The sequence below is a fragment of the Pinus tabuliformis genome, chromosome 2_1, assembly GCF_031772625.1.
Source record: "Pinus tabuliformis cultivar Carrire ecotype Pingquan chromosome 2_1, CPIR1, whole genome shotgun sequence".
Taxonomy (NCBI): domain Eukaryota; kingdom Viridiplantae; phylum Streptophyta; class Pinopsida; order Pinales; family Pinaceae; genus Pinus; species Pinus tabuliformis.
The window spans coordinates 647,633,480-647,777,658 of NC_142299.1; the positions used below are offsets into that span (position 1 = coordinate 647,633,480).

Genomic DNA, 144,179 nt, shown 5'->3' on the forward strand with positions numbered 1-144,179 from the left:
TCCTCTCGAAGAGAGGAATATAGTCCCATGGTTTGAATTTTTCAATGAGCTACCAAACTTATAGTCCCTCTCAACTAGGGAGAAATTCCAACTACATCATGTAATCATCATAAGTGTCCCGTCATCAAATTATGTCCCATCTCTACTCAACTCTATCTGCTGAATCATTCTCGAATCTAAAGAAGAAGAATCATAGCTTCAACTACCACCCTCTCTGGATAATGAGGAAGGTCCTATGAGATACTCTCACCTCATGTCTATGATAGTGGGGAAGGTCCTATGAGACACTCTCATCCCAAGTCATCTCATCAAGCAATAAGCGAGATACAACTTACCAAGCAAGGATCACAACCATCCCATGATGCAATCAATGGGCGAGATACCACTTTCTATATAAGAGGTAACAATCACATCCATCTTATTGCATGTCGATCTTCCTAACAATGAACCTCAAGAGTCATGTTGTAGAACACCCGCATCATAATCTGAGCTTGGTGAGATACTCAAATTACCAAAGGTAAGGATCACACATCCCCAAGCCTCCTCAACCTGTTGGCTAGATGGGGAGGGAAAATCCCAAAAATCCTGACTTGTGGGTATGATTCCAATTGGGGTAGACTCTGCATAGAACAAGATAAGGGGAGATACCCAACTTGTCAAAATGGACAAGGATCACATACACCCTATGGGTTATAAATAAGGGAGATATCCTATTGTCTAGAGGTCCCTCAACCCTAGGATCCCTCAATGCTCCATTACCACCTTGGGAGCTCAACCAAGGGAGGAAGAGCTATGCTCATTGTTCTTGATCAACGAATCCCCTCATTTGGAGGGGTCACATTTATCAATCCAAGCTGTTATTTGAAGACAAAGAACTTCCCTTTTGGTAAAACCTTAGTGATAATATCTGCAATCTTCTCTTTCTTCGATATGTGATGAAGTCTAATGACTCCTCTTTGTTCCATGTCTCAAATACAATGATATCTGATCTCTATGTGCTTGGAATTGTCATGAAATACAAGATTCTATGCCGATCAAATCCCGCTCTTATTATCACAATATATCACTGTAGTGTCCCGAACCTACTCAAGCATCTCTCCAAAGAGGTTCCTCAACCAAACTGCTTCGTAGCTATCCATGCTAGTGGAAATATACTCTACCTCGACAGTACTCAAAGCTACAAACTTCTGTTTCCTTCTCATCCAAGATATCATGGTAGATCCAAGGCTAAAACAACATCTAGAATTTCTCTTCTTGTCAACAACATTTCCTACCCAATCAACTTGGGTATATCCAGGTAGTCAAACATATCTAGCAGACTATATCAAACCAAGGGTGATCGTCCCATGTAAATATCTCAAAATGTGTTTGGCCACAATCCAATGTGCATGGAGAGGCTCGGTCATGAATTGACTCAACATGTTGACTACATATCGTATGTCCTGATGAGTGTTCACTAAGAACATCAGAGCCCCAATTAACTGTCTATACTTGGATGGATTCGCCAAATCAGGTCTTGCATCTTCTCCACATAGATTCTTGAAATTCATTTCCATCGATGTAGGAAGGGACTTGCATTCTATCATTCTAAATCTCTCCAACAAATTCACAACATATTTTTCTTGTGAAAGGAAAATATCATCAAACCTTTACCACACCTCAAGGCCTAGGAAGTAGTGCATGAGTCCAAGTTCCTTCATCTCGAATTCAAAGGCTATTTCCCTCTTACACTTGATCATCAAGGGCTCACTACCTGTCAAAAATAGAACATAAAAATTTAAAGCTAAAATCAATGGCATAAATTTGACCACCTTGAAGTAGAGGTTGGGATTGGCACTGCTTCTTGTGAACCTAAGCTTCATCAGGTAGTCATCTATGCAGGTATACGATGCTCTTGGGGCTTGCTTCAATCCATACAATTCCTTCTTCAACCTGCAAACGTGTGTCTTTCAGTCCTCTACTTCAAATCCCTATGGCTTCTCAATGTAAACTTCTTCCTGTAACATGCCATGGAGGAATGGTGTCTTTATTTCCATCTCATGAAGGGTCCATCCTTGACTTATAACAAGGGAAACTATTGGATGAATGGTGGTGTATTGGGCCATAGGAGAAAATATATCATCATAATCTTCTCCCTCTTTCTGGGAGAATCCTCTTTCCATGAGCCTTTCCTTATATTTCTCAGTACTTCCTTCGACTTCATGTTTGATCTTGAATAGCCATTTTGAATTCATGATAGATTTCCCCTTTAGTCTCGACACAACATCCCATACATAATCCTTCATAATTTATTTATACTATTCGACCATAGCATCCTTCCAAGCTTGTTATTTCACAACTTCTTCAAAGGTGGGAGGCTAAATTTGAATCATATTTCTCATTTCTACAACATATCCTTGGTACTTGCACGATCGCTTACTTTCTCTAAAAGTCCTTTTGGAAAGAAGGAGTGTCTTAGAATATTTTAATGTGTCATGAAGCCAAAGTGGCCTCTTCTTTGTAGGGGGATCACATGGAGGAGGCTCCAAGGGGTCCATGGGCTCCATGGGATCATCAACAATGTCTCTCTCAGATTCAGGTATGAAAGGACCTTTTAGAATATCCATATCATCACTTTAATTCAGAGGAGGAGGTAGATGATGGTCCCTTTCTTTCCCAAGGGCAACATCTTCATCAAATTCCACATCCCTGCTAATTTCAACCTTCCTTTGACCAAGAATATATATTATAAATGATTTGTAATCTTCATAATATCCAACAAACGTACCTTTTATACCAGTGGCTTCCAACTTGTTTCTTTTGTATTTCGGCACATGGAAATATATGAGGCAACCAAATATATGGGGGTGACCAATGTCGGGCTTGAAACCTGTGAATACTTTTTTTGAGAGTCTTGTTGTCCAATTCTTGATGAGGCACCCTATTTTGAATGTATACCATTGTATTTTTTTACTTCTCCCCAAAGGAACCTCAACAACTTTTAATCATGGAGCATGGCTTGGGAATATTCTACAATAGACTTGTTCTTTCTCTCAACCACTCCATTTTGTTCAAGATTATAAGGCACAATCATCTCTTTCTCGATGCCTTCCTTCTTGTAAAATTATATGAATTCATTTGAAATGTACTCTCCACTATTGTTAGACCTGAAGATCTTAAGTTTCCTTCCTATTTGATTTTCAACCAAATCCTCGAAGTCTTTGAACAAATCGAAGGCCTCATCCTTATGATTCAAGTAATATATCCAAGTCTTCCTTGAGAAACCATCGATGAAGGTAATGTAGTAAAGATGGCCACCAAGTGAATGTATGTGCACCAGATTGCAGATGAGAGAATGAATGAGTTTTAGGATGTCACTTATCTTATTCTCACTAAAGGGGAATGGTCCCCTTGTATTCTTTCCACTGGCACATCTAGGACATACTCCATTTTGTTTGGCTTGGGCATTAGGAATTCTAGAGACAAATTTCTTCAATTTTAGAAGAGCATCATAATGGAGATGAGCCAATCTACGACACCACAACTTTATTTGATGATTAGTATCATGGATCATTGCTAGAAGGAGCCTTCTAGTGACTGTATAGAGTCCTTAAAATCTAGATCCAAATGTTAAAGAATCTCTCATAAGGGATCCCACTGGCTATGTAAGTTCTTTTCCCTTGGTGAAGGAAAGCCTTATTCTTTTGTCTTCCAAAGCAGATATAGAAACCAAATTCTTCTTCAACCCCGAAACATACATCTCATCATGGAGAAAAATAGATTCCCCAGGATCTAGATGAAATTTAACAAACCCAAAGCCTTTAATGTGATGAGTGGAGTTGTCTCCAAAGATAATCTTCACACTTGACTCCCTCTCCACCAAATTGTAGAGAACTTCCTTATACCCAAAGAAATGATGAGAGGTCACACTAACCAAATTTCCCAAGTATCCAGAGGAGAGGAAATAGAAAGTGCAGAAATAAGAATATATTCAAATTTATTTGTAACATTACTTTCATGCATGATATTTCTTGACTTCTTTTGAGAATGATGGTCTTCTTCATGATTACTCAGAGCATCTCTTCTTCTTCTTTCATCTCTTCCATTACAATCATATCCTCTTCTTTGATTATTAAACTTGTTATTGTTGCTTATAGTATTATAGCATAGACAATCATTATTCTCAAGGGGACCTCAAGCATATTGACCTTTCTTATGACATTGTAACATTCAATGTATGATGATTCCTTATCTCTTCCATTCCTTCTATTTGAATTTCAAGGAGGAGGATTTATTGAACTTGGTGGATCTTTTCCTTTGTTTTTCTTGTTATGAGTGACGAAAGCACCAAACTCTCCTTCTTCGTGCTTTTGTATCACGTCTCTTGATATCATCCTTGATTCTTCTTAAGTGATTTTTCCAACAAGCTCATCAAATGATGGGAAAAAAATTTTATTTCCTATAGTGGTAATGAAGTTTTCCCAAATACGAGGGACACTTATAAGGGTCACTACCACCAATTCCCTGTCAGGTGGATTTTCCCCAACTCTGTGCAATTGATCTCGAAGACGAGATATCCTCATAATGAAGGATTGCACAGACTCTCCTTTATTCATCTTCATATCTTTAAGTTTATCTTTGAAGGAGACGATTTCATTCAAATTGTTGACTTGATACATGCCACCTAACTTATCGTACATATCCTTATACTTTTTTAAATTTCCAACACATGCAAGAAAATTATCTTGTAAACCATAAACTATAATTTTCTTTACTTTTAGGTACCTTTCTTGTACTTTTTCTTGGTAGCAACGAAAGCATTCTCCAGAGGCTCATGTACTTTTCCTTGTATGTATTCCCAAACATCATTGTCATCAACTATGATTTCCAACTTGATCTTCCAAGCAACAAAGTTATATGAGTCACCCAACTTCTCATTTTCCTTGAAGTAAGAGGTTGACATCTTGACTTGATTAGATAGGCTCCTTCAACTTTTCCAAAGATGATTGCTTCAAATCTTGTCTCCTTTGGGCTTGTCCTTCACCTTAGCTCTAATACCATGTTAATTTTACCATTGTTCTATGTTGTTTCAATTACTTTAGCCCAATTCAATTCTTCAATTAGAAATATTTCAACAATAATTAATATTTCCAATCATCAACAGTAATTGAAGATAGAACAATAAATGTAATGACAATAGGAGAAAATTAACACATCAAGAAGAGACACCGATTTGATTGAAGACCAAGGAAAAGCCCCACAAGGGGGAAAACCCTTTGAAATTCTTCTTCTATTAGATTGTTATAAAATTTTCAACATATAGTACAATGAGCCAAAACTATCCAACAAAAAACAACAAAAAATTATCCAAGATATGAGCCAACAATAATACTGATAAGAGTAACATTCAAGCCTGCATTCAACTGTTTAGATCTGTGGTCAACTGTCACTAGAAACCCTAAGTCTCAGTTGCATAGAGCATGTGTTCATGCATGTAGCTGAAGCATTCTAACTATATGGATAGGTTTGGATGCGTTGTTATAGACAATTTTGTGCCTTACAGCAACAGACATGAATTGTCAATAATCCAAGGGATCCAAAGTTCCCTAAACATGATGTTCCTACCCCTAGAGGAACAAGGTCAGCAAACCAACAGCTCTCAGATCAGTTCTCCACCTGAAAATGCTCAAAAACAAGCAATCCTGAAATCAAAGCAGGTGCTCCACTAGGTTTCTGCGCTGAAACTCAGTTGCTCCATGGTGTACCTGCGTTGCAAAGCAAGTGGGACAAAGGCCACCTGCGCTGAGCGAGATGGGACAAGTGGCACAATGAGTCATTGCTCTGGAATCTTCCAAAAATGACACTTGGATCAGGGATTTCGCCTTGTGATGAGTCAGAGGCTCTGTTTCTCCAAGTGGAAGCAAGGTTCTCCAAGTGGACTCAAGAACTGAAGATCAACTAAAGATTAACTGAAGAGAGAGAGGACACAAGGCAGCTACACATCAGTTGCAAGCTGACTCATCCTTTCTCAATTCATCTATATATTGAGCTCTCTCCTATGAGCTCAGGAGGCTGGAATTTGGTGCAAAGTAATGATATGCTGTTGGTTTCACTATAGAGTTATTGGGTGATTGTTTGAGAGAGGTGAAGAGGAGAAATTCTTTCTGCTGGGAGGTGTTGCTGGATTGGAGCCTTCAATGGTTGTAATACTCTCAGAACCTTTACTTCTTCATTAATAAAAGCTATTGAGGTTCTTCTATGTGCTCTTGTTTCAATAATATATTGTGATAATTGCATGTTTGGTTTACACTAATCCTTGAACCAGTTATGATTGCATGCTTCTTGTAGTTTCCTTCTTTGTTATTTTGCAGGATCTCATTGTAGCTGGGCCAGCAAAAGAGCAAGGAGCTGGGAGCAAGCAGCCAAAGAGAAGAGTTTGGATTCGACATTAAGCGCAAGGCAACGGTTAGTGCATTTCTCCATTCTCTTTTGCTTTCATAAAGAAGTAAACCTTAAGTAGTTTGTTTTACAGTTGTTGCTAAGGTACTATCACCCTTAGAGTGGGATAGGGTCATCCGAGTCGGATACTTTTCCCTACAACATGCGTGTAGCTACAGTAAAAAAATTCCTTTGACAACCCTGCGGTTGCAAACCAAAAACCCTATTCCACACGTGCGAGCTTCAGACCCTGTGGTTTCATACCTATAAAAACCAAATTATGTGAACCCACTTCATACTTGTTTGAATCAATCTAAAGAAGAGAGAAGAAGATGCTTGATGATGATATCCAAATGAGGGTCACTTGACTTGTATTTATAGGCTTCCAGGGGTGTCCAATTTCCTTTTAGGTCCGACCTATCCTTTTGTGCACATGAGGGATTCACTAAAAAAAATACAATTTCCCTTGTCCAAATCAAGTGCTTCAAAAGTCAAAATTTGTCCTCTCAGAGAGAGGAATATAGTCACATGATTGGAATTTTTCACTAAGCTTCCAAATTAATAATTCACCCAATAATTCATCAATGAATGGGAAATTTATCTTTACTAGTGAGCTTGTTGAGCTCTCTATAATATGGACACATACACCATGACCCATACTTCTTGTCCACCAATACTAATGGAGAAGAGAAAGAACTTTGGCTACGTTGAATTATACCTGCCTCTAGAATTTCCGCAACCATACATTAAATTTCACTCTTCTGGACATAAGGATATATGTAAGGTCTGATGTTTAAAGGAACACTTCCTGTTATCAAGTGAATAGCATGATCATGATCCTGAATAGGTGGGATGCCTTTGGGAGTCTCAAATATCTTGGAATGATTGTAAATGACTCTTTGGAGAACTGGAGAAATGGATGAATTAGATGTTTGAACATCTAGTGAGCATAATTGTGCAATTACACCTCTTTGTTCCTTCTTCAAAAGCTTTGTCATTTTGTTATAGTTGATTATCTTTCTAGGTCTCTCTGCAATACCCATTAATTCAAGTTCCTTTCCTTCCCATAAAAATTCAATAAAAAAATTTTAGAATTAAAATCTATCCCCAAAGGTTGTAACTATTGGACTCCTAATACAACATCAACACCACCCATTGGAATGGAATTCATTGAACTATTCAATACATATTCCCCCATGGTTAGATTGATATTATGACACTTCCCTGAGAAATTTATAGTTCCTCCATCTCCAACCATCACTTGAATCTTTGGTGCTGGATATAGAAATCAATTCAAATCCTTGGCTATCTTACAATGAATAAAATTATGGTAATCAATCAACATGATTACTTTTTTCTTCTTGATAGATCCTTCTACTTTGAGAGTTTGGGGAGTGGTAATTCCAACCAATTCTTTACAATATATGGTTGGATTGATTTATTATATTTCAACCCCTAGAGTTGGTTCATGGTGTAGATCTTCTTCTTTAGATGTTTCTTGTTCCTTTTCTTCATTCTCTTCACAATCTATGTAAAATAATTTCTTTGCAACACACTTATGACCTTTATTGTATTTTTTATCACAATTGTAACAAATCATTTTTTATATTTTTTCCTACAGTTGTTGTGGTTTCATCCTTGTAGGTTGTGGGAGGCTAGGAGTGACAACAATTCCATATTTATAGTTGTGAGTGGTAGACCTCGTTGTTGCCATAATTTTTCTTTCAAAATTTCTTTCTACTATGAATGCATTCTCTAATGACTTGGGTTCCCAAAGGTGAACCTAATATTGGATGTTATCCCTTAAAGTCCCTATGAAGACATTGGTCAGATGCTCCTATGGAATATTAATTACTTTGATATTCAATCTTTGGAATTTATCAATGTGCTCTACAATGGAACCCCTTTGCTTGATATTTAGCAATTGGCTAAAGAAGGTATTTCTCTTTGTATCCTCATAATGTGTTATCAATTCCTCCATAAAAATTGTCCAAGTGACAAGTGATTTACGAGAAAAAATCCATCGATACCACACAAACTAATTGGGTTCTAAATATAAATATGCAATACATACCTTTTGTGTGTGTTGCACATCATGTAGATCAAATAACTGATCCATTTGTAGTATCCATGTTACTCGATACTTGCCATAAAACTTCCTCATATCGATCTGTGAAATGTGTTTGGTATTCAACCCTAATTTGGAGTCTCTAAAATCATGATTCACATTCCTTTTGTTCTCATCATGAGTTCAATAGAATACCTTATCACAACTAGGAAGCATTTCAAGAAGAAACTTTGTCAGATGTTACTTGAAACCTTCCATGTCCCCTTTTATTTATGCTTTTAAACCATCAATATTAACATTCATCATTGCTTCCAATTCATTTTTGGTTTCTCTTTGTGAGAGAGAATTTTGTTGCACTTGGCCCCATAATATTGATATATCATGTTGCATTTCTTCCTCTTCTTTATACATCATAGTAGAGCTTTTGGGGGGCTTAATAGGTGTATAATTTTTTACTTTGGAAGAAATTTTGGAACCAAATAATGATATCTATGCTTCAGTATGCCCTTTGAATTATTTCAAACTAATTTTTCAAACAAAATCTATGCGATTTTAAAAATACCAACCTTTTTATTTGCTTGATTTTGAGCTTGTTGATCAGGCCAACTTTGAAATTGTTACATCTCTATGATTTTAGCCTCCCAAGGTATGAAAATTTGCCTCAATATATATTGCTATGTCTTATTTCCAACCGCAAAAATTAGACTAAGATTATATTCTTCAAGATACAACTATTCCAAATATCCAACGATGACCTGATTATGGGTTGGTTTAGTATAATGAACTTGTATGGGATGCCACATGTCACTATTTCAACCTTTTGTCTTGAAAATTTTACCTGGAAAACTAAATTCCATGCATTTTCAATCACTTTTTTTATAGAATTCAAATTGGATGCTCGAAGAAAAAGTTATGATGATTTTCCTCGGGACACTTGTTTGAGAAAAAAAATTAGGATTATTGAGAAACCCTAAGCTCCTTGGACCATATCTCTGAAGATATAGCAAACCAATATATCAAAATTTTGATACAATGTTCATCGAGATTTCTACTCCACGTGGCTGAAGTTTCACCTTTTAAAGCCTCACATAAAAAGAGTTATAGTGAAAATTCCAAGATGACCTGTTTGAAGTAGCAAAACCCTAGGATCAAGAGCTCTGATATTGAATGTTATGATCCTTGCGACTTAAAATTGATAAGAAACTAATAATTACATTCCACTTCAAGTGGGATACCTCCTTTTACAAATAACATAATGAACAATTCTTAGATGATACAAATAACAATATCTCCTTGGTATATATAGGAGTCTAAAGGGTATAACTATAATTAGGGCCTACATAAAAATAATAATGTAAGGGAACAAAAATAACAATAGTGAAAATCTATGGGGAATAATTGTTTGGTAAATTAATTGTCTTTAATTTACTTCATTAATTGTTAACCATGATTCATGTTCTTGTGAAGTGTATGTGCACTATATATGCTAGGATTTATTTTTCAAATTAAGTGATCTAAAAATGAAACTATTTTTAAAGATGAATGAAATGCATTTTATACAAATTGGAGAGAGTCAACACACAAATTAGTTTCATAGGATTCTAGATGTTCTTTCATTCTGCACTAATTGCTAAAAAGAAATCTTTATGCTACTGACAAATATGAAAGATCTAATAACGAAATTTAAATTGCAAAAAGATAAAGTTTGCTTCAAAGAGGGAATGATAATGGAATAAAAAATGCAAAACTTTAACTCACCGATTACTAGTGCGTGCATCCACCTTTGAAATGTACTATGTTCAACTATCATAATTTAAGTGTAAGTGAAGAAATAACTCTGAGAAACTGAAATTGAATGTTGAAATAACTAAGTAACGATGTAAAAAATGCATAGCATAAGTAAACTCTTTTTGGTATTTTTGGTTTTAGGAGTACTCTGCAAAAATTTCTGAAATGAAATAACTATAACGAAAAGCATTAATGAAAAACTAAAACAAAACATCACAGCTCGTAGGGGGCCCTCCTGGAGTGTAGGGTTAATTTAATAATCAACGATTCTTCACACACACATTTGGAGAATAACAAGAACTTGTATTAAGAAAACATAGTATCAATTTGTCCACAAAAGGATTATAAACTTAATAACAATAATTGCCACTACTATTGTGTTCTTTGTCTCACTTATTGCTATTTATACAAATGATAAAAACAACTCGAAAGAGTTTTAAGTTGATAATCTGTAAGCAAATCTGACACCTATGAGATCAATATCTAAGAGTCCAATCTCTTTATGACTTGCTATTGAAAAAGCAAGTCATAGGAGATTTCATGTTTTAACAGCTAAGTGCCTCGCTCACTTAATTATCTGCTTGAATGACTTGCTTTCTTGATTATCTGCTTCCCGTGTTTATCTACAGTATGCAATTTCCAAGTTTGACTCATCCATTGACTTCAAGATCTCCGATTTTGCTTGGCTTGCCAAGCAATGTCAGTAGGTGGTTATCCATCTGGGAACCAAATGTCATATTTTGACAGCCTTCTTTCTTCTTTTGGAATGTTGCAACCTATATAACAATGGATTATGTTGCGGAAACATATATCAGTTGCAGAATATACAAAATTTATTAATTGCGAGATACTTTTGTCATAATTTCACTAAACACATAAAATTTAAATATGGATGATAATTACCTTGTAGGTATTGATATTGACCTTAATATGTTGAGGCTTTTGTAGAAAAATAACAGAAAGGTGAAATGTGATGGCAAAAAGGGTGGTCAAAAAGAGACATTTCTAGACTTCAACAATAACAATAACAATATAGGGGCTAGACTAGTATTATAGGGACCTACAAAAATGAATGTCACAAGGAAGGATATTAAGATGATTTCACAGGTCACCAAAATAAATCCACGCGATTCTTGCAGGAAAGTACGGAACACACTCTATAAGAAATTAAACACACTTGATAGAAAGTAAACACACTTGTAGAAAAGCAAACACATTGGTGGTATAAGGTCACTTGTTCAAGTGTTCTGTATAATCTTAAATTCTATAATAGAAATGCAGTAGCTAATAAATCTATAGCAAACCATAGGCTATAAGAGATTGAAACCGAGTTGCGCTATAAAGAATCATGCCATAAGGGCAATTGTAATCCTAGAAAACAAGGTGCATCAAAAAGTAATTATGAAAATGAAGTAATTAGTTAAAACTGAAAAATGGAGGATTGTAATTATAATTGCAAAATCACAACAATGTGAGTTGTAGCATTAAAATAATATTTAATATACAAGTATAATTGTACAAGAATCACAACACTAAGCAAATCACATGTTAGATCTATAAGAGTTGTAGTTATGTGTATGTTCAAGAGTTACACCACTATGTAATTGATCAAATTAAATGTTAGAGTTATAGCATTGTGTAAATGAAAGAATTAGAGTTGTAGCAATATGTAAATAGTAGAATTAGAGTTGCAACAATATGATAAATAAGAGAATTATTGTAAATAAATGAATACAAATAAAACTAAAGTTACACTACAATATATAGAAAATACCTAATTAAGGAGGGGGCCCTACCTTAGATGAGGAGCTGGTTAAAGAAATATCAACGTGATAGTCAATCAACACACCATTAATGGAAAGAAATAGGAACTTGCATTGCTGAAATCAAATTACAAGTATAGACTTGTTTAATCTCTCCAAATTCTAAATTTTAGATTCTAAATAATTGATTATTTTGTTTATTGTCCCACCTATACAAATGTATAGACTATATTAAGAGTTCAATGGACAATCATGAAAATATGACTATTACATATAGCCGTAATGAATTTCCTTTAGAAGATTAAAAGTTAGGAAAGTGTTGACTCGATCAACTATGTGACAAGTGGAAAATGGGTCACACTTTCCTTATGGAGTGACCAATTATCCTTGTCACTTTCCCACGTTAGGATATTGGTTAGTTGACCAATTTGGGTGCTTTTTTGGCAAAAAATTGCAATTGATATGACACGTTGTAAAATTGTCCAGAGTTGTAGTAGCGATCACTTTACTGAGGGTTTTAGCAACTGCTTTTGGAATGACTTGCAGTGACAACATTGAGGAGTTGTAGTGTGAGTGACAACATATTTGAATCATAGAATGAGTATCATCAGCTCAGAGTTGCATCACGAGTGTCATCATCTTAGAATTAAACATGAGTGTCATCATCTTGGAGTTGCAACACGGGTGATAGCAACTTAGAGTTGCAACATTTCCCTGGAAAAATGAGTCACAACAACTGGCAATAGGGAATTGAAATACCTACCAAGTGGACGTTATGACACTTACAAATTAGGATTTACAACACCTGAAAATAACGATTTGTAGCACTTAGCAATAGGGAGTTCCAAGAACTATCCATGTTGAGTTGCAACGCTTGTATACTGCTCTTGTCTAAATGTACCTATGAAAATCTTCTTTCTAAATACCACTAGTTAACATAGAAAGGTAATTATCTCCTTAAAGGCACAAGAATAAGCATCACAATGAAATATTAAGAAAATAGTTATACCTTGACCGAAATTCATTCATATGGGAAAAAAGGCCATTGGAATGAGGTGAAAATGGGAAAAAGATATGCAAAGAAATCATATACGAGTGCTGGAATGATGCGAAATTGAGCGCTTGTCATCTCCCACATCCAAAACTATTGAATGTCCTTATGCAACAAATATCTAGTCTATGTCTAATTGATAGTAGCATCTATATAGGTTATATACAATATAGTCCATTTCAATATCATTTCCTTTCCTCAACTTCCCCATAGTAGGCAAGTTATTCTATTCTAGTCATATTATAGTTTCTCTGGTACTTTGTAGAAGGCAACCAAATTATTGGATAGTGAAAATTGAGGCTTACCTAATGGTTTCCACAAATCTTTATAAACATAATATATTGATGTACCCTCTTAATATCCACTACAAAATTGTTAGGGTTGAGGGGATCTCTTCTATGCATGTCCTTTGTGGTTTGTTCCCAGTGTTTAGTACACCCTTTTACAATTGTTTTTGTCAGTATCTCAATATGTGTTTCACAATGTTCAATGGCCTCTTTTCTATTTTGAGCCATAAATTATACATGTTTAGGAGAGTTTACCCATTTTTAATGTACACAAACAACATCTTAAGGTATATAATACTCCCCTCTAATCCACACATTATACTTAAAATTATTTTCAACCACCTAATAAGAAATTGTATAATTAATGTGTTTGTTTAAGGAAGATGCAAAAGATTGAAACTAAACATCCCCTATGAAATAGTTAGGGTTATGTTGTAGCATTTTTTGGTTTTGATAAGATAGAATATTTGAAAAAATGTTAAGTTAGGATATGGACATAACATAGTGAATAAAATGCTAGTAAATATATATATATATATATTTGATGATAATGTCCATATCAAATAAAATGTTAGGTTAGTTGCTCTAAAAAAATCAAGGCAAAATAAAATTTTAGGTAGAAAGAAAACAAATAACCTCTGAAAGTGAGCAAGTCTAAATGCCACTACTTTTTACAAAAAAATAATGGTTGTGTGCAACTTGTTTTTAAATGCCACAACCCACGACAGTCAAACTGTTTAATCTTGACTGCTTCATGCTTTAAATTTAATGTTATAGTTAGAGAATAAAGATCTGGCCAAACTGTTTAATCTTGGCAGATCAATAGTTAGGTAGAGAATAATACGGTGCTCATCAGTTTAATCTTAGCCCTTGGAAGTTATAAGGGTAGATTTAGATAGTTTGCTTTTGTAAAATAAGAATAAAGGAAAAGGGTTTGCTAGCTTAAATGCGCCCATTAAGTGAAGAAAAAATGATAGGATAAGCAAAGGGTAAGTAGAAGACAGGTTGCAGAAGTTTAATGTTTGATTGGACAAATCTACATTTATCATGTTTTATCATATGTTTCTATGTCCAGGAGGCAATTACATAAAGCAAATGAAGGTCTATAACATCAATTAATTAACCTCCCTCATCCTTATTCATTCATATATTCACTAAATTTCCCCTTCATACATTCATATTCATACATTTTCCACTAAAAATCCCTTTTCCTATGGTAAAAATCCTTTTTACCTAGGAAAAGTAAAAACCCCATGTCAAATCCCCTTTTACCCTAAAAACCCACAAAGAGATGCTTTCCCTAAGTATTAATGCATACATGAAAAGAAAAAACCCATGAAGAGCATTATACTTGGTTGAATTTCTCTTTCCGGTCATATTTTATATTAATACTAACATATATTATTAAATCCTTGAAAAAATCCCTTTCCCGTATTATTAACTCCTTTTATTAAATATTCGAAAAACCTTAGTTTTATAAAAAAAAACTATGTAATTCACAAATATCACATTGCAATCCCATCAACCATACATACATTACTCCCCGCATTGCCAGACTCCAATTTCGATATGCGATGGGAAGCCCAGACTCGACACAACTATATATTACACTTCACCACCATATCATATCCGCCTCATTGCAAACCCCATCCGACATATATACCTCCCGCCGTTGCAATGCCCGATTGTGATTGCGACCTAGATCCGGCCCCTATCGCATTCATTTGCGATGGGCCTACCCCTGCCTAACTCTGATTGCAATACCTGATTTGAACCCGGACCTGACGACATTTATATGCCCGATTCCATAAAATTTCAAATCCGCTATACATTGTTTTATGAAGAATTTCTTCATTAAATTGTTTATATGATTTTAACAAAGAACCAACTCCGATAGCGATATGCGATTAGCCCAGACCTGATGTCATTATCACCATAGTTAATACAAATTCAAGTCCGCCCATATGCGTTTTGTGAAGGTTTTCTGTGTTAAATCGTTTTTCGATTTAAATGCAAAAATGACCCAAAACTCCATTTAAACCGCTAATCACTGTTTCAACCCATTCCCACCATGATTAATCCTTCCATATTCCTTTTTTTTCGCTCCACTATTGTTCACCTTCACCTGATAGTTAAAAAGTTAACTGTTTTTCCATTAAACACATAAAAAGGCCATTTTTGCTCTGTTTTGCCTGTTTTACACAACGCAACCTCCATAATGCCTCTGCGGCCATTAAACCATGGTTTCACCCTCCGATATGCCCCGGACTCCTTCTGATATCCTTTGAAAGCTCAAAAAATCCATTACGACCTCCTCAGTCACCATGTTTTTCTTAATAGTTTCTGTATTTTGCAGGTAAAGACTGTTCTTCCAGGTTTTGTAAACAAAAAGCCCGCGTAATAGTTTGAAGATAAATATGAGGATTTTACTGTTTAAAAACACAGTAAAGGTCACTTAGCCAGGTCAAAGTATATTAAATAGAGTTTAAAGCATTATCAAGTAAAAAGGTTGAATGAAGCAATCTTCCAGCATGAAGGATACCAATAATCGATCAGCTAAAGGGGCAAAATATCAAACAACAAAGCCAGCGCAACCTAAATAAAGGGGACAACAAGAAGCAGTTCAAATAGCTGCCCCTATCTTCTTGCCATGAAGATATTTCTTTTCCCAAAAATCTTAATCAGTTTTAGGGATATTTTCCTAGTTTCATTATTGTATAAATAACTCTCTTCTCGAGTTGTAAATGGTTCGGAGTTCAGGATTCATAGTTCATTGCTTATAAAGTCCTGAATGCTAATTCTACTTTGGACCTAGAAGTCACCTTTGAAGGAAGATTTTGCTAACATTTGATGTACTCAATATTTCTGGAACCTTAATACAAAGCAGAGGATTTTGAATCTGGTTTTACACAGTTTTGTGTTATCCTGTAAGTTTTTCCAGTTTTAAATCGTTATGTTATTTCTTCATATGCTTATGACTTACAGAGATATCTAGGTAGGAACAATTAGAGTTTCAATTGATTCCTATAAGCTCCTGAAGTGATCATCTATTAAGAGAATGGATTAATGCAACTGTCTGTGTAGCTAATCCCCTCTACTCAATAAATCATCAACATCTTGTGTAAGCTTAAGTATACTACCTTGAATCTTTTGAACGTTGTTCAGAAGGTTTTCCCACATATGATTGTTCTGTTTTATAGTCTGGAAACTATGATAAACATATTTTTTTCTGTCTTCTACTCACCACTATTTTGATCTATATCACTGTGTAATGCTTTATAGCAACCCTTTGTTGAAGTATTAATATACCCCAAAGGATTAATTTCTTCAATTCTACATCTGTCTTCATTCATTTGTCTTCCAAAACTAAAACCAAAAACCCCCAAAACAAATTATTTTAGATGCTCTGGCATTGATAGCTTGACCTACTACTATCTCAGAGGTACAACATCAGACTGGCACCGCTGCCGGGGATTCGAATTTCATTTAAGTTTCCCTTGGGACAATGATATTCATTCACTCTTTTCCTTTAAAGGTGATTAAAGGATTTAGAAAGGTTAAAATCATTCACCTAGGCGACTCCACACTCCCAAGCTGGCACCTTTTAAACATACCAGATCTCGTTCAGAAGGTGACATAGTTAGTCCTTTGTCAGATCCTAAAAAGATTCTGAGAAAAGCCAGATCTAAAAGGGGACACCATCCATCTTCTTCTTCCTCTTCAGTCCTACAGTCTAAAGAATTAGAATCATTTGACCCCTATAGTAATATCCCATCTGATCTTGATTACTCCCATTTATCACCTAGGGTTGCTGAACTTCTAAATAAAGGAGTTGATTTTAAGTCAACCTACCTTATTCATTCATTAGAATCTCATCCAAGACCCACACTACCACCAGGATCACCTAAAACTGAATCTGATTTGGGTGTTAATCTTCCAGAATATAAACCCACAGATTTCATATCCCCTACCACCTATCCATTTCCTTCCATTTTTTATCAACCTGAAGCTTCTTCTTCTGAACAACCTGAAGAGACCTTTTCTGTATATACCAATCCTCTCTTTGCATCAAAAGAAGGTATTCCTTTACAGGTCCCAAAGCTAGTTCTTAAGACTCCTTTGAAGTCTTTCAGGAGATCTCCTCCTCCTTCACCTCCAACTAGTTCACCAAACCCTAAAACACCATCTTCTTCCTCTATTTCTTCTTCATCCTCTACATCCACACAAACACCTCATACTCCACCTGGACAACCTCATACACCTCAAGCACCTCATACACCACCTGTTGTCATGGCTTTCCGACCAATTGTACAGGCTAGATATGTTGCCTTAGTCTTACCTAATAACCTTGATGCATTCCCAGCTGGGTATTTAAAATACCTTCCCAAGTACAATGGAGAAATTGGTCAGTCAACTGAGGACCGTCTTCAAGCTTTCCTAGATTTTGCAAATAATATGAATATTGAGCAAGAGAATGTTTATATGAGATTGTTTGTATAGTCACTTGAAGGAAATGTGAGGATTTGGTTTAGGCAGTTACCAATAGCTACCATTAGAAATTGGGAAGAGCTTACAACCATATTTAAAAATCAATGGGGTGTCAAAAAGGATCCTCTTTACTTCCTCACAGAATTTGAAGAGCTTAAAAGGAACTTTGGTGAACCAGTTTCAGATTTTATCAAGAGATTCAATAAACTCTATCACAAAATGGCTGTTGATTGTAAGCCTCTTGTAGCAGCAACTAAGTCTAGATTTTCTAAAGCTTTCGATGATGACCTTTTTGTTATGCTACATGAGAGAACTTCAAGAACTCTTGAAGAAATGCAAACAAATGCTATAGAAGTAGAAGCAAATAGGGTGGCCTCAACTTCTTTGAAACTTAAGGAAGAAAAGGCCCAAAGGAAACTCAACGCTGTTCAAGAAGCCTCTAGTTCCTCTATGACTAAGTCAGAATATTCAAAAATAGATGAAATAACATCTCTTCTTAGAAACCTATTCAATAGGATTTCAAAGATTGAGACCCAACCTAGGACAATACAACAAACAGTTACTAGGCCTCAAAACCAAAATCAAGGTCAGTATAAAAGAAACCAACCACTACAAATTCTTCAGAGACCTACCAATGATCAACAGGTTCCTATTCCTCTATTAATATATGACCAACAACCTAATGATAATACTATGACAATTACTAAAGATATTAATAGTATGGATTCTTCTTCCAATCAAATAGCCATCATTCCTCTCTCACAACAGAATCAGGTTCAAGAAAATCAGGAAGCTTCACAAGTCTCTAAATATCATGCTTTTTCTGAACTTTTAATTGCAGAATTAAATAAGAGGTATGATCTTAAGCCTAGGCCTAGTCCTGGGAGACCTCCAAAGGAAACTCCAATAATTGAACCACGTACCAAAACTGTTGAAGCTCAAACAACTCTTATTTAGCCATTAGATCAGTTAATTGATACTTCCCAAGATGGTAAAACATTTTGACTGCATTTAATGTTGAAAAAGAATTGGAGAGGGTTAAGATCCCAATTCCATTGTCAAAACTTTCTAAAAACCCTAGTTACAAAAGCCAAGTCACTAAATGGATTCAAAATACCTCGGTTGATGTTGAAGGCGATGTCATAAGTCTGCAAGATGAAAAACCAGCAGTAGTTTTTGGCCCTAGTTCAGACATAATAGATGAGATAGTGCCTCCTTTCTGTGTAACTCTTAAAAAAATTGACTCCATATTATACAATTGTATGCTTGATTCAAGAGCATCACACAACCTTATGCCAAAATCCATCATGGACCATTTGAAACTCGATATCACTAAATCCTACCATGACCTGTACACTTTTGATTCCAAAAGGGTGCCCTGTTTAGGACTAATTAAGGATCTAGTGGTTACCCTTGCCCAAATTCCAATAAAGAGTGTAGTACTTGATATTTTTGTCACAGATATCCCTCCCAAGTTTGGAATGCTCCTTTCTAGGTCATGTTGTGCCAAACTAGGGGGAACTCTACAGATGGACATGTCATATGCTACTATTCCTGTTTATGGAGGAGAGAAATTGAGATTATATAGAGAGGTAATATTTGCACATACTGTTTGTAAGACTGACCAGCCAAGGAACCATCCAATTTATGCAATAGATCAAGACTTTGGTTGTTTTCAGCTCACTTCAAGCCAACATAAAACTCAGGTCAAGATTGAAGAAGTAGTTGAAAGTCCTGAACCAAACCAAACTGATATTTGGAAACTGTTCTTTGATGGCTCTTGCACAAAAGATGGGGTAGGAGCTGGAGTTGTTTTAATTTCACCTGAAAAGGAAAATATAACCCAATCATGTAAATTAGATTTTGAAGTTACTAATAATGTTGTCGAATACAAAGCTTTCCTTTTAGGATTGTAGTTAGCCAAAAGCCTAAAAGTTCAGAACTTGATTGTTTTTACTGATTCTGAGCTTATTGTTAAGCAAGTAAAGAATGTTTGCCAGACTAAGCACCCAAGACTTAGGTCCTACAAAAATGAGGTATGGGATTCAGTGGAAAACTTATTTGATGCTTTTAATTTGACTCACATTCCCAAAGATCAGAATGTTCACGCAGATGCCTTAGCTGTCTCTGCTAGCGCTTTTAAAATTCCTGATCATACTAATGTACTCTATCAGATACAAGTCAAATATAGGCCATCTATCCCACATAATTTGAAACATTGGAAAATATTTGAAGATGATGAACAATTGAAATCATTTCTGCAGGTAATAGATGATTTTTCATTTCTGCAAATTGATGATGAGAGAACTGAAATAAGTGGAAACGCAGAAGGAAATGATACTTTAGATTTTAAAACCCAAATTGCCAATCACGACATTATTCAATTATCCAATAATTTTATTCCAGAAGGATTGATTCCTTTTATTTGATCAAAATGATGTTTTTCAAAACCCACAGTCCATTTCTTTAGAAGATGATGTGGAAGAGATTAACGTTGGAACTATTGAAGATATTAAAAACATAAAATTATGCGCATCTTTAGACCCAGAAGTCAAAGCTTAGTATTTTAAATTACTGCAAAATTATAAGGACGTTTTTGCGTGGACTTACACTAATTTAAAAACCTATGATACATCGTTAATACAGCACAAGATTCCTCTAAATCCAGAAGCAAAACCGTATCAACAGAAGCTTAGAAGAATAAATCCAGCTCTTCTACCAACTATAGAAAGAGAAATTAAGAAAATGTTAGATGCCCAAATCATCCTCCCTCTTAGATATTCTAATTGGGTTGAAAATCTAGTTCCTGTTAGAAAGAAAAATGGAGAAATAAGACTCTGCATGGATTTTAGAAATCTGAACAAGGCATCATTAAAAGATAATTATCCTTTTCCCAAAATGGATCAGTTATTGCAAATGGTTTCAGGAGCACAAAGACTTTCTATGCTTGATGGTTTTTCAGGTTATAATCAGGTGAACGTTGATACAACAGACAGAGAAAAAACAACTTTTACTACACCTTGGGTCACATTCAAGTACGCAAGGATGCCATTTGGCTTAAGAAATGTTGGAGCAACATTTCAGAGAGCTATGGACAACGCTTTTATGGGTTAGGTAAATAAATTTGTGGTTATTTATCTTGATGACATAACTGTTTTTCTTAAATCTGATCAGAAACATTTAAAGCACTTGATGCAGGTTTTTGACATGGGTAGAAAATTTGGAATATCATTGAACCCAAAAAAGTCCTTGTTTGCTATTAAAAAAGGAAAATTGTTGGGCCATATAATTTCAAAGGAGGGCATAGTAATTGACCCTAAATGAGTATCTGCCATAGAAACATTAACCTTGCCTAGAAACAGAAAGGAGATTCAAGCTTTTCTGGGCAAGATTAATTTTCTAAGGAGATTCATTCCAAATTATGCAGAGATAGTGAAGGATATAACAGACATGCTCCGAAAGGATCATGAAGTCAAATGGACTCCTTCTTCTAGGCATGCATTTGAACAAATAAAAAGGGATATCTTCGAAGCTCCCACCTTAGCCAGCCCTAATTATACTAAGCCATTTAGTATTTTCTCTTTTGCCTCTGAAACAACCCTTGCTATTGTTTTATTACAGAAAAATGAAGATTCCCATGACCAACCCATAGCCTTTTTCAACAAGGTTATGAGAGATGCTGAGCTGAAGTATGACATCATTGAGAAACAAGCCTATGCCCTTATTCAAGCCCTGAAATCATTCAAGATGTATGTCTTACACTCACCTATTACTGCTTATGTCCCAAATAGTGTTGTCAAAATTGTCTTAACCCAACCAGACACCGATGGGAAAAGAGGTAGATGGATCACTCAAATTCTAGAATTTGATCTAACTATCAAGACTACCAAGCTAGTAAAAGGTCAAGGATTAGCTAAGCTTCTAGCTGAATCCAACTGCAAAGTACTTGGAATCAATTCTGTTTTGGAAATACAAGGGAAGAATACACAAGAACCTTCTGTCCTTGCAGAAGGGGAGAATCCACAAGAACCTTCCCTTCATCCTAGAAGAGAGAATCCACAAGAACCTCTACCTTCAGAGCAGATCAATCCTATACACATTGATGAAAAATATTTGTTGTCAAACTGGTATCAAGATATTGTAAATTTCTTGATCAATTTTGAGTGTCCAGCATCATTCTCCAAACCCAGTGTAAAACTCTTAAGTTAAAATCAGTCAAGTACTGCATTATTAATGCAAATTTATACTGGAAAGATCCACTCAACATTTTGTTATTATGTTTAACAGAATCTGAAACTGAAGGAATCATTGATCAGTTTCATACAGGATTTTGTGGGGGACATTATGCTTGGAGAGCTACAGCATACAAGATTCTGAGGGGAGGATTTTATTGGCCCACATTGTTTTTACAAGTAGGGGCAAAGGTAAGAGGTTGTGTTCCTTGCCAAATGTTTGCTGGAAAACAGAAATTTGTTGCTCTTCCACTTGTTCCATCAATAGTTTCGGCACCTTTTTCTCAATAAGGATTAGATTTTGTTGGAGAAATTCATCCCACTTCAAGTAATCAGCATAGATGGATTCTCACTGCAACAAATTATTTTACTAAATGGGTGGAAGCAATTCCAGTCAGAAATGCTACTGATGCAATAGTAATTAAGTTTATTGAGGAGAATATCTTAGCTAGATTTGGTTGCCTAACTCAAATTGTCACTGATAATGCAACAACTTTTTCTAGTGTTAAAATGATTGACTTTTGCCAAAAATATCAGATTCTGTTACATCATTCAACTCCATACTACCCTCAGGGTAATGGCCTTGCAGAATCATCAAACAAGAGTTTGGTAAAGGTAATCAAAAAGACACTAGTTGATCATAAGAAGAGCTGGGATTCACATTTGATTTATGTAGTATGGGAAAATAGAATTACTCCAAAGAGATCAACTGGCAAATCCCCATTTCAATTAGTCTACAGGAAAGATGCAATCTTCCCTACCAATTTGGCTTTCCCTGTTTTAAAATTCCTGCAGGATGCCACAGATGAACCTAATGATTTTTCTAGAAGAATAAATTAGATTATTGAACTTAATGAGAACAAAGATGAAGTTCAATACAAATTGCAGAAATATCAGAATAAAATGAAGACCATGTTTGACAGAAGACCAAGGGAAAGGGACTTTAAGGAAGGTGATCTAGTTCTAAGATGGAATGCCAGGAGAGAAGAGAAAGGAGCATGGAAAATTCAACAATCTGTGGTTTGGACTTTTAGCAATTTCTGAAGTAAAGGGTAACAACACTTTTGTGCTGCAGAATCTTGAGGGGCTATATTCCACTTATCCCGTAAATGGAAGGTTTCTAAAACATTACATTCGGCACTAAAGAGTTGAAATAGTTTTCCATTTGTAAATACTCTGGTTTTCTTTCCCTTTCCAAGATGTCAGTGTGATATTTTTTACAGCAAGGACTCCATAGCTTGAGGAGAAGGCACATGGATCTGCAGGTTCTCTGCATTCTACAGGAGAAAGTAGTCCCCAGATGGAGCCAATTTTGTAGCATTTTTTTGGTTTTGATAAGATAGAATATTTGAAAAAATGTTAAGTTAGGATATGGACATAACATAGTGAATAAAATGCTAGTAAAAAAATATATTTTTGATGATAATGTCCATATCAAAGAAAATGTTAGGTTAGCTGCTCTAAAAAATCAAGGCAAAAGAAAATGTTAGGTAGAAAGAAAACAAATAAACTCTGAAAGTGAGCAAGTCTAAATGCCACTACTTTTTATGAAAAATAATGGTTGTGTGCAGCTTGTTTTTAAATGCCACAACCCATGACAGTCAAACTATTTAATCTTGACTACTTCATGCTTTAAATCTAATGTTATAGTTAGAGAATAAAGATCTGGCCAAACTGTTTAATCTTGGCAGATCAATAGTTAGGTAGAGAATAATAAGGTTCTCATCAATTTAATTTGAGCCCTTGGAAGTTATAAGGGTAGATTTAGATAGTTTGCTTTTGTAAAATAAGAATAAAGGAAAAGGGTTTGCTAGCTTAAACGCACCCATTAAGTGAAGAAAAAATGATAGGATAAGCAAAGGGTAAGTAGAAGAAAGGTTGCAGAAACTTAATGTTTGATTGGACAAATCTACATTTATCATGTTTTCTCATATGTTTCTATGTCCAGGAGGCAATTACATAAAGCAAATGAAGGTCTACAACATCAATTAATTAACCCCCCTCATCCTTATTCATTCATATATTCACTAAATTTCCCCTCCATACATTCATATTCATACATTTTCCACTAAAACTCCCTTTTCCTATGGTAAAAATCCTTTTTACCTAGGAAAAGTAAAAACCCCATGTTAAATCCCCTTTTACCCTAAAAACCCACAAAGAGATGCTTTCCCTAAGTATTAATGCATATATGAAAAGCAAAAACCCATGAAAAGCATTATACTTAGTTGAATTTCTCTTTCCGATCATATTTTATATTAATACTAACATATATTATTAAATCCTTGAAAAAATCCCTTTCCCGTATTATTAACTCCTTTTATTAAATATTTGAAAACCCTTAGTTTTATAAAAAAACTATGTAATTCACAAATATCGCATCACAATCCCTTCAAACATACATACATTACTCCCCGCATTGCCAAACTCCAATTGCGATATGCGATGGGTAGCCCGGACCTAACACAACTATATATTACACTTCATCGCCATATCGCATCCGCCTCATTGCAAACCCCATCCGACGTATATACCTCCCGCCGTTGCGATCCCCAATTGTGATTGCGACCCGGTCCTGACCAAATATATATTCCATTTTACCGCTATATCGCATCCGGCCCCTATCGCGTTCCTTTGAGATGGGCCTACCCCCGCCTAACTTCAATTGCAATATCCGATTTGAACCTGGACTCGACGACATTTATCCGCCTGATTCCATAAAATTTCAAATCCGCTATACATTGTTTTATGAAGAATTTCTTCGTTAAATCGTTTATATGATTTTAAGGAAGAACCAACTCCGATAGCAATATGCAATTAGCCTAGACCCGATATCATTATCCACCATAGTTAATACAAATTCAAGTCTGCCCATTTGCATTTTGTGAAGGTTTTCTGTGTTAAATAGTTTTTCGATTTAAACGCAGAAATGACCCGAAACTCCATTTAAACCGCTAATCACTGTTTTAACCCATAATTAAGCTATTCCCGCCATGATTAATCCTTCTGTATTTCTTTTTTTTTCACTCCACTATTGTTCACCTTCGCCTGATAGTTAAAAAGTTAACTGTTTTTCCATTAAACGCATAAAAAGGCCATTTTTGCTATGTTTTGCATGTTTTACACAGTGCAACCTCCATAATGCCTCTGCAACCATTAAACCATGGTTTCACCCTCCAATATGCCTCGGACTTCTTTCGATATCCTTTGAAAGCTCAAAAAATCCATTGCAACCTCCTCAGTCACCATGTTTTTCTTAATAGTTTCTGTATTTTGCAGGTAAAGACTGATGTTCCAGGTTTTGTAAACAAAAAGCCTACGTAACAGTTTGAAGATAAATATGAGGATTTTACTATTTAAAAACACAGTAAAAACATAGTAAAGGTCACTTAGCCAGGTCAAAGTATATTAAACAGAGTTTAAAGCATTATCAGGTAAAAAGGTTAAATGAAGCAATCTGCCAGCATGAAGGATACCAACAATCGATCAGCTAAAGGGGAAAAATATCAAACAACAAAGCCAGCACAACCTGAATATAGGGGACAACAAGAATCGGTTCAAACAGTTTCCCCTATCTTCTTGCCATGAAGATCTTTCTTTTCCTAAAAATCTTAATCAGTTTTACGGATATTTTCCTAGTTTCATTATTGTATAAATAACTCTCTTCTCGAGTTGTAAATGGTTCGGAGTTCAAGATTCATAGATCATTGCTTATAAAGTCCTGACTGTTAATTCTACTTTCAACCTGGAAGTCACCTTTGAAGGAAGCTTTTGCTGACATTTGATGTACTTAGTGTTTCTGGAACCTTAATACAAAGCAGAGGATTCTGAATCTGGTTTTACACAATTTTGTGTTATCTTGTACGTTTTTCCAGTATTCAATCATTATGTTATTTCTTCATATGCTTATGACTTACAGAGATATCTAGGTAGGAACAATTAGAGTTTCAATTGATTCCTATAAGCTCTTGAAGTGATCATCTATTAAGAGAATGGATTAATGCAATTGTTTGTGTAGCTAATCCCCTCTAATCAATAAATCATCAACATCTTGTGTAAGCTTAAGTATACTGCCTTGAATCTTTTGAACGTAGTTCAGAAGGTTTTCCCACTTATGATTGTTCTGTTTTACAGTCTGGAAACTGTGATAATCATATTTTTTGTTGTCTTCTACTCACCACTATTTTGATCTATATCACTGTGTAATGCTTTATAGCAGCCCTTTGTTGAAGTATTAATATACCCCAAAGGATTAATTTCTTCAATTCTACATTCATATTCATTCATTGGTCTTCCAAAAATAAAACCAAAAACCCCCAAAACAAATTATTTTAGATGCTCTGGCATTGGTAGCCTGACCTACTACTATCTAAGAGGTACAATAGGTTCCATATGGGGTCATGATACAATATAATGTTGTACTAATAGAGCTCACAGATAGATTCTTCTCCTCATTGGTGCATGTGTAATAATCCTCCAAGAATGTACTTGGAGAGGTGATTTCATAGGGCTTAGAGGTCATGATAGCTTTTTCTTGGAATATGAAATAATTCTGCTATAAGTACATATTGTAGATAAGAGAAGGGGCTCTACAACTAAGTGCAACTTTAAATGATAGTCCAAGTAGGATCTTCTCAACTTCCAGTTTATCCACATTTTTCTACAGCATTGTAGTCCTTTTAGCCTTTTTATCCATTCCCTTTTCCTATTGTTCCATTTTGGTGTTGTGAAATTCCAACTACATAGCCTATCTGTCTCTAAGGCTTTTGACAACTTACTGATGTTACTTGATGGGAATTACCTTGTCCTCATAAAAAATCAATATCATATTCCACTTTTCTTCTTTATATTTCTCCAATTGGTGTAGGAGGTTTAATTGAAATTCTTGGTCCTCCATCTCAACATAATTTATATGAAAAAAAAATCTATCATTTCAAGTCCTTTTTTCACTATTTGGATAGCCTTATCTAGGGGTTTTTTTTCCATGTGGTTCTGCTTGGGCTATTTAATTTTTCTCTGGAAGAGATTCCCTTGTTTCCTTAACAACAACGAAACCTACTACTCGAGAAAGACATTCTAATTTTTCAAAGGTCTTGTTTTATCTAAATCCACTCTTCAGTATTGTGGTTGTGGTCTGAAGTTTTTTATTTTAATTTTCGAGTATTCTATTCCTTATAAGAAGAGAATTATACAAGGGAATCAATGAAAGAATACCTATTGTTTTCTTTTTCTTCCTAACCTTGAAGGTCTTATTTAGTTCTGGTGTGGAAACAACTTATTTTGCTTCTGTTATTGTGTTGGGTTTACAACTTCCTCTTCTTCTTTTGCCTATTGTTCCATGTCAAGTTCTAGAGTTGCAACATATCCTTCTTCTATGTCTCCCTTTGCTTATTCTTTTATTGCAACAAGGTTCTCTTATGTTTCTTCCCTTGCTGGTTCTTGTGTAGCGTCAAGGTCCTGTTTTTTGTTTCCCCTTGTTGCCTCTTGTGTAGTAGTAAAGTATTCAATCTCCATCTCCAACTCTTATTTCTCGGAGCTTTGTTCTTCCTCTCTCAACTATGTTGTTTATTTTGTGACAACATAGACTTTCTCTTCTTTTGTTATAATATGTTCTTATTCCATTCCTGCTAGATCTTGTGTGACTGTAAGGATTTCTTCCTATTCTACATGAGACAAAAAAATTGGTGTGGCCACTTTGGTGTATATTGTTCTCTTCCTCCTCGGGGTTGCTACGTATGTAGGCATATTTTTCATCCAGACCAGCCTCTTTGTTGGATCCTTTCTTCCAATAATATCCACATCACTATCATGGTTGAATTATTCTTGCGACGGAGTTGTAACAATTTTGAATTCTTCTTTGATGAGAATGACAACATCATATTATTCAGTTTCAAGAGTATCAACAATTTTGACCTTCAAAGTTGCAAGAGTTGCAACCTCTAGAGTTGCAACAAGGCTATCTATAGGTGGAGTTGCAACAACTGTATCTTTAGGTGGAGTTGTATCAATTGCTTCTTCAGCCGGTACCCTTTCTACATCTCTCTAGACTTGACCTACCTCATGAAATGCATGATTAACCAATAAATTTAAGAAGTTGTGATGTGAGAGGGTGGCTCTGGGGTGGCTGGACCTATAAATGAGTGTGTTCATGGTTTGTATTGTCTTCGAAAGGAAGGATAGCATGCTAACTAGCATGTCATGCTTAAGGTATTCCAACAACCTTAATGTTATAAGTAGACTATCCCATGGTGGCCTTTGCATGTGAAATACCTCTGTACCAAAGTGGCTATGTCACCCCAAGGGTCTAGCAACTATCTCCAGTCAAATATAGTACCTTTCCTATAACATACACTCATCCACCCATAGCCCATCCTAGAGGTATAAAGAGGTGTTATTATCATTGACCTGGCCTCCAAGGTCATGTTATGGAAGTGGGGTCTTAAAATTTCATTGTTTTTCAACCTCCTCGAAACCTAAATGAACATTGCCATTGCTTTTGTCTCATCAAGAGATTTCTAGTGATATAATTTTTTCTTCAGTCCAACTTCTATATTAAAAGATATGACCATCCAAAGGTCTTGCCAATGACCTTTTGCCACATCACCATGTCTTGCCACGTGGCATCACATTTCACTACCATGTCATCTCCTGACCGATCCAATCATAATGTTGATTGTATAGTGCCATCATAGCACACCATTATGGCATGCCACTTAACCCATTTCCATCCATGGGTTTCCAAACACGCCATATATCCCCCCTTATAAATATGCCAAGACTGGGATAAACTTCTCAATTACCATTAATTTCCATAGCATTTTTCCCATATTGGGACTTAAGTAATTTGTTGGCATCTCATTCTAAATATCTCAGGATAAACTCCTCTTCCATTATATACCAGGAAATATCTCCATTCCCAAGACATAAATACCTCAAGAGTTTTTCGCTATCCTCTTCCTAAAACCACCAAGGTGACACTAGCCATGGGTGATGTCATTTCCCTTTCATGTTGATGTCATCCTATCCACATGGTAACCTATGGGTGTGTCATGTGTCACCCATTTTTGGCCCACTTGGCCCCTCCAAGAGGTTGAAACTAACTGCCACGCGGCATGCCAACATGGCACCATGTCAAACTGATTCCACATTAGTGGCTACATGGCGTGGATCTCACCAGGCTATTTCCCTTGTGCACAAATCCAATTCTTGTTCATTGCAGTATCCATTCATGTCTCGTACCTTGTAAATTTCCTCAGTATTTTGGTTCAAGAAACAAGTGGTCATAATTGTAAAATGTCAGGGATCGATATTTAAAGTGGTGGACATAATCCTTGGTCATATGGAATCTTTCCAACAACATCAATGCTAACATACAATTCGGTATTCTTCCCATGTTTCCATACCTTCATATATGAAGGTGCTACATAGGTTGGGACTTTAGCATAGAGATATTAGGAGTTTAAGGCCAGAGTTGGAGCCTATTATGAATAAGGATTTTTATCCGTCCCACAACTTTTCTTGTGGAGGTTCATCCTCCAACACTTGGCGTTATGTCTCTGTGCAACTCCCTCATGACATGGTTTTATATATATATATCTATATATATATATATATATATATATATATATATATATATATATATATATATATATATATATATATATATATATATATATATATATATATATATATATATATATATATATATATATATATATATATATAATGGGTCTGCTCTCTTGAGATTTCAATCAAATCAAATGAAAGGGATATCTCTTATGTGTGTGTGTGTGTAATACAAGAAGTACATGCTCAAACATGGCCTGGTATTCCCATTCATTTTAATGCAAGAGCTCAGTCAGACCATAGAGCTTCAATCATCCCATATACTCAAGAAATTAGATAAATTTTTATCTCGGAAATAAACACAGAATTGACAATACTGCATTAAGCACACAAGAGCCCAAAACACTCCTCAAAACCGTGAAGTAAGGAACATTTCTTGACATTAATACATGAATTTAATACATAGTGAGTATTTACACAATAATCACAAGAACATAGGGCTAGATAAGAACTTATCTTAAAATGAAGGACCTGGTAACTGAGACTGGGACTTCAACTCTCCACCCAACCTTAGATTGGGATGCATTGTAGTATTTCTTCCAAACAATCACCCTCGAGCCAGATTTCAGAGCTTGAGGAAGGGCTATTAAAGGATGTACTCACATACTTAACACAACTATGAGTCTAGAGATCCTCCTATCTCCACCCAACAACTAGATTCCCTTGGGAAATTACTGAGGTCAACCCTTTAGTTGATTCTTCCTTCTCCAGAGCTATACCTCTTTTTTCCTTGGCATTATGCCTATGTGATTCCCATGAAACATTACTCTTCAACTCCTCTAGAAACTATCTTCTTTGCTATGCTCCTTTTTTTATTTTGTTGCTCCTTTTCTTTCTCTTTTCCTCTAAGCCTCCCACTGATGCACATTGTTGCGTGTGTTCTCCCTGTGGTCCTCTTCCCTACTACCTTGTGCACCCCCTCGATCCTCTTTTTCTCATTCTATGGCCTTTCTTATGTTTCCATTGCATGGGGTAGTGGTGTTGTTGTCATACCACCTCCCCATGCCACTTTCCAACGAATTGTCCTTGGCCTGCTCTTCTTCTACCAGTGCAACCCTCTTGATTTAGTTTTCCTCTTTCACATGTGGAATTTCCCAAGAGAGGTATGGTCTCATCCTATTTTCCTTTAGCTTAATTCATGTGTATCCAACCCCATTAAGGCATACTTGTTAGCCCATGACTGGTATTAATAACCACTTCCTCTAACTTCCCAAGAAACCTCCTCACTAAGCTCTAAAATGTGTGTCCCATCTCTCAACCATTTAAATTATAATAGAAAGGTCACAATATTTAAAATATGGGGATTATCCAGGGGCTATCACATTTCCTAACCAAACCCTCACCTGGCTTAAGGAATTGATCCGTTATTTCTGGTTTCGGTCTTGTATTACAGTACCATCATACTCCAGTTTGAGGGAGACCTATAACATTAGCCATGATATTTTCATTCAAAAGTACCATTGTTCTCCCCTATTATCAAACTATTTTCTCTGAAATTCATGGTGATTTCTAGTGCCACATCATCATTGTATCCTTATTGACTGTGGATGCATTCACTCCATCCTTCATTTTAAAAAAATCCCCAAATGCGGTCATATGCCTACAATAACAATGTCTTTGTGAGTTTCCTTCAATTCAATGAGCCTCCCGTTTTATCTTTCTATTTAGATCTTAGTTTGTTCTACGATTGCAAGGTGAAATGGGTAATTTGGTGGGGAGTTGGCAGTTTCATTTTCCAATTATGGAAAGGGAATAATTGTCTGATAATGGGATGATGTCATTGGCCGAAAGAATTGGTAATGGATGCATGTGATCAAATCATTGGTCAAGTCATTTATGCCAAATGAATTCCATTCAATATGTGATCATAAGATATAACTTCTAACTTACCATGAGTCGTCACTTCCTTCCAGGTTGGAAGAAAATACTTTTATGTCTCGTACATTTATGTTATGGCATTGGCTTAAGAGTTGTAGCATTAGAGTCATTGTGTCATAGTTCCAACTTAATCCAATCATGGTGTCACTGCATGTGTTGTTGCCACCCAAATTGATCGGTGAAATTGTGGCAGAAAAATTGCAACAATGGAATTGTATCACTTGAGTTGCAATAACAAAGTTCCAACAAAATCGACTTCCTCCCCTGCATGTTTTGAAAACAAGAGAAGTCCATGAGTTCCATAGGCAGAAGGATGATTTATTTTAACATTTTTTTTAAACATAACATGCACCAACCTAGTCTGATTTCTCATGGAATATGCCAAATATGCCCCTAAGGGTTTTCATATCTAGGTTTTATTTTTATAAATATTAAAATTTCTTATTCTTTTGGAAAGAATAGGATGTGATAATGGTTCCCTGACAGGGATCTCTCCCTTACAGAAAATCTCCAGATCATTACCTAGCCATCCATCATTGATTTTCCTCAAGAAGGCTTCCTTTAATAATGGCCTATGATACAACCAAAGCATATGCCCCTTTTCCATAAGGGATGTTCTCTCTTCATTAGTGGTACAAAGTTTGATGGCTCCATTATCATATATAATGTCTATCTCATAGGGCTTGAGTCATCAAACACATAATTCTCTTCTAAAATATTTAAAGTTGGAATCAAATAACAAATCATAGTCTCTAGCTTTTAATTTCTTCTTCTTGATGATCTTGTCATAACACTAATCTCTCTATTGTTGTATCAATGGTGTCTAGTGTAAGAAAACTTGATGAAGCTCATCTATCTCATTTACATAGAGAAGCCTCTGCTTCTGAGCTTCAGATATGTCCATTCCACATTGTATTGTTGTTCTTAGTCTTTGGATCATTGTCTTAATTGACAAATGTACCCTCTTCCCATATAATAATTCACATGGAGTGCATTCAGTAGTAGTCCTCCATGTAGTCTTTTATGCCCATAGAGCTTCAGGAAGTCAGTCAACCCAATCCTTGAGGTGTAATCTGGGAATCTTGGTGATAATAGCCTCGATAATTTTATTTTTCCACATATCCATTGGACTACGGATGGTATGGTGTCATAACCATGTTCTTGATATTGTATGTATACATTATATCTTCAACAATCCTTGAAATTAATTGAGCTCCCTTGTTTTTTTTTTTTTCTCAATTTGTCTACTCCTATTATTGATACAAAAATATTACAGCAAGGCCATGGCCTTGAAATTTTTGCCCTGAATTTGGCATGTTACAGAAAGGATCATGATTCCAGTACATTGTGAACCTTCAGCAGTATTTTGACTACACCTTCGACACGACACAGTGCTGAACAAGAACTAAGACGACACATTGACAGACATGACACAGTGCTGAACATAAACGACACATTAACAGATAAAGACCTGAAACAAGCAATAACTGCGAGAATCAAAACAGAGTCGAACGCCTACTTTAGAAACTGCAAGGGCAAAAACCCGGGCTAGATCAGTCATCCTCAGAGGTGTAAGGCTCCTCGAGGACCCTGCACCCGAATTGAAGAGAGTCCTCCGAGTCAGAATGAGGAACCGCCGAGCCTGTAGTTTCACCACGTGCTGGCGCACTTGGACCGGCAAGGACAGTCGGATTCATCAGCGAAGCACCTCCCATGACCTGGCACTGATTGTCCATCGGATTCGCCATCCTCTGTTCTGCGAGTGCTTCAGGATGGGCTGCTCCCGAGCCCCTATTATCTTCACATTTTTCTATGGTGACAGAGACTATGAAAGTGGAGTTGGCGAGAGAACACGGGATGCGATAACGCACAGTGGGATGAGCAGCATGCTCACAGTCAACCCTCCCAATTCTCCCACGACCCCTGCCTCTTCCGCTTCTGGTGGCCAGGGGACTACTCCGCCCAGGTTCCAATGTGTCCAAGGATCGTTGAGAGGCCGCGCGGCCACGGGAGCCACCACGTCTGCTCCCCATCCTGGGCCGTTCACGCGGCATTGCAATGTTTAGAGAATTGTCGAGAGAGTGAATGCGCGGAGAAGAGTATCTTGAGCGAGGCGACAACAGAACATCAATCGAACCATAAGATCCCAGAACCAGAAAGGGACTGACGAGCCTAAGTTCGCTTGCAGAGAAGCTCAGAGAGACACACAATGCAACAATCCATGAAGCTACAGAGGAATGCAACAAAGCCGCGAGAGCAATTCGCTTATGGAGTGCCATAGCACAGTTAACTAGGCAACAGATGGAAGAAGTAAATGCCTCCATTAATAGGCTTGTGCGAGACCAGCTCGCCTGACCAGCCTCATAACTCGTGGCGTGTTGGGGCTGACACCTGCCCACGTGAAATGCCATCCGCATACCCTCCGAGCTATCAAACACCCGCATCCGGGAAATTGAGCTCCCTTGTTAGTAACTATTTCCTGAGTTATTTCAAATTTACTGAAGCTATATTCATAAAGAAAATCTACCAGTGATTTCTTAGTTGCAACCGAGAGTTCCTTGGATTCCATCCACTTTGTGACATAATATTTGCATTATAAGATGTAGTATTTGTGAGAGGAAGGAGGATTAATTGGTCCAACAAAATCAAAGGCCCATCTATCGAAGAGATCTAGTACCATATGTGGTTGCAACAACATCTTGTATGATTGCACCAATCTTCCCATGTGCTGCCAACTTTCACATATATTCACATATTGCTTAAGATCTTTGAAAATAGTGGGCCAATGACACCCCTAATGAAGTACTTTATACCTAGTCTTCTTGTTTGCAAAGCAGCCCCCAAAAGGACCATTATGGAAATACTTCAATATCTCGTACATCTCATCTTCTTGTCCACATCTCCGGATAATAAAATCCGGTCTTGTGTAGAAGAGAAACTAGTTGATCCATGTTAATATCCAAATCTGTTTGAAGATATTTTATCACTCTTTTGAAGACAAGTGACGAGGAAGTTTTCCTGCAGCCAAGTAATTAGAAATATATGGAAATCAAGGAGTGCCAATAGATATTGCAAAGAGATTTTCGCTAGGAAAATAATCTTCTACATGAGGATTGTTCTCATTTAATGTTAGTTCTGAAAGAAAACCAACCACTACATTTACATTCCCAGGTTTATTTAGTATGGTTATGTTGAATTCTTGCAATAACAATTACCACCTAGTTACTCTACCATTTGTGATTGGTTTATTGATTACGTATTTTACGATAACATGGCCAATGTGAAAAATTACTTGATAACATGTTATATAATTCCAGAATTTGTTAATTGCATGTATTACTATAAGAAAATATTTTTCTTTCACCGTATAATTCAATTTTGTGAGTGATGTATTTTTACTGATAAAATAAATTTCACATGGAGCATTTCCTTCTTGTTATCCTAGGACAACTCCAATTGGAGTGTTTAATGCATCTGTGGATATATGAAACAACAGGGACCAATTGGGATCTCTCAAAATAGGAGCTTTGGACAATTTGGATTTCAACTCTTCAAAGGCATGTTGGCATCTCTTTTCCCCCAAATTAAACATTTTTATTAAGCAAAGCAAACAATGGGCAAGCTACTTGTGAAAAAATTTCAATGAAATTGTTGGGAACTGGTCCCCTAAGGTCAGTTTTGGGGAAGAAAGCCCAAGTTTTGCATAAGAAATGTAAATTCTCCGCATTTTATGGCTGCGGAGTGCGAAGATGTAAAGAGTCAATAAGGGTTTCTGCCCTTAGTTTATGTAACTTGTGTTGGCTTTAAGAGATCCACCCATGGTCCATGGACCATGGGATTGTATAAAAAGGGGAGTCTTAGAAGAGTCTAAGGCAGAGTTCGAGTCTTGTTATGTTTTATGTTTTAGGCCTATGAGAGCTAAGAGCGAAGAGTCTTAGCGTAGGAAATAGGCTTTGTAGCTGTGTGCGCAGATGGCTAGGGTAGAAGTCCACAGCTGAGTGCGTGGACCCCTGCAGTTGTGTGTGCAGGGTAGTTGGAGTCTATAAAGAAGATTTGAACATCAATAAAGAGAATTATTTTGGAATTATCTGTGTATGATCTATTTTACTTCTGTTATAAATGCATGCGATTATGTTATGACAAATACTGGGTTTATGTTTTAATTCTATATTGATGCACAAATCTATATGTTTTACTTTGTTGTATGAACGCAAGTAAGAATATCTGTTTACGCGAAGATAATCGTAATACATGTTAAAGTTATCCACTACTTAAGCTAATCTGGGTAAATACAATAGTGGAAGTAATTACAGAGGTGCATAAGTGTTTGTTCCACCTATATAGGGTACGCAAAGGATGATCGTAGACCTTCGCTAAGGTCTAAACAATGAATAAGAGAAGTATATCGATAAGCCCTAAAAGGCTCATCGACGTACGCAAAGGAAGGCTTAGGATATAAAAAGACATCACTACCATCTCTGGGTGCGGAAACTTGGTTCCTGCATCCCGGCATACTACTTCAGGTGAGACTTCAATCTGCACTCCACGGGTTGATGCCGAAAGGGCCAATAATGTAGGGATTTTCTTGGCTAATTAATGCTGAACTTGGGTCAGGGCCCATCAAGCCAACAAATGGTTCCTTTGTCGGGACCGGGATTTGCATAAAGATATGTGTGATGTCGCATCACTGGAATCCAACTAAGAAGGAGATCGAAGATTGGTTGGACAAAAATATCCACAAATTCGCACGTGAGAGAACAAGAATCCATGATTAACGAAAAAACAATGGTTGGACAGATAGCTGTACACAGAGATACACAAAATCTTATTTTGTTCCTTCCCAGTCGAATTATACGAGTGGATCCTGAAATTGGCAGATGACCAAGGAAGGTGGAGACTTGACGATCTGATAGTTTGGACCCTGGAGTTAGTGCGGAGACTAGAAGCCTATGAAGATAATATCACACGCGTTGTCGATCATTGGATAGATCGTATCATAGGAGGGTTTGTGACAAAGTTCATGGTCAATACCTCGGTCAGTTACAGTGAAGTAGAGTGACGCTTCTTCAAGGGGCTGCGAGGTAAGTATTTAAGGTCATTAAATACTTGGATTAAGATGCTCTTGTGTGAAAAGTGGGTTATGCAGCTACCTTGATGTTTGGAGCTATGTGAAGTGGAAAGAACTTCAAGAATAGAGGGAAAACAGGCCTTGAATATAACCCGCTGATTGGACATCCTCTGAGTGACGAAAAGGAAGGAGCAAAGGCTTATCCACAAAGCACTATTCAACTGATAAGACAAGGGTTCCCGCGAATACCCCATCCACCCACACCATCTCCATCTTCACCTCCACTGCATACACAACACCACCTCTGCCACCATCCAATATGGCAAATTCAGTAAAATTGCTTGTATTCAATGGATCTAAAACTGGGGAGCCAGACCAATTTTGGTTCATCCTGAAGGCTGTATGGGAAGCTCAGGGTATTACAGATGATCAGATGAAGAAATCAACATTGGTTACCTCTTTGCAGGAACGTGTGCTAACGTGGTACATTAAGTATTGCACTAATAATCCAACAGCTGCATTAGCAGATATTCAGACCGCGTTGAATAAGGAATTCAGCAGGCCCAAATTTGAAGCTCAGTCAATTGTGGGATTCAAGGAGATCATGATGAAGCCTGGTGAGACACCTTGGGATTTGGATCAAAGGTTGAAGTGCACAATCTACGAAGCCAACATGAATCTTACGAATGGGCAGCACCGTGAATGGTTTGTGGCTTCGCTCCTGCCTCATCTAAGGGTTGCTTTGTCACAGCAAAATATTGGAACCCAAGTAGAAACCGTGGAGATTGCAATGAGATTGCACAAGACACCGATGCAAGATGCTAATTTGGGGATTCAACAGATTCACGCGCAGTTGTAGAATTTGTGCCTAAAATTTCAGAGTCTGAAGAAAGATAGAACAGCTCGGCCAGAGGTGCGCGAAGAAGTTTGGTGCTTGAAGTGCAAAAGTCAGGGGCATGAAAAAGATAATTGTCTAGTCTTTGCGAATTATGTTGCAGCAGGGGGACCAATGCCTTTGAGTCTAGAAGCTCCAACAGGGTCAAGTATAGGGCCCACGCTATGGTGTGCTATTTTTCAGGTAGCTGGAAAACATGCGACATACAATTGCCATTTGCTGCAGAAATTTGTACAAACACCGCAACAACTCTTCTGCAACTTTTGTCAATCGGTAGGTCATGATGAGCGTAATTGTCATATTTATGAGTTGATGATGGATAGAACGCCCGCATATAGGGTGTAGGCAAAAACTCGGTCTCCGGACCAAGGCGCTGGGGAGCACGAGGCAAATATCAAGGGCGAGGACAAGGTTGAGGTGGAGGAGGGCCTGTAAGAGGTCAGGGACAAGTCATTTGTTACAATTGTGGAGGACCGGGACACTATGTGTGAGACTTCCTGAATTTGACACGTCTATCATGCAGATATTGTACTCAGTTTGGCCATGTGAAAAAGGATTTCCCTGTATTATTAGATAAGATATGCGAAAATGGGGCACAACCTCAGTAGCCGACTCAAAACCTGCAGATGATGAGGGTTGAGCCTCGCGAGGAGGATCCTAAGGTAAATATTGTGTTGCAGAGTGGAATGACGATTGGTGAAGATAAGGGGAAGCAGCCTAAAGAAGGTGAGTGGGTCTGCAAAGCGCCAAAAAAGGAGATCGGGTTTAATCTAGAACGTGCAAGGGAAATGTTTATGGAAGCAAAGAAAAGCTTTGCAGAGGCCTCTACCTCAGGAAGTCAAGATAAGCCAGCCGAAGAAATGGACCCTTCCATGCTTACTACTTTCTTGGAGACCTGTATGAAGCTACTGCATGATAGTAAGCCTATGAAAGGACTGTAGGAGACAATCAATAAGTGCGTCAGAAAAGAAAATTTTGCTGATGGACCATGCGTAGTCAAGAATATTGGTAAGCATAAGGCGAGAACGAGGCATGAGATGAGGCTCACTGTGTAGATAGGACAATATGAGATGGATCAAGTTATTCTAGATCTGGGGTCAGACGCGAATGTTTTTCCTAAACAGACATGGGAGAGGATGGGGAGACATGCGCTACAGTGGTCTCTGATTCAGTTAAGAATGGAAAATCAACATAAAATCATCCCCATGGGAAGATTGTAGGGAGTGACAATTGATATTGAGGGCATGAGTGCATTGGCTGATTTTGAAGTAATAGATATTGTGGATGACAAAAATCCTTACTGTGTGCTCCTTGGGATCGATTGGGCTACTGACATGAATGGGGTAATCAATTTGAAGAAGCAAAATATGATATTTGAGAAGAAATCTCTCCACGTAGTAGTGCCCCTAGACCCTGCAGAAGGATCATGCTATACTGAAACGGTCTGCAATTATGAAAGTGATGATGATTTGGACTAGATTTATAAGATAATAGCGTGAGATCAAGATTGGGTGATTCAGACAGCAGATGGATGCGTTTCCTGGGATCACGAAAGTTCCTACACATCAGATTCAGATGAGGAGTTGGAGCATTGGCAGAATCGAATGCATGAAGTATCTACGCTGCGCTATAATATGATGACCAAGTCGTTGCACTGTGTATCGTTAGAGGTAAGAAATATACGTTACTATGATGGTTTAACTGATTTCAATAACTTTTTGGATGCATTTGAAAGGGAATTTATAGAGAAGCATCACTTCCAGGCCTTGGATTGGGCGCTACACCTGTGAGATGGTGGGGTACGCATGTTGAGCGTGGAAGGTCATGTGGAAGTGCCGCACGAATGAGGTACCCACGTTGATGGTGGCACTTGCTGGGAAGTGCGTGGAGGGGGTCCAGTGTAATTGGTCTGAGTTTTTGTGTAAGGAATTCCTGGAAAATTGTCGTGAGGCACATGAACAAGGAAAAACATTCCACTATACATGGCTTATGCTATCCATAGTGCTGGTGGCGGGGGAATTGCCAGAGGACAGCTAGTTCCCCACAATTGCAAGGGATCTGCCAAAGGCTGCAAATTACTCTTCGCTATGGGCCACTAAGGACGTGAACCGGATCCGCGACAGTAAGATATTATGGGTTTTCATGGAGCTGAACATCAGAATGGGGATTAACCGCAAACCGCGGTTATCACCCACTATCTACAACAGCCTGCAAAGTTTTGCAGAATTTAAAGCAGACTTCCACAACATATATCTCAGAGCGCGCAAGGACCCCGCCAAGAAATGGAATGAACTACCCTTCATAGCCACAAATGATGTGATTTTCGATGTACTAAAGACATGGCCGCTGGAGTGGTGTGCCCTAGACATCACTGCAGTGGAGAAGTCTGCTGCACAGAAGAAGAAAGAGGAGGCCACATTGCGCATGGTGCAGTTGGCAGAGAAGATAAGGCAAGAATAAATGGCAGAAAAATCACAGGAGGCACGGGACACCATGCAGACAATAGCATAATAGAAAAAGGCCGCAGCAGAAGTAGCATAGAAGGCAACAGAAAAGGCGTGAGAGGACTAGAAGTCGCCTCCGCCGGAGCGGGAGAAAGGAATGGAAATAGAGGAAGAGGAGGGCGATACAGACCCACAAACAACGTCAACATTATTGAAGCACTAGCGCCCAAGCGAGCGGACAAGCTGTGCAAAAAGGTGAAAGCATCCAAGCTATTGATCGACCCAATCACCTTACTAAGGGTGATCTACACAAAATATGCGAGAGGGTGCGCGAAGTCACCACCGAGGCCCTCCAGAACTTTGCGGAGGGGAATCAGATTGTGTTGGGGGCCCTCTGAGAGTAGATTTAGGAGTTACAGGTGTGCACTCCTCAAGTTGGTACTCTTTTGACTAGCCTCGTAGTAGGGACAACTGCAACTGAGAAAATGCTATGCGCTTGGACAACCAACACAATAGTGTTGCCAGAAGGGGCACTGGTTACAGCAAATGATGTCGACTGGCCTACGATTAGTGCACTGAAAGGCATTAGTATCAACATGGTTGCGCTCCTGTGGTAGATGTTCTATGTTCTGCAGGATGGGATTACTGTAGAACTGCGGGCTAGGGGGAGTCGTGCGTTGCAGGTGCTGAGCAAGTAGAAGATCAACATGGAGCAGTTGAGCTTGTAGTGCGACGAGGTTGTGTCACAAAATAGGCATATGGTTCAGGTACTGGAAGAAGCCTGCCAGATGGTCCCTAAGCTGGCCATCCCAATAGAAGCACCAGCAGAAGCGCGCATCCACAGATTAGCATCAGGGGTGCACGAGGCACGAGAGGAAATGGCCAAGGTTCAGTTGGAGCTAAACCTTCAGGTAGAAAAGCTATAGCTGAAGGCGCAACCGTCCACCCCTCCAGAAGTAAGAGAATAGTGTGCCAGCGCTATTACATCGCAGATGGAAGAGATCAGCAGTGCAGTAAGGGACTGCACCAATATGTTGGAAGAGTCATTCAAGGTCCTCACCAATCTACAGGAGGATGCTAATATCCAGTGCTTAGATATAGAGGCACATGAGCTCCAACAGCAATATGACAGCGTCAAAGGGACCGCGCAAATGGTGGCCCTCACTCAGAGGCTCGCGTGCATGCACTAGGCCAAAGTGCTAAAAGAGCAAGTGGAAGTCACATGACACCGTGAAGCAGTTTTGAAGGCGCGCGTTCAACCTTGGATCGACGGGGCCTTCGTCATTACAGCAACCATTGAAGGCAAGCTCATGCAAAAGCAGGGGATGCAGGAATAGATCTAGGGAGGCAGTTTCGACACCATGGTCTCGGAACAATGTGTACTGGAGATTCAGCAAGCAGCCGCTCAGTGTGATGCCGACCTTGTAGTTGTTCGAGCAGAGTTGGAGGGTCTCCACGTAAAGATCTCTGCACCGATAGAGTGACTCGAGGGTGAGTCACGATGTTTGTGTTGGGGGCCTGTTGGGCGTGGAATCCCCCCAAGGCATGTTTTGGGCTTAAAGCCCAAGTTTTGACTAAGTCCATTGTAAAGACTCCGCGATTTATGGCTGCGGAGCGTAAAGTCATAATAGAATCATAGGGTTGTCCACCCTTTTTTTGTAATGTAATGTCGGTTTGAAAGATTGTATAAATAGAGCGAGGCTCTAAGTGTAGAAAACAGTTAATGAAAATGGAAGAATCAATGGAATAGAAGGAATAGAAGCATTGAGTCGAAGTGTAAGTTGTGTCTTTGGGTCGTAGAGTAGGAGAAGGCTATGCAGCTGAGTGCACAGAGGCCTAGTAGTCCGCAGCTGACTGCATGGACCCCTGCAGCTGAGTGCATAGGGCAGGTCGAGTATGTAACCATTGGAAGCATTAATAAAGAGAAGTTTTACCATATTTCTGTGTATCTTTTCCTGGTTTATGTATTATTGGGTATGAATTACAAGTTACAGTTTATTTGCTGCGTGAACTCTTATGAATATGTTGTATAAGTAAATATAACATAAGGCATCCGTTTACGCGAAGATAACTAACTAGTGTAAGAAGATAAGTAAGATCTCGGGTGTGACTTAGGGAAATAGTGCAGGTTGTTGCTCTAGCAGCGCGGAAACCCCACAGCCCCTGGTTAGGGTTGCCCGAAGGAAAATATATCAGGGCGCGAAGGCCAGGGAAGTGCGTGAAGTAACCTGTGTGAAGGGACTCACAGTTGGACCAAATCACCCCCTCAGACATCTTAAGGGTGCGAAAACCTGGTTCCAGCACCCCCCATACTACTTTGAGTGAGACCTCAGTCCCCGCCCCGTGGACTATTGTCGAAAGGGCCAGTAGTATAGGGATTTGTTTGGCTAATTAACTTCGAACCTAGGTCAGGCCCCAACAAGCCAACAACACAAAGACAATTTTGACAATTTGTGCATGTACATAAAGATGATGAGATTACGGTTTGGTCACCCACAAGTATGGCTAACAGAGAAATATGATGGAAGGAATGACCCACGCGATCACCTGGCCAAATGGACTAAGGTTTATGGAGCAGAGCCTCAACCTAAATGGGTGCATTTGTTTTGTCATACTTTGGATGTAATACTGATGAACTGGTACTTGGAAACAGAGCTCCGCCATGGCACTGAAGAATGGGATGTTTTGCAACAGGGATTCTTGATGACATTTAGCTTTGAGGATGGGTTTGAAAGTATTAACGAGGCATTGCAGGAAGTTAAGGCAACAATCTTTAGAGTACCACAGGATCCCTTGGACTTAATTCAACCGAATTGGACCACCCAACTAAGCCACGCGCTGGAGTGCTACAATGTGACTGTCGAAGAAGAGGACAAGGACTCGAGGAACATTAACATCCCAGAGACTGAAGGTCACCACGAAGTTGAAGGACCGCAAATTGAAAATCCATATATCATCGCGCCGCTAAAAACAAGACAAGTGAACATTGGGACAGAGGCAGAGCCGAAGTTTGCAAAGATTGGGGACTACTGGGATGATGCAACAGTAGATAAGGTTGTTGAATTTCTCCACGAATACTAGGACTTGTTCCCTACGAAGTTCTCATACCTAAATGCGATAATAGGGGACCCTGGGGTTATGAAAACTACACTCAAAATGGACATGAAGTTGATCAAGCAGAGGCCTTACCACCTCAATCTGAAGTATAAAGAAAGGGTCTGCTTAGAGTTGCATAAAATGCTTGTGATGGGAATTATTGAACCAGTAGAAGAGTCTGATTAGGTAAGCCCAATAGTAGTTCATGAAAAGAAGCAGAAGGATGAAATAAGGATATGTGTAGATATCCAGAAGTTGAATGATGCCTGCATACATGATCCCTTTCCAACCTCGTTCACTGCCGAAGTGCTAGATAATGTAGGAGGACAGGAAGCATATTCGTTCATGGATGGGTTCTCGGGGTACCATCAGATCGAGATCACATCGGAGGATAGAAGTAAGATGACCTTCTCCATGGAGTGGGGGTGCTTCCAGTATACCATAATTCCTTTTGGATTGAAGAATGCACCAATGATTATTTTTGCGCGTGGTCATCGCGGCAATTAAAGACTTCATTCACAAGTTTCTTGAAGTATATTTTAATGATTGGATGGTATTTGGGCTAGTGAAGCACCATGTAGGTAGTTTATGCGTGATGTTAGATACATGCCAGAGGTATCATATCGCACTCAATTTGAAGAAATGTTTGTCTTGTGTTCCTTTCAGAATCTTGCTGGGCCATGTGGTGTGTAGACAAGGATTAATGGTCAACCCAACTAAGATGGCGGTCATAATTAACTTAGACACACCAAGAAGTGTGAAACAGCTACGCGCAACGTTGGAGCATACGCGATACTATATAAAGTTCATTAAGAGCTATGCCTAGATTACCTCACCAGTGGAGAAGTTACTAAAGAAGGATGCTAAATTCTATTGGAATGAAGAATGCCAGCAAAGCCTAGATGTGTTAAAGGAAAAGATGGTCACCGCGCTGATCCTAGTCTTCCCGAACTGGAGGAAGGAATTTCATGTGCATGTGGATGCATCATGTATTGCGCTTGGGGCAGTACTGACATAGGCCGGTGAGGGAGAGTTGGATCACTCTATAGCATTTGTGAGTAGGAAGTTGTCTAAAGCTAAGAAGAATTATTCAACGACAGAGTACGAAGGTTTGGCTACGATGTACGCACTCCAAAAGTTCAAACACTACTTGCTAGGCGGACACTTTAAGATGTATACAGACCATTCTGCATTGAAGTACTTGGTTAACAAGCCTGTCTTGGGGGGGAAGATATGTAGATGGTTGTTTTTGTTTCAGGAATATGATTTTTGAAGTTATTGTGAAGCCAGGATGATTGAATGTCAGACCAAATCATTTGTCGCACATTAAAATAGGAGAGGAGCCTACTAATCTAGAGGAAGGACTGCTTGACATGTAGCTCTTTGCAGTGTGTGTCGCAGAAAATCACTTTGTAGATATCATACACTTCTTGACGATGGGGACGGCTCTAGAGGGGTATACCAGTCAACAAAAGAAGTAGTTGGTGGTGCATGTGGCAGACTTCTCTATCATTGCAGGGCACTTATAGAAAATGGGGTCAGATGAAATATTGCAACGTTAGGTGCCTGAGTTTGAACGAAGTAGCGTCCTTGATAAAGCTCATGGAGGAGATGCGAGAGGACATTATGCAAGAAAAGCAACAACGCAGAAGATTTGACACGTTGGGTTATGGTGGCCGATGCTTCATAAGGATTCCAAGTCTTATTGTAAGGCATGTGATGCATGTCAGAGGATTGGCAGGCCATCGCGGAGGGATGAGCGGCCTCTGAATCCACAACTGTCATTACAGCCATTTGAGAAGTGGGTGATTCATTTTGTGGGACCAATTCAGCCTCCACGAAAGAAGACAAGTTCACAGTACATCATCACCGTGAAAGAGTATTTGACCAGATGAGTGGAGGTGTAGCCTGTGAAGGACTGTACGAAGCAACAGCAACAAAGTTCATATTTGAGTATGTACTAACTAGGTTTGGTTTCCCAAAGATTTTGATGAGAAATCGTGGTATGCATTTCCTTAATGAGACGATCAACGCGTTGATGGAGGAATTCCAATTTTATCACCAAAAGAGCATGTCGTATCACCCGCAGGCTAATGGGACGGTTGAAGCATTTAATAAGATATTGGAGAATGCACTGATGAAGGTTTTCAATGCACAAAGAAATGACTAGGATGTGCACGTACCCATGGTGTTATGGGCTTATAGGATGACTTGCAAAAAGTTGACTGGACAAACGCCTTTTAGGTTGGTTTATGGCATAGAAGTTGTGATACTAATGGAGTACATTGTACCTAGTCTGCGCATAGCGGAATTTACAGGAATGGTGGATTGCGAAGCCCTGGAACAAAGGCTTGCACAACTAACAGAGCTGGAAGAGGATAGATTTTTTCTAGATTCCATCAGTAAGTTCAAAAGGAGCATGAAAAGGCATGGCACGATCAGCAAATCAAACTATGCACCTTCAAGGTAAATGATTTAGTGTTATTATATGACAAGAAGTTTGATAAATTTCCAAGAAAATTTTGGATGCCTTGGTGGGGCACTATGTCATCAAGGAGATTACCGATGGTGGAGCAGTTCAGCTGGTGAAGTTGAATGGAGAGCCATTTCCAGGGAAGGTGAATGGCAGCCAATTGAAGCCATACACCGGGGATCCGGCCAGATGACTATATGGTGGAGGCACAGTCTTAGCACTCCAGGCAGCTGAAAGGAGGTGTGGGACTATAAACTACACTGCCCGGGTTGTAGAGATACGTGAAGAGAGCTATGCTATAGGAGGAGAGACTGTGGAGGGTAGCCAGAAAGTGACCATTATGGTCACTTTTCATGAGTTGACAGTGAGAAAACGACTAAGTGGAGCGGGGGGGGCGACATTTAAGTCAGAATTTAAGAGCGATATCCTTGAAAATCTGTCATCAATCTATCATTTATGAGCGGATTTTGGGGGGAACAGTTGGATTCTAATTTTAATTTTCCTATAAATTAAAGATGGTGGCCTAATGAAAAACACTTTGCATTCTGATAACTGAGTTATTTAGCTATCATGTGTGCATGAACCTTAAGAATTTCGAGGCTTTGGTAGCAAGTTCAGTGTTTGATAAGTTGCCTAAAGAAACCCAGGAGCTCCTTACTAGCCTCATGTCGGCGCCTGTAGAAACCACCAGTGTTGGAGGATTGATGGAATCTGAGGGAGCTGCCCTAAGATTGCAAGTGTAGAAGTGCCTGCAGAAGTGCCAAAATCGCTGAGGTCGCCCAGGCCAAGGCCTATCCCGATCAGAGAGGGTCCAAAGACGAAGAAAGACAAACAGAAAGCACCACATCCGGTGTGTGCATCGCCCAGGAAACACCAGAAGAAAGAGAAGCCCACCGCGCAGGAGAAGGGCAAGGTAGTAGACCTAGAACCCGAGGAGGACATAAAAGAAATTGATATGAGTGTGGAAGACTCTAATATGGGTGCATAAGACATTGACGTTGAGGGTGTAGACCCTATCTCCAAGTTACCAGAATATGTTCCTCCGCGCCGAGGCAAGGTGAAGGTCCCAAAGGACCTCAATGAGGGAAAATTCTTACTTAACACACCGTTGTTGCCAAACAAGATCACATTTGAAGGTCCACGCCTGGTGTGCATCCCCCATTTAAAACTTGAGGATTGGGACCTGGAAGATACTGAGCGGTTCCCCCACTTGGAGACTGATACATTTATGCACCGCGTCTTCTATAAAGACTCTGGTGTGACCGCACTGGAGTCGAGATAGTGGATAAAAGGGGTGGACAAGGCAGGACTGTTGAACCTGCTATGGGTGCTGCATTACAACCATGCGCCCATAACTTTGATAGTGATCAAACAATTGTTATGCTTGGTGCATGATGGGTGCCTATGGTTAGGAGAACCGATACTGATCACCGATATGCTGATCCATAGGATCACATTTCTACCACACTCAGGGCTAAATCTGGCCAAAGCATTTGGTGGAAAGACGGGCGAGCGCGACCTCGCCAAAAGAATGAAGGACAAGTTCAAGCTTGCCAAGAAGCCACATGGCTACTCAATTTCTAGCATAACCGACCCCACGGTTAAGGTAGCCACCCAGATCCTGGCTGGGAAAATAATGAGGAAGTGTCACGCAGATGAAGTGTCGGCACTGGTTGTGTCATTAGCGGCCCAGTGTGTGGAGGGCATACAATTCAACTAGGTGCGCTACCTCTGCAGCGAGTTCCTCGCGAACTACAAAGAAGCACAAGACCATAGTAAGATGTTCCATTATGCATGGCTTTTGTTGTCAATTGTACTGGTCGCATGGGAATTACCAGAGGACAGTTAGTTTCCTCTGATCGCATTAGATCTGCCAGAAGCAGCGAAGTTCGCTTTGCTCTGGGCCACAAAGGACCCCAAAAGGGTCAAGGATAGTAAGATATTTTGGGTACTAATGGAATCGAGAATTCGTGTCGTGATAAACCGCAAGCCGCGGTTATCACCAACTGTCTTTGAGCACTTGGAAAAATATGTGGAATTCAAGGCGGACTTCCATTGTGTCTCCATGCGGGTGCGAAAGGACCTCGAACAGAAATGGTATGATATTCCATACCTGGTGACAGACGATGCAATCGCAGCGATCCTTGATCGCTGGCCATCAAAGTGGCGCACAACCTCAGATTTATCCGTGGGATCTAGCAAGTCCAAAGGAAAGCAGAAGAAGGAAGAGGCCCGGTTGAAGATGCAGCAACTAGCTGACGAGAGGAAAAATGAGGCGGAGGAAAAGGCCAGAGCAGAGTGCGCTGCTAAGGAGCAGGCGAAAGAGAAGAAAGATGAGGAAGAGCGCAACTCTAATAGGAATCAGAAGTCTCCTTCACCGCAGATGGAGGATGAAGAGAAGCAATTATGATAGGGTGGTGCAGACCTGGAGACTACTCCATTCTGAGTTAAGTGCACTAGGGAGCAAGAAAAAGAAGGGTTGTGGAAGAAGTCCAAGTCCAGTAAATCATCGCTCGACCCGATCACTTTGATGGAAGGTGATCTGAAAGACATCGGGGACATAGTGAGGGATGCGACTGCGAAACTACTGCAACAATTTGAGCAGTAGCAGAAACAAGCCTTGGTCGCCATTCAGATGGTTTGTGCAAGCTACAGATCTAGGCTACTCAGACCGGTGTAGGGTGGGGCAGCACGACATCCACTAGTTTGGTGTCGGGAGCCTGAGAAGTAGAGGCGATGGTTCACAATATGGACCCCGAGCTGTCGCGCTACTGGATGGAGCATTAAATGTAGGAGAAGAAGTTGACAGGTCCACCATCAGTGCTCTTAAGAACGTTGGGTTGAACTTGGCCATGCTTCCTAGTGAATCCCTTCACACCGTGCAAGATGGTGTGATCGCGGAACTTCAGGCCCGAGAATAGCGCATGTTGAATGTGATCAGCAAACAGAAAGTGAACAACGCCTAGATGTTTGTGGAGAAGACTTCTGTGATCAATCTCCTTAAGAAGATTATGGAGAAGAATGAGCACACCACAGCCGTGGTAGCTGAAGCATGTAGAACCATTCCAGAGCTGCATATCCCAGAAGATGCACCAGTTGACGCCAGGATTCGAAAGCTCACTACAAGTGTGCATGATGCAAGGACAGAGCTGGCTAAGGTTCAGTTTGAGCTGAACCTTAAGATCACAGAGCTTGAGTTGAGGGCCTAGCCCTTGAATCCACCAGAGGTTAAAGAGTAGCATGAGGCCGCTATCAAAGATGCAGTTGCAACAGTGGATGTCGTAGTGAAGGATTGCACTACGCTCTTTGAGTAGTCACTCGAAGTAGTTAGCAGTCTGTAGGAAGATCCCAACCTGTAGATATTAGAGACCGAGGTGAGGGAATTGTAGCAGAGGTATGATGAGGTAAAAGCGATGACGTGCACCATCGCCCTTACACAGAGGTTGGAAAAGCTGCAAGAAGCAAAGACACTGAAGGAACAGGTGGACGCAGCACAACGCAGGGAGGCAGTATTGAAGGCTAGATTAGGGCCTTGGCTAGATGAAGCCTATGTGCTCACAACCACCATTGAAGGAAAGCTGGTGAACCTGCAGGCAACACAACAACAAATCATGGTAGATAGCATAGGAATAGCAATGGAGCAACTGGTGGAACAGGCTAAACAGGCGGCGACGCAGTGTTTTGCTGAAGTTGCAGTGGTCCAAGTAGATATGGGAGGTCTTCGCGATAATATCTCCATGCCAGAAGAGCGACTCAAGGAAATTCACCATATTGTGTTGGGGGCCTATTGGGAACGGGTCCCCTAGGGTCAGTTTTGGGGCAGAAAGCCCAAGTTTTGCATAAGAAATGTAAAGCCTCCGCATTTTGTGGCCGCAGAGTACGAATATGTAAAGAGTCAATAAGGGTTTTAGCCCTTAGTTTATGTAACTTGTGTCAGATTTAAGAGATCCACCCATGGTCTACGGACCATGGGATTATATAAAAAGGGAAGTCTTAGAAGAGTCTAAGGCAGAGTTTGAGTCTTGTTATGTTTTATGTTTGGGTCCGTGAGAGCTGAGAGAGAAGAGTCTTAGTGTAGGAAAGAGGCTCTACAACTATGTGCTCAGAGGCCTAGGGTAAGGATCGCAGCTAAGTGTGCGGACCCCTGCAGCTATGTGTGCAGGGTAGTTGGAGTCTGTAAAGAAGATCTGAACATCAATAAATAGAATTATTATGGAATTATCTGTGTATGAGCTATTTTACTTATGTTATAAATGCATGCGATTATGTTATGACAAATACTGGGTTTATGTTTTAATGTTATATTGATGTGTGAATCTATATGTTTTACTTTGTTGCATGAACGTAAGTAAGAATATATGTTTATGCAAGGATAATCATAATACATGTTAAAGTTATCCACTACTTAAGCTAATCTGGGTAAATAAAGCAGTGGAAGTAATTACAGAGGTGTGTAAGTGTCTGTTCCACCTATCTAGGGTACGTGAAGGATGATCGTAGACCTTTGTAGAGGTATAAAGAATGAATAAGAGAAGTATATCGATAAGCCCTAAAAGGCTTATCGACCTGCATGAAGGAAGGCTTAGGATATAAAACAACATCACTACCATCTCTAGGTGTGGAAACTTGGTTCCTGCATCCCCCTATACTACTTCAGGTGAGATGTCAGTCTGCGCTCAGTGGGTTGATGCCAAAAGGGCCAGTAGTGTAGGGATTTTCTTGGCTAATTAATGGTGAACCTAGGTTAGGGCCCATCAAGCCAACAGAAATGATGATAGTAACTATCATGTATTAGAATACGTACCTATTTTTATGTTCGTAGAATTTTTAAGTTTAATATTCTTTTTTAGATCCACTTGAATGATCTTTTTTCTTAGATGTGGTGCCCTAGTACTATGCCTTCAATTAACATTATGTGACATTTTTCATTACTAAGGGAAACATGGCTTTATTTACATCTTATTAAAAAAAAATTCTAGATTGGTCAAGGCTAAATCGAATGTATCACCATATGTTAGTAAATTATCCATATATATTTCCATGCAGTCATGAATTAGATCATAGAAGATCCTAATCATGGCTCGTTGGAAAGTGATTGAAGAATTACAAAATCCAAAGGGTAGAACATGGTAATAAAATTTTCCCCAATGACCTGTTAATGTAGTCTTTTTTTGGTCTTTTGAAGCAATTTGAATTTGATTATATCCACTAAATCTATCAAGGAAAGAAAAATATTTCTTCCCTATCAACATATCTAGAACCTAGTCAATAAATGGAAATGGGAAACAATAATTAGGTGTTTCTTTATTAATATCCCAATAATCGACACAAATTATTCATTTACCATTCTTCTTTGGTAAAATGACAAGGGGGGACATCCACTAGCTATCATAAATAAGATAGAAAAAGTTGGCTTATAACAATTTTTGCAACTCCTCTTTAAATATATCCCTTAGTGTTTAACTCATTCATCACTAGGGTTGACAAATGGGTTGTGGTCCTTCCTTGATATGTATATGATGAGTGAATAGATTATGATAGATTCCCTTCATGTTAGTGTATTCCTAAGCGAAAGCATTGCTATGCCTCCATAGGAATTTGATCAATCATACCTTTTGTTGTTTGGTTAGCCCTCGATTGAATCTTAAGGTCTTTCTAGGGCAAAAGATGGTTCATGTTCTATTGGTGGTTCATTTGGTGCAAAAATAAAATCCTATACTTCAGGGGCCATGGTGTGGGTAAGATCATGCATTTCAAGTGATGAGGAGGATGAGACTATGAAGTCACTAATTTATTTGTCCTCAATTTGATATCATATGGCTAGATCTTGGTCAACAATGAGGACTTGATGGGTACCTTCCTCTTCATATTTTTCTTCTCCATCAACCCAAAATGATGTTTCAAGACCTATATTGGGCTTGGCGGGAGGAAAAATGGTGAATAGTTTTGTCAACGTCCCGTGGGAAATGGTCATATTAACCAACCTGAAATCAATGTAAGTATATGCAATAGTCAGCCATCGCCTTCCTAGGACTAAAGGATAACATCCCAAAGAAGACTTGGGTTGTAGGACCATAAATTTAGCGAGATATTCCCATGAATCTACAGATATCGCTATATATTCCAAAATTCCCTTTGTTTTGATAGTTGATCTATCAACAAGTCGTAATACCATGGGGGTCTTCCTAAGAGTGGAAAGGCCCAAGCATTCGATGGTTTTGTGGGTCATAACATTGATGGCAGCCCTGAGGTCAATTATTGTGTTTGGGATAAGGGTATGATTGATTTGAACCTTAATTATTAGGTTTCCAGGGACTAAGTATTTGGCGGTGATAACTCCCTCCATCCTGGGGCCTGATAGCTTTCCCATTACATGAATATTTTAAGGATCCTTTCTTTTTCTAATGAGTTTCCGTAGACACAATTCCCTTACCACTTTTGAGTAGATAGGGACATATTTGATTTCCTATATTGTTGGTATATGAACATACACATTTTTAATCTCATTTAAAATATCAAACTTAGGTTGGGTAATTAGTTTTTCTCGGTCAAAACTTTCTGGGTAAGGAGGAACCTATGGTTCCTAGAAGATAGGGTTTTGTTGATGGTGTTAGATACCAAAAACATACAGGGGATCTCCCTCGTGCATGATTTCAATGCTATTTCTGGAATACATGTATCCCCAATCACTCATGACAAGAAACTATTAGCTTGAAAATATCCTATTCTACCATGTTTAATGCAAATTTTCTGATCATGCCTTTCCAGTGCACTCAAAAGGGATAAAAGGAGCTTTTGGGTGCATAGGCGTACTTTGAAAGGTTGAAGGGATGATAGTAGGAGGCTTCAGGGCTTCGACATGCGCTCATGCACTCAAGGGATGGAGGCAATCAAGGTAGGGTGCATGACGCAAGTCCAACAGATGAAGGGGAAGGCTTCATGCTTCCTAAGTGCATTGTACACTCAAGGGAGAGATGGAGGGCACAAGGTACACTCTTGAAGGCTGAAGGGTGAGGCTTCTTGTCTTCATAGTGTGCTCATGTGCTCAAGAAACCAAGGGGATGGAGGGTGCAGGGCACATTCCTGAAGGATCAAGGATGAGGCTTCTTGCCTTTGGAGTGCACTCATGCACTCAAGAAACCAAATGGGGCGAATGGTGCACTCTTGAAGGCTAAAGGGTGAGGCTTCATGTCTTCGAAGTGCACTCATGCACTCAAGTGGCCAATGAGGATGCATGTCACAAGTTTGAAGGTCGAAGGAGGAAGCTTCACGCCTTCAAAGTGCGGTTATGCAATCAAGGACGGTGCATTCCTTCGGGTCGAAGGAGGGTGAATTCCTTCAAGTCGAAGAAGTGCTCTCAAGGAGGGATCATTCCTTCAGGTTGTAGGAATGCTCTCAAGGGGGGTGCATTCCTTTGGGTCTGTTATCACTAGGAACTATAGTTCATGTATATAAGAGTGTCCATAAGTTTTTATAAAGTATTGAGGTCTTGTAAATAGGTTTGTTAGTTGATGTCAATTTCAAATTTGAAATTCAAGAGTTGTGGATGAGAATTCGTGTAAAGGCAAGATCATTAGACACCCTCCATCATTGTTAGTTATGTCATGTCATGTCTTTGGTACTTGCGCAGTTTCGCAGCGCGGGTGTGATTGGTCAGTTTTGCTGCGAAATAATGTTTGCGTGTTTTCGTAGCGCTCTGTTTGTCAGCGATTTCGTAGCGCATCCTCTTAAATTTGAACTGCCCGCGCTACGAAATCGGAGTTTCAGGGTTTTTTGCAGCGTTTTTCTCTGAATGTCTAATCCGAGAGTAGTGAGTCACAAATCTGGTTATGATTGTCTTTTCACACCCTTTCTATGTCATGATTAGCCATTATTTTGCCATAAGGTCCGAAGTCATATAGTTGTGTGTCAGTTTGTAGGACGTTATAGGGGGTGGTCATTCCATAATGAGTTCTTCATATCATATGAATGTTTTTGCTCTATGAAAAGCCTGAGCTTTGTTTTAAACGGACTACTGCAAGCGAGCCTGCTCTCTACAGCTAAAGATTGTTTTCGTGCTGCAAAACACCGTCATTCCCTTGTGTAAAAATACTTAAAGAAGCATGGAAAGAAAGGAACACCGTTCGGGTAAATGTGTGAGAACAGAGCCGGAGGGGTTAGATGTAACTCTCGGAAATGAGGAGGTAGCAAAGGCATTTCGAAGTGCTGGTTGTTGGCGATTTTGTGAAAAATTAAAGGGTGGACATGCAGAAGTGACCAAGGCATTTGCATTGAACTTCACTGGACTGAATTCGAAGGTGGCCATGTTGGAGTTTCCGGTGTCCCCTGAAGTCATTTCTACTATCACAGAAATCCCGAGGGGTGGCCAAGAGTGGTTCAAGAATTTCAAGTTTGACATGGGTCCGTGTAAAGAGTTCTTGAAGGCACCTTATGTAGATGAAGATCTCACTAAAGCTGTCCCAAGGAGCTATCTAAAGGAGAATTATGCTATGCTATTGACATGTATCCAGAAGTACCTGACATGTGAGGGTAGGTACAACAAAGTCTACTCATACCACTTCAAGCTGCTATTACACTTCACTGGTAAGAGTTCAATAGACATACCTTTTTACTTGTTCAGGAGTATTAGCAAGATGTGTGATAAGATTCAGTTAAAGAAAGATGCTTATGAAACATCTCTTTTTCATCATGGTCTGGTTAAATTGCTGGTGTTGGATAGCCTACATAAAATTGGTAAAGACTGGGATTCATTTGTGTTTATGGCCGGTTTCCCAAGTAAAACGGGCCTCACTCCATTACCTGTAAGAGAAAGAGAAGAAAGGAGTGAGGAAACTACTTTGGCTGAAATTAGGAGAGAAATAACAAACCATAAGAAGCCCAAAGCTAAAACAAAGAAATCAGAGAGGTTTGTAACAGTTAAAGAAACACCTGAAGCATCAATGAAGAAAACTCCTAAGCCAGCAGTTAAAGAAACACCTGAAGCATCAGTAGATAAAACTTCAAAATCATCTAGAGTATCTGAAAAGGAAACCTCTAAGTCATCTCCCAAGGAAACACCTCAGTCATCAAAACAGAAGACTCACAAAAGAAAAGATGAAACTAAATCCAGTGAAGCTGAAAGGGTTTCAAGGGTGAGAACTAGAGGTCAGCTAAGCAAAGAAAAAGGAAAGTCAGCCTCTGTAGAAGAAAGTCCTATTTCAAAGGGTAGTTTAAATGACTTACTTGAAGCCATTGAATTAGAGCAAGATCATCCAATCCAAATTGAACCACTTGAACTTGAGCAAGATCAATTGGTATCACCAATGCATATTGATCTAACACAATCCTCACCTGAAAGTTCTAAGAAGTCAAAGGCTTCTAAAAGATTAAAGTTTGAAGAACCAAGTGAAGAGTATGCCTTTAAACCACGCAGACCAATGACTAGAAGGCAAATGAAAGAAGTGGAAAAAGCTCAGAAAGAGAAAGCACCTTCAGAGATGCCTAGGACAGAGGCACTTGAAGTCTTCTCTGAAATAGTCCAAGCAGCTAAAAACAAGAACAAGGATAATAAGGTTGTTATCAGTCAAAGTGGAAATGTGATTGCCATTAAGAAACAAGCTGAAGCAAGTAAGGAAATACCTCAGGTTCAAAATGTTTTTAAAGAAAAGGCAGTAAGATATACAAGCTATAAGAAAGCTGTAATGAAAGGTAAAACAAGTTTGATCAGTCAAGCTAGCTCAGTATCTGATGCCTATGTATGGACAGTGCCAGCTCTGAAGCAGGCGAAGACTATGAAACAAATAAATGCAGGTCTAAGAGCAGAGAACAAGAAGTTGAAGGAAGAAGTCATCAGCCTGAAAGAGAAGCTAGACAAACTAGCTAAATGATTCAAGAAGGGATGTGTTTTCCAAATTTTGATATATTTTGGCCATCGTCTTTTTAAAGCTTTTTGAGACTTTTTGATGTCTTTACACCTGTATAGAATGACTGAAGAAATCACAGACTTGAGTTATTGTTGCTTTAAGGTTCATGTATTTAATTTTGATGACCTACAGCAGTTTCGTAGCGCGCTACGAAACTGCTGTAGATGACTGGTTATGTTGAAAACTTGAGTTTGAATGCTGAGGTCAGCAAATATTTAAAGAGATGACTTAATGCCAGCATGGAGGTTATAGAAGGTCAATCAGATATTTAAAAAAGGATGCCAGGTGTAAATATTCGAAGAAAAGGTGAAGTTTTGTCTCTTATTGAAAGTTTCACTTTATGTCCGAGTTTTTAGGGTTATGATAGAGCTGCTGAGGTGTTAAGTGATACACTTGTCTAGTTATGGGATGGCCAGATCATGAGTTTTCTTCAGTCACACGGGACTATCCAAGGATTAAATGGCTTGAAACTGGATCATTAATACATGAACATCGATGGGAGGCAGCAACCGAGAATATAGGCTTCATTTTCTTATTGGTTGATGAATCATCTATGCATCAGGTATCCGGAGCTGTCCATACATTGAATCTGCTTTCAGTTTGGGTTTGGTTATTATTGTAATGCTACAGGTGGCAAGCTCCAAGAACGTAGCAAAGTATACGAGGAGAAAGACTTAAAGTGCCAATGTGATGGAGTCCTCTGTTTTCGTAGCACCATATCTCTTGTAATCAATTAGTTTGTTTATGATATAGTTAAGGTCATTAATGTCTAAATTCCGAGCTCCCTTCATGCTTGTTGAGGAGTCTCATGCAGCAGTGTTTTGATTGGCTATATATAGGAATAACTTTTATGTAAAAAAGGGTTGGATACTATATACAAAAACAGAGTTTTTTGAGCCTATGTAAAGACTGTTACAGTAATGATAAAACAGGTCGTTTCTTCTCAAGATTCTCAATGGATTATGTTGTTCAAGTGTAATAGTGTTTTAGTTTCTTAATGTTCTTTTTTGCAGCCTTGTTATAGCACAATCACTCAGAATTCATATTGTATGCTCTGACTTCCTGTGTGTTTGACTAGCTGTGGGTTTTGGTGAAGCCTGTTTGAACATCACTCAGAATTCATTTTTAATGCTCTGACTTCCTGTATGTTTAGCAGGCTTTGGTTTAGGTAAAATAGGTTTGAACATCTGATGCAAAGAGCCTTGACTTCCATGAGATGACTGTGATTTTGTTTATTAAATGTGAGAGACTCCATAGCCCAATGAAGACCAATTTGATGTGTGTCCAACCAGCTATATTTTCATAAGTGTGTGAAGAGTTAGCCCTCTGTTGTTGTGATTAATTCTCTATCAAAAGCCTGTGAGAGAGCCCTCTCTGATTAGGAAGGCTAATTCCTAATCTAAAGTCTGGTCTGAAACAGTTACATGAAATCTTGCTTGGTTGCAGCCCTCAGTAGTGATTTTGTGATAACAGGGTCAAAGGAGTGCACTCAAAGGAAGGCTTAATTTTTGAAGGACAGTTCAAAACAAAGAAGGGGAAAGATGGATTAAGGAGTGCGCTTTTTACTCTTAGAGAGCTCATGAAACACTTCTGAACAATGAAGGATCCCCAATCAAGGCTTCAAAGTGCACTCATGTGCTCTTGGCCTCAATGGGTTTTCTTTGAAACCAAATATTTGTCTAAGTCTAGGATATAGGAAAAGGGGTGAACATGATGAGTTTTAGACATAAAACCATGTGCGACACATACCAACTCATCGAGAAAACTTAGACAAGTTTTAAAAATGATAATTATACATCAAAATGCCACTTTTCATGTATTACCCAAGTACAAGGAGTGAAGTGTGTGTGGTTGCTATCCAAAAGTGTCGTTTTACAATAATAAAGATGTTACGACCATGAAATGCACCTAAAGATGTTCTAATAAATGCAATGACACTTGGTACCACTCAAGAAAACTTGAAACGCATAGAATAGAACGAGACGACATTTTGTGATCAAGGAGACCCATTAGATACGACATTGATAGTAGGCTCCAAAATTTGTATGTAGTGAAATTTTTGGAGGGTGTTGTAGCAGCGACAACACTTGGTGACACATTGGGCGAATTTCAGCTACCCTATTTGGGAATAGATTTTGGCTAAGGGTCATACCTTTAGGAAGTATTGATTTCTACAATTTCCCCCTTTCCAGTTGGTTTTATACATAACATCACACTTTCCTCTAATTGGTTGATCACACACAAAAACATACACCATATGACAATTGTTTCAATACAGGAAAGAGTAATGTGCACAGCAAGTTTATGATATTCAAAGTATGGGTTTTCATATTTGGTGTTGCTCCGCTCCTATTAGGCCTGGACAGTGATTTGGTGGAGTCACTTCAGGAGCACAAACATTGCTTCGCTTCCAGTGAGGCTGGTCAATATTCTGATGAAGTCGCTTGCTCCATATCCCTATCCAGGAATCCTTTCTCTTATTTCACCCTTTATTTCTTTATTTAATAGAATTTTGCAACTATTTTCAATGGGTGGAAGAGGGATCCCAAATTATTGAGAGAAAAGGAGGTTTCCCCTTCAGAGAAGTATTTTAAGACCTCTGACATTGGTTTTCTTACTTTAGATTTTCCCCTTATCCCCTCTCTACTAGATTGGACAAGAGTTAAGACACAAGTATATTTATACAAAGTTGAGTATCTTAGATACTAGCATAGCCATAGATTTAATAGGTTCCCTGAAGGTTATCCTATTAGATGAATCATATATTCCATCTGGACTTAGGTCAACCTATGGCATTTTCCCAAACAAAGAAGGAGAACAACAAAATCCCAACGATGTGGTTGTCACACTTCTCTTTTATTATACCACAAATTATTTTGGGCGATGGACTCTTTCATGCAAGGTATTATTAAGTAAACTGGCAAGAAAATACATAGAAAACCAAAAGTAGAAACAAGAGACAAAGAAAATGGATACTAAAGCCAAAAACATCATACAAAAACCAAAGAGATGCAAAGGCTAGATGGAGAGTAGGAAAGAAGATGGATGCAATGCAAGAGGAACTAAATGCAACTAAACCTACTCCTAACCTAACCTTTTAAAAGGTCAAGGCTAAGTGTATTGCTATTTCAAGTGAAGCCAATGTAATTTCTCCCAACCTGCAATAAAAAATATACGAGCAATGAAAACCAACGTAATACAATGTGAACCATAAAATATAAAAACTTTAATATATTTCACAAAAAATAAAAGGTCTTTACTATATGTAGAGAGATTTGTCATGCCAACTAACTTTACCCAACCTTCCACCTTACCTTTTCGATGAAAAACATAAGCAAACAAACCTTGATGGCTCCTTGTGAATGTACCTGCACTTATATTGTCTTCCTTAGCAAACATCAAGAGAGATCAAAACTTGCTTTTAGCAAATGGGCTTGCTAAGTAAGATGCTTCCAGTTGATGATAGATTGGATCATGAGATTCAAAAAATTCCTTTTGATGATCTTAAGATTTTTGTAAAGATAAATTTTCAACTAATGTCATAGAATTAGGATGGGAGTCTCGTAAGGGAAAATGAATCTGACCAGGTTCAGAAGGCATGTCAATATAGTGAGGCCCTGGCATAAACATCAATGGAGGCTAAAGTGACTCAACTACCTGACAAGTATCTGAAAATTGAGAAGATAGACCATAAGGATCACTCGATGTAAAAAAATTGTCATGAGATATACTAGTGGGAAAATGATCAATTGGATGACAGTTGTTAGAACAAGAACCATGATTAGATGGACTGATTAAAACACAAGACTCTTGATTAGTAAACAACACAAATAAATAAATTTGAATAACTTGGTGAATTCTTTGAACAAAAGAATCATCTTCCACATATGTTGAATGTGGCAAATTGTTTTCCTCTAATTGGTGACAAACTGGACTGGTATCATAATCATTGAAAGAATAAAAAAGGAATGCTAGTGTGAAAAACACTTGAAGCTAGTTAATATGAAATGGGTGAAAAATAGGAACTTGATTCAACAAATAACATAAGCATTCACTAACACTCAAGAGGAGATATGGTAGCATTATAACATTCACAAGAAGGACTAGGAGTTGATTATTTTCAAAAGTATATGATAGGTATGGATATTTCGGTCGATGATAATATTTAAAATGATCAGCTTCATGGCTCTATATATTCATGGAAGGTATACACTCCAAACCCAAGTTAGATTCAAGAGATTCGCATGAAGATAAGTTAACTGAAACAAAATTTTCAATCTGATAAAAAAATGAATCTTGAAAGTCAGAAGAATGATGTCTAGAATACCATAATTCTTTCAAGAAGTAATTTACATCCAATGAAATCATGCAAAGGAAATAATTTGCAAGGATATCCAAATATGATTTAGTTCAAGGGCCTTACCAGAGTCGTGAGAACCTGACATAACCATCAACTGAATTTGAAGTGCCTCAACTCCCTGATGAGTCCCATAACTTTCAAGAATTATAGAATTACGTTTTGAAGATTGAGTCAAATCAAGCATGATATGTGGAAAAATACAATCAATAATTGCAACAAGATTGCTAGTATCAAGTTGGAAACCATCTACATTACTGATTTGATCATAATTTACATATTTAACAAACATATTACCCAAGTTATAAAGTTATTCTGATTGCACCTTTGAGGATGAATAGATTGAAAGAATTCAATGAGTAACATATACTAAGGAATTCTCCTCATGCAAGATTGGAAATGATAAGGAATGGAATGAATAATTGATTATTTAATTACCTTATTCCTCATCATGGATGATCTCACTACCATGTGTCAATTCAAAATCCAACTCATTAGATGGAGTATATCCATCACAAGTTAATTCATTGAAAAATATAGAACATAAGGGATAGTGAGGTGAAGAGGAAGTTTCCATAATAACATCTTCTTTAATTGAAACAAATTCAAGATGAAAATATTTCAAAACAAAGTTTTCTTGAGAAACTGAAAGATAAAAAGGTGCACTTGGGAAACCATCATTACATACAATAACGAAGTCAGAATCAAGAGAAATAAGGTTGTCAAAGACTTCAGACTGAAAAATAAAATTAACTTCATTTAATACATCACCAAGATTTCTAGATTCAAAATCAACCAAGGATGGGAAAAAATTATCTTTACATTGAGGATTCTAAAAAAGATAAGAAAGATAAAAATAATCCTTTCCTTGTTGCTCCTCTACTTGTGAAATGTGACTACCTTTCTCCCGATCAATACTTGGATTTGGAACAGTCTGATCAGGTAGATCAAGGGGCAAGGGACCATGAGAAAGGGATGATAGAGGAGGACAAGAATAAAAATCAGATTCAAAATTGAAGTTGTGAGCATTAATACCATCTTTAGAAAACAAGGGACTAGCCTTCACCTTAGGCTCCATGAACCATTCCAAGGTTTCCTCCATTTGATCTGAATTATGGAAAATGGGAAAAGGTTGAGAAGATGGATTTGGAATTTGAATAGTAGATTTCCCAAATTGATCATTATCACAAGGAGGCACCCAAATTGGTACTAGAAAAGGAGGATGACAAGGAACAAAAGTAATGGTAGGTTCCTCCGCTGGAATTGGAGTTGTCTCACAATTTTTGAAAGTTGGGAGAACATGAACATCTGGAGGTTTAGATGCATATTGATTCAATGATATCTGAACCAAATGTTAAAACTTTTGTTTAAAGGAATCCAAATTCATATCTTCTTAAATAAGCTCACAACATAATTGGATGAATCTATTAGCAAAATCATAAATTTATTCATTAGGTTCCATTCTAAGATGATTGATTCTTTTATAAACATCTCGGTAATCATACCTATCAAAATCTTGATGTATCTCCTTAAGAAATTGATGAAAAGAATGACTGGAGGAAGATGGTAAGGTATGGCACCATCGATTAACATGACCTTCAAGAGTGAGGGTGAATAGAATACACATAACTCTAGTACGTATGAAATAAGACATGAACCATAAACATTCAAATAATAGTCTTATAAACATTCATATTCCATGTTTGAAAATGTGTTGGCCTGGAAGGCTTTAATATTAAGCAAAAGTTCCAATATACATAAATATAATGGACATCACTAGCTTCAATAGTGGAGCGTTAGAGCCACTAATTGCTCCCCAAAATTACTAAATCTGTCTCTCTAATGCCTTGTGGGAGAAGCCAAGGTTAAAATTCCTTTACATGAGAAATAAGGATCTATTTAAAACTTGAGGCATGACCTTTCACATCCTCATGGACTACCAACTTCTAGTGACCTTTGGACTTCTATAACCTTTGGAATTCCAAATGACTTTTACTATACATGTCCTTTGGACTTCCATGACTCTTGGTCTTCCACTTATTTGTCTTTACAATGATTAAAAAAATACATAATGACTTCCACATCATCGTGTGATGAGAATGTCAAATGTCGCTATCTTTGATAACTAAGACTAATAGTGACTGGTGACATGGCTTCCACTTGTATCTTCGTTCTTCAAACAGCTTTGATTGTCGATGTCTCTACCCTCCAAAGGGTATTTTATCATATGGAGTCTTCGAGGTTCTTTGATCACTAAGATTCATGTGTGTTCTTCATTATTTCCATGCTTCCTTTGTTTGTTCTCTTTGCCTAATCTTCCTCGTGTGTGCTTTCAATGCTATTTCTAGAATACCTATATCTATAATCACTCTTGATATGAAACTCTTAACCTGAAAATATCCTATTCTACCATGCTTAATGTAGATTTTCTATTCATGCCATTTTAGTGCCCTCAAAAGAGGAAAAAATGAGATCTTGGGCGCATAGGCGCACTTTGAAACACTGAAGGGCTAAGAGGAGGAGGCTTTAGGGCTTCGACATGAGATCATGCACTCAAGGGAGGGAAGCAATCAAGGAAGGGTGAATGGCGCAAGTCCAAAGGACAAAGGGGAAGGATTCAGGCTTCCCAAGTGCATTGTGCGCTGAAGGGAGAGATAGAGGATGTAGGGCATGCTCATGAAGACTGAAGGATAAGGATTCGTGCCTTCAGAGTTTTCTCTTGTACTCAAGAAACCAAGGGGATGTAGGGTGTAGGGCATACTCCTGAAGGCTTAAGGATGAGGCATCGTGCCTTTGGAGTGCTCTCATGCGCTTAACAAACCAAGGGGGCATATGGCACACTCCTAAAGGCTGAAGGGTGAGGCTTCGTGCCTTCACAATGTGCTCATGCACTCAAGAGGCCAATGAGGGTGCATGACTCAAGTCTGAAGGTTGAAGGAGGAAGCTTCATGCCTTCATAGTGCACTCATGTGCTCAAGTATGGCGCATTCCTTTGGGTCGAAGGAGTGCTCTCAAGGAGGGCACATTCCTTCAAGTCGAAGGAGTGCTTTCAAGGAGGGTACATTCCTTTAGGTCGAAGGAGTGCTTTCAAGGTGGGCACATTACTTCAAGTCGAAGGAGTTCTCTCAAGGAGGGTGCATTCCTTCAAGTCGAAGCAGTGCTCTCAAAGGAAGGTTTAGTTTTTGAAGGGCGTAGTCTAGAACAAGGAAGGAGAAAGATGGATTGTGATTTGTGCTCTTGGAGAGCTCATGGTGCACTTCTGAACAATGAAGGATTCAGAGTGCACTCATGCACTCTTGGCCTCAATGGATTTTCTTTCAAACCAAATATTTGTCTAAGTCTAGGATATAGGAAAAGGGGCGAATATGATGAGTTTTAGACGAAAACCATGTGCGACACATACCAACTCATCAAGAGAAATTAGAGAAGCTTGAAAAATGATAATTATAAATCAAAATGCAACTTTGAATGCATTCCCCAAGTACAATGAGTAAAGTGTGTGCCACTGTGACCCAAAAGTGTCATTTTACAACAACAAAAATGTTACGACCATGAAATCAATGCGGCGACATTTGAGACTACTCAAGAACACTTGAAACACATAGAATAGCATGAGATGACATTTGATGATCAATGTGACACATTATATACGACGATGATAGTAGGCTCCAAAATTCGATTGTAGTGAAATTTTTGGAGGATGCTGTAGCAGTGAAAACATGTTTATACTTGAGGTATCTAGAGATTGAAATGGTTCTAGTTCTTCAATTGGAACTTACTCATTAAGATCTTCAATATGGATAAGAGGATGTTCTTTCATTAGAGTCTTCCCTGATCGTAAGTAAATTTCATGGCAGTCCAGGGAGGAGATGGAGTAAGTTGGGTAAGTTGCACGAATAACAGCTTGGGTTGGTTGGGTTGTATTTCCATTATTGGGGTTAGGAATGTGCTACACAAGTAGTTGCGGTTGAGGTGGGGTTGATGTAGATGGTTGCATTTGTGGAGAGGGAAGCAGTTGCATGGGAGGTTTTATTAACCTATTGACGACCTCCAAAAGACAAATTTCTCCACCCTTGTTGCCAAAGTTGATTTTTGGATGGAGGAGCCATCCATGGATAGGTAGGAAAGTGTTGAAAATAATACTGAGAGGGGGGTGTGAATCAGTATTATTAAGTCAAATTATTTTTCAATTTATACAAAGATTTGTATACGCTACTTCAGTTAATGAAAACAGCGTGTATACGCAACTCTAACTAATGAAACTCGCATATAACTTCCAGACTTATAATTTAATTTATTCTTTAGATGTTGATCATTAATCTGTGTGTCAGAACCATATAACAGTAAGAAGGAACAAAAAAGTAGAGCAGACAGTCACACAAAATAACACAAGATATAAGGTGGAAACCCAATGTGGGTGAAAACCACCTGCTGCAATATGTCTCTATCTTCTTTCAATTAGAAACTTCTTTTTACAATGATTTTGTACTGGTGCAGTCTTATACCAGCACACAGGCTTCAACCTGCAGAAGGATACAACCTTCTCTCGTTCTCTAGCTTCTCCTGGAAGGGAGCTACAACCCCCTTAGCTCTTGTACTAGCTGAGGTACTAGTACGTAGGTGCTGACCTACAGAAGGCTTCAACCTTCTCTTTTCTTCCAGGGACCACGTTTCATAAATTTTTAGACTGGATCCATGAATATCAATCAAACATCAAGTAGATCTGCAACAACCAATCTCCTTTGTACAAATACTGAATCAACCAATAACTTCTCAGAATGTTGTAACCAAAAAACAGTACTAGTAACCAGACACCAATTCTAAACCCAGAACACTGCAGCAATAAACAGAAGCAGCTAAAACATATTTCAAGAGACGTATGCTACTTCACCAATAAAAACCTGCGTACATACGCAGCTATGCCAAAGCCAACCAGCATATACGCAGTCTTCACTTGCTTAACCTGCGTGTATACATGCCTCCGCTGTGTCGAACCTGCGTACAGATCTATAAAAGATAATTTATCCTTTTACTTAATCAAACATCAGTTATACCCAGATTATCAGATTTATAGATCTAATCATGCGCCAAATATAATAGATCAAAATCACACAATGATACTACTATTCAAGCCTTGAGATCTCAACCCATCAATAGATCTTAACCATCATGTAATGCTCAGGTTCCTCCTTGATTCAAATCGAGCTGTAACTCACTAACCAATCACTGGTATTCCAGATCTTGCTCCTCTCAAGATATTCAACACATAAGTCAATACTCTTGCCAAATGATCTCCTTCCCTTTTTATAGTCTTAGGCCTTACTCAAACCATGGTCCAAAACCATTGAGAACTAATACTAGGGACCCAATACTTGGGTTCAACACTTTAAATGCAATACCAAGGACCAAAACCATAGGTTCAAATATGTTGGACTAAATACCATGGACCAACCATAAGTTTTCCCACATGTATGCGCTTTTATTTGCATGAAAGTGTGTGCATACGTATACACACCTTCTGATCGATACACCCACGTGTATACGTGACTTTGTTACGAGGAACCTGTGTATACCTCATTTTCTTTCATTCTAAGAGCTTGAACTGTGATCTGCCATTTGAGTGAGTTGCCATCAAGGACAACACTTATGTCATAGAGCCAAACATGTTCCAAACCTGTGTCATAATGCCAACAATCTCCCCCTTTGGACTTGATGGCAACCCAAAGTCACTCAAAGTCATTCTCCCCCTTTGACATCAAGGGCAAAGGGTTATGCTCCCCCTGAGTCCATGCTGAAATCTCTGCTCTGCTGTGTTGTCCAAGCTCCCCCTGACTTGTAGGCAAGGTCTGCAAGAAGATGTTCTATAAAAGAAACATGACTTTATACATCATAAATGACCTTCCTATCACCAAAGACTCATACATACATCCATCTCCCATCCAAATGGGAATATACCAGTATTGACTCATCCACCCAACCAAGTGGGGATACATGATAAAATAAGAACATTACATCATTCATCCCAGGCATAGTGGGGAAACCAAAATAGGTCGTTACATGACCTTGATAAAAGAAATATAAGACATAGAGACAAAATATCTACAGCAAGACTCTGATAGTTATCAACAACAAACATCAGCAGCATTTGTCAATCATTATTCAGACCAGCACCCATATTCTCCTTCTTCACCTATTCCACCTGAAATCAAACCAACTATGAATTTTGAACCAAGATCTTCTAAGATAATGCCAACAATGCATTATTAGAAGAATATATGCTCCCCCTGACCCTGTGCCAAATGGTCTCTTTTAGACCCATATCAGACTCTTTTCATCTTGAGCCTGGCCCCACTGCTTTTCTTCAAACCAACATATACGCGACTGTACCTTAATAAACCGGCGTATGTACATGGATCCTCCTCATTCAACTCGCGTACAACCACTTTTCTCTGAAACAGACAAGATTCAACAGCAAGATGATGTATCAACTACCCTCGGCTTCTGTCTGAGTTATTCAAATGTCTCCCTGGGCAATGGTTTGGTGAGGATATCAGCAACTTGTTCCTTAGAGGGAACATACTCCAATTTGACCTTTTGTTCAAGCACTTGTTCCCGAAGAAAATGATACTTGATCGGTATGTGCTTAGTCTTTGAATGCATGACAGGATTCTTTGAAATACTGATTGCACTTGTATTATCACAAAAAATGGAGATAGGTGGAGTACAAGTGATTTGAAGGTCTTGCAATGTTTGCATGATCCAAAGTAGTTGTGTGCAGCAAGATGCAACAGCTACATATTCTGCTTCAGCTGTAGATAATGCAATAGAACTTTGTTTCTTGTTGAACCAAGCTACTAATCTAGGACCCATGAAGAATGCACCACCACTATTTCTTTTTCTATCTTCCACACTTCCTGCCCAATCTGCATCTGTATATGCATGAAGTGTGAGATCTGTACCTCTAAGATACCATAAGCCATAGTTTTGAGTTCCTTGAAGATACTTGAAAATTCTCTTAACTGCTTGAAGATGAGTTTCCTTTGGATTTTCCTGAAACCTTCCAACCATTCCCACTGCATGCATAATGTCTGGTTGGGTACCTGTTAGATAGAGCAGACTACCAATCATGGATCTATAGGTTGGTTGATGTACTGTTGTTGATTCATCATTTGTGCTAAGGCTGCATCCTGTTACCATAGGGGTACATACTGGTTTCGAATCCTCCATCCCATATTTCTTCAAGATCTGCTTGAGATACTTGGTTTGTGATAGAAAAATGTCGTCTTTGTTTTGTTGGACTTGTAAACCAAGAAAATATGTGAGCTCACCAAGCATGGACATTTCAAACTCTTTCTGCATCACCAAGGCAAAATTTTGACTCATGTCTTCTTCATTGCTACCAAAGATGATATCATCAACATACACAACAAGTATTAGCAACTTATCATTGTCAATTTTTATATATAGATTGCTATCAGTTGATCCTTTTATAAAACCTTGTTGATGGAGGTACTTATCCAACCGATAATACCAAGCCCTTGGAGCCTGTTTAAGGCCATAGAGAGCCTTTTTGAGTCTGCATACAAGTTTTGGATCATTTCCAAGAATAAACCCATCTGGTTGTTCAATATATACTTCTTCATCCAAGTCTCCATTCAGGAAGGCAAACTTCACGTCCATTTGAAATACTTTGAACTTCTGAAAGCTAGAAAGAGAAAGGAACATTCTTATGGCCTCAAGTCTAGCAACTAGTGCAAAAGTTTCTTCAAAGTCTATCCCTTCTTGTTGAGCATACCCTTTGCAAACAAGTCTGGCCTTGTTTCTAATCACATCTCCATTTTCATTTAGCTTATTTTTGAATATCCATTTTGTTCATATGACATTCTTATCTTTTGGTCTAGGAACCAACTACCAAGTGTTATTCTTTTCAATTTTCTCAAGTTCTTCCTCCATGGCCTTGACCCAGCATTCATCTTTGCATGCCTCTCTTAAATTTTGTGGTTCAGTGGAGGAGAGCAATGCTAGATAGCTTGAAGCTTTTGAAATGGTTCTTCTTGTCTATACACCTGCCTCTTTCTGCCCCAAAATTTGAGATTCTAGATGATTCTTCTGAACGTACCTAGATGGAGTCTTTTCTTCTATCCTTATCTGTTCTTCTGGTGCCTCATGGGTTTCTTCTTAATCATGAATTTAATTTGATGTTGATGGATAGTCCTCATCAACTTCGAAATCTTCAGATTTTACCTCCCTAGAAGTGTTTCCTTCTTCATCAACCACTATATCAATACTTTCAACAATTTTTCCAAGTCTTTTATTGTAACACTTGTATGCTTTGTTGTGGGGAGAGTAACCATGGAGAATGCCTTCATCTGCTCTAGGTTCAAACTTGCCAAGATTTTCATTAGTCTTCTTGATGTTTGCTTCCAAAAATTTTGAAGTATTTTACCATGGGAGTCTTACCATACCAAAGTTCATGAGGAGTTTGAGTGCTATTTACCCGGATATTTGTCTTGTTGAGAATAGTAACTGCAACAAATGCGGCTTCACCCCAGAAGGTTGCGGGAGTTCCAAACTCAACAAGCATAGCATGAGCCATTTGTTGAACCATTCTGTTCATCCTTTCCACTACTCCATTTTGCTGAGGAGTCCTTGCAGTAGAGAATTCCCTTCTTATTCCATGTTCTTCGAAAAAATCAAAAAATTAATCCGAGGTAAATTCTCCTCCTCGATCAGACCTGAGGCATTTGATTCTGCGATCTAATTCGTTCTCCACCAAGGCTTTGAATGATTTTAATTTTTCGAAAGCTTCATCTTTATGCCTCATAAGTCCTATCCAACACATCCTGGAAAAGTCGTCAATGAACAATATAAAGTATTCTTCTCCTCGAGGTAACCTTTTCCTAGATGGACCACATACATCAGTATGGAAAAGTTCAAGTGGCTTGCTAGCTGATCCTTCCTTCTCAGGGAAATTAGTTCTGTTTTGCTTACCAAATTGACATGATTTGCATATTGTATTGTATGGAATTCTGATGTCAGGTAGATGACGAACCGCCTGATATTTGCATGCTTTCCTTTACTGTGAGAAGCTTAGATGCCCCAATCTTTTGTGCCATAGCGAGTGTTCATCATTCTTGCTTAGATAGAATTGTTGTTGTCCTCCCCTGAGTATATATAAATTATTTGGAGTTCTTACGCCTTTGATCATTGTTTCTCTTGTATCAAGCTCACGAACAATGCATCCATTTGATCGAAATATTACTTCATTTCCTTGATCACACATTTCACTGACACTTAATAAATTATGCTTTAAGCCATCAACATACATAACATTTCCATCCTTGACCTTCTCTTTCAAAAGAACAGAATCTTTACCTTTTATGAGTGTAGGGGTGTCATTTCCAAATGAGACCTTCTTTTCCTTTTCTAAGGCACTATATGACTGAAGTTTATCTTTATCACCTGTCATATGTTTTGAGCATCCACTATCGATGTACCACTGATTTTCCTGTCCTTCTGCATATAAGGCTATCCCACATCTTTCTGGTTGTGATTCTTTCTTTTTCCATGTTTTGGGACTCAATGAAACTTACTCCTTCTGAGTTGTTTGTCGAAACCTGCTCCTGCATTCAGAATCTTCATGACCGAAGTTGTTACAAATAGAAAATTCTACTTCATTCTCAAGAGCAGAAAAGTTATTGTAGGTCCTTTTCATGATCCCAATCATACTCCTTTGTTTTTGAGCTTCTCTAGTCATGATTGTCTTGTAGGCAACACATTGAGCTGCTTTGTGACCAAAGTTATGACAAGAGAAACATTGGCCATTGAAGAAGCTCCTGCAATTATCAAATCTACCAACCAAATGATTGTAGTTTCTATTGACATCCATTCTTGAGGCAAATTGAGAATGATTTACCTGTGGTTGGTTGTAGCTTCTGTTCATCCTTGAAGTAGATTGCCCCCGATTTACCTGGTAGTCTTTGTTCATTCTTGAGGTAAATTGTCCCTGACTTACGTGGTGATCTGCATTATGCTTTTGCTGTGGATTGTCAACCTGTTCACTTCTCCTTGTTGCATCAAGATAAATTTTGGAGGTGGATGGCTTTTGTGCTTGCTTTTGTGCTTGAGATGCTTCTTCAGTATATCCAAGACCTATCTTGATTAGAGGAGAACACTGCACTTTGATAATCTCATCTAAAGTTTCAGATCCTTTAGCAAATTTAAGATTAAGAGCTTTTGTTTTCTCAATATCTTTTCTAAGTCCCACAATTTCACATTCTAACTTTTCATTGTGTTTTTCTCTTTCAGCAAGTTGGAATGTCAAAGTATCTATAATCATATTCTTTTCCTCTAAACAAATTTTGAGTTTAGAAATTTCTTCATAGAGACCTTCTTCATCTATAGCATCCAAGAAATCATCATCTTCAAAAGCCATCAAAAGTCTATAATCATTACGTTGTTCATCTTCATCACTAATTGAATATCCATCACTATCTTCATGTGTATAATATCTCTTCTTACTTACATTCTATTTTCTGTTCCATCTAACTGGTTCCTTACCTTTGTCAAGTTTATCTTTATGAGGACATTTGGCAGCATAATGACCGACTCTCCCACAAGCAAAGCATTTGAAAGGCAGCTTACCTCTGAATCTTCCAGTTCCCCGTTGAAGGTTCTTGACAAAATTAGATTCTTCCTCTTCTTCTGACATATGTTCTGACTCATTGTAATCTCCTTTTCCTGAGGCTTTGAATGCAGCTTCTCTCCTGTCTGATGGTCCACCTTTTCTCATTTCATAAGCAGTTAGGATTCCGTGCAACTGTGACATGGTAAGGCTCTGTAGATTCTGCTTTTCTTCTATGGCAGAAACTTTTGAATCAAACTTAGGAGACAAAGATCTTAGAACCTTTTCAACCAAAACAACTTCTTTTATTTCTTCACCCAAGTTTTTCATACAATTAACAATCTCATCTATACGAAGGAAATAGTTAGCCACGCTTTCATCATTGTACATTCTGAGATTTTCATACTGAATTCTGAGAGTTTGAAGTTTTGCTCGTTTTACCTGATCATCTCCTTCATAGCTCAGAACGATCTTGTCCCATATTTCTTTTGCGGTTTTGAGCTGCATAACCTTGACGAATTCTGATTGAGATAGACTCCCTAATAGGGTATTGACAGCCTTTGCATTTGTTTCATACTGCTTCTTACCAGTCGTATCTGTAGGAGTTGCTGAAGAAAATGTGTATCATGTTTCCACAATATCCCAAACTTCTATACCAAGAGATTGAAGATAGGCAGTGATTCTTACCTTCCAATAGACGAAGTTGCTCCCATCAAAAATTGGTGGCCTAATTCATGCTTCCTTTTCGTAGTTGCTCATGATGATAGATCTTCCTTCAAGCGATCAAGCTTCTCCTGAAAGACCTGCTCCGATACCAACTGTTGAAAATAATACTGAGAGTGGGGGGGGTGAATCAATATTATTAAGTCAAATTATTTTTCAATTTATACAAAGATTTGTATACGCTACTTCAATTAATGAAAACAACGTGTATACACAACTCTGACTAATGAAACTCGCTTATAACTTCCAGACTTATAATTTAATTTATTCTTCAGATGTTGATCATTAATCTGTGTGTCAAAACCATATAACAGTAAGCAGGAACAGAAAAGTAGAGTAGACAGACACACAAAATAACACAAGATATAAAGTGGAAACCCAATGTGGGTGAAAACCACCTGCTGCAATATGTCTCTATCTTCTTTCAATTAGAAACTTCTTTTTACGATGATTCTGTACTGGTGCAGTCTTATACCAGCATGCAGACTTCAACCTGCAAAAGGCTACAACCTTCTCTCGTTCTCCAGCTTCTCCTAGAAGGGAGCTACAACCCCCTTAGCTCTTGTACTAGCTGAGGTACTAGTACGTAGGTGCTGACCTACAAAAGGCTTCAACCTTCTCTTTTCTTCTAGGGACCAAGCTTCATAAATTTTCAGACTGGATCCATGAATATCAATCAAACATCAAGTAGATCTGCAACAACAAATCTCCTTTGTACAAATACTGAATAAACCAATAACTTCTCAGAATGTTGTAACCAGAAAACAGTATCAGTAATCAGACACCAATTCTGAACCCAGAACACTGCAGCAATAAACAGAAGCAGCTAAAACATATTTCAAGAGACGTACGCTACTTCACCAATAGAAACCTACATACATACGCAGCTATGCCAAAGCCAATCAGCGTATACATAGTCTTCACTTGCTTAACCTGCGTGTATACGCGCCTCCACTATGTCAAACCTGCATACAGATCTATAAAAGATAATTTATCCTTTTACTTAATCAGACATCAGTTATACCCAGATTATCAGATTTATAGATCTAATCATACGCCAAATATAATAGATCGAAATCACACAATGATACTACCATTCAAGCCTTGAGATCTTCTACCCATCAATAGATCTTAACCATCGTGTAATGCTCAAGTTCCTCCTTGATTCAGATCCAGCTGTAACTCACCAACCAATCACCAGTGTTCCAGATCTTACTCCTCTCAAGATATTAACACATAAGTCAATACCCTTGCCAAATGATCTCCCTCCTTTTTATAGTCTTAGGCCTTACTCAAACCATGGTCCAAAACCATTGAGAACTAATACTAGGGACCCAATACTTGGGTTCAACACTTTAAATGCGATACCAAGGACCAAAACCATAGGTTCAAATATGTCGGACTAAATACCATGGACCAACCATAAGTTTACCCACATGTACGCGATTTTCTTTGCATGAAAGTGCGTGCATACGTATATGCACCTTCTGATCGGTACACCCGCGTGTATACATGACTTTGTTATGAGGAACCTATGTATACCTCATTTTCTTTCGATCTGAGAGCCTGAACTGTGATCTGCCATTTGAGTGAGTTGCCATCAAGGACAACACTTATGTCATAGAGCCAAACCTGTGTCATAATGCCAACAGAAAGAACCATGTAGAAGAAGGATAATACATAGAAGGATTAGAACAATATGAATTAAAAGACTAATATTGGTCTTAGACGATACCTTGAGGCTTTGGTTGTCATGGTTTTTTTTGAGAAATGAAACTTAAATGTTATAGCTTCTCAGCTTCTTGGTAGACAACTTTTAGTCTTGACAGATTTGAACACTTGTTGGTAGCATGGTCCTCACTACATATCATGCATGCCTAAATATGGTCCAATGAACACTCCTTTTTTGGGTGTTTCCTTCTACATTTTGGACAAAAAATTGCCAAAGCCAGTTATGATTCCCCTTTATTCTTGTTCATATGCAACTTATATAATTGAGAGCTCAAGGAACTTAAGATATCAGTTTCAAAAATATTCTAGCATATTCCTAATTTTTTCTCTTGTAACCTTGCCTCCAACAAGCTTTCCAACTCTTGTTAGTACATCTTTGGATCCTTTACTAGCTTTTGAAGTACCCCAAGAATATATTTGAGATGATTCAATGATAAAATCATAGGGTTTTTAAGATACATCTCCTAGTCCCATTAGGTTCAGGAGTTCAATCCAATCATCTTGAATTCCTCATAATAATAAGGCATGCAATGTTATGAAACCAGCTCAAGAAAAGATAGAAAAGATAGATCAACGCCTTAGAATTCAGCCTCTTCGAGGGGGCAACCTCCTTTACATTACATGAATGAACAATTCTTGGATGATTCAAATGACAAAACCTCCTTTCTATTTATAGGAGTCTAAGGAGTCACAATATAATCCAGCCGACCTAACAATAATAATAGAAAGCCACAAAAATAAAAATAGAGGGATTCTATGGGGCATAGTAATAACAATATGGGGGCAATAGGGGCACAACAATATTAATAAGGGGTATAAATACAATAGTAATGGGGTAATCACTAGTATTATAGGGACCCAACATGCCCCTCGCCTTCAAAAAAGCGGTGTCCTCAACGCTTGAGTAGTTCTGGATACTTCTGCATAAAATTCTCATCCTCCCATGTGGAATCTTCAGCGGATAAGTTCTTCCACTTGATAAGATACTCTGAAATTGAAAGATTTTGTAGCTGTCGAGTTCTTGTTTCTGTGACTGCTTCCAGTTCCAATATAATTTTTCCTTCCTCGTCAAGTTCTGGCAATATTGTTTGAACTGGGAGTTTGTCGCCTATAACCTTCTTTAAACATGAAACATGGAAAATTGGGTGCAATCGAGAAGCTGCAGGAAGCTCCAATTTGTATGCCATAGTACTAATCTTTTGCAACACCTTGTATGGACCATAATACTTTGGTGATAATTTATTATCCTTCTTAGCTTGCTTGAGGTAAATTTGCTTATATGGTTGTAGCCGTAGGAATACCCAATCACCTACATCAAAACTTCTTTCATTGCGATGTTGATCTGCCTATTGTTTCATTCTATTCTGTGCCAACACGAGGTTATCCTTTAAGAGTTGGAGGACTTGTTGTCGATGTTCGATGTGATGTTCCAGTGCCTGAACCTTAGAATTTTCTCTTAAATATGATGTGATGGAGGGTGGTTGATACCCATGAAGTGCCATAAATGGGGTCATTTTTGTTGCTGTATGGAAGGAAGTGTTATACCACCATTCAGCCAGAGGCAACCATTTGACCCATTGTGTCTGTTTATCAGATACAAAGCAACGAAGATATCCTTCCAAACATTTGTTTACTATCTCAGTTTTCCCATCAGATTGAGGATGATAAGATGAGCTATGAGCTAACTGAGTACCAAGACAAGAAAATAATTCTGTCCAAAAATTTATAGTGAAAATGGGATCTCTGTCACTTACAATAATCTTTGGGTTGCCATGTAGCTTTTGAATTGTTTTCATAAATGCAGTAGAAACTGTACTGGCTTTAAATGGATGTGATAATGCACAAAAGTGTGCATACTTGATAATTCTGTCAACTACCACCATGATGACACTCTTTCCCTCATACTTGGGTAAACCTGTGATAAAATCCATTGAAACCTCCTCCCAACGTTGGCTTGGAATGGATAAAGGTTGTAATAGACCCGGTGTCTTAATTGTTTCAACTTTATTTTGTTGGCAAACCAAACATTCAGCCACAAACTTTTGAATATCTGATTTAAGGCCATCCCAAAAAAATTCCTTCTTAACCCTATGGTAAGTTTTTAAAAATCCTAAGTGCCCTCCTAAGGGAGAAGTGTGCAATTCCATAAGAATATTTTGTTTTAGCTGGGAATTCTTACAGAGGTATAAGCGATCTTTGTACCATAACGAATCATTTTTCCAGCTAAATGTACCAGACGTACTGGAATCTTGTTGTAACTTTCGAATAAGTGCCCACACTTCTTCGTCATTCTTCCATTCCTCCCTTGCTTCGTTTATCCAATCTGGTTGGATAATAGAAATGGCATACAACAATGCTTCGACATCCTCATCCTTTCTTGAGAGTGCATCTGCCACCACATTTTGCTTCCCATTTTTGTAGATGATTTCAAATTCATAACCCAACATCTTTGTGACCCACTTTTGTTGCTCTTTAGAGGATAATCTTTGTTGTAAAAAGTATTTAAGGCTATCATGATCCATTTTTACCTTGAAGTGTCTTCCCATTAGGTAGGGTCGCCATTTCTTAAGTGCATGGAGTATTGCCAACATTTCCTTCTCATAAATAGCTTTTCTTAAAAACTTTCCCTTGATTGGACGACTTTCAAAAGCAATGGGTCTTTCATCTTGCATTAGAACAGCACCAATTCCATTTCCTGAAGCATCACATTCCACAATAAAGGTTTTTGTGAAGTCCGGTGTAGCTAAGACCGATGCTTGGCACATTGCCTCTTTAAGATGTTCAAAGGCCTTTGTTGCTTCCGGAGTCCATGAAAATGCATCTTTCTTCAATAATGTTGTTAGAGGTGCTGCTATTCTCCCATAATTCTTAACAAACTTGCGATAATACCCTGTCAACCCGAGAAATCCTCGCAGATGCTTTATGGATGTGGGGATTTTCCATTCCTTAATGGCTTTAATTTTGCTAGGGTCTACCTTAACTCCTTCATGAGATACAATATGACCCAAATATTCCACCTCTTGGACTCCAAAGAAACGTTTGGATCTTTTTGCATATAATTGTTTCTCCTTCAATAGTTGTAGCACCTTGTCAACATGTTCAACATGATCCTTCCAAGACTTGCTGTAGATTAGTATATCATCAAAAAATACTAACACAAATTTTCTAAGGAATGGTTTGAAAATTGAATTCATCAAACCTTGAAATGTTGAAGGTGCATTGGTAAGGCCAAAAGGCATGACCAAAAACTCATAATGACCCTCATGAGTTCTAAATGTTGTTTTCGGAATGTCTTCAGTCTTCATTCTGATTTGATGATATCCTGAACGAAGATCCAACTTGGTGAAGTAAATTGATCCATGCAATTCATCCAGTAATTCATCAATGATAGGAATGGGGAACTTATCTTTAATAGTGAGCTTGTTGAGCTCCCTATAATCCGGACACATGTGCCATGATCCATCCTTCTTGTGCACCAATACTACTGGAGCAGAGAAAGAACTTTGACTCGGTTGAATTATACCAGCCTCTAGCATTTCTGCAACCATACGTTCAATTTCACTCTTTTGGACATAGGAATATCTGCAGGGCTTGATGTTTGGAGGAACACTTCCTGGAATCAGATGAATAGCATGATCATGATCACGCATAGGTGGGAGATCTTTTGGAGTCTCAAATACCTTGGAATGATTGTCCAGGACTTTTTGGAGATCTGGAGAAATAGATGATTCCGATGTGGAAACATCTAGCAAGCATAATTGTGCAATTACACCTCTTTGCTCCTTTTTTAGAAGCTTTGTCATACTATTAGAGCTGATTATCTTTCATGTTTTTCCTGCAATACCCCTTAATTCAACTTCCTTTCCTTCCGTATAAAATTTGACGAAAAGTTCTTGAAAATTAAAAGCTATTGTACCCAGGGATTGTAGCCATTGGACTCCTAGTACAACATCAGCACTTCCCATTGGAATGGAAAGCATTGGGCTAGTCAATACATATTCTCCCATGGATAGCTTGATATTATGGCAATTTCTAGAGAAATTTATTATTCCTCCATTTGCAATCATCACTTGACACTCTGGTGCTGGATATAGGAAGCAATTCAATTCTTTTGCTACCTTACAATGAATAAAATTGTGGGTGCTTCCTGAATCAATCAACACTACTACCTTTTTCTTCTTGATTTGTCCTTCTATCTTAATTGTTTGAGGAGTGGTAATTCCCGCCAATGCATTACAAGATATGGTCGGATTTATTTGTTCTTCATCTAGGCTTTGTTCCTGGAGTATATCCTCTTCTTTTGACCTTTCTTGCTCCTTTTCTTCTTCCTCTTCACAATCTATGTAGAATAATTTCTTCTCAGCACACTTATGACCTTTAGTGTATTTGCTATCACAACTATAACAAAGCCCTTTTGCTCTTTTTTCTTCCAATTGTTGTGGTGTCAACCTTATAGGTTGTGGAAGACTAGGGGCAACAACACTTCCGTCTTTATAGTTATGAGTGGTATGCTTCCTGGTTGCCATAATTTTGCTTTCCATTTTTCTTGCTATCTTGAATGCCTTCTCTAATGAATCAGGTTCCCAAAGGCGAACATCATGTTGGATATTATCCTTTAAAGACCCTATGAACACATCAATCATATGCTCCTCTGGAATATCTTTTACCCTTATGTTCAATTTTTGGAACTCCTCAATGTGCTCCATTATTGAACCCTTTTGTTTGAGACTTATCAATTGGCTAAAAAAAGTGTTGCTTTTTGTATCCTCATAATATGCTATCAGTTCTTCCGTAAAAATTGCCCAAGTGATAAATGGTTTACAAGAGCAAAGCCATTGATACCATACAAACTGATTTGGTTCCAAATATAAAGTTTCCATACGTACCTTTTGTGTGTTTTGCACATATTGAGATCGAAGAATTGCTCCATCTGTAATATCCATGTGGCAGGATCCTTGCCATCAAACTTCTTCATATCGATTTTTGGAATATGGTGAGTCTTCGGTCCAACACTAGCGTCTATGGAATCATGATTAACATTTCTTTTGTTCTCATCATGAGTTTCCTTTAGTACCCTTTCACCCTTAGGGACCATTTCTTGTAGCAACTTATTCATATTTATCTTCAATTCGTCCATGTCTGTCTTCAAATCTATCTTCAAATCATCCATCTTAGCTTCCACGTCAATCATCTTAGCTTCTACGCCTTTCTTTAAACAGTCCATCTTAGCTTCTACACCTTTCTTTAAACAATCCATATTAGCTTCTACATCTTTCTTTAAACCATCCATCTTAGATTCTATTCCTTTTTGTGCAAGGGACAGTTGTTGCACTTGGTCTTGTAATTTTGATATATCATGTTGCATTTCTTCCTCTTCTTCATGAGTCATGCTAGAGCTTTCAGGTTCCTTACTAGGTGTTTGCATTTTCTTTCCTCGGGGCATCAGTTACTGATAATAATGCTCTACTATGCCCTTTGAATTCCTTCAAAATAAATTTTCAAACCAAGCTTAAGCAAAAATTTAAGAAAATCTACACACCTTTTTTCACTTTGTAGGAGCTCGATATTGCCTCTGATGTATCTCTGTACTTTCCAATCATCTAGTTTTGAATTTGTGAGCTGTAGTAGCCCTCTATGTCCTCTTTCCAATGCCACAAGTCTGACCCAAATTGGATTCTCTAAGGAAGAGTTATGTGAAATCTCCCACAGTGACTTGCTTATAGAGTAGTTCAGCAAAGCGAACTTGTAAGACGTGCCACGAGTCACTGTTTTGACCTTTGGATCTGAAACATGCATACAAGAAAATAAAATTTGTGCTCTTTCTGTACCTTTTTATGAAATTTCAATCCGATCCCCAGAGAGAAAGTTATGATGATTTTCCCCAGGTCACTTGTTTTGAATGTAATTCAGGAGTCTGCAAAAAGACCAACTTCCTCAGATCATATCTCCGCAAATATTGTGCGAAAATCTCTGAAATTTGGACCCAAGGTTCAGCACGATTTCTTCTCAAATGGGTTTATTTTGTGACTTCTGAAACGTCACAGAAAAAAAGTTATAGTGAAAATTCCACAATGACCTGTTTGGAGCAGTGAAACCCTAGAATCCAAAGCTCTAATACCAAATGTTATGAAACCAGCTCAAGAAAAGATAGAAAAGATAGATCAACGCCTTAGAATTCAGTCTCTTCAAGGGGGCAACCTCCTTTACATTACATGAATGAATAATTCTTGGATGATTCAAATGACAAAACCTCCTTTCTATATATAGGAGTCTAAGGAGTCACAATATAATCCATCCGACCTAACAATAATAATAGAAAGCCACAAAAATAAAAATAGAGGGATTCTATGGGGCACAGTAATAACAATATGGGGGCAATAGGGACACACCAATATTAATAAGGGGTATAACTACAATAGTAATGGGGTAATCACTAGTATTATAGGGACCCAACATGCAATGTCTTAGGAGCCAAGTTTTTCTACCTTGCTCTATGAATGTTATAGTTGAACATTTTGACATAATTTTCAAAAGTTTTTTCATCATTATGTGTCATCTTGAATACTTCCTCCTTTGTTTCTTTATCCTTTCAGTAAAGTTGGTACTTCTTTAGAAATTTATGCTTCATTTGACTTCAAGTGAAAATGCTACCTTTTCCAAGACTCATGAACCTATTAGATATATGATCCAAAGTACATAAATTAATATTTAATTATTTAGAGTTTTCTTAGATTAATTATTTAGAGTCTTAGAGTCTTCTTAGAATATCTATTTTTTATAAAAGATATGACATCTAGAAAGGTTTCGTTTATTAGTAATTAATTTAGGAAAATAGTGAGGAGTATTCTTACAAGTGCATTAAACGTAAATGGACATCTGTATATGAAATAAGTGATTCATAACAAAATTAGTTTAGAACACAAGCTTATTTAAAGCTTGTTTCTCTCTCGGACACTTGTAACTGAAATAAGTGATCCATAACAAAATTAGTTTAGGACACAAGCTTATTTAAAGCTTGTTTCTCTCCACTTGCAAGGGTGTTGAGTGATCATGTGTAAGCTCTTGCAGATTTTATGTAATTTTTCTTTTCCTTATTAATAAAATTTGTGTGTCTGAGGACACTTCTGCTATTATTGTGGTATTAGAGCTTCAATGATGCAGATGGTGTGAAGAGGAGATTCTAGCTTTGTAGGCTTTTGGAAATCTCCATCAAATTGATTGGTATGAAAATTGTTCAACTTTTATTGAAGATTTTTTTTTTAATTAGTGACAATTTCATTTTTTATTAATAATTATCAAGATTATTAAACAAAAAGAGTTTTTTATTTTGGGAGAAGAAATTCAGATTTGTGCTGAGGAAAATATCTTTGAATTAAGACTGCAACACTATAGACGCCTCTACACCACATAACCTCAGTGCCTTCTCTCCTTAGATTGACACCACAATGAAATATTGGCCACCTTTAATTGCACCTGAAAAATCCACTTGCCACCTTCAATTGCACTTGAAAAATCCACTTCCGAATTTGGTTTTAGACACTGCATGTTGAATTGATCATGGAGCCTTCATTTCAGATCTTGCTCTCACTGTGAAAGTTGGCCATCATACCTGTTCAGAACCAACCCACAACTCACAGTTGATACCATGCGAAGGACCAGCGTAAATGCCCGTCAATTGAAGGAGCAGTCAATTTTTCTCTTGAATGTTACTATTAAGGTGAAATTCAACATTTGAGTATAGTGGAAGCCTTCACTGAGATCGTTGTCATGCAATTTGCTAAAGAGTGTGCAGGGCGTCTCTGTCAATGGGTCTTTCGTAGTCAATAGCGTAAACCGGTAAGCCTCTTATTTAAGCTTTGCAACGTTTGAAGGTGCAACTCGCCTCAATTCATCTCTGGAATTATTTCGAACACATGGAATTATAATAGAAGTACATGAGAATTTATGATGATCAATGAGCATCTATGAAATTTTATGAAACGGTAACGTGGAGAGCACAATTTTTAGATATAAAAGTTCATGTTTATTTATGAAAGGAGCACTTTTTTATGTTAGTAAAAAAATATATGTTACTTTATGTTCCCAAAAAGGAAACACGTAACGCTTTTTAATGGAGTGATAAGGTGTAATTATATTTTGAAAATTTTAATTTAGTGAAGAGATAAGGTGTGATTTTGTAATTTTGGAGTGATAAAGGTGTAATTATATTTTAAATTTTTTAATTTTAGTGCAATAAAGTGTAATTTTTTTAGGGAAATAGAATTGTAATTCAAAGTAAGTTTTATTTTAAGGGGGGCTACAATTAAAGAATCAAATTGCTAGAGCATTGTAAAAAGTCAAATTTTGAAAGTTTCATTGTAAAATTTCAGAGAAGTTGATTAGAGCCAAGTGCAAAGCTCAATCACTTTCCTCCTCAAATGACTATACAAGGGTCAAGGCTAAGTCTTGATAGATCGCTTTTTGTTGGTGTTGTGGTGCTGCGTGTGGTGTGTTGTTCATCTTCTGTTTTTGGTGCATGATCTATCTTGGTGCATACATTTACTTTTACAATGTCCAAGTTAAAGTTAAAGAGTTAAAGGGTTATTTGATACACAACCAGAATCTAAAAGAGTTAATCTTCAATTGAAGCCACGTCAAAAAAAGACAGAAGGGGGAGATGTACTTGAGAACATTTCCAAACTTAAGAACATTAAGCAGGAAATAGTAAAGGCTGGATTTCAAGTAGTGAATGATAGCTTCATGACTACTATTTTAATTTTGGTTTGTCTTCTTCATATACACATTTCTTGGAAACTTTACAGGTGACTCAAAAGATAAAGAAATTAAAATTTGAAGAATTTAGTGAAATGCTAGCTCAACATGACAAAACTTTTGGAAAGAAGTAATAGGTTGGAGAAGATGTCTTCTTTACAAAAACTAGCACTAGTAAATCTTCAAATGAAAGTTCCAAAGGTAGAGGAAGAGGGAACAACAATAAAAATCAAGGAGCATATAGAGGACAAGGGCGTGGTAGAAGTCAAGGCAGAGGGAACAACTTCATCAGAGGCAACAGTTCTGGCAGAGGTAACATTCAAGGCAGAGGCAACAGTCAAGGAAGAGGACAAAGTCAAGGTAGAGGACAAAATCAAGGTAGAGGAAAAAGCAGAGGTAGAAGACAAAGTCAAATATTTCAATCAAGTTGTTTGTAAAAGATGCCACAAAGTTGGTCATTATGCTAAATATTATTGAACTTCTATTGAAAAAATTCCAAAGTTTCAACAACATTTGGCATAGTTTGCTAATGATCAAGAAGATGATGGATCAGAATATTTCTTCACTAGAATTCAAAGTTCAGAATCAACAACATTACATGTCTCCACTTATCTTAAAAGTGGTTATGAATATTCTTGGGTTTTAGATACAAGTGCAACACAACATATGACTTTTCGACATGACTTCTTTTTGGCTTTTCAGCAGTTCCAACTCAATTCAATCTTTCTTGCAGATGATATAAGACAAACTCCTTGTGGAAAAGGTGTAGTAAAAGTTTCTCTTCCTGGCATTAGAGAAAAAATAATTTCAAATGTTTGGTATGTACCAACTTTAAAGAAGAATTTGTTGTTAATACTCACAATTCGACAAACAGGACATTAGGTTGTTATGGAGCATGGATTAGTAAAAATCAATTCCATTAAACAGAATACGAAGACAGTGATGACATGATATGAATATGGAAAATCTAAGGATGAAAGGAACAATCATTCCACATAAGTCTAATTTTGCAGGAGAAACAAGTACAAATATTTCACCAATAAGGTTGTGGAAGGTTAGATATGGGAATTTATACTTTGAAAGTATCTATCAACTTCAAAAGCAGGGAATGGTTAAAGGATTCCAACTTTTAAGAAAGAAAATGCAAAATGTGAACCTTGCATTTATGCGAAACAAAGTTTAGTGAATTCTCCAACAAGTTCATGGCGTGCAAACAAGAATTTCCAATTGGTTCACTGTGACATTTTTGTACCTCTATAGACTTCTCTAAGAGATTTTAGATACTTTTTACTCTTCATTGTTGATTTTAGTATAATGAATTGGGTTTAGTTTTGAAAAAAAAGTGAGTAACATTCGAAAAGTTCAAGACTTTTCACCAATTGGTTGAGAATGAAGTTAAAGAGAAAATTGGCACTCTCAGGACAGACAATGGAGGGGAATCCACTTCCAATGAATTCTAAACTTATTATAGGGACAATGATATCAAAAGAAAACTTACAAATGTCTACACTACAAAACAAAATGGAGTAGCAGAGAGAATGAATCGCACCTTGTTGGGATGGTAAGATCCATTCTAACTAAAAAATTTAAACCCTTTATACTGGGCAGAAGCAATACATACAACAATTTTCTTAAGGAACAAGTCTCCTACTACTCATTTAGATGGAATTACACCATATGAAGCATGGTTTGGTTTCAAACCTTGAGTCAAACATCTCGAGTTTTTGGTTCAGTATGTTATGCCTTAGTTCCAAAATAAAAGTGAACTAAGCTTGATTCATGAAGTTTGAAGTCTACATCGATTGGGTATTCTGATGAAAAGAAGGGATATTGACTTCTGTCCAATGGAAAGTTTTTTGTCAACAGGGATGCTATATTTTATGAAACAAAAAGAAGGAGTTCCACAGAGATAGAAAGTCTTCTATAGAAATTAGAAAGTAAGGGTGATAAAAAGAAAATCAGAATGAAAAATCAACCAAGTACACGACATTGGTATGAGATTGAATTTCCTTCACCAGAAAATGGTTCATCCAGCTCACCTACTTCATCTATACCATATGGATCTTTTGGAAGTTCATCTGAATCTTCTGGAAGTAGTTCATATGATGGTGGCTCTCAACCCCCTGAACCTTCAGATGATCAAAGAACATTTGTTTATATCTATCCACTTTATAATGATGGTGATTATTCAGATCCACAAATAAGTGAACATCAACTGCCTAAATGGGTCATTCAAATTTTGAAGGATGTTAGGCCAGATGAACAAAAAAAAATAGGAACACAAAGTTCACAAAGAAATGAAGAAATTTTTTCCTTAATAACAAATGATTTTACTGAGCCCTCTACATACAAAGATGCAGTAAAACATGTATAATGGAAAAAGGCAATGGTTGAAGAATACAAGGCAGTGGTGGAAAACAACACTTAGAAACTTGTTGATTGTCCTGAAAATGTGAAACCCATCGGATGAAAATGGGTTTACATAATTAAGTATAATCCAGATGGATACATTGAGAATTACAAGGCAAGGCTTGTTGCCAAAGGTGTTGCACAACAAGAAGGAATTGACTATGAAGAAAATTTTGCGCCTACAACAAAATGGAACATCGTCAAATTAGTACTTGCATTATCATCTAAAATATGATGGAAAGTACATCAGATGGATGTTAAAAGTGTCTTCCTCAATGGAGATTTACAGGAAGAATTATATAAGACTCAACCTCCAGATTTTGAGATCAAAGGGCAGGAACACAAAGTATGCAAACTGATCGAGGCTTTATATGGGTTGAAATAATATCCACGAGCTGGGTATGAAAAAATGGATGAGTACCTTCGCAAGGTTGGATTTAAGAGAAGTGAATCTGATGATACCTTATATGTGCACCAAAAGGTTAAAAATATGGGGATTCTGGTTATGTATGTGGATGACTTGATCATTACTGGAACAATAATGATCATATTATGCAGGTAAAGAAAGAGTTATAGGCTAGATTTAAGATGACTGGTCTGGGATTACTTCACAACTATCTTGGAGTTGAAGTTTTCCAACATCCAAACAATATTTTCATTAGTCAAAGCAAGTATGCATATGGACTGTTAGTGTTTGTCAGTCCTGCCAGTGACCTGTGATCAAATGTGCTCTTTCGAAGTTTTTGTTAGGATCCTTGGTCAAATTTTTATGTTTCAGTAGGTCTTCAAATAAAACAATTTGGTCACTGGTTAGGTTAGCTAGGGCATCGTATCCAAATTCTCAAACTCTAGCCGCATTTCCATTGTTTACTATACACTTAACTCTAGTTGGTTTCCCATATCAATAATATGTCTGCATTGAATTTGTAATACATTACGTTGTAATGTATTATGATGTAATACATTGTATATAAATCCACCACCCCTGAGGCATAAACTGGGCCTGCACTATCCCTAATCCCGTAATTGGAGCATATTTCATGAAACGATAAAGAGCGCTCCACACCCTTCCTGATTGCGATTACGGGATATCGCAATCGGTCTAAGTCCCACATCATGTTTTAAATATTGCATCCCACTTTAAGTCCCACCTCTCGTTTTAAATCTCGCATCTCACTTCAAGTCCCGCCTCCCGTTTGAAATCTTGCATCTCGCTTTAAGTCCTGCCTCCCATTTTAAATCTTGCATCCCGCTTTAAGTCTCGCCTCCTGTTTTAATAATCCCCATCCCGCAACTACTCCCCATCCCGCAATAAAACCCCGGGCCGATAACCTCACACCAAATCTAAAATCCCAGCCCCGACGATAGGTCCCAGCTCCTAATTGCGGTTACTCCCGACCCCTGGCCCCGATGATTGTACCCATTAAATTTCTTTCCCTGCAGCATCTATCTCCCTATTGTGATTGTGATATGGAAACCAACCCATCCAAATTCGATATATTATAAAATGGTTCTTGATAAAGTATCAAGTCTGACCCATCAAAAAAACATTATGGAACTTGGTTTAGATCCCCTCTCCCTATTGTGATTGTGATATCTAATCGACTTGGATTAGCTAGCCTGGATCAATAGCTCATATTTCTTCCCGATGGTCAATATCAGTTCAGTTTTTCACACTCTTGGCCGCGATTTTTTGCTATATTTTATGTAATTTATCAACTTAAAGAACACGACCTCTATTCACAGAGCACCAGATCATCTGTGTCACCACCGCTAAGAGGACAAAAAGGATATTTTTGATGCAAATTCCTTTCACCATTTCTCAAACAAAATGCAGAAAAAATGGAACAGCAAGGCAGTTCATAAGTCAGCATGATTAACAGAAGTGTTTATTCAAGGCCTCAGTTACACCAAAATGCCCAGAAATAGCACCAGAACTCAACCAAATGATATTTTTAGTAGTTTTGATCTATTTTTATGATTTTTTTTAATAAATCTTGAAATCTATTTCAAGATATGTTTCTGTAAACCATTGTATAAATAATTCAAATTTCGAAGTATTAGGGGTTGGACATCAGAGAGTGGAACTCTCGTAGCTTGTACTTCATCACTTTTTACAGGAAATCAAAGGATAGTTGCAGTTATTATTCTGGAATTCTTATGTTGTGAGTTTGTGATAATGTTTTCTCTCTGTTATAGTTTTATATGAATGATATACAAGTCTCTTTTCCATATCTTCCTTTTTCAACGATTTCCTAAGAGGTCTTAAACATAATTCTTTTAATTAAGCTCTGTTTTGGTTAGGAATATCATTTTGTGTACTTAGTCTTTTGATAAATGAATTCATGTTTTCCATGCTCATTTTGAATCTTTGCTTTTTCACCCTACACTACATCGAACAACTCTTAAATTATCACAAAATCATACCTACCTTGCTCCTTTATATCTCTTGCAACTGAACTTTGATCTTTTAACCTGGTTCCCTGATTTTCACTCCTGATCCAACAAAATCCAAAAATCTTTAAATACTAGAGCTGAAACATTAGCAGGGTTAGTTGCTGAACCCTAAGTGGTTTGAGGTTACCTCCTTCAATCTCCTTTCTCAACCTTGGGATATTGTGGAGGATAACATTTTTGGCATCTTTGTCGGGGAAACGAGTGATATATCTTCCCTAGGAAAGAACGACAAGGATCATGTCTGATTTTTTATGGTGAACAATAATCAGACACAAGAAAGGTTGTGCATATTTCACCTGGCGACTCCAGTGTTGAAGAACCCAAAGGTTTATAATTTTCATGGTGGCTCCATTGTTCAAAAACTAGTAGTTTGAAGAAATTCTTGGTGACTTAGCTATTTTCAAGATGGATTCAACTACTCGAAGGTATGCTCCTATGGATCGTGCTCACATTCCTGGTTTTCCAAATCGAATTCTTGGCAAGCTAATTTGCCCAAATTCATAGATGGAACCGAGGATGAGGCTATTTTGCATCTAATAAAATTTCATTAGCATATACATAAGCTCGGGATTAGGTTTCATGAGGATTGTTTGATGAAAACGTTTATGGCTACCCTAGAAGGAAAAGTAAGATCATGGTATGAAGGATTGAAGCAAGGTAGCTTATTCTCTCAAAGAATTCCACACAACATTATTTGAGTTTTATGGAAAATATCATTATTCATTATTGTTGTTCTAAGATTGTTGTGAATCATGTGAAAACTTCATTCAATACCTTGAAAAGACTTTTGGTGATGAAGAATGTCTAGAATATGAGATCATAGAGGCCCATTATGGATTTTCTTCCCAACAGAAAATAAAGGAGATTAGCTTCTTTGATACAAAGGATCATTCATAGCACATATCAACTCCTTATTTTCTTGAAGATGAAACATATCTGTATCTTAACAGTCAAGAAGAAATTGGTCCAAGTTAGAATTCTGAAATTGCATGTATAGAAAACTTAAGCAGTGAACCATCTTACGGCAATAATCATATACTTTTGCAAGGAAATAGTGAACAAGAAGTTGTTTTCCTTGATTCTTGTGACAATCGATATTATTCCTGTTGAAGCACATGAGGAATCAAATATACTTAAAGTGGTTTCTTCATTTAAACTTTTCCATGAGCATCCAAAACCCTGTCTTTTGGATGAGAGGTATGAAGATAGTCATTCACTTGTTTTTTCAGATTGTTCTTTGTCTGAGTTTTTATTTGAAGATCAGGTTTGTGAAGACCAAGATGATTTTCTTGATGAAATGTATGAACACAGATCTCTAGACATTCACCACTCATATGTCTCTCCATCTCATCCATTTTCTAAAGCACTATTTCAAAGGAAGATTCGTGCAAATCATAATTTTGGATTGGCATGTGTGAAGGTTTCAGACAAAGTAATTATGGCAAAGAATAATCATCAAACATTGCAAGCAGATTATGAAGAGGAGAGCAATGATAAAGAATAAGTTGTTTTAGAGCCTCTTGCACATGATGATCTTCCTCCATATTCAGAAAATGAAGAGTATGCTTGTATTTCTTCCGACTTTTAAGATATGGTAATGTTCTAGATTATTATAGACCCTATTGCCAATTTTTTGTAGCCATCTAGGAAGATGAATTTTATTGTATTTATGGACCATGAGCACATGTTCAGTGGACACTTGGAGTGGCCAATATTTGGTTTTTTCTACCTGCTCAAGGAAAGTACGAGAAGGATTCAAATAAGTAGCCATTTGCTGGATTGGTTACACTAGAGGGATCATTTCACATGATTATATATATATTTTCAGCAGGTGGGTATTTATCATCAGGATTTGAAGCCCAAGGTGAAGGCCCTAAGATCTCGATGGTCTGCTGCCATAAGTAAGTTCAGTCAGTAGTGATTTTTAGAGTTAAGTCAGTTCAATTTGTCAGTCAATCATTAGTTTTGATTTTGGTCTTTTTATTTTTGACTCCATGCCCAATGGATCAGGATACTTAGTCTATAGTGCTCTTGACACCTCCTAAAGGAGCTGCCATCCCCAAATGGAGCCAATGTTATTGCCTGTCATTCCTGCCAGTCACCAGTGATCAAATTTGCTCTTTCAAAGTTTTTGTTAGGGTCCTTGGTCAAATTTTTATGTTTCAGTAGGTCTTCAAATAAAAACATTTGGTCATTGGTTAGGTTAGCTAGGGCATCATATCCAAATTCCCAAACTCTAGCCACATTTCCATTGTTTACTATACACTTAACTCTAGCCATTTTCCCATATCAATAATATGCCCGCATTGCCTTTGTAATACATTACATTGCAATGTATTATGATGTAATACATTGTATATAAATTCACCACTCTCGAGGCATAAACTAGGCCCACACTATCTCGCATCCCACAATTGGATCATATTACATGTAACAATAAAGAGTGCTCCACACCCTTCCTAATTTCAATTGCGGGATCCTGCAATTGACCTAAGTTCTGCCTCCCGTTCTAAATCCCGCATCCCACTTTAATTCCATCCTCCCGTTTTAATAATCCTCATCCCGCAACTAGTCCCCATCTTGCAATAAAACCCTAGGCCAATAACCCTGCACCGATAACCCCGCACTAAATCTAAAATCCCGGCCCGGGCAATAGGTCTCGGCTCTCGAATGTGGTTAGTCCTGCTCCCCGACCTCGGTGATCACACCCATTTAAAGTTCTTTGCCCGCAGCATCTATCTCCCGATTGCGATTGTGATATGGAAACCAACCTGTCCAAATGCAATATATTATAAAATGGTTCTTGATAAAGTATCAAGTCTGACCCGTCGGAAAAACATTATGGAACTTGGTTTAGATCCCCCCTCCCTATTGCAATTGCGATATCTAATCGGCCTGGATCAGCCAGCCCAGATCAACGGCTCATATTTATTCCCGGTGGTCAATATCAGTTCAGTTTTTCACACCCTCAGCCACGATTTTTTGCTATCTTTTATGTAATTTCTCAACTGAAAGAACACAACCTCTATTCATAGAGCACCAGATCATCCATGTCACCACCGCTCAGAAGACAACAAGGATATTTTTTATGCAAATTTCTTTCACCATTGTTAAAACAAAATGCAGGAAAAATGGAACAGCAAGGCGGTTCATCAATTAACAGGATTAACATAAGTGTTTATTCAAGGCCTCAGTTACACCAGAATTCCCAGAAACAACATAAGAACTCAACCAAATGATTTTTTAGTATTTTTTATCTATTTTTAGGAATTTTTGTAATAAATCTTCAAATATATTTCAAGACATTTTCCTGTAAACCATTGTATAAATACTTTAGATTTTAAAGTATTAGGGGTTGGACATCAGAGAGTGGAACTCTTGTAGCTTGTACTTCATCACTTTTTATAGGAAATCAAAGGAAATTTGCAGCTATTATTTTGGAATTCTTGTGTTGTGAGTTTGTGATAATGTTTTCTCTCTCTTATAATTTTATATGAATGATATATAAGTCTCTTTTCCATATCTTCCTTCTTCATGGACTTCCTAAGAGGTCTTAAACATAATCATTTTAATTAAGCTTTGTTTTGGTTAGGAATATCATTTTGTTTACTTAGTCTTCTGATAAATGAGTTCATGCTTTCCATGCTCATTTTGAATCTTTTCTTTTTCACCCTACACTACATCGACCAACTCTTAAATTATCACAAAAGCATGCCTACCTTGCTCCTTTATATCTCTTGCAACTGAACTTTGATCCTTTAACCTAGTTCCCTTATTTTCACTCCTGATCCAGAAAAATCCAAAAATCTTTAAACCCTAAAGTTGAAAAATATATAACCTAATATATTTTTCCCACTCCAATCATATTTGGTTGTGAGCTTTATAGAGAGATCCCTCCCTAGTTTAGTAGGGCTAGCTGCTGAACCCTAAGTGGTTTAAGGTTACCTCCTTCAATATCCTTTCTCAACCTTGGGATATTGTGGAGGATAACATGAACTACTGAAAATATTTTGGATGCAAGATTGCAAACCGATTCTCAACCCAATGGAACAAAGCTTAAAACTTTCATAATTTGAAGGGGGGGATTGGTAAGCAGTACTACTTATAGACAATTGATTGGAAACTTGATCTACCTCACAAACACTCATCCAAAAATATCTTATTCAGTCAGTATTCTCTCACGCTTTATGCATGAACCAAGGGAAAGCCACTTGAATGCAACAAAAAGGTTCCTTAGATATATCCAAGGGACAAAATAAGTCTTCTTTACAAAAAGACTAAGAACTTTGTACTTGGTGGGTATTCAACTACAATTTCTTGTAGTTTTAAGAAGCAAGATATAGTGGACACTTCTTTGGTAGAAGAAGAATATATATCAACATGGGAAGCATCATGTGAAATTGTTTGGTTGTGCAAATTTTTGCAGGATTTAGGCATTCCTCAAGCAGAAGCCACATCTTTATTCATCGACAACCAATCAGCCATAAAACTTGCCAAAAATCTAGTTTTCCATTCCAAAACAAAGCACGTGGACACAAAGTATCATTACATTAGGAAAGTCATCGCAAAGGACATCATCAAACCAATATATTTTCCTCTAGAAGATTAGATCTCAGATATTTTCACAAAACCACTTGGCAGGGTCAAATTTACTAATTTTAGGGAAGAGCTCGGTATCTATTGTAATGTACCAATGGATCAAAGGGTGGATTTTTAGATGTATGATCTAAAGTACATAAATTAGTATTTAATTATTTATAGTTTTCTTAGTTTAATTATTTAGAGTCTTAGAATCTTCTTAGAATATCTATTTGTTATAAAAGATATGACATCTAGAAAGGTGTCGTTTCTTAGGAACTAATTTAGAAAAATAGTTAGGAGTGTTGTTACAAGTGCATTAAATGAAAATGGACACTTGTAAATGAAATAAGTGATCCATAAAAATATTAATTTAGGACACAAGCTTATTTAAAGCTTGTTTCTCTCCACTTGCAACGATGTTGAGTGATCATGTGTAATCTCTTGTAGATTCTATGTAATTGTTCTTTTCCTTGTTAATAAAATTTGTGTGTCTAAGGACACTTCTACTATTAGAACCAATGTAATGCAATATTCTTGAGCGTGTAAGGAAATACTTTCAAATTTTAGCATCTATCACATAATCATAACCCTGCCAAATACATCATATTCGAAGAGGAATGTGTCAAGGTTCTCCTTGGGTAGATCGTGCAAATTTGGCAGAGCCGAGTGAGGAATGTTCTTCAATTTGGTATCCTCATTTGACTCAAGGATAGGGAATTCAAAGGTAGTTGTCTCTTCCTTAAATTTGTTGCCCATATATTCTTAGGGCTTGTTTTCTTCTTATGAAGGTTCTTTAGGAGTGTCAAGAAAATTAAACTCTTTAATGTGGAACGACTCATTGATTAGATCTTTATAAAACAAGGTTTCTATTCGTGCAGAGGATGGAGCTTGTGCAACTTCAGGCTCCTGGCCAAAGAGTTTAGTATTTTTTTTAGCAAGATATTTTGCTATGGGAATCAAGTAGTTTAGTTGATTGTGCCCTTTTTCCTATTGAGATTTACTTATACTATTCGTTTTCTGGGGCTTTTGGTAAATCTACCCAACTGATCTCTAAATTTTGGAATGAAAACTTAAAGATGCATTCTATCTAAGGCTAATATAAAAATAAATTGATTGCATCAATTGCTTGAAAAGAAAATCTCTCAAAAAAACATGCAACAAAATAGTGACTATACTATTGACAATTCCCTGATAATTAAACCAAAATCTATGGGAATTTTGATTACTTTTCTAATTGTTTAGAAAAAAACAAAAAGTATATGCATTTAATTATCAACTGTGGTTCATATGGAAATTGCAAACTATCGTGCACTGTCTATGGTAGTACAAAACATAATTGTAGTATTCTAACTGAATGTCACAGAGAAAGATATTGATTTCCTTTCACATGTCAACAAAAGAAATCCACACAACTCTTGCAATCAAAACCACTCTTGTAGGAAAGTAAGAAACACACTTGGTGGAAAGTAAATACATTAGCAAAAAAGTAAACACATTGGCAGTAAAAGGTGACTTGTTCAAGTGTTTTAGATAATCCTGAATTCTATAATAGAAATTCACATGAAATGCAATAGCTAAGAAATTTATAGAAACCCACAAGATGTAGGAGATTCAAATTGAGATTTACTATAAAGAATCGCATCATAAAAGCAATTGAAATCCTGGAAAATAAGGTAAAGCGAAAAGTAATTATGAAAACTTAGTAATTAGTTAAATGTGAAAAATAGAGTCTTGTAATGTTAATTGTAGAGATGTAGTAATGCGAGTTGCAATATTAACCTAATCTTCAATTACCACTATAATTGTTCAAGAATCACAACAATAACCCAATCACATGTTAGATCTACAAGATTTGTAATGTGTATATGTTCAAGAGTTGCAACATTATGTAATTGATCACATTGAATGTTAGAATTGAAACGTTGTGTAAATGATAGAATCAAAGTTGTTGTAATGTGTAAATAACAAAACTAGAGTTGCATAAATATGATAGACACGAGAATTATTGGAAATAAAGGAATGCAAATATAACTAAACCTACACTAAAATGTATAGACAATACCTAGATAAGAAGGGGGGGCCTACACATTGGAAGAATAATGTTTTAATGATGTCAAAGGGATGTCCAACTCAAGAATAAAATTACATAGGCTTAAAAATAAATTCAATCCCTTTCCAGCGAGTATTTACATGCCTCCTAACTCCTCTCCATTGAGGAGAAATGTTATTTTCAAGTGGAGAAACCATATTTTTCCTTCGAGGACAATTCGGCCTCCTTATGATAAAGTTACTCCTCTAACCAATAGAAATGATGGTTCAATGCATGTTTGGACTAGTATAAATAAGGATCTATTTGACCTCATTTGACCTCCATTCGTCCAAGCAGAAGAAAAAAAATAGATGAGGCAATTTAGTTTGAAGATAGGTTCATATCTCATGAACCCTAGAAGGAGTTGAAGAATATTTTTGGTTTATGGTTATGGTTCTTGGGTAAAAGTTTCAATATATGTTTTGTGTAGACCTTCTGAAGAAAAAAATTTTCCCCTATCTTAGCCTTTGATGAAGAAGTAATTTCGGCCTAGACTCAACCTAATCCAAAAACTATTCTCTAATTCAGATTACGTTTTTGACCTAAGAAAAAGCACTTCAGCCTCTGGTAATTCGACCCCCCTATGGCATGTGAATTCTGATCTAAGACAAACTTCAGCCCTGTATCTAACCTCATCCCTGCAACAAAATTCAGACCCGTGGCTTGTTTTACAAAATTTTGGGCCTATAACCAGAAGCAAACATCAAATCCTAAGGCTGAATTTTGACTTGCAAAAACAACACACTGGAACCTCCTTAGTCTTTGTCTTCAACCAACTTTCCAAGCATACTTGGGGTATCTATTCTCTTGGATTCCTAAAGAAGACTTAAAGGTATTTATGAAGAAATATATCAGACTTTGACCCTATGAGTAAGTAGACTTAACCTCAGTTTTGGAGAAGTTATTTTACATCTTTGGAGTAGAGTTGGTATTGTGTTGACATAATTTTGAAGTCATTTTTAAGACCATTTGTGGAGTTGAGTTGAGATCACCTCTTGAGTAGCTTTGTAAGAAAATTCTTAATAATTTGTTGAAGAATACTTGAGGCACTTTGGACAAAACTTGGCGACTGTTTGTAGTGAATTGAAGATGTCCTAGTGTAGCAGACTTTGTAAGAATTCTATGAAGGATTTGGTGCAAACAATTTGTAACAACTTTGGAATCATTTGTTGAAACATTCTTGGAGAAGTATGGGAGAATATCTTGAAGACCTATTTTGAAGTGTATTTGGAATTGATTTTGGAAATCCATTTTTTGAAGGCATCTTGAAGAAGTTGATTTTAAAGTTGATTTGGAAAGGTTAGAGATTGTTGGGTCCCTATAATACTAGTGATTACTCCATTACTATTGTAGTTATACCCCTCATTAATATTGTTGTGCCCCTATTGCCCCCATATTGTTATTATTGTGCTCCATAGAATCCCTCTATTGTTATTTTTGTGGCTTTATATTATTATTGTTAGGTCAGTTGGATTATATTGTGACTCCTTAGACTCCTATATATAGAAAGGAAGTTTTGTCATTTGAATCATCCAAGAGTTGTTCATTTATGTAATGTAAAGGAGGTTTCCCCCTCGAAGAGGCTGAATTCTAAGGCGTTGATCTATCTTTTCTATCTTTTCTTGAGCTGGTTTCATAACATTTGGTATCAGAGTTTTGGATTCTAGGGTTTCGCTGCTCCAAACAGGTCATCGTGGCATTTTCGCTATAAAAAAATTTCTGCGACGTTTCAGAAGTTGAAAAAAAAAACCATTTGAGAAGAAATCGGACTGAACCTCGGGTCCGAATTTCAGAGCTTTTTGCGCTATATTTGCGGAGATATGATCTGAGGAAGTTGGTCTTTTTGCAGACTCCTGAATTACATTCCAAACAGGTGACCTGGGGAAAATCATCATAATTTTCTCTCTAGGGATCGAATTGAAATTTCGTAAGAAGGTACAGAAAGAGGATGGAATATAGTTTCTTGTATGCATTTTTCAGATCAAAAGGTCGAAACAGTGACTCGTGGCACATCGTACAAGTTCGCTCTACTGAACTAGTCTATAATCAAGTCACTGTGGGAGATTTCGCATAACTCTTCCTTGGAGAATCCAATTTGGGTCAGACTTGTGGCATTGGAAAGAGGACACAAAGGGCTACTGCAGGTCACAAATTTAGAACTTGATGATTGGAAAGTACAAAGATACATCAGAGGCAATATCGAGCTCCTACAAAGTGAAAAAAGGTGTGTAGATTTTCTTAAATTTTTGCTTAATCTTGGTTTGAAAATTTATTTTGAAGGAATTCAAAGGGCATAATAGAGCATTATTATCGGTAACTGATGCCCTGAGGAAATAAAATGCAAACACCTAGTAAGGAACTTGAAAGCTCTAGCATGACTCATGAAGAAGAAGAAGAAATGCTATATGATATATCAAAATTACAAGAACAAGTGCAACAAGTGTCACTTGCACAAAAAGCAACAGAATCTAAGATGGATGGTTTAAGGAAAGAAGTAGAAGCTAAGATGGATGGTTTAAAGAAAGGTGTAGAAGCTAAGATGGATTGTTTAAAGAAAGGCGTAGAAGCTAAAATTGATGGCATGGATGATAAGATGGAAGAATTGAAGATAAACATGAATAAGTTGCTACAAGAAATGGTCACTAAGGGTGAAAGGGTACTAAAGGAAACTCATGATGAGAACAAAAGAAATGTTAATCATGATTCCATAGACTCTAATGTTGGATCAAAGACTCACCATATTCCAAAAATCGATATGAGGAAGTTTGATGGCAAGGATCCCGCCACATGGATATTACAGATGGAGCAATTCTTCGATCTCAATAATGTGCAAAACACACAAAAGGTACGTATGGAAACTTTATATTTGGAACCAAATCAGTTTGTATGGTATCAATGGCTTTGCTCTCATAAACAATTTATCACTTGGGCAATTTTTACGGAAGAATTGATAGCACATTATGAGGATACAAAAAGAAACACTTTTTTTAACCAATTGATAAGTCTCAAACAAAAGGGTTCAATAATGGAGCACATTGAGGAGTTCCAAAAATTGAACATAAGGGTAAAAGATATTCCAAAGGAGCATAGGATTGATGTGTTCATAGGGTCTTTAAAGGATAATATCCAACATGATGTTCGCCTTTGGGAACCTGATTCATTAGAGAAGGCATTCAGGTTAGCAAGAAAAATGGAAAGCAAAATTATGGCAACCAGGAAGCATACCACTCACAAATATAAAGACGGAAGTGTTGTTTCCCCTAGTCTTCCACAACCTATAAGGTTGACACCACAAAAATTGGAAGAAAAAAGAGCAAAAGGGCTTTGTTACAGTTGTGATAGAAAATACACTAAAGGTCATAAGTGTGCTGAGAAGAAATTATTCTACATAGATTGTGAAGAAGAAGAAGAAAAGGAGCAAGAAAGGTCAAAAGAAGAGGATATACTCCAGGAACAAAGCCTAGATGAAGAACAAATAAATCCGACCATATCTTGTAATGCATTGGCGGGAATTACCACTCCTCAAACCATCAAGATAGAAGGACAAATCAAGAAGAAAAAGGTAATAGTGTTGATTGATTCAGGAAGCACCCACAATTTTATTCATTGTAAGGTAGCAAAAGAATTGAATTGCTTCCTATATCCAGCACCAGAGTGTCAAGTGATGATTGAAAATGGAGGAACAATAAATTGCTCTAGAAAGTGCCATAATATCAAGCTATCCATGGGAGAATATGTATTGACTAGCCCAATGCTTTCCATTCCAATGGGAGGTGCTGATGTTGTACTAGGAGTCCAATGGCTACAATCCTTGGGTACAATAGCTTTTAATTTTCAAGAACTTTCATCAAATTTTCTACGGAAGGAAAGGAAGTTGAATTAAGGGGTATTGCATGGAAACCAGGAAAGATAATCGCTCTAATGGTATGACAAATCTTCTAAAAAAGGAGCAAAGAGGTGTAATTGCACAATTATGTTCGCTAGATGTTTTCACATCGGAATCATCTATTTCTCCAGATCTCCAAAAAGTCCTGGACAATCATTCCAAGGTATTTGAGACTCCTAAAGGTCTCCCACCTATGCGTGATCATGATCATGCTATTCATCTGATTCCAGGAAGTGTTCCTCCAAACATCAGGCCGTACAAATATCCCTATGTCCAAAAGAGTGAAATTGAACGTATGGTTGCAGAAATGCTAGAGGCTGGTATAATTCAACCGAGTCAAAGTTCTTTCTCTGCTCCAGTAGTATTGTTGCACAAGAAGGATGGATCATGGCGCATGTGTCTGGATTATAGGGAGCTCAACAAGCTCACTATTAAAGATAAGTTCCCCATTCCTGTCATTGATGAATTACTGGATGAATTGCATGGATCAATTTACTTCACCAAGTTGGATTTTCGTTCAGGATATCATCAAATCAAAATGAAGACTGAAGACATTCCGAAAACAGCATTGAGAAATCATGAGGGTCATTATGAATTTTTGGTCATGCCTTTTGGCTTTACCAATGCACCTTCAACATTTCAAGGTTTGATGAATTCAATTTTCAAACCATTCCTTAGAAAATTTGTGTTAGTATTTTTTGATGATATACTAATCTACAGCAAGTCTTGGAAGGATCATGTTGAACATGTTGACAGGGTGCTACAACTATTGGAGGAGAAACAATTATATGCAAAAAGATCCAAATGTTTCTTTGGAGTCCAGGAGGTGGAATATCTGGGTCATATTGTATCTCATGAAGGAGTTAAGGTAGACCCTAGCAAAATTAAAGCCATTAAGGAATGGAAAATCCCCACATTCATAAAGCATCTGCGAGGATTTCTCGGGTTGACAGGGTATTATCTCAAGTTTTTTAAGAATTATGGGAGAATAGCAGCACCTCTAACAACATTATTGAAGAAAGATGCATTTTCATGGACTCCGGAAGTAACAAAGGCCTTTCAACATCTTAAAGAGGCAATGTGCCAAGCACCAGTCTTAGCTACACCGAACTTCACAAAAACATTTATTGTGGAATGTGATGCTTCAGGAAATGGATTTGGTGCTGTTCTAATGCAAGATGAAAGACGCATTGCTTTTGAAAGTCGTCCAATCAAGGGAAAGTTTTTAAGCAAAGCTATTTATGAGAAGGAAATGTTGGCAATACTCCTTGCACTTTAGAAATGGCGACCCTACCTAATGGGAAGACACTTCAAGGTAAAAACGGATCATGATAGCCTTAAATACTTTTTAGAACAAAGATTATCCTCTGAAGAGCAACAAAAGTGGGTCACAAAGATGTTGGGTTATGACTTTGAAATCATCTACAAAAGGGAAGAAAAATGTGGTGGCAGATGCACTCTCAAGAAAGGATGAGGATGTGGAAGCATTGTTGTGCGCCATTTCTATTATCCAACCAGATTGGATAAACGAAGCAAGGGAGGAATGGAAGAATGATGAAGAAGTGTGGGCACTTATTCGAAAGTTACAACAAGATTCTAGTACGTCTAATAAATTTAGCTGGAAAAATGATTCGTTATGGTACAAAGATCGCTTATACCTCTGTAAGAATTCCCAGCTAAAACAAAAGATTCTTATGGAATTGCACACTTCTCCCTTAGGAGGGCACTCAGGATTTTTAAAAACTTACCACAGGGTTAAGAAGGGATTTTTTTTGGGATGGCCTTAAATCAGATATTCAAAAGTTTGTGGCGGAATGTTTGGTTTGCCAACAAAATAAAGTTGAAACAATTAAGACACCGGGTCTATTACAACCTTTATTCATTCCAAGCCAACGTTGGGAGGAGGTTTCAATGGATTTTATCACAAGTTTACCCAAGTCTGAGGGAAAGAGTGTCATCATGGTGGTAGTTGACAGACTTACCAAGTATGCACACTTTTGTGCATTATCACATCCATTTAAAGCCAGTACAGTTTCTACTGCATTTATGGAAACAATTCAAAATCTACATGGAAACCCAAAGATTATTGTAAGTGGCAGAGATCCCATTTTCACTGGAAATTTTTGGACAGAATTATTTTCTTGTCTTGGTACTCAGTTAGCTCATAGCTCATCTTATCATCCTCAATCTGATGGGCAAACTGAGATAGTAAACAAATGTTTGGAAGGATATCTTCGTTGCTTTGTATCTGATAAACAGACACAATGGATCAAATGGTTGCCTCTGGCTAAATGGTGGTATAACACTTCCTTCCATACAGCAACAAAAATGACCCCATTTATGGCACTTTAAGGGTATCAACCACCATCCATCACATCCTATTTAAGAGAAAATTCTAAGGTTCAGGCAGTGGAACATCACATCGAACATCAACAACAAGTCCTCCAACTCTTAAAGGATAACCTCGTGTTGTCATAGAATAGAATGAAACAACAGGCAGAGCAACATCGCAGTGAAAGAAGTTTTGATGTAGGTGATTGGGTATTCCTACGGCTACAACCATATAAGCAAATGTCCCTCAAGCAAGCTAAGAAGGATAATAAATTATCACCAAAGTATTATGGTCCGTACAAGGTGTTGCAAAATATTGGTACTATGGCATACAAATTGGAGCTTCCTGCAGCTTCTCGATTGCACCCAGTTTTCCATGTTTCATGTTTAAAGAAGGTTATAGGCGACAAGCTCCCAGTTCAAACAATATTGCCAGAACTTGATGAGGAAGGAAAAATTATATTGGAACCGGAAGCAGTCACAGAAACAAGAACTCGACAGCTACGAAATCGATCAATTTCAGAGTATCTTATCAAGTGGAAGAACTTATCCGCTGAAGATTCCACATGGGAGGATGAGAATTTTATGCAGAAGTATCCAGAACTACTCAAGCGTTGAGGAAAACACTTTTTTGAAGGAGAGGGGCATGTTGGTTCCCTATAATACTAGTGATTACCCCATTAGTATTGTAGTTATACCCCTTATTAATATTGTTGTGCCCCTATTGCCCCCATATTGTTATTATTGTGCCCCATAGAATCCCTCTATTGTTATTTTTGTGGCTTTATATTATTATTGTTAGGTAGACTGGATTATATTGTGACTCCTTAGACTCCTATATATAGAAAGGAGGTTTTGTCATTTGAATCATCCAAGAATTGTTCATTTATGTAATGTAAAGGAGGTTGCCCCCTCGAAGAGGCTGAATTCTAAGGCGTTAATCTATCTTTTCTATCTTTTCTTGAGCTGGTTTCATAACAGAGATTAGGAGGATTGGAGCTCTCATTTTTACCAAGTTGGTGCTTATATGTGTTGTGAGGATTTGAGTCGTCATTTTGACCAAGTTGGTGCTTGAATTTGTTGTGAGGATTGGAGTCCTCAGTTAAGGTTGGAGCCTTGAAGAAGTTATAGATTTTACTGTATAGGTTAGAGCCTGAATTTTTGTAAAAGAGGATTGGAGTCCTCATTATCTTCATCAATAAAATTGTATTGTAGAAAGAAAAAATAAATTGTATTGTAGAAATTAAATTACAAGTACATACTAGTTGAGTCTCTTCAAATTATATATTTTATATTCTAAATAATTGATTATTCTATTCATCTTTAGTTATTCTACTTATACAAATGTCTGGACCATGTTAATATTTTGATGGACAGTCATGAAAATATAATTGTTACATCTAGTTACAATGAATTTCCTTTAGAAAATAGAAATTTGTGCAAATGATGAATTAATCAGCTATGCAACAAGTGGAATTTGGGTCATGCTTTCCTTATGGAGTAACTAATTTCCCTTGTCACTTTCATGGTGTAGAAGATTCCTTAGTTGACCAATATGGGTGCTTTTTTGACAACAACATTGTGACTAAGATGACATACTATAAAAAAAAATCCAGAGTTGTAGTAGTGGTCACTTGACTGAGAGATGCAATAACTTCTTTTGGAGTGAGTTGCAACAAAAATGTTGAGGAGAGTGCAACAACAAGGAGTTGTAGTGAAAGTGTCAACGTCTTGGAATCGAAACATGATTGTCATAAGCTCAGAGTTCCAACACAAGTGTCAACATCTTAGAATTTCAACGTGAGTGTCAGCAACATGGAATGAAACACAACTATCAGGAGCTCTAAGTCATGACACTTGAATGGAATGATGAGAAACAACAACTAGAAATAGGAGTTGCAACACTTGTCAAGTGGGAGTTGTAACACCTATCAATCGAGAGTTGTATTACTTATAAATCGAGAGTTATGATATTGTTGATCTCTAGTATTGATAGAGAAAAAAGTAAACCTATTATGACCTATTTCTATGTTCCATCAACATTTGTATAGAGGAGGTACTCCTTTATTTATCACACATTGATATGCATATAACTTGAATATTAAAAAAAAATTAAACATTGAGCGCATGCACATGTGAGTGGACAAGGTGTTTTTCAAAATGAAAAATGAAATGATAGAAAAATAATTATGTAATAACAAATCCATTCCACATTGTCATCAATAAACATACATGAGGAAACATATCTAAAACAAATTCAAATATATGGGAATTGAAAGTATTGGTCCATGTATTCAAAGAACCATAAAATGATTTCACACATTTAGAATTAGAAGAGCACATGAAACCATTCATGAGACTCTTCTTATTTGAAAATAAAAATTTTAGAATAAAAAATGACACACCTTCCTGAAACAAGCTCTTTGCAAGAGTCGAAAAAATAATTTGTGGACCTAAAGTTTCAGAATAAAGTCAATTTCTTAAAGCACAGTCACAAAAAAATGTAAAATAAAATCCATTTGTCTCAAAGGGATTGGGATTGGGATCCCATGGACCAAATAGTAATGATAAAGGTACTTGAAGAAAGAGAGAGATTGTAGTTAGGGAGTGACTTTAGAAAACATACAATAGTGCAATAAAGTCAGATAAATTAAAGAATGAGAAGAGAGTAGGGAATTACTTCAAAGAAAATGAAACACTCAAAAAATTTAGAAGGGTCACAAATGGAATGAATCCTTTCTCTATTGTGCAACTGTTGTAGAAGAAATTTATATAGAATTGGATCCTTGATTGTTCATTACCCTAACTACTAAGGAAATTATTGTGGGTTAATGAATTTATTCAAGAACTTCTTAAGCCATCATTCGATGGAGTATTTCATGGGTGGGATGTGTTATCACTGAAAAAATTTCAATGCCAAATGTCTTATATTTGTTTGAATCCTTTTTGTAGTTTCGCAGCGCTACATGTTTAGGTGGTTTCGTAGCGCGCTACGAAATTGGGGATTTGTCCGAAACCATAGCTCACCCATATCACCTTTGTCTCCTATGGTTTTGTGGGAATATCTGACTCATGTCACAGTACTGAATCTTATCATCAATATACAAATAATACTGCTGTGTTTCATTCTCAAGGTTTTTCCTATAATCCTGCAACATTGGCCGAAGTTCTGGTATCCAGTGGAGGTCAATATCCTAGCATGCCTATTGTACAGAGTTCTGCTTCCCTTCAGAAATCTGCATCTAGTGAGAATCTCACAGGGGTGCTTCTGGGTATTTATGAGGACACTCATTTCAAGTCAGAGGCAAAGAAGCCTTCTTTCCTCAAGTGTTTGGATTTCCTTGGACTTGGCAGTGGTCCTGAGTTTGAACAGAAGTTCAAGCATATCCAGCAAGTTTGTTCTGGAGCTATTCTGTCTAGGCAACTTGTAAATGCACCTGCAAACGTAATTACTCCTAGTGCACTTGCAAATGAAGCGTCCAACATTGCCTCTGCTTACAGTGATGTACTCACTGCAAAGATATTGGATGTAGAGCAATGTGAAGAGTTGAAAATGGGATCATATTTAGGAGTGGCTGCAGCATCTGCAAACCCTCCAAAGTTCATTCACCTTTGCTACAAGCCTCCAACTGGAGATGTTAAGACTAAACTTGCCATAGTTGGAAAAGGATTGACATTTGATAGTGGAGGTTACAACATCAAGACAGGACCAGGATGTCTTATTGAACTCATGAAGTTTGACATGTGAGGTTCTGCAGCAGTTCTTGGTGCAGCAAAGGCTATTGGTCAAATTAAGCCTCCCGAGGTGGAGGTCCATTTCATTGTTGCTGCATATGAAAACATGATTAGTGGCACTGGTATGCGGCCTGGTGACATAGTTACAGCTTCAAACGGGAAGACAATTGAGGTAAATAACACGGATGCTGAAGGCAGGTTGACATTGGCAGATGCTTTGGTTTATGCATGTAAACAAGACGTTCATAAGGTGGTCAATCTTGCAACTCTCACTGGAGCCTGCATAATTGCTCTTGGAAATGAAATTGCTGGAATGTACACTCCCAATGATGAAATGGCAGAAGAAATATTCAAAGCTACAGAAATTGCAGGAGAAAAGTTTTGGAGAATGCCACTTGAGGAAAGCTATTGGGAATCAATGAAATCGGGGATTGCTGATATGGTGAACACTGGAGGCCGTCCAGGTGGCTCCATCACTGCTGCACTTTTTCTTAAGCAGTTTGTGGATGAAGATGTGCAATGGCTGCATATAGATATGGCTGGACCAGTGTGGAGTGATAAGAAACGTGGTGTAACAGGATTTGCTGTCTCAACCTTGGTTGAATGGGTTTTGGAAAACTCATCATGAATACTAGCTGAACAAAAGGGGTTCTGTTGACGTTTATTATTTCAATATTTCTGTGAACATGATCAACTGGTCTGCTGTATCGTCTTTTCTAGCATGGATTGACTGGTCAAATAAATATGAAGATTGGGGGCCAAGGTTTTGTTCCATTTGTTCCCAGTTCACCAGCTGAAGCTAGAAATGGCGATGCATAGGCACGGTAATTCCAACCGAGTGTTGATGATCTACCGGTTTCTGGTTGAAATTGTATATCTGAATGAGCTGAGACACACAAGTTACAACAGGCATGAGTTTGCTAACTGTGTGTCGTAAGGGCGCTTGAATGAGAATCATAGCTCATGGAAATAAATCTTCTTTTATCCTTATCATCGTCAGAATCCAGATAATGTGGTCATTTGCAGGGTCTTACTTTATTTGTATATGACCTATGTTTGAAACTTTGATTGTTTGGCCGATTGGTGTCATGCATCAGAACAGGGTAATGAACACGCGGCACTTTAAATTGAGCAACACGTGGCACTTTAAATTGAGGATGCCCGACGGTGATATCGACGGATCCAGCTCTCAACAGATATATCTTATTGAAATCATGGCTAGAGGAACATTTGCAAATATCCGCTTGGTGAATAAGCTCTTGAATGATGAAGTTGGGCCAAAAACCATACATATCCCCACTGGAGAGAAGTTATCTGTGTATGATGCAGCTATGAGGTACAAAAGTGCAGGGCATGATACAATTGTTCTTGCTGGATCTGAATATGGTAGTGGAAGTTCTCGGGATCGGGCTGCAAAGGGTCCAATGTTGCAGGGTGTGAAAAATGTTATTTCAAAAAGTTTTGAGCGTATTCATCGCAGTAATTTGGCTGGCATGGGTATTATTCCATTGTGTTTCAAATCTGGTGAGGATGCTGAGTCGCTTGGCCTGACAGGGCATGAGAGATACACAATAGATATTCCTAATGATATCACTCAACTGAAGCCGGGTCAAGACATTACTGTTACAACAGACACTGGAAAATCATTCACTTGTGTTGCAAGGTTTGATACACAGGTTGAATTGGAATACTTCAATCATGCAGGCATTCTTCCTTACGTTATGAGGCAGCTGGTTGGCAATCAAAAGTAGAGTAGCTGTGTCATTGAATTATGCAGGAATCCTGTTGGATAGAATGAATATTACACACTTTTCACAAGTGTAATGGTTGCAGCAAAGTTTGTTGATGATGCATTCTTTAACAATGCTTATTATGCAAAAGTTGGGGGTGTCAGCACGTTGGAGATGAATAGCTTGGAACTTGAATTTTTATTTAATCTGGACTTTAAATTGCAAGTAACAGTCAGTACATTGGAAAGCTATTGCTTGAAGTTAGAGAAAGAAGTTGCTGTTGGTGGTGGCAACCAAATTCAACCAGGTTTAGAGCAATTGTATAAAGAACTCAGATATCAAACCTATGGCTGAGCCTACAAATTTGAAGGAGCTGTAGACTTATTAAAATCGCAGATTCAAGCATTGTTTATGTAGGCTGTCCGGTGACTGTGGCATAAATGAATACAATTTCAGGTCTTATTGTTTTAACATATCTCAACATAAAGTCATGCTGTATAACTGATGCTGGAAGACTGTGCTTTTGAAGTTACACAGCAGTTTCGTAGCGCGCTACGAAACTGCTGTAGCTGCATGTTTCAGTTGAGCTAATCAATTATGATTGACAAATCAGCAAAATCTTTTTGAAAGGTGTTGTCTTCACACATGAAAAAAGGTGGCCAGCACATCATGGACGTGGTGCTCTATATTTTTGGGATATTAAAGAGCTAAAGACATGCTGCTGCATATTCGAATAAGTGGTGGAAGACTGGAACCGAAAAAACAGGGGTTTTCTCCTAACATCACTGAACCATCAAAGCATTCAGCATCCAAAGCTAGCATGGAACATTGAATCCTCCTCTCAGCCATCTCGGCCAAACTAAAAGGAGACAGGTGTCAAAGAACAAGAAGGAATCATTCTACGAGGAAGATAGAGTTAGAGTTATAGTTAAATTAGGACTCTTTAAACTCCAGTTTAGCACTTATTGTATTTAATGAGTCAGTTCAATAGCAGATAGGGGTCATTAGTGGCAGTCATCGAGCTCCCCTCATGCTGGAGGAGGAAGCTCAAAGTAGTTAAAGTTATGTTTCTATATATAGATGAAACTTTGATGTAAGGAGGGTTGGATATTTGAGAAAACAGAGTGTTATTTTGGCTTGTGTACAAACTCATTTTCAGTAATACAAGTGACTGCTTTTCTTCTCAGGATTCATACAGTGTTTCAAATGCTCAAGATATGTGGTTTTGTTTTATCCTTTATGTTTTTACAGTTGTATAGATACACAATCACTCAGAATTCACTTTGCTGCTCTGATTTCCTGTGTGTATTTGTAAGCTGAGGTTTCTATGAGATGTGTTTTGAGTATTTAAACATTACATGCCCTGACTTCTATGTATGAGTAGTGTTATAGTTTACTGAAGGATGATTAACTCCATAAGCCCAATGGAAGTCTTTGTAATGTCTGTCCAGCCAACATATTTGTTAAATTTACTTTGCAAGAGTTAGCCATCTCATCAATAGTCAAATCAATAACCTTTTGAGAGAGCCCTCTCAGACTAAGGAGGCTAAGCCTTAGTCAAAAGATTGGTCTGAAACAGTTACACAAAGTCTACCTGGTCAGCAGCCTTCCAGTGCTTGATTTTGTGATAACAGGATGATTATGTATTGTTTCACTCTCAAAGAAAATATCTCATTTTTTAATCTCTCTATCATTTGACTACAATTGCGCAATATTAGCTAATTTCTCATTATTGGCATTAATGAATGTGACTAACCATTTCTTGACACAGGATTTTGGAAATTTATCTATATTTTTAAATTCAACCCCCAATGATACTATGAAAGCATACAATTCTTCTTATAAATCATCTTTATGGATAATCATCGAGTCCCTAATCATTTGGAGGCCTTTAGGATCATCAACAATCTTAATGGTTTTGAAGAAAATACTACTTCTATAGTCATCAATGCTTGAACATTCAACAAGGACATCCTCAAGCATTTTAATTCTAGCAGACCAAACTGCTTTGATTTGTTTAATTCTCTTTGGAGTATGAAATCATTACTAGTGTATTTGGATTATACTGAAAGAGTTGATTTTATTTACAAATGTCATTCAAATAATTTTCAACAAATTGATAATAATTATCGATGTCCTTTTGTAAATATTCAAAAAGTGATTTAATTCTTTGAGAGAAATTTCTCAAGTGTAGAGAAACTTCCCTTGCTTCTTCTATAATTTCAAGTTGCTTGGTAATATTCATAGCAACATATGTTTATATTCATGTTAACAACTGTGCTTCCTTTCTAATCTTTTGGGGAATGTTAGGTGTTACAACTACTTCAGGTACCTGAATAGACAATGGAGTCATGAACATGGGTGTTGGACTAAGAGCTTCTTCAAGCTCATGTATCCTTTTCTTCAATCTTAAATTTTCATATTCTTACTCCATTAGTGAATGAGCAAGAGCATCCCCTATAGTTTGATGTAGTTTCAGGAGTCTAGAAGGTCCAACTCATGAAACATCTATTTTTCTCTTCATTTGTCTCACTACCTTATTTTTTTATTTTCACCTTTTCAAAATGCGACTTCTTAAGAGATTTATCATAACAGGTGTCCTCGATGGTTAAATACCGATCTTCAAATGAGATAGTATCTTCAACAACCAATTATTCAACAAGTTTTTGGGCTTCCACTATTTGTGTCATTACCCATCCTGGAACTGCAATACTATCTACTTCCATGTCCATGGGTATTTTTGCATTTTGTGAGCCTTTTTTATTTAAAATTTTACTTTTAGATGGTGAAACTACATGTGATTTTTCAAGAGAAACATGTGGAGGTGGCTCTTCTCCATCACTATCACTAGAGTGTAGGCCATTGTTTTCTCTTCTTATTATTTTCAACTTCAATTAAGTTAAAATATTTTAATAATTTAACAAATTCCACAAAATGGAAAAACTATATATATATATTATTATGATCTCTCCTACAACAAGAGGGAGTGTATTGAATTTTCTTTTCTTTTTCTTATCAAAAAAAATAAGCCTAGAGTGGTATTGTTTGCATACTTCAACAATAAAGTGTCCATCAAGAACAAACTTATGGAGTAGTTAGGGTTTTCCTTGATATTCATATATTCTCATGGGAGTATTATCATCTCGCTCTTTGTATATCCTTTTTCCTATCAGAAACTTTATTGATTTATCATAAATTCTTTCAGGCTCTTGCACTGTCAGCATATGGTTGAACTCGTGAACAAAATGATCCCAGACTTAATAAAAATGAAACAGAGCTTTGTGCTTCCAAAATATAAGATAATAGAATTGACTTGGTTCCATATTTGGGTTCATGTTTTCTTGCAGGGTAGTCAATTGAATATGTTACATGAGACTATTGTGCCCCTGACTAGGTAGGCCATAAAGTAGAATTTTTGGATCTTTTGGAAGTTGACTAAATGATATGAAATATCATTGGAAATAACTCCCCCCACCCCAATAAAAAAGGGTTTCTCTTTTGAAATTAAAATGAAAAAAATACCCCCCAATGGAGGTGATGAACTTCATAGGAGATTTATGCGTGGGAAGTAATGATTAACACCTAACCATTGGTGTGGGGACCAACCTCCTTGTCATCTCATGACATATTGAGTACGGGAGGCATTAATGCAATCTGTGTGAATTCCCCATCAACCTCGAGAAGAGTGGGAGGGGGCGATCGTCGAAGGTTTATGGAGGGTGGTTCGTTTCTCTGGAATGTAGTTTAGGCATTGAGAAAATTTGAAGGGCATAGTTTGAGATATGAGCACAGGAGTAGAAAGTGAAGTGGATACCTTGTTTGGGAAAGGTGGCACTTCCATTTCTGGTGTTCTGTCCCCAGCTTTCGGGTTAGTAATTTGGTTGATTTTCTTTTTGGTGTATGGTCTCTGACTTTTTCAAGTTGGAGAGGAGTTGGGAATTTGGCTATGAGGCCCATATGAAGTTCCTAATGTGGGTGGGTGGGCTCTCCTCCATGTCCACGTGGAAGTCAGCTTGTCTTCCTCAGAAGTTCTTCCTCATGGATTTTCATGGTTAAGTGGCTTCCATGGGAAGTTGTGTTGGCTTTCAAGTTGTCTGGTCCATGGTTGTTTTCCAAAGGGTTAGGGATGGAGAATTGAGGGTTTAGTGGCCTGTTATCGGCTTAACATCGTGGCTCCCTGTTCTTCTCTTGGTCAGGCTATTTGTGGTCTTACAGGTGTGGGTGGGGTAACTCTCTGTGGTTAAATTTGTAGTCTGTGTTGAATTATGTTGGCTCACTCTGTCTCTTCTTAGAAATGTTAGTCCTATTGTAATTCATATGGTACCATGCAATGCTCACTCCTTTTTCCTAATGAAGCGAAGTTCGGCCAGACAAGATGACCGGGAGTCTTCTATGCAGGTGGCAATGGTGGCAGTGACGACCACTAGCTTTGGTCGAGGTGGTAGAACTCATGGTAATTTGAGTTGGGCAATTTATGGGGCTGACGGTGGTGGCTCGATATGTTGAAGGAAAGGTAACTAGGTTCAGTCTTCATAAATATACTTCTGATATTTGTATTTATTCAAGAAAATAAATTATTTTTATAATATATGTCAATGAGTTTCTTGCTCATTGAAATAGGCCTAGCATTGTTTAAAGTGATATAGGTGAGTCAAATAGTCAAAATAATAAGTTGAAGACCTTAAGGGCATGTTACACTATGTATAAATATATACTAAAGTCAAATGGAAACCTCCAAGCAAAGTCAAGTCTAATCCTATGTAATGACACCTTCAATAAGCTCCTTCAAGCATTCTACACCACCATGGAAAATGTGTGAAGTATAACCAGCAAATCAGCCACCAAATGTCCCTCTAAATCAGCCTACAAACATCCCTCCAAGTCAGCCTGCTAGCAGCCAATCAAGTCAGCTTACAAGTCAGCTTAAGTGGAGGTAAAATCCTCTATTTATAGAGGTTTTCCACTCCAAAAATAACACACTAAAAAAAGCTCTGAAATCCACAAGAAACCAGAGAGATAAGAAGGTCGAAAGAATCCAAAGAAAAGGGTCCACTAAGGTAGCGAAGAGAGGAGGATGAAAAACGAAGTCTAAAGGACTATTCTAGGGTATACACAGTCACACATGTGAAGGAATGAGGGATAGTTTGCGGCTAGATCAATAGTGAAATTGCTGTGGTATATTCTTTATGGTTTGGGCTAGTAACTAGGACTACAAAGGCCTCCTACTCTAGAATGGAAGGAAGACTCTCAAGAGAAGGAAAGAAGAGCATATGAACCTAGTGATCCTCACACATGTGTTAGAAACTAGGGCAACAGAACAGTCACCCACTCAAGAAGGATTTCAGTTGGTTAAAGTTGAAGTATATTTGAGCAAGGGATCAAGGAAGAACATATCATATAGAATACTCAAAGAAGAAGAAAAATATTCATAGTAAGAGAATGAAGGGTTGGAAGAAGGAGGATAAAGTGCTGGGAAACAAAATGCCGACAGAAGTGCCAGAAGAAGTGTCAGGGTATATGATACTGAAATAAGTGAAGACTTGACTTATGCTTGGGGGATCTCTTTGTCAGGGGTCTAGGGGTTTTCATTGATCAATGTAAGCTTCAATAAGAGAAATTCACTAAAGGATTTTCCTCTCAAGAGTAGAGAGGTTTTGGTCCTGGCAGAGAGCCAACATCTTGTGTTCTTGTTTTTATGTTTTGATAGCAGTTGATGAAGTACACACACATGCATTAATAAGAAGAAGAAGAAGAAGAAGCTAACAATAAAAGTAAAAAGACTCCACAAATTGTTATCAAGTAACAAAGAATCACACAACACTACATTTCCCTAGATTATTCAACATGGTATGAGAGATAAGGTGACACATCAAGGAAATGGAAACTCAATAACACTCATCAAGAATAAGCATCTACAAAGTTGAAGCATCAAGCCTAGAAGCCTAAATCACTTCAAGGACAAGAAGTGTCTACAATACATCATTCATCAAGGAAGTCTACAAAGCTAGAAGAAGAGCCTTATATAAAGGCACCTACAAAGAAGAGCAGATTGAAGCAGGACCTATATCAAGCTACAAGTCTTCAAGAAAATCTCATCACCAAGCAAGACCACTTCAAGGAAACTTGAAGAACATCAAGATCCAGGGAAGACAAGCCATCAAGCCTTCAAGGAGGAAGAAAATCTATTACATCTCAAAATATATCAAGTAAGTGCATGTCCCCTTCTGAATATACATCAATGTCTTTTGGCAAGGAAAGTAATAAATTGGTAGGTACCAATAACTTTCTTGCATGGAGGAAGTGGACTGATCTACTTCTCAAGGAGAATGAACTCCTAGAACATGTCAAAGGGAATGTCACTATCCCTACTAAGGAACGAACTCAAGCATTAGCCAAGTACAATAAGGATGAGACAAGAGCTCAAAGGATTCTGGTAGAATCAATCAAAGACTCTCTCATTCCTTATGTCTCCAAATTTGAGACATCTAAAGAAATTTATGATAAGTTAGTAGAGCTATTCTCAGTATCCACAACCGGAGAATTAATATCTCTGAGGAATGAATTATACAAGATGAAGATAACAAAGGAAGGAATATCTCCCTACTTCATGAAAATCTATGAAATGAGAGATCAAATTCAAGAGCTTGGGGAAGTCATGTCTGACAGAGAGATGACAATTGTAGTACTCAATGCTCTACCTAAGGAGTGGGGAAACTTCACATCAAGCATATATTCCAAAAAGGAAGCAACCATTCTTAGTGAAATTTGGTCTCTATGCAGGAGAGAGGAAACTAGACTTAAGGAAAAAGAAGATGTGGGATCAAAGGAGAAAGCATTTGCTACCATGGCCAAAAGAAAGGGTAAACTTGGCAAGTTTGGTTCACAAAGAACAAACAGCAAAGACATTTCCAAGATGAAATGTTTTGGATGCCAAGAATATGGACACTACAAAAGGGATTGTCCTAAGCTTAAGAAGGACAACAATAACAAAAGGAAGAGGGAAGAACCTCACATAACTCAAGAGATGAAAGAAGAAGGAAAGAAGCAAAAGAAGGAAGATCCTCCCGATCTCTACTATGACTAGGTCAAACTCTTTACTTCTATATTTCTTTCAAAGTTTTGAGTAGATACGAGCATGTAGGAATAAATTTAAAATTGCATGGCTAGAAACATCCTCTAGAATCTAGTAGCATAATATACATAGAGTTATAGATACTCATGAAAAATGTAGCATTTAATAATGAGAATAAAAATGCATGGGTAGAAATATCTTCTAGAATATAGGATCATGGTAGACATAGCTCAAGATATTCATATAGAAGGATCATACCCAGTATAGGACCTCATACATGATGAAAGAAAAAATGATCATAATAAGAATCTTAGAAGACCTACATCATCAAAAGGAAGGAAACATTTGCAAGGCTGGGTTCTTTATGATCCTATGATGGAATCTTCAAAAGAAGGTTCATGAAACAAGGCAGATGTCTCATTGGAAATCCTATTCATGGGATTTAAGAAAAGGATGATATTAAGGCAAGCTAAGATGAAGCAAGAAGGGACACGCCAAAAGATGATCAAAGGAGAATCAAGATGAGGTATGTATGCTTTAAAGTTTATTTCATGTTATCATTTCTATATTATTGAGTCATGGGTATAGTTCTATAAACATGATAAAGCATGAAAGAATCTCTTTCACCAAGAACATGCTTGAAGGCATGTACCACAATGTAATGAAGGTCAACAAAAGAATATGATCAAATAAGGAGAATAAGATTGCTGACTAAGAAGCAGGAAGAAATGCTGACAAGTCCAGAAAACAAGTAATGAAGGAATGCTCTCACAAGAATCATTAGATGGTTGGCCTATATATCTGAGAGAAGAAAATGAAGAAATATATCAAGCATGTGAAGAACACCATGATCACTAAGAATCACTATTTGACAAAATGCCTTGAAGATATTTCCCGAAAGAAGGCAGGACAACTCTAATAAAGAAAGAAAGGACCCTTGACACCTATGAAGGCCTTGGAGATATAAAGTTGAAGATAATTTATTCTACTCTACAGATATGTCGTGATGAAGAAGCCATCCAACAAAAGAAAAATCATTGTTGAAGCAATATCAAGATGAAGTCATGATAGGCTACTGGATCAAAGCATGTAACCTAGTACTATGAAGCATCCATGAGGAGAGTATTCTGAATCATGGACAAGATGACAAAGGAGTAGCCAAGATGATAATAAAAACTTGATAGTCACTTTCCACAAAGCAATGACATGAAAAAACAAGAAGGAAAGTGATTGATGGATGGTGCCCTACTTAGAAGAAGTTCGAACAAAGACTTCATGACATCAAGAAAGGAAGGAGATCAAGCAGCAGAAGGACCCATGAGGAAGAAGTTGTTGATGAAGGAAAGAGTCTCCAGTTAAGACGGAGATCTGACAAGTCCTTGATCAAGAGGGAGTTTTTGGATCACCCCTGATTGCAAAGGAGTGACAATTATGTTTTCCATTTCATGGGTCATGCACTAGACTAGGACTAACAACCATAAGTCTAGATGAAGGCCATGAATGGAAATGTAGACACAATATAGACACAACATTCTTGTCTTCAATTGAGAAGAAATAATGGGAGGATTAGGTAATCATCTGGCATCTGATACTCTTTGAGGATGTGTAGGGAATCCAAGACAAGAGTAGGTAAAAGGACCGATATTCTTTGAGTGTTGGGAACTCAAGATAAGAATAGTCCTAGAAGGTCATACTCGAAAAACACCTGGGTGGGTATGTACCTTGAGAGACAATGATGAATGTGTCTATAAATCATTGGTCTCGCCAGCATTGTAGATCATTGTCTCGTAAAGAGATGGAGTTGTTAGTCAAGGCCTTACACTCTGACAATGCTGATGAATATGATGCTATAACAAATGGATTGCAAATCCAGTTTATTTTATGTGAATTCTTGAAGATTGATAATAGCCAAACACCTTGTATTATTATATGAATACCTCCCTAGTTAAGAGGGAGCGTTGAAGGAAAGGTAACTAGGTTCAGTCTTCATAAATGTGTTTTTGATATTTGTATTTATTCAAGAAAAGAAATATTATTTCTATAATATATGTCAATGAGTTTCTTTCTCATTGAAATATGTCTAGCATTATTTAAAGTGCTATAGGTGAGTCAATTAGTCAAAAGAATAAGTTGAAGACCTTAAGGGAACGTTACACTATGTATAAATATATATTAAAGTCAAAGGGAAACCTCCAAGCAAATTCATGTTTGATCGTATGTAATGACACCTTCAAGAAGCTCCTTCAAGCATGCTACACCACCATGGAAAATGTGTGAAGTCTACTCAGCAAATCAACCACCAAACTTCCCTCCAAATCAGCCTACAAACAACCCTCCAAGTTGGCCTACTAGCAGCCAGTCAAGTCAGCTTACAAGTCGGCTTAAGTGGAGGGACAATCCTCTATTTATAGAGGTTGTCCACTCCAAACATAATGTACTACTAAATCTATGAAATCCACAAGAAAACAGAGAGATAAGAAGGTCGAAAGAAGACAAGGAAAAGGGTCCACTTAGGCAGCGAAGAGAGGAGGATGAACAACGAAGTCTGAAGGATTGTTTCTAAGGTATACACAGTCACACGTGCGAAGGAATGAGGGACAGTCTGCGGCTAGATCAGTAGTGAAATTGCAGTGGTATATTCTTTATGGTTTGGGCTAGTAACTAGGCCTACAAAGGCCTCCTACTCCAGCGTGGAAGGAAGACTCTCAAGCGAAGGAAATAAGAGCATATGAACCTAGTGATCCTCACACACATGCTAGAAACTAGGGCAACATAACAGTAGAACATTCACCCACTCAAGACGGATTTCGGTTGGTCAAAGTTGAAGTATATTTGAGCAAGGGATCAAGGAAGAACGTCTCATCTAGAAGACTCAAAGAAGAAGAAAAATATTCATAGTAAGAGAATGAAGTGCTGGAAGAAGGAGGACAAAGTGTCGAGAAACAAAGTGTCGGAAGAAGTGTTGGAAGAATTGTTGAGGTATATGATGTAGTAAGAAGTGAAGACTTGACTTGTTCTTGGAGGATCTCTTTCTCAGGGGTCTAGGGTTTGGCATTGATCAATGGAAGCTTCAATAATAGAAATTCACTAAATGGTTTTTCTCTCAAGAGTAGAGAGTTTTTGGCCTTGGCAAAGAGCCAACATCTTGTGTTCTTGTTTTTATGTTTTGATAGCAGTTTGATGAAGTACACACACATGCACTAATAAGAACAATAAGAAGAATAAGCTAACAATAAAATAAAAAATACTCGACAAATTGTTATCAAGTAACCAAGAATCACACTACACTACTTTGCCCTAGATTCTTCAACACAGTGGTTGGTCGTGGGGGTAGCACCTCACAGACCCAGTGGAGGGGTGGAGCGATGCATCATAGGGTCACGGGTAAATAGGGGAAGGCGAGTTGGCCGAGATGTGGGCTGATGAAGGAACATCTGTGTTGTTTGGAAAATTATCAGATTTGATTACTTCGGTATTGAACCGCCTCGAAACCTTGGAGAGGGTGCAAAAGGGAGAGCATGCATAACTCATTTCTACATTGAACAAGATGCATTACTTCTAGTGTCATGTCTGAGAGTGGTTCATGGTGGTCAAGTGGGGCTAGAATATGTTATCCAAGAAGGTGGAAAAGATGGAGTCATGGATGACCCACTTTGAAGAGCATGTCTAGTGTTCCTTTCGCCCTCCTCATCCTCCGGAGACTGCTCTGGACAACCCAGATTCTATTACTTTTTATGACTAGCATGGTTACAGGTGTTTTACTTGTTTTATGTGTTTTTTTGGTGCTTTTTGGCCTCCTGAGTTGTGGGTTGTGCCTTTAGTTTCATTTATGTTTCTTTTTCATATGCTGATCGTGGTAGTCAACAAACCTGGTCGGGGTGAGACTACCTGCATTTTTCTACTAATGTACCTATTTTTTGATGAATGAAAATAACTTCAAATTATAAAAGAAAAGTACAATACAAATCTGGGAACCATTGAAGATGACTCATACCCATAACTCAGTAAAATAACCTAGAAAAATATCTATATGACTTATAAAAAATATAGATGTCTATGGAAGAAATATTGGACGAAGTGGGTGTAGAGGGAAGTATAAATTCTTGTAGAATATTTATTCTATCACCTTGTGAGTGCGGGAAAGAATCAACTTCAAGAATTTTGATCTTCTTATTAGGCTCAAGCAATTTTAAAATTATTCTAAAAATATATGGAATGAGAATCTTAGGATTCTTCTTCGAATTAAGCTTGATAGTTATAGTCTTTGAATCAAATTGTTTTTCATATTGGGGCACTATCTCTTTGAAGTTAGAGACTTATGAGATGCATGAAATATTTTCCAACCATGTGTTCAATATTATATCTATTATTTTTTCTTCTAGAGCCAAGTTTTAAGTACCATTGATATGCAACATACCAGTGGAAACATTTGACTTGTCTAGCTAATGAGTTGAAAATGTATGCACAAATTAACTCATTCATTTTTTAGTCACCATACTACTCATTTTATTAATGTATTTGGAGACATGTGATGATTCATTGATTCTTTAATGGTACTCTTAATTGTTGAATCCTTGAGTTATGGTAGTCGTTAATAGGATATTATCTTTTCATGTACCACCTTCATCAAGCCATGTGAGAGTGATAATGAAAGTTAGTACTTATGGCCACTCTTAAAGAGTTTCTATTGGAATTAATCCACATAACACAATATCAATGTGATAAGTTAAGTAACCCCGATAGTGTAATGGTAAGATGTGACATGTAGATAATTCACATAACATGATATCAAGGTGTAGGCGGATATAATTCACTTAATACAATATCAACAACTTTTTTCCACCTTGAGGATCAAACTTCTATAAAATATCTTTCAATTAGCGTCAAAAGGAGGAAAGGACTAATTTTCACTAATTATAGAATGTAAGTGAAAAGGCAAGTTTACGGCATGTTGTGTGGAAAGACGATAATGTGGAAAATTGTTTATGAAAATAATTTTATGTGCAAGGGGCTATATGTGTGGAATAATGGTTGATGAATTGCTCCTCACATAAGGAAAAAGTATCGAAAATGCAGAAACCATAGTGTGAGTGTGGAGATGTGTGGAGTGTGGAGTAGTTGTTGGGCCTTGAAATTGTCATTCACTTCCATTACATTTTCACTTATATTTCCATATTGTCACCTTCACTCCACCTCTATTTCATTGCATTTACATCCATTTCATTACATTTACCTTACCATTATCATTATTGAGTCACATTTATATTTTTCCAAACTTTATTAATTCTTATCATTTTAAAGTGAATTTATGGTTAAAAATTAGAAAACAATGTGCATATGCTTATACCTAACAAGTGGGATGAGATTATTGACATGTGTAGGTCAAAAGGAAGCTTCTAAAAGACCTTTATGTGGCCTCCCAAAACCAAATTCGAATTTGAGTGGAGAAGATCATGGGATCATGAGGATATGTGTCTCATTTCCTATTTGTATTGAAACTTTAAGAAGACATGTGTCTTATCATTTCCTATTTTGATTGTAACTCTAGAGATATGGGGAGAGATTCATGGACTCTCATTAATGAGATAGCTTCTCATCTTTTTGTATAAATAGGGGAAGTTTTCTCCTATCATTTTCATGTGTAAAATTGGAGTTATGCTCAAGCTTTGAATACAAAATTAGATTGTGGCACCTTACTCATGAATGTTCCTTCATTTTGACTTGGTTTTGCTTACATATGGAGCATCGTGATTTACCATCTCTCACACTTTTATATCAGCTACCTAAAATGTGTGAGATTTAATTGCTTTTATATATTAAAGTTCATTTGCTTTCTTAGTATTAGTTTTAGAATGACTGTGTAATCTTTGCTTTTCTAAAAACATTTCAATAGGAAAGATTTATTTATTTTCCAATTGGATTAAGTTTGAGGCAAGAGCTCATAGTTATTTAGTTTCCTTTCATGTTCTGTTATTTACTTTCTTAGATCAAACTATCAATTCATTGTATAATTGAATAAAAGGTCAGGCCAAGAAGGTGACTTCAAATTGGGTGATTGAATGTTCAACCTATGCAATCATTGAGCTTTACTTTTTCGTGCTTTTACATTTGCTTTTAAGATCCTCATTTAATTTCATTAACTGATATTCCTAAAGATCATTCTAAGAAATTTATTTAATCATATTTCAAGATTGAATGGTTGAATATTTAATACATGTAATTACTAAGTTATTTTTTCCACACTTTACTTGCTTTTCTAGGACATTAGAAGTTAAAGTATAGATATATTCTTACACATCACCTCAAGAAGGTAACACTTCATAATTGAATGCTGGAGTAACTAAGTATACACTAGTTGTTTTTTTCTTACATGCTTTGAAATGCTTTCTTAGGTTAAAATTTCACTTCCTGCAAGTGTGATTGCGCGCGCTATATTTTCTTTTGAATTTGTTTTCTTTCTTTTCGTTACTTGATTTCATATGTTACTTGAATTTCATTTTCATTATTTGATTTAATAGATTATATGAATTGGTTTTTGTTATTTTGTAGTTAGATTGATCTAAACTGAAAGACAATTTCTAGCACATACAGTGTACGCATGCTTCATAAGTTTATGAAACCCCTGAGTTGACAACCTAAATGACAGGAAATCACTTTGCCCCAACATTTTGGCATCGCTGCCGTGGAAGTGTGCATAGGAACCAGCTTTCAACTTAGAGTGTATTTTATTTTTTTTTATTTTTACTAACCATTTATGGACAAAGGGTCTAGAATGCAGCCGAAAGACTACATTGAGGAATGGTATCAAAAAGTAGTTACACCACAATATTCATCAATTCTTCAAGGGATCCTTGTGGCAAATCGAAAGTTCAAGACGATTTCGCATATCCTTACAAAAAATCAAGTACATTTTTCAAGTTTGGATACGAGCATTTTAAAAATTCTAATCCGTAAATTGCTTCAGTGGAAGCATGAATATACTTGAAAAAAAAACCTGATAGGTAGGAAAAATAAAAATAATTTTTTTATAGCTTTTAGGATAAATTTGATGTTTTATGGTGCAGTAAGAACCACCCATCTACTAACCCTTGGTAGGAAAAATTTGCAATAAAACAAATGGTTGAGAACAAGGAGCGCAAGCAAAGATCACAAACGATAATTTAAGGTATGAGATCAAGCCTTTTCATTTTATTTTTGCAAAATTTACAGAGGAATCGATTGATAAAATCTTGACTATGCTAACAAAATAAATCTCTCAAGTATGCTCTCCTTCTGCACTTCATGTGACCTGGAGGATCAGAAAAAGAAATTGTTTTGTTAGTATATCATAAAAATTATTTAGCTACTACAAGACTTGCAAATCCATGTGCAAAAATCCTTACCTCTGTAATGCAAGAGTTTTCTGCGGGATTACAAAAATGATGCGGTTAGATTTCTTCAAAGCATTGTCCCATCTTTTATCTCATTCCAGATTTCGAGTCCCCCGGAATTTCCCATAGGACGATTGATATAGTTAGATCTTCCCTTTTCCTTTGCTGGAAGACATCCATGCAGCCACAAGCCCAACCTTCAAAACCTGCAAATCAAAACCACCAGAAATTGATTTTGGTTGCCAGAACATTTCCAGAAAACGTAATTGTTTTAGCAGAAGATTTTAAAACACATTTTCGGAATAAACCAGGGTGAATTAGCAAAATCCAAGATGTGGTTTTTTCCGAAACAGGGGCAGTTAGGTAACCCAAAAACCATTTTCTAGATTTTGCAACCAATTGAGAGAATTTTGCAGTTCTTTAGAGCCCTATTTTGTTATCTCCGTGAAAAAACAAAACAAACAAACAAACAAAATACTTTTATATATACAGTGAATGATTTCAACCAGGAGAAAGAATGTTGGGAAAAGTCTTCTTATCCATTCACCACCAACAGAATTAATAAAAAGGTTCTGATAAGCTGACTGCTCAACCTCACATCAAAACCTGTAAATCCAACCACAGCAAATGATTTTAGTTGCCGGAGCATCATAGAAAACGTAACTGTTTTGAAACACAATTTTAAAACGTAAATTCTGAGCAAACCTAGGCAAATTAAAAAAATATGAGACATGTGTTTTTTCAAGAACAGGGTAAATTAGGTAACCCAGAAATGCTTTTCCAAATTTCACAACTGTTTAAGCGAATTTATGGTTTTTCGGAGCCTTATTTGCCAGATTTCGTGGAAAAAAACAGGTTTTTAATTAATGAACAAAAGTAGTTGTGGATCTGATGTACAGGAGGTAGATCCGCCACTGGGAGTGATTTTTGTCAGTAATTCCCTTGATTTTTCCACCGCTACTACCACCTCCGTTGTTTCTGTTGCTAGTCCCCATTGTCATTATGCTCATCTCGCCAAACAATAACCAGCTTGCAGAGTATGTCTGACATGGTGATATCAACTCTCTAGCCAAGTGAGCTCTCCAACGGGATCCTGAAGGCTAATGCTACAAATAGACTCCACAAAGCAACTTTCCACCCTATCCCACAACGGATTTCTCTCAGCAGGATTCCAAATGGTCTTGGTATTAAAGGTTTTGGAGTTTTAGCTTGTAAAGAGGAGAGGCAGTTAAGAAAGCCATTAGCAGTAAGATTTTCAAGCACCGATTCTCAAGAAAGTGATGCAGGAATGAATCAAAAGTCTGAAGAGGATGACACTGGAAGAAATCCTCTGGTTCTTACAATTATAGCAGGCATTGTGGTTTTCCTTTTATTTTGTTGGGTTTTAGGATCAATAGTATTGTCAATAGTTCGTCTTTTCTGGAAATGACCTTAACCTTCATCTTTGAAGTATTTGATTTGTGCTATTAGAGTAGATGTATGGTTATTTTAGGTGTACCTCCATGTATATCTAGTTTTTTTTTCCAGGAACAATTTCATTAAAAAAAATGTTTTATTTGCTAATTTTTCTGGAAGAGGCATTGATCAAATTGTAGATTGGACTGGTTATTTGTTCATAAAAAAAAATGCATAGCTATGTGTAATTAACTATTTGTTCAAGATTTTAGCTACAGAAACTGCGCAATTCTACAATTGAAAAACCTCATGACAATTCTCACTATTTCAACCAAATTTCAAATTGGCCTAACTTTCTCATACAACATCGGATTTCAATGATTCAAGCATCGTTGGAAAGATATCGATGGGATCTACATAATTAGAAAGCTATCATCCAAGTTTGAATAGAAAAAGAATGAATAAATTTATTACAAGACACAATAGGTAACATGAGGCACTGGTTTCAATACAGGTAAAAAAAAATTCATTTGGTTTTCTTTCGTGAATTTGTTTTATTAGTACCAATTCTCAGTTTTTTTGTGTAAATTTCATTAATAGAGAAGATTGATCACCTCTCTCTTGATAATGTTACATTCCATTGCAGAAGAAGTACTAGTTTTTTTGCAGGTTCCACGAGGAATAATAGATTACCATAACCAAACAGTGTCTCTCACAAAGACCATATTTATTTCACAAGAGCATGATCAAAGCAATATCAAAGATGAAACATCAAAAGCATGAGCATATGATGTCAGATCAGATACAACACTTGAGAGCTTTCAGATGTCAGTCTCACTATTTCATTCCTTCTTTTTCAGTCAATAAAACCTTCATCTCATTTTCCTTCACTGCTTATTTTCTTTCACAATCATTTTCCTGCCTTGCTTTCACTAACTTATAAACCACAAATAAAAGCAAGAAGCTCACCTACGTGCTTATTTCCCATTTTCATCTTCCATTTTCATTTTTCCTTTCCTGTCCTTTTCATTACACAAATAAACATTTCTTCAATGCAAATCATTAAGTCCATAGTCCTTTGAGTCTAAAATCCTTGCAAAAAAAAAAACACCTTGAGGCTTGCATGCCTTAATGGCAAGTCCTCATGCTGATGAACAATGCGAATACATTAGTGTCCCTTGTTCATTGAATCTTCTAGGTACTCAACAACAACAAAATTATTTGTACCTAGCAAGATGTGTCTGGGCATCTTGACTCTCATTGTCATCAATGGTGAGAGTTCTCGTGTTGAATAGTGGCATCCATTAATGGCCACTAATTCAACAATTTCATGCTATGTTCGACATCATAACATTTATTCACACAGCAGGAATTGTGCCAATGAGTTTTGAAGACATGAAGACTATCATTTTCAGCATTTTTGAGCAAATGTAGAAGATATGCAGCTACAAAACCAGACAGCAGCTGCAAAATCAAATGACAGCTACTGAATCAAATAACAGTTGCGAAATCAAATTACAATAGCAGAATCAACACTATTCTGCAGCAGATTCATCAAGTTTTAATAAAAGCAAATAAAAAGTCATCTTAACTCTTTTCTCCATGACTTGTCCAACGACTTGAAGAAGATTATGATCAGAATTTTGCAGCTACCGCACATGCAGATCATCCATTTCTAAAGGGTAAGTTAAGGTATGTCATTTTCTAACTTTTTACCATAAAATTCCTTGAAAAGCTAAAATGGAATTTTATGGAAAAAATATTTCTCTTCCTCATCTCATAAAATTGACAATATCATCAGTTGGGGGGATACATTCATATTCATATTTTGCCATATTCATATCACATTCAAAAGCCCACATACTTTCAAAAGATATTAACTATTACATTATTGTTATGAGCATATAAAGGCTTGTCAAAAGTACTAAACAGATAATTGGATACAAACACAATCATGGTTGTCACACAAGAACCAACTATGATGCAATCCAATAAAGATATACTTTGCAACAATAATCAAATTATCATTATGTAAAGTTCAAAAATAAAAAATGAATACAAAAACAAAATATGGTTGTAACACAAGATCCAACCATGTTGCAATTCAACTAAAAGATTTTGCAGAAGTATGAATTTATCAAATGATATCATGTAAAGTTAAGCCAAATCTCAAGGATCAAAAAGAATTAATGTAATAGATTACATGAGGACATGCAATAGCTTCAGTTGGGGGTATGTTGGGCCTTGAAATTGTCATTCACTTCCATTACATTTTCACTTATATTTCCATATTGTCACCTTCACTCCACCTCTATTTCATTACATTTACCTCCATTTCATTACATTTACCTTACCATTATCATTATTGGGTCACATTTATGTTTTTCCAAACTTTATTAATTTTTAGCATTTTTAAGTGAATTTATGGTTAAAAATTAAAAAATAATGTGCATATGCTTATACCTAACAAGTGGGATGAGATTGTTGACATGTGTAGGTCAAAAGGAAGCTTCTAAAAGACCCTTATGTGGCCTCCCAAAACCAAATTCGAATTTGAGTGGAGAAGATCATGGGATCATGAGGATATGTGTCTCATTTCCTATTTGTATTGAAACTCTAAGAAGACATGTGTCTTATCATTTCCTATTTTGATTGTAACTCTAGAAATATGGGGAGAGATTCATGGACTCTCATTAATGAGATAGCTTATCATCTTTTTATATAAATAGGGGAAGTTTTCTCCTATCATTTTCGTGTGTAAAATTGGAGTTATGCTCAAGCTTTAAATACAGAATTAGATTGTGGTACCTTACTCATGAATGTTCTTTCATTTTGACTTGGTTTTGCTTACATATGGAGCATCTCGATTTACCATCTCTCACACTTTTAGATCAGCTACCTAAAATGTGTGAGATTTAATTGCTTTTATAGATTAAAGTTCATTTTCTTTCTTAGTATTAGTTTTAGAATGACTGTGTAATCTTTGCTTTTCTAAAAAAAATTCAATAGGAAAGATTTATTTATTTTCCAATTGGATTAAGTTTGAGGCAAGAGCTCATAGTTATTTAGTTTCCTTTCATGTTCTGTTATTTACTTTCTTAGATCAAACTATCAATTCATTGTATAATTGAATAAAAGATCAGGCCAAGAAGGTGACTTCAAATTGGGTGATTGAATGTTCAACCTATGCAATCATTGAGGTTTACTTTTTCGTGCTTTTACATTTTCTTTTAAGATGCTCATTTAATTGCATTAACTGATATTCCTAAAGATCATTCTAAGAAATTGATTTAATCATATTTCAAGATTGAATGGTTGAATATTTAATACATGCAATTACTGAGTTATTTTCTGCACACTTTACTTGCTTTTCTAGGACATTAGAAGTTAAAATATAGATGGTTGCTTACACATCATCTCAAGAAGGTAACACTTCATAATTGAATGATGGAGTAACTAAGTATACATTAGTTGTTTTTTTCTTACATGGTTTGAAATGCATTCTTAGGTTAAAATTTCACTTCCTGCAAGTGTGATTGCGCACGCTATATTTTCTTTTGACTTTGTTTTCTTTCTTTTCATTGATTTCACAGGTTAGTAGAATTTCATTTTCATTATTTCATTTCATAGATTAGATGAATTAGTTTTCGTTATTTTGTAGTTAGATTGATCTAAACTGAAAGACAATTTCTAGCACATACAGTGCATGCATGCTTCACAAGTTTACGAAACCCCCGGGTTGACAAATTAAATGACAGGCAATCATTTTGCCCCAACAGTAGTGACTAAGTATTTCTACACATTTCACTTGAAAATGACTGTTGAGATCCTGAATTGTCCTCTTTTTGAAATCCTTTTACCTTTACCTCCATATTTTTCATGATAATTTTGCTACGTTTTCAAGTTATAATGTTACTCCAGATATGCTCAAACACAATAAAAGATATGATTCATTCATAGTTTATAATCTTTAATTTCTTTGTAAAATAGACTAATCAAAACATCTATATGGCTATTGAATTTCACTGATTCCACAATTAACTAGAGAACCTACAACTGAATCCATGGTTAGGTAGGTTCCATAGCACTTTAAGAAGAAGAAAGTATATGGATGGATGAAAATTGTTGAACTTATGGATATCCACCTATTACATCGATCTGATGATTCACAGGATTCAAAAAATCTGATGGTCAAACCATAAGTCAACTCTAGTTATAATACTCCATCCTTGTACATAATTTGAAGGTGGATCGTGGCATCAACAAGAAAGCGTGTGAATGAACGAGAAAAGCTTGGGATCAAAGTTTATGACATGTCAATTCGAAATATTCTCATGATTTTCTCTTATCATACCGAATCATGAGAAGCGTGATTTTGTTTTGATTAAATTACTTAGTTGCTAATTATAAACTAGCTTCTCGGCATGTAACTCTTTGAACTGTTATTCAAGAGACATTATAAATAGCCTTGAAGCAAGAAAAATGGACATCTTTAAGTTTGTAATCTTTTTCTATTGAATACCTCTATTTTAATGCAATTATTCTGTTCCTTTGATGATCAAATGCATGGGTGAATAACTCGTTAATTGAAGTCCTTTCATTCTTACGCTCGACAGGAGGGCCCCCTGAAGAGTTGTAAGTTAGTTTAGTTGTTGATTCAATACTACTTTTATGAGTAGTCTCTTTTCTATTTGCAGATAATTAGATGCTTTCTATCAATGCTTTGTCTTGCTGTATGGTTTATGTAACATTTGTTTTATTTCACATGTAGAGATTTCACTTATAAACCAAAATATCAAAAACATTTCCTTCCTTAGTTTATTCATTTCAGTTGTTCTGCTTAGTCTCAGATTTATGAGTTGATGTCTAGATTAATTTCATTCATAATTGCGTACATTAGCAGTCTATCAGAGATGTAGTTTAGATCATTGCTTTTAATCTATGTTTCTTAATGTAGTTTTAAAATAGATGGAATTTCAAAGCACTTAGAATAAGCTTTCTTTCAGTTGAATAGTGTAGAGATTTCAAATTCTGTCAATTAGAATAACATTTCAATTCATTGCAATAGAATAGGGTTTTAATTCTGCTCATTAGAATTATCTTTTTAATTCAGTTCAATAGAATAAATTTCAATTCTTGTCAAGTAGAATAATTTTTTATTCAGTTTAGTAGCATAGAGTTTGCATTTAATTTCGCCTTTAAGAAAACAATTTTGATAGAAAGATTATGTGCATATAATTTATATGAGTTAATCTTGTTTGAATTAGGTTTGCAATTTGATTCAATAGATTAGAAATTATATTTCAGTTTCATCTTAAATAATAATAAAAAAAGAACCCCTAGCATATATTGTGCACATGCACTTCACAAGTACACAAAATTTGGTTTAACAATTTAATGATGTAATTTAAATATCAATTAAATTACCCAAAAATGACTAAATCAAGAAAAAAATTGGGGATGAGAAAAATAAAATAAGAGTGCAAAAATAAATCAACATTTATCTCATACTATGGAATAATATCCCCACGTGGGTTGCTAAGAACACTAAAATTCAACCAATTGTTTTTTCCTTTGGCAATGGAGTCAAAATATATAGATGGAAAAAATAAGATACAATTCAGATATATAAAAGGCTATATAGGTTTATGTTCAAAGAGGTATTTGGAGACCTTCTTGTTGAAAAATCTAGGGCATAAAGTATTAGGTGATTTTTCTTCTTATAATAATTGCTTGTGAATACTTTTTACTTTCTTAGATTAAGATCTTCTCTTTCTTAGATTATTAGTGTTCTTCTTCATCAAACAACTACCAATGCATAAACCATAAAGAGACAAGAGACACAGAATATAGGCTATCATCCAGGGCCAAAACCTCTCCCACTTGAGAGGAAAACCCGAACAAATTCTTCTTCTTATAGAGACTTCAATTGACAAATACCAAGACCAAGACCCTTGACCTATTTTCCACTCCAAGACCAAGACACAAGTTCCATTGAGATCCTTAGTCAATGATAGTCAACCTTTTGCTCCTTCCTCCTTCTCGACTTCTTCTTCAACCTCGGCTTCCTTCTGCTTCAGACCTTCGGCCTTCTTGAATTAGGTCTGCAATCCTTGACCTTAATTCAGAACCTTCTTCTAGAGAAATATCCTTGATACCCTTGCTTAGGATAGAGTATCCTCTTGGCTTGTCTCAGCTTCTCTTTTGACTAGCCCTTCTTCCACTTCAGCTCCCTAGGAGGACTGCAATTCTCCTTGGCTTCCACTACTGCAACATACCTCTTTCTTCCTTGCACATATGGAGGTTTACAACCCTTAAAATAGACCCAAAAATAACCCTAAGGACTTTGCTCTTCCTTCTTCTTACTTCGTTGGTTGGGAGGCTTCTTCTTTGACCCCTTCGCACTTCTTACTACAATCTTACACTTGTTCAAAATTTTGTCTTCTGAACTAAGGCCAAGCTACCTATTTATAGTGGTTTCCCCCTCAAATTAATCAACTTGAAGAGGGTGAGCTGACATGTCAGTTGGAAGATTTTATTATTTCCATCTTGAAGCCGACATGTTAGGAGATGTTTGTTCTTGTCTTGGAGGGTATTTTGACTCTTTTAATGACTTATACAAATGTGTAACTTGCTCAAGAAGGGTCCTTCATACATGACATAGACTTTTATGACCAGAAGAAAATTTCTAAAGGCTCACAATGGGAGCCATCACTAAAAATAAAATTCCTTGCTCATGAAACCCATGAGACAAGCATTACAATAATAATTTTATTTTTCTTCTTTACACCAATCACAATTAGACATGTCATTATGAAGACCTAACCTAGTTACAATTTTCAACACTCCCTCTAAACTAGGGAGGTATTCATAATGGTACTTGGTCATTCTCAATCTGAAGAATTTCTCATAAGAAGAGTCAGATTGGTAACCCCTCTGTTTAGCATCATATCAACCAGAATTTTCACATAACAAGGCCTTGACTAACAACTATATCTATCCACGAGATTTGAGCACATTGTTAGTGATACCAATTATGTATAGACACGCTTATCATTGTCTCTCTTGGAACATATCCCACCCAGGTTCTTAGGGTGTGTTTCGCCAGGACTATTCTTATCTTGGAATCCCAGTCCTCAGAGAAAATATGTCCTCTACGACTTCTCTTATCTTGGATTCCCTAATCCATCCTCAAAGAGCATCAGATGCGAGATGTTTACCAAATACTCCATTCTATCGTCCCAAGTGAAGACAAGAATGTTGTGTCTATCTCTCCCTCTTAACTAGGGAGAACATATCTTTCCCATAAAGGAATGTACTCATTCCTACGATAGGAATGTACTTAATCTCCCTCTTAATTAGAGACCTACAACAACTTCTCAGGTGGAGATGATGGAACAACCATCTGCTTGAAGAACTCTTCCTCATGATGTCATGAACTTTTTTACGTTATCTAGGAGTCTTCACGTTTCAGACTTCTTCATAGGGTACAAACCATCCATCACTTTCATCCATGGGTCGGTCATGTCATCATCGGAAAGTGATCCATCTATTCATATATGACCTTCCTTAATGCCATGTTGCCTTCTTCATTCCATGTTTACATAAGTATTTTTCATCCTAATACATGGGAATTGATGGTGGAATATATCCATAGATCTTCGTCAACATCCCTGCATTAGCCCATCCAGATATTTGTTCAAAAATAAGAAATGAACACTTAAATAAAAGTTAGCTCCATTTCACGTGGTTGGAAGAAAGTATCAAAGTACCTCTTCCTTATCCTTTTTTTTTTTATTGGAAGTATATCTGGATACGGGTAGAATTTCATGGGATATAGTGAAGACTGAATATACATCCGAATCTTTTTTGTCGGATTGATCCATATAGATCAATCGGGAATAATTTAATAGATTTTTCTACAGATGGGAAACTTCCAATGCAATTAGATGAAAATGAGGGAGCGTTTACAATCCCTGAATTTGGTAAGATACAATTTGAAGGATTTTGTCGTTTTATCGATCAGGGCTTGATGGAAGAACTTCATAATTTTCCAAAAATTGAGGATATAGATAAAGAAATTGAATTCAGGCTTTTTGGTAATGAATATGAATTAGCAGAACCTTTCATCAAAGAGAGAGATGTTGTATATCAGTCCCTTACATATTACTCTGAATTATATGTACCAGCAAGATCGATTCGGAGGAATAGTAGGAAGATACAGAAACAAACTGTATTTCTCGGAAATATTCCTTTAATGAATTCCCATGGAACATTTAAAGCCTTTGCGATATTTTTTCATCATGACATATTCTAGTTTGCATCAACATCCTGCATACATATAGACACATCTCCAAAAGATATATATTGTCAAGGGTCTCTTTCTTTTTCAAACTCCATCATAGTATTCATATATTTCATGGAGATATCCTAGTCAAATATTCTTGGTCTTTCAGATGTTGATTGCCTTTACCATGGTTGCATATTCCACAATCTCTTCCTACCTTTATTCATACATTTAATTCTCAAGAACTTCCAAGCCAAGTTCCTCCAATTAATGTCAACCAACTCATAATGTCAACCAATTAATGTGAATGCATGACCATAAATTCCTGCATTCCTTCGAGGGAGGAGATCTTTAATTTTGATTAAGATCTCAAGATACATCATTGATCCATGTTACCTACATCCATATGACATGAATCTTCAATATTGAATATAAGCATACATACCTCATTTTCGTTTGGGTCATCCAAACTTCCTGTAGTAGGTCCCTTGATTGAAAAAGCTTCAATCCATTTCTCTGTCTCTTTTATGTCATTAGACCATCATCCCATGAATTCCACAAGTTTGGAATTCTTGATGAAACACTTGCTTCCCCTCATGATCGGTGAACCATTCAATGAATATTCCATTAGAGAATCTTGAGGGTCTAAAGTATCCCCATGAATAGATGTTTCTTTTTGAAGATGTATGATGAACCTTGTACTAGATGACCTTTCCATTTATGTTTCCAATGAGATTCCCAAGAGCTATATCCTTGACTTCCATATATTCTAACCATATTTCATGCTTCTCAATGATGATATCCCAAGCTCTTACTTTCAATGCTTCTATGATGCCTTGATGCATCCCATTATTTTACTTAGTGAATCATGGTATCCATATCTTACAATAGAATACTTAGGAACTTGAAAAGAACTTATGTGAGGCAGACTATCTCAGTAATAGAGGTTTCTTACTTCCTCTTTCTTGGACATCTTATTTTCAGCTTCCTCTACTTCTTTGGTGATATGGGCTTCTTCTCTTCCTCTTTTGTTATTGTCCTTCTTTATCATAGGCTAATCTATTTTGTAGTGCCCATAGTCTTGACACCCATAGCATTGGATCTTAGACATGTCCCTTTTATTTTTCCGAGAATCAAACTTCCCAAATTTTCCTTTTCTTCTTGTCATTGTAGCATAAGCTTGATTTTTCTCACCATAGATATTGGAATGGAGTAGCTTCTTTCTTCCTATAAATACTTTAAGTAAAGTTACCCCACTCATGCGGTAGTGAATTTAGTACAACAATAGTCATTTCTCTATCAAACATGACTTCTCCCATATCTTGTAATTGATCCCAAATTTCAGATATCCTCATAAAGTATGAGGCTATTATGTCTTCCCTTGACATCTTCAGCTTGTAGAGTTATTGCCTTAATGAGATGATTTCTCCAACAGTGCTTACGAAATAAAACTCTACCAATTTGTGATAGATTTTTTTTGAAGTTTCGAGTTTAGATACATATGGGATGAGGGGATCCTTAATGGATTCTATGAGAACCCTTTGAGCCCTAACTTCCCCTTTCATATACTTGGCAAGAGCTTGAGCATATTCCTTTCTTGGTTTAATGACAAATCCTTTGACATGTTCCATAACCTCATTTTCAATGAGATTCAGATCTGTCATTTTCTTCCATGCAAGATAGTTTGAAGCCCCAACCAATTTGTTGGTTTCCTTGCAAAAAACATTTTGACAGATTCAGACGTGGAAATAAATATACTTACTTGGTAGAATTCTCCTTCTACTTTCTACTCCATTGAATTTGATGATGATATAGATGATAAAAACCTTCTCCTTGATGAAGATAAATTTATTCTTCAAGAGTGATCCTTGACCCCTCAAGGAGGGAGATCACTTAGTTGATGATGACTTCTTGATGGTGTCCTTCAATGGGAAGGACCTTGTTTCAATGAGAGGTATATTGCCTTAGAATCATGATGACAATGTCCTTGAAGTGCTTTTCTTGAATGAATAGACTTCTAGTTGCTTTGATTTGTAGATTTCTTCACCTTGAGTAGATGTAGGGTTTTGGCCTTCCTTTTCTTGATGATGATTCCAAGAATTCTTCTTTGATTTAGGGTTTTGATACTTCTATGTAGATATTTAATTCACTTTGATAACCTAGGTTTTGATTTGATGTCTTTCTCAATATTTGATCCTTAAATGTCCCTTGATAAGATGCCCTTCCTTGACTTAGTCGCCCTAGCTCTTGTTCCACGTTGAGAAACCTAGGGCATCAAGTATTAGGTGATTTATTTTCTTATGATAACTGCTTGTGAATACATTTTACTTTCTTAGATTATGATTTTCTCAATCTTAGATTATTAGTGTTATTCTTCATAAAAAATCTACCAATGCAAAAACCATAAAGGGACAAGAGACACAAAATATAGGCTATCATCCAGGGCCAAAACCTCTCCCACTTAAGAGGAAAACCTGAACAAATTATTCTTCCTATAGAGACTTCAATTGAAGAATACCAAGACCAATATGCTTTAACTATTTTCCACTCCACTACCAAGACACAAGTTCTATTGAGATCCTTAGTCAACGATAGTCAACCTTTTGCTCCTTCCTCCTTCTTAGCTTCTTCTTCAACCTCGGCTTCCTTCTGCTTTAGACCTTCAGCCTTCCTGAATTATGTCTGAAATACTTGACCTTAATTTAGAACCTTCTTCTAGAGAAATACCATTCATACCCTTGGTTACGATAGAGTATCCTCTTGGCTTGTCTCGGCTTCTCTTTTGACTAACCCTACTTCCACTTCGGATCCCTAGGAGGACTGTAATTCTCCTCATCTTCCACTATCGAAATATACCTCTTTCTTCCTTGGATGTATGGAGGTTTACAACCCTTAAAAATTACCCAAAAATAACCCTAAGGACTTCACTCTTCCTTATTCTTACTTCCCAAGTTGGGAGGCTTCTTCTTTGACCCCTTCGCGCATCTTACTACAATCTTACACCTGTTCGAAAAACTGTCTTCTGAACGAAGGCCAAGATGCCTATTTATAGTGGTTTCCCCCTCAAATTAGTTTACTTGAATAGGGTGATCTGACATGTCTATTGGAGGAGTTTATTAATTCCATATTGAAGCCGACGTGCTAGGAGATTCCTGTGCTTGTCTTGGAGGGTCTTTTGACTTTTTTAGTGAATTATACAAATGTCTAACTTGCCAAAGAAGGGTCCTTGATACATGACATAGAATTTTATGACTAGATGAAAATCCTAAAGGCTCACAATGAGAGCCATCACTAAAAATAAAATCCCTTGCTCATGAAACCCATGAGGCAAGCATTACAATAATAATTTTATTTTTCTTCTTTACATCAATCACAATTACACGTCATTATGAAGACCGAACCTAGTTACACTTTTCAACACTTCTAAGAAAATAGATGTTTGAGATGTTTCCCATTAATAAACAATTTAAACACTTGATCATCCATTCCCTTCAAAATGTATGAATTGAAACCATCAATATTTCTCTAATATATGGTTCAATCCATAAAGCAATGAACTTCTTATAAATTGAGGATTTCTCTTTGGATTTATTCCATAATAAAACTAGGTGTACTTTTGAATACTTTTTTTTACCTATTACTTGCTTATTGAAATTTCTTATTACAACTTCATGTCTTCTCTAGATTTTTTTTAAAACTTGCACTGTGTGTTCTTCCAGTTCAATTAGTTGATTAAATTTGACTTGAATAGGTGTGATTCCCTCTTCATCTTGTATTTTTTCTATGATAGTTAGTGCATTTATTTCCATATGTATGAGTAACCTTGCATCCTTCGTTGTTATAACATCATTCATCACTCTAGTAGTTCTGATATTTTGGTATGGCCTTGGGCAACCCTTTCCCATACAGACTTGATCATTTATTAAAAAATAATATTTTGAATTCCATACGTGACTATTCCCTTTAAAATATGTGTACACACGTAAGTAACATAATACAAAACCTGCTTATATTATTTAAAATATGAAAAAACAAAATAATATCCTATCATCGGGAAGAGTTTACGGGTTTCACCAAAATCCCACCTACAAGAGCCCGTGGCCTAAATGAATCAACTGATTTCGAGTGGTATTTATACACCTCATGTGAAGGCCTAATGACATGAAAGGAGATAGGATATCGATATTATAGTCTTTTTGGTCCCTAGATCAAGTTTTATTTTACTTAAGGTAAGGGTTGACAATCTCAACAGATTGAAGGCATACAATCAACAAGAAGCATACATTCAAGCAAGAAAAATATACAAACTACCAAAGTTGGGTTTGAGAGGAGTATTCGTAGGTCCTATGTTCGATGTCAATCCCGTAGGGTCCAAACCCTATGCTTCCTCCTAAGCGAGGAGACCTACAACACAGTTCAGAGAAGCATATACATAGAAAGTAGTTCAAATCACGCGCATAATAAACATGTTAGATCATTAAGCATAAACATCTAAATCATCACATATTACACATGAATCATAAAAACATGATACCATAACATGTCAGAAACTGGACAAAGCTTCTTTATTGATATCAGAAAAGAGTAGTGGATAGATACAACCTGATCTGACCACGAAACCAACGAAACCTTCCTCTAGATTCATCCAACCCAAGCCTCAAAGATCACCTCTCAAGCATGTGCAAAAGGATTCCATATAATGAAGGATGAGCATCTACGCAAGGAAATAATGGTTTCCTATGACTGGGAGTGCAGGAGGCACAGGGAAAATCAAACTTGATCTGGGGACTAAAAAGACTATAATGTCGATATCCTATCTCCTTGCATGTCAATAGGCCTTCCCATGAGGTGTATAAATACCACCACAAATCAGTTGGTTTAGTTAGGCCATGGGATCCTATAGGTGGGATTTCGATGAAACCCATAAACCCTATCTGAAGAATAGGATATTATTTTATTTTTTCATATTTTAAATAATATACGTGGGTTCTATATTATGGTACCAACGTGTGTACCCTCTTTTTAAAGGGCAGAGCCGTGTATGGAATTCAAAATATTTTTTTGTAATAAATGATCAAGTTTGTATGGGAAAGGGTTTTCCAAGGCTATACCAGAGCATCAGAACTACAGGAGTATTGAATGATGTTATAATAGATTCCCCCTAATATATGAGGTTAGAAAGGGTACATGATGGCTGAAATATATTAAGTTCAAAGAGAGATCATTTTGTTGGGTTGTGTTATATTCTTTCTATGATTGGCCCACATAGTTTATGGGGGGGTTAGAGGGGGGGTGGAGCCCCCCCTTCATTGTGTTGATTGCACAGTGAGGGTGGAAGCCCCCCCTGTCTGGGGGGTTTGAGGGGGGGTGGGTAGCCCCCCTCTACAGGGTCTGAGGCAGCGCCCCCGGGAAATATTTTTTGGACCCTATATTAGGTTGGGCAGACCTACCTATGGTTTTGTGCATGGTTTTCGCACATGGTTTTGGACGAGATGGTTTTTGGTCCATGGTTTTGGACGTGATGGTTTTTGGTCCATGGTTTTGGACGCGATGGTTTTCAATCCATGGTATTGGATGCTTTGGCATGTATAAATATGTATTGTAACATTGAAAGGAACATAATGAAAAATCAAGCTGGTAGTCCCAGTTTTGGGATCTAGGGGAAAATCTCAGTGTATATGTGTTTTATGTGTTATGCTCTCACATTGTTTATTTTCTGTGTTTTAGAATTAGTATGCAGGTAATTTATGTACGGGGTTAAAACCTACATTTGGTATCAGAATTGTTTTGGCTTCAAGGGGACGCCTTTGTCGCTGAGGGGTTTTGCTCGGGCCTATGGTAGACCCTGTTCAGTGGGAAATCTGCGGGATCGATTATGGTGGTGAAAGAAGATGGCGAGCAGTGGAAAGATAAAGATCAAGAAATTTAATAGTCATAGTTTTGAGTTGTGGAAACTCAAGATGGAGGATCTATTGGTGGATAAATATCAGTGGATCACGGTAGATCTGGGTACTAAACCAACGGGAGTATCTGATGAAGAATGGAAGAATTTGGATAAGAAGGCAAAGAGCACAATATGATTGTGTGTCTCAGATTCAATATTGTTGAATGTATCAGGGGAAGCTACGGCGAAGGCTTTGTGGGACAAGTTAAGGACTTTGTACCAATCTAAGTCTCTGGTGAATAAACTGTTCCTACAGAAAAAGTTGTATAACCTGAAGATGAAAGATGAATACTTCATGACAGAGCATCTGAATGGATTTAATATTGTGGTAAGTTAGTTATTCTCTGTTGATATTAAAATTTTAGATGAAGATAAGTGCATTAGTTTGTTGTGTTCTCTACCAGATTCCTGGGATAGTCTAGTTATTGCAATAGGTAGCAATGTAATTGCCTTGCAGTTTGATGAAATTGTCTCATCCTTGCTGACAGAGAAGATGAGACGAAAAAATATGGAGAGCCAGAATGGTGATACCTTGTCTGTATGAGGACAGTCCCAGAATAGAAACAAAAATAAGTCATCGAGTGGGAGATCTAAATCTAGAGGAGATCTAAATCTCCAGGAAAACCTGTAAAGGTGGTGTGCTGGAAATGCGGAAAGGAAGGGCACTACAAAAGGGACTTTAAATCTAAAGCTCCTAACAAAGAAAAGGGACCTGATGATGCTCCTTCTGCGGAGGCGAAAACCACCTCAGATGAAGGTGGAGATGTGTACTTGGCTTCTTCAAATACACATGTAGATCATGAGGCATGGTTGATTGACTCAGGGGCATCCTTTCACTTCACTCCCCATAGAGAGTGGTTCTGCAAGTATGATAAATACGATGGCGATAATGTCTTCTTAGGGGATGATAGGAAGGCTAGAATAGTTGGTCATGGAAAAGTAAAGTTGAAGTCGCAGGGTGGAAGGGTTAGAACACTTCCGAATGTTTTGAATATTCTTGCATTGGCCAAAAATCTGATTTCTATAAGCAAGCTGGATGATGCAGGTGTAAAAACAGTGTTTGAGAAGAATAACTACAAGATGGTTCAGGGAGCACTGGTATTGATGCAGGGAGTTGGAATTGGAACTTTGTACAAGCTGCAAGGTAGCACTGTTGTTGATGGGTGCAACAGTTCTGTGGTTCCTGAAAGTGGAACATAAAATCTAGTGGTCTTTGGAGAGAAGACCATGTTGTGGCACCAAAGGCTTGGACATATTGGAGAGAAGGGCCTTCAAATACTTCATGGTAAAAGTATGGTAGAAGGTATGAGTAATAGATCTCTGGATTTTGATTTTTGTGAAAATTGTGTATATGGGAAGCATAATCGGGTGAGTTTCCCCTCTGGTAGTAAGAGGGAGAAATAAATATTAGAGCTTGTGCACAATTATGTGTTTGGACCTATGAAGCTTCCATCACTGGGTAAGTCTATGTACTATGTATCATTTATAGATGACTTCTCAAGGAATACATGGATATATTTCCTCAAGAAGAGATCTGAAGTCTTTGATAGGTTTAAAGAATTTAAGTCTCTGGTGGAACTAGACAAAGAAGAAGATAAAGGTGCTGAGGACAGATAACGGTGGAGAGTTTTGCAGCAAAGAATTTGAAGAATTCTGTAATAAGTGTGGTATAGCACAACAAAAGACTACTCCATACACACTTGAGAAAAATGGAGTTGCAGAAAGAATGAAAAAGACGTTTATGGAAAGGGCAAGAAGCATGCTTAGTGGTGCCAAGTTAGGACAAGAATTCTGGGAAGAGGCAGTGGAGAAAGCATGTTACCTAGTCAACAGATCACCTTCATCAGTGTTGGAGGACAAGACTCCATAAGAGGTATGGACTGGTAAGAAACCCTCTCTTTCACATCTGAGGGTATTTGGATGTGATGCATATGTACATGTTCCAAAGGAGAAAAGAACCAAGTTGGATAGTAAATCTGAAAAGTGCATATTTATTGGGTATAAGGATGGTTTAAAGGGTTATAAGCTTTGGAACCCAGTAACAAGGAAGGTTGTGTACAGCCGAGATGTGGTGTTCAGAGAGGTGAAAGATGTTATCAAACATGAAGTCCAACCAAAGGAACCTGAGTAGATAGAATTTGAGCTTAAGGAGGAAGAATCAGACTCTACAGTAGAATAGGAATCAGGAGATGAAGAGCCACAAACTCTGGGTGTGAGAAGATCAGTTCGAGAAAGAAGGCAGCCAGAAAGGTATAGTCCATCTGCTTTCTGTTCAAATTTTGCTTTATCTATTACTGATGATGATCCCAGAACTGTGAAGGAAGTAGTAGATTCAGAGGATGGAAAACTCTGGAAAGAGGCCATGGTTGATGAAATGGCATCTTTGCACAAAAATGAGGCTTGGGATCTAGTGGATTTGTCGGCTGGAAGGAAACTCGTTGGCAGCAAATGCGTGTTCAAGAAGAAGACGAATGCAGAAGGAAAGTTGGAGAAATACAAAGCTCAGTTGGTAGAATAAGGTTATCCCAAGTGTCGGGAATTGATTTTAGTGATATTTTTTCTCCTATTTCCAAGGTAGCTTCTATTAGATTACTTTTATCTATTGTTGCTGCTTTTGATTTTGAGGTAGAACAGATGGATGTGAAGACAATATTTCTTCACGAGGATCTGGAAGAGGAGATCTACATGAAGCAACCTGAAGGCTTTGCGATGAAGAGTAAGAAATAACTGGTATGCAAGTTAAAGAAGTCTTTTTATGGGCTAAAATAGTCACCAAGGATGTGGTATCAGAAATTTGATACATTTATACGAGGACTTGGCTTCAACAGAAGCAAAGCAGATCACTGTGTGTATTTTAAATTAATTGGTGACCGTGTTATTTATCTAATCTTGTATGTGGATGACATGTTGTTGGTTGGAAATGACAAAGAAATTATCCAGGATTTGAAGACCCAATTGTACTCCAAATTCGACATGAAAGATCTTGGTGTTGCAAAACTATATTTTGGGCATGGAAATTAAAGGAGATCGGGCAAAGAGGAAGCTCTGGTTAAACCAGAGGAAGTATGTCGAGACAATAATGCAGAGGTTTAATATGCAATATAGTAAACCGGTGAAGGTTCCTATTGTTGTAGGTGTAAAGCTATCTGTCGAACAGTGTCCTAAGACACAAGACGAGAAAGAGGACATGTCCCGTGTTCCATATGCAAGTGCATTCAGTAGCCTGATGTATGTGATGGTCTGTATTAGACCAGACATTGCACATGCAGTGGGAGTATTGAGCAAGTTTATGTCAAAACCAGGGAAGGAGCACTGGACAGCACTGAAGCGGTTTTTCAGGTATTTGTGTGGCACTAGTGATTATGGTTTGTGCTACCAAGGAAGACCAGGATTGGATAGAGTGTTGGATATTCGTGGCTTTTTTGATGCAGACTGGACTGGAGCTTTGGATCAGAGAATATCTACAAGTGGGTATGTGTTTAACCTAGTTGGAGGTGCAGTCAGTTGGATGAGTAAGAAACAATCTGTAGTGGCATTATCAACTAAAGAGGTAGAATACATGGCATCCACTCATGCAAGCAAGGATGTAGTTTGGTTGCAGAGATTTTGTTCAAGTATGGGGTTAGTACAGGGAGCTATAAGGATAGACTGTGAAAGCCAAAGTGCAATTTTCTTGGCAAAGAACTTTGCTTATCATTCAAAGACAAAGCACATTGATGTTCAGTATCACTTTGTGAGGGATATGATAGAAGGAAAAAAGGTGTTGCTGGTAAAGGTGGACACTTTGAAGAATACTGCAGATGCATTGACAAAATTTGTAAGCTCTGAGAAGTTCTCTTGGTGTAGAGAAACAATGGGAATTTTAGGGCTGGGTAAATGACTAAGCTCTCCTATATCCCCCTATGGAAAGAAAGCAACAAGTGGGAGAATTTTGGGTTGTATTATATTCTTTCCACGACTAGCCCTATATTAGGTTGGGCAGACCTACCTATGGTTTTGTGCATGGTTTTCGCACATGGTTTTGGACGCGATGGTTTTCGATCCATGGTTTTGGATGCGATGGTTTTCGGTCCATGGTATTGGATGCTTCGGCATGTATAAATATGTATTGTGACATTGAAAGGAACATAATGAAAAATCAAACTCATAGTCTCGGTTTTGGGATTCAGGGGAAAATCTCTGTGTATATGTGTTTTATGTGTTATGCTCTCACATTGTTTATTTTCTATGTTTTAGAATTCGTATGCAGGTAATTTCTGTATGGGTTAAAACCTACACATTTGAGGACCTGAGAGGAGATCACCAGATTCCAACCCACTGAATACCTATGGAAGGAGTCATAAAGAAGACTCATGTCTGAGGCGGGCATACCCATGCTCAGAGATAATAAAGCATGTTTATTGATCAAGTATAGAGCAGATCCAACATGTATACATAAGTGTACAGAGAAGACTGAAGAATACATAGTGGATCATCTGATCATAGCTGCAAAGGAACATAATGGAGCTATGTCTCAATATCACATATAGAATAAAATATGATCAATGATGCTCGAAGAATGTGTGATCACTGATGTTGCATAACTGATCCTCATAATAGTACCAAGTCATATAGGTGGAATAGTGGTACTGCATAAACTCGGGTGTCAACATACAAGATGTTGTTGTGATGAACTGCAACATATAAGGGTGGCTGGTAACACTGGAAGAAAATTGAAGGAGCTGACAAGTGAACCAAGATTCCTACACAACCTGAGGTCTTCACTGACCGCATATTTTACATTTATACACTATGTGAATAAATGAGTTGAAGTCGTTCATGTGGGAAATTGTTTGATTACCGACCATTGATGTATACCGTTAACAAATGCGAGACAACTCACCGATAATGATGATGAGAGTCAAGGTACCCTAGTACAATCTAATAAGTGTGAATAAATGTGTTGAAGTCAAACACTTGAGAGAATCTATCAATCAAGAGACATTGATGTATTCTCACTATCGATAGCGAAGGAGTCTGCCACTGATGACTGAAAACCCTAAGGTACTGAAAAAAGGACTCTAGATCTTGTTCCCAGAGCAATGAGTTGGATTCGATGGGAAAATATCTATTGGAAGGAAGGCATTAAGGCATCCCACATCAACCAGCGTGAGTGTAACCCGCGGGCCAATAATTTGGAAGAAATCAGACAAAAAGATATGAAGTAACCATTTCGGAGTACATTTCTAGCGTACACAAGATGTGGCTAGCGCACGACAGAAACCCTCTAAACCAACCAATATTGGGAGTTGACACAGAGGTGAGGAGTCCACCAATAGGGTCAAATGGAAACCAAGGTACTGCATGAATCCCTATGTGTGATAATGTAAGTTGACGTTGAACACAAGGGAAACCATTCAGTCAAATACCCATGACAGTTATCAATGTTGAGCACAAAGTCACCTATCAATGATGTAAATAGGGCTAGGGAGTGACTCTAGGCCTACTTTCAGAGAAATTTTTTGAATTCAATAAGAGCAGACCCACTAGCAAGAAGTCAATGGAGACCTTATTAACAAACACGAGCGAAGGACCAAATAACTGATGTGATATTGAAGATAACTTGATAGACCGGGTATGGCCAACTAAAAATGAGTCAAGAGACACCACAGAATGGCCAACACTGGTTGACTTCCCTTGAAAAAATAACGACTCAAATGTGACTTTATAGCAGCATAAAATAACTTTGTATAAGCAATGCAAGAGGCATTAACAAACTCTCCATATGACTGTAAGAGATAACCAACCGAAGGAGGAATGACTCAAGAACAAGGTTATGGCTCTCCTAAAGTCAAACTAAGTCCCATCCCAACGGAGGAAAGACTTGTTTTGAGTGCTTTATTCAAGGGCGACACAAATGACCCTTGCTTCCATCAAATACAAAAGTAAATGTGTTGTGCTCACTCTTTTTTAGAATATATAATATTTTTGTCTTTTTCATATTTAAAGCCTAAAAAAAGAATAAAATAATGCCTATAGCACAGTGGAAAGAACGAAAGTTAAGGGTAGATGCACTAGTTCCTGGGATTTGAACATTTCTATGCTCAATGCAAGGTGGCGAATACTGGTCATCAACACTCAAAGGAATGTTCTTTCCATGGATAAAAGGTGTCAAGTCACAGAGGTTAATGAATGCATGGTTTGAACTTGCAAAAAGTTCATGGTCAAAAGTGGCTTATACATGAGTCCAAGTGAAGTCGCTTAAGGCCAAAAGGGTACAAGTAGTCAATATGCAATGCAACAGTACAACTTAACACATGGGAGTCTCTAGGGTATAAATCCAAAATGATAACAAAGAAGAAGAGGAATGAGGCTTCATCACAAAGTCATGGTGGGACTAAAGAGGACTCCCGAGCCTAAGAACAAATGTTCAGCATGGGTGCCAAGTGACAACAAGGTACTATCTAGGGTGCCCATGATAAGGTAGGCTCCTACCACACAAGTTATGACACTTCTAAGCAACGAGAAGGTTTTGTGTCACATCTTGGTGGGGTCGATCCTAGGGCCAAAACAGAAAAGGAAACTAATAAATGTGCAATGAAAGTGAAGAACATAACCTATATGCCAATTTTAAGAACCAATACCTGTCAAAACATATCAACCATAAAAATACCCAATGGAGAAGTCTTCAAAGTTCTGTACACATAAATAGGAACACTAGGCAAGAAGTTAATACACCCCATATATAAACTTCAGATAAAAGCTTGTGTTATAGAATACAAAACTTGAACCACACATACCTGTAGTTAACGCATACTAGTTCTTTAGGACAATGCCCTTGTGGGACTCAAGCCAAGGACTCCTTTGATAGCTAAAACTCATGGCTTCAAAAAATTCCTCCTACGAAGGCAACTCAACTTCCAAGAAATCATGAGAACTAGAAGGATCAAAAGAGGGAATTAAGAGGTCCCATGCCCCAATAGGAGAAATGACTTGATCAACTTTTAGGACCAAGTCCCTAGAAGGAAAATAATAGTTCAAAGGATCCTTCTCATAAGCAATTGAAAATTGAGGATACAATTCCACATAGTTCACATGTGGCGGGGCAGAGTTTACTTGAACACTTGCAACATACCAAGGGGTATTCTGAACTAAATTCGAATTAGGAGGGCGATTATCATATGCAAGCTAATCAATAGTGACAATACTTTTGTTATAAGGAAAATACATCACTCGAAAGAGTGAAGACACCACAACATTCATACCATAGACATAACCACACCCAAGTAGCATATTAAAGTCTAAAGGGAGATAAACCAACACCATATCAATTAAGACAGTCTCCCACCTAAAGTAATAGGCATTTAAGGAAGAACACCCATAGATTCACCAAGTATTATATCATAGGCTAACAACTGACTATCAACTGCCAAAAAATTTAGAGAACCCAAATCTTTCCAAGTCGAGGAGGATATAATACTTGCAGAGGACCCTTCATCCACCGTACATCAATAGATATTTGTAGAATTAACCCTAACCCTTATTTGGAAAGGTGCAACAAAAGGAAGACAAGGCTCAACAAGATTATCCCAATCAAAGGAGACACTCCTAGAACTTGGAGGGGGTACACTCGAAGAGACTGGCATGCCCCCTAGACCATAAGACTTTGAACTATAAATCAAGAAGAATCTATTTTTAGGCACTTCACTCCCCAAAAGAGGAGTGGAATCAGCCAAATATTGCACTGGCTCGACCACTTCATCAACCAATGGCTGAATAGATTATTGAGAAACCAAAACAAATTTAGAAGTAGAAGAACCTTCAGACTCAGACCATAACCTTTGTACCAATGAAATACCATGGAAAAAATGAGTAAGATGGTCTCCCTTACATATCTTACAAGGAAACTTAGGTTTAAATATTCTACACCTAGGTTTTTGATCAACATCCATTCCCCCAACATGACTAGTAGTGGTTGGTGGAGAGTCTCCAACATGACTTGCAGAGGTTAGTGACTCTTTCCTGAGAGAGATAGGATTTGTGCCCCCATTCCTACTCACAAAAGCAGGTGAGTCAACAAGAATATTACTCACAGAGGTAGGTGACCCATTGCTAGTATGACTTGTAGCGACTAGACTTATGCATCCAACGTGACTTGTAGCGGATGAAGGCTCATCTCCAACATGACTTGCAAATATTGGTGATGATTCATGGAGAAAACTATTCTTCTTATTATTATTCCTCTTTCTCCTCTTTTTAGATTTCTTATTACAAGATGGAGGAGAAAGAGGAAGTCCAGATTTCTCTTGTGAAGAAGATGAACCATTAACACTCATTTGATACTCTTGAAATCAAGCATTCATCTGAGAAGATTCAAGAACATTTGGAATATTCGGAGTGGACCACAGCCAAACTTGTAGTCCAACATTAAATCCAGGAATATTCAAAAGTGGCCATCAGTGGGGTACCAACGTTTCCAAAGAAAGGAAAAGCACAAGGATCCCCTTTTGGATGGGTACCTTGGTTGGCCTCCATAGTAATATTAGACATACCAAACTTACACACATATCCTTCCCTTACGGTATTGTTCAAATGACTTTTCAAGGAAGAGAGATGCACAATCAAACATATTCCCTTAAGGAGGCAACTCCACAATTTCAAAAGAAAATTCAAAATCCTTTCAAGACCAATGGAGTGGTTGTTCATTCACTCAGAATCAAAGGTTCAAAAGTGATAAGACAAGTCCACCTAAATCCAACTAAATACAAATATCAAAGAGCACTCCAATAAAAATTCCTAAAGATACAACCAAACAAGAAACTTTCAAGTATTTCCGCTCTGGGTGGTTATGACCGGACACCAAAATACAAGAAAGTGAAGACAAGGACCTTTCAAATATAGTTTGGGATAATTATGACCCAAGCCTACCGGTGAAGGTATCAAAAACAATTACACTGACCTCCAGACAATAGCCTTTGCTAGTGCAATTACCCCAGCATCGCAATAGCACCCTCCATAAGTAGTATGAAATTGATGCAACATTTGTCTTAGGTACCACGGGCATTCCCCCCCGCAGTCACCTATGCAATCCCTAGGATAGGAAACTAAGGTCACCAACTCGTTATCAGAACCCGGGCGGAACATTCGTGGGTACAAGATCCAACAAGTAGGAGAGGGGTTATCTCTCTTTCCTTGTCTTCACTTCTCCTCATGCTTAACTCCTATGTTAGAAGATATTTATCGGACAACCTA

At 37.3% G+C, this 144,179-nt stretch overlaps 2 pseudogenes; both read left to right on the plus strand.

Moving 5' to 3' along the window:
• Window positions 1-48,987: 48,987 nt before the first annotated feature.
• LOC149202246 (leucine aminopeptidase 2, chloroplastic pseudogene) lies at window positions 48,988-103,847 on the plus strand (annotated as a pseudogene).
• A 460-nt stretch (window positions 103,848-104,307) lies between these two features.
• LOC149202247 (aconitate hydratase, cytoplasmic pseudogene) lies at window positions 104,308-104,947 on the plus strand (annotated as a pseudogene).
• Window positions 104,948-144,179: the final 39,232 nt, after the last annotated feature.